The sequence below is a fragment of the Pogona vitticeps genome, chromosome 1 (assembly GCF_051106095.1).
Source record: "Pogona vitticeps strain Pit_001003342236 chromosome 1, PviZW2.1, whole genome shotgun sequence".
In the NCBI taxonomy this organism is placed as follows: Eukaryota; Metazoa; Chordata; class Lepidosauria; order Squamata; family Agamidae; genus Pogona; species Pogona vitticeps.
Genome location: NC_135783.1, coordinates 259,334,154 through 259,467,794, shown reverse-complemented (window position 1 = coordinate 259,467,794; position 133,641 = coordinate 259,334,154). Strand labels below are relative to the sequence as shown.

Genomic DNA, 133,641 nt, shown 5'->3' with positions numbered 1-133,641 from the left:
AGACACGACTGGACTAAATGTCAAGGGGAACCTTTGCCTTTACCTTTAACTGTCTGGGATTTAAGATGTATGCAAATATAGCAGAACACTGTGGTTGTGCAAGCTGAGATACAGCAAAATATATTAAATCCCATGCCCCAGAAGAAGGGAGTGGTAAACCACATCAAGAAAACTCTCACAAGGGTCACCTTAAGTCAGAACTGGATTGATGGCACACAGTTATGATTATGAAATCTTAATCTTTAAATGTAAAACATCACCCAAAGGAGAAATTGTGTTTTCATTCAGGAACTAACTAAATGTTAAATGAGGGACATCTGTGATGGGGTTTCCCCATATAATTTCCTTCTTCTAAAAGGTGAGAGGGAGATTTGACTAGAGCATTGGTCCAGCTAGTTCCTGGTCAGAGGAACAATCACACATTGCCTCTCTGTTTCCTAGATGCTTGTAGCTCTCCTAGAGTCAATAAGCAAGGGCTTGTATTGCGTTAACATAACTGGTAGTAGAGAGAAGAAGGCAAGGTGGTGAAAGGATTCAGATTTCCCACACAACAACTGTCATGCAAATCAAGAGAGAGACTGCTTTAAAAATGCAAAAAAGAAAAATTATAATGGAAGATTCAGTCATCCTTCCACGTAATTGTTCAAATCCTATTGGATATTTAAATGCGTACAAGAGGAATCATGGAAATGGCTGGGGCTAATTGTGGTTAACTGACAGTTGTTCTGGATGCATTTGGACAGAAGAATGGCATATAAAGGAAAACAACCAGTAATGATAGATGAAATAAATAAATAAATAAATAAATAAATAAATAAATAAATAAATAAATAAATAAATAAATAAATAAATAAATAAATAGCATTGATGCATAGTCAGTGAGTGGAATCCTGTCCATTAGTTATGGAAAAGGTGCAACTTTGGGAAGTGAATGGTCTCAAGAAATCTCTGCAAGCATTATCTCTTGCACAGAGTAGCAGTGCTTATTTGTGTTTATTTGTTGATTAATTTTTAAATAAAGGATTGCAGAATTCCTTCCTGGAGGAGATAACTCAGAAGATAGTGCTGGGAGGCTCCTGGTTGATAGCCTAGCCTCAGGGTTCTGTTTTGTCTCCTGTGTTATTTACCTGTAACATATACATGAAATCACAGGGAGAGGTTGTCTAGAGTTCTATGTTTTGGTGTCATCAGTATGTTGATTATACCCAACTCTTATCTCTCCTTACTGTCTGAATCTGAGGAAGCTGTTTTGGCTCTAGATCAGTGTCTGTTATCATTAATGGACTGGATGAGGGTGAACTAACTGAAACTTAATTGAGACAAGATTGACGTGTTCCTGGTCAGTTGAAAGGCAGATCCAGAAACAGGGATGCAGCCTGTGCTGAATGGGGGCTACACTCCCTCTAAAAACACAGGTGCACAGCTTGGGGGTGCTTCTGGACTTGTCTCTGAGCCTGGACACACAGGTTTCAGTGGTAGCCAGGAGTGCATTCACACAATTAAAACAAGTGTGCCAACTGCACTCATTCCTTGAAAGATCTGATCTAGCCATTGTAACAAACACCCTACTTACTTCCCGGCTGGATTACTGTAACACACTATGTGGGGCCGCCTCTGGAATGTGTTTGGAGTCCAAAATGTGGCAGTCAAATTGCTAGCTGGGTCTGGTCACAGGGATCACACAACCCCCCTGTTACAGTAGCTCTATTGGCTGCTAATCCATTTCCGAACACAATTCAAAGTGCTGGTTCTGACCTATAAAACCCCAAACAGCTTGGCCCAAAACATCTCAAGATAATCAGGAGAGGCCTTTCTTTTAGTCCCACCACCTTCACTGGAATGTTTGTTGGGGACATGGGAGAAGTATTTCTCTATTGCTGCCCCAGACTTTGGAACTCCCTCCCTCAGGAGGCCAGGCTGGCTCTGTCTTTACTATCCTTCTATAAGCAGGCAAATATCTTTTTCTTCAGGCAAGTTTTCCTTGAATGACTGGTTGCCTGAGTAAGGTTCCTAAATGGTTTCTTATGCCTAACTGTGTTTAATGTGTTTGGATGTTGTTTCTATTTATCATCTATTACTGTGATATTTGTTTTATCCTTTTTCAGGGTTTTGTTTTGTTTGTGGGGGTTTTTTTGCTTTAAATATTGATTTTGAATTACGTAAGCTACCTTCTGTCTTTCTTAAGGAGACAGGCAGGGGAGAAATGTATTAAATAGGATACTAGGGATATAGCAAGTGTAGGCAAAGGTGTGTTACCCAGACTGTTTTTATAGCCACTGGTCTCATCATTTTATGTCTCTACCAAAAATGGCGGGATATAAATTGAATGAATGAATGAATGAACAAACAAACAAACAAACAAACAAACAAACAAACAGGTTCAGGTATCCAGCTCAAGATTGACTCAGCCTTCCATTCTTCTGAGGTCAGTCAATGGAGTATCCAATTCGTTGTTGAGGGGGCAATGTGTGCCCTGCATAATTACATTCTAATCTCCTTCCCCCCAGAGTGCTTTAATCACTGTAGAGTGATATATAAGCAGCTAGCCAGCATACTTCAGTCTTGAGAGATTATGGTAATGTGCAATGAATAGAGGTCTTGGAACAGCATCTAATGTGGCTGAGAAGGCCAATTCGAGAGTGAGAATCCCTTCCACACTGAAGACAAATACAATCTGTTCCCTGTCCAGCTCCCTTTCGGGACTGCCTCTTTGCCTCAGCCTGCTGGACAAGTGGCTCTTCAAATTGGGAGAGGCCATGATGCACTGCCTGCCTCCAGGCTGAACGCTCAGATGCCAAGATTTCCCATCTGTTGAGGTCCCTTCCTAAAGCCTTCAGATCCTGCTGAAGCAGCACACCTTGCTTTTAACATCAAGAAATATCATCTTTTCCAAACCAGAAGTGTTCTTGCAGCCTTCTTGTGTTCACTGTTTGCTTTTCTTATTTTGGCTAGTCTTTGCAGCTCATTAAGTTCCCAGGAATGGAAAATTAGCCTATTCCTGAAATAGGGGCTTGGGCCTCATCACATCTGGCGTTTTAAAAAAACAGCCTAATACACTTTAACTCAGACACACATTTTTGTATTTCAGTAGTTTAGGCTTTGTTTCCCCCTACCTCTCTCTGTGTGTATTTTGGCTTTAATTGCATTTTCATATGTAGCAGTTTTATAAGCAACTTCCCAAGGCAGAGAACACCAAAAGGCATGCTAAATTTGATTAAATAACAACAACAACAACAACATGTTTTGCTTCTGAACATGCCCATATCATTTACCTGTTAAAACATTGCAATAAATTGGAGCTGAGAATAATTTTACAGGGAGGAGAAAGGGTAAATTAAATCACCTGAAGTACCGTACTAGGTCACTGAACAACTCAAATAGAAAAAGACAAACGGCAGCCAGTGACCTGTAGCTTGGCTTGAGAAAATCCATAAAGCATGAATAAATGAAATTATGATCAAGCTTGGGCTTTTGATTCACTGGATGCTTATTGCTGTCTACCCTATTGTTCTTTATTCTTCATAGCAGAGTCCATGGTCTTGTGTGTTTGAAGAGACTTTGAGAGGGAATTGTTAAAACGCATGGCCTGTTTTCACAATTGCACTGACGTCATGGAGAAATAAAACAAGAAATGTTTAAGGCAAATTAGCCATCCTCTCCCTTCCATGGGCAATGGGAACACAATTCTAATGTCAAGTAACATTTCTAGCTTTGTGCTGTTGACAAAAGGGATCATATGATGAAAGGCGGAAGGGTGTTTTTACAAGGGGAAATGCCCTAGTCTCTCATCTCGATTCCCTGTTTCATCACGACATAAACTGTTTGGGACCCTGTTACTGTCATTCTGTATTAAAACTGGCTATTTTATTGCTCTGTTTTAAAAAGCCCAAGAATGCTTATTGTGTCAGAATCAAGTTGGAGCAGTATACAAATGCATGGGTTATTTTTCTTTCTTTTAAAAGCATGGTCTGCCACTTTAATGGCTCTGCACAGACCCCAGGAGCACCAGAACCTTAGAGACTGAAACTGCTAATAAGATTTTTTAAATAAGCTTCTAAAGGAAAGGAAGGTAAATTAAGACTGTTTCAATCTCACAACCACAGCAACAAGAAGCCACACTGAAAATCCTTCCCATCACCCAAAATGTTCCTGCAATTCAGCGCTTTTGTGTCACTGCATTGCTTCAGTTAAGAGCCTAGGATTAGACAGGCTTGTTCTAAGAGCATAAAATGTCGTGCAAACATGGAGTGTTGTTTGATTTTCAGGCTTGTTGTTTTCCAATTTTGGTTTTTATGCAATTTGGAAGACAATCAGGAAGGCAACGGTTGTATATCTGCTATCTGTATACAATTTTTTCATCAAAGCCAACTTGTGACTGGATGGGTGACATGCTATCCCCTAAAAGTGTCGGGACAAGACCTGGTCCACAAGCCACTAATTTCATCATAAATACATAGCTGAAAGATTTGGAGAAAGAGCTTGTGTTTCTTTGTGTTTGGTACATTGTCCTGTACAGTGTTTCTTCTAAATACCCTTAATGCCATCTACTACATATTCCAGAAGAGCAATCCATGCTACTCTGTTGTGGCAAATCAACACAGCCTCATAATGCCTAAAAGACTAACAAATATGTCATGGAATTAGCTAATGTAGGCAAAACCTTACTTCATTAGATTCAGATCAAATCATTTGGTGAACAGGAGTCACAGAAAGATGTTTTAAAGTTTCAGAAGTGGAATTAGAGGAGGAATATACAGGGAGATACTATAGGAAACCAAAAAAATGTAGAATTTACATGGAGCATAAGATGGGAAGTGCATAAAATCTGTTTATCTGCCTTTTAGAGGTGTGTTCTAGTGCAAGCATCGCTTAAGCATTTTCTATATGTGATTATATTGGATCATATCAAATTAGATGACTGCACCCCTTCTTCCTTCATGTACCCTTTCAGATTTTAGCAGATGGTGCTGATGGGGTGCCATTTAAGTCCCTGTGTGTCCTTTTAGTAACAAGCTGATGCTGAGACACACTAATGCTGAAATAATAACTTGGAAAGCATGTGACAAAAAGTTGGAACAGACCTACAATAACACAAAGATTTATGGGTATATGCCATATTTTTCCATTTATAAGATGCCCCCGTTTATAAGGTGCCCCACCCTCACTTTTCTAACCCCAAAATTAAGAAAATGTAGCTTTGAATATTCAGCCTCTGGGCTCTGAACGCTCAGACATCAGGAGTCTCTGTTGAATCTGACCACTGCCTACAGGCTCCACCTCCAAGGAGGTGTGTTCCAATTGGTTTGTTCAGCATCAGCTGATGTCAGTTCCATAAGGCTTGTGATTGGAGGAAGCTAAGTCTCCTGACTGTAGGACGCTAAACCTCATGATTGAAGAAAGCCTGTTTACAGAGGCAAGGTACAAGCTGTTTTGTTCTCTCTTCAGCTTACTTCAGTGTATAAGACGCCCCTCAATTTTTAGTGTAATGATTTTAGGAAAAAGTAGCATCTTATACATGGAAAAATATGGTATTTAAATAGCGATCAGAATTTGCTTTTGTGTCTTGGGTGGTCCTGTTAAGAACTTCAGTAAGGGACTAAAGTTTTAAGTCCTTGCCTTCATACCATACACCTCCAAGAAAAATCCTAATATCTCAAGCTGTTTGTTCTTCTATAGAAGTTACCAATGTCATGTGGCTTCCTTTCCAGAGCTGATACATTGCACCTTTTTTGGCAATGCAGTTTCCAGAATCCCCTATCAATCCCCAGAAATCTCAGAATCCACTATTTTGATTTGTTGTTGTTTAGTCGTTTAGTCATGTCCAACTCTTCATGACCCCATGGACCAAAGCACGCCAGGCCCTCCTGTCTTCCACTGCCTCCCAGAGTTTGGTCAAATTCATGTTGGTCACTTCGATGATTTTGACTTAGATTCCTGTATTGAATGAGGGTTAGACTAGATGGCCTTGTGGGTCCCTTCCAATTCCTTTAGTCTAAGATTCAATTAATGTGACTGGGAGTTGCAAATCCACAAGATTCCTTTTCCAAAGGGCTGCTTGGAGCAAATGCCAGTTTGGACGAACCAGGATTGTAGTACCAAAGAAAGCCATTTTAAAGCCCTCTGTTCCCACCAGGGTCAGGATTTAGATTTGGCCTTTCCCATGTATTTCATTTAACAAAAAACTAAGATAGGAAAGAAAATAATCCCTTTCATAGAATTTTTTTGTCAGATGTTCTTCTTCTCTCCCCCCACATCCAACCCCACCTCAACCCCTGGCAACTGACGCCAGCTCCTTCATGTCATCCCTAACGGATGCTGTAGTACAAAGTGACGTTTCTTTTCTTGTGGCAACAAAACAGGGCTGTATATTTCTTTACAGCCACCAAAGTGGTGATTGTTGCCTTTCAGCAGCAGATTTGAGTAAAAATGTAAAAAACTCAAAAACCAGCAAGCAAATTGGGCAAGAGCAGCAGGTTCAAGTTCTCCAGGGCAAGAATCCTGATCCCAGCAAAAGAATAAGGACTAACCCAGCCCTTCCCACTTCCCCAAAGCAATCCACCTACATTTTCCTTAGACCTTGATTTAAAAAACTCTCTCTGGAATCAGCTCCTGTTGCCCTCAGAGTGACCAGAGTATATGCCAGACCTGGGCAAAATGTGGCCCTCCAGATGTTGCTGAACTGCATCTCCCAGCAATCCTAGCCCACACAGCCAATAGAGAGGAGTGTTGGGATTTGCGTTCAGCAACATCTGGAGGGCCACACTTTGCCCAGGTCTGGTATGCCTTAGTACAGTGGTTCTTAACCTTGGGTTACTCGGGTGTTTTTTAACTGCAACTCCCAGAAACCCCACCCAGCACAGCTGGTGGTGAAGGCTTCTGGGAGTTGCAGTCCAAAAACACCTGAGTAACCCAAGGTTAAGAACCACTGCCTTAGTAGATGTACAAAAATGTTTATTTGCAATGCCCTGAGGTACGTATGAGTGCCTGTGTATCCCTTGTCACTGTTAATACAGAAATCACCCTTAGGTAAACTTTGAAAAAAAGGATGTTTTAATTCTTTGGCTTCTCAATCAATTCTCATGTAAAGGAGCAACTTGTGGGATTTCCCCCTACAGCAGGACTTTCCACAATAGCGTGATGTTCGAAAGAGCAAAGAAAAAGAAGTATGCGTACGTCTGTGCGTGCGTGCATACATGGGAATGTGGGCTTATTTCAGAAAAGACATACACATGAGTAAACATGTAAATATTATAATAGTACAAAACTGCACATGCTTACAACATAATCTGACTGAACCCAGCTGAAACCACTTCCAAGTCACTTCTGCAACCAGAAACTGCTTAATGTGGATTGGACTGCAAACAGTGGCCAAGTTCCACTGATTCATTTCCATGTTCAGTGAGAGCAGAGTCAGAACGTTGATCACCTCCCATTGCATCTTTTCATTGTCATAAATATTTGTTCCAGGTGGTTCCCTAACCCTGTGGGGAAGGCTTTTATGGCACAGTGGGGGCTTCAGGAGGGAGGCAGGCCTGCTTATGATAGTGGAAACAGTAGGAACAGAAGAGGTATACCACTGAATCCTGGCTAATATATTTTGGTTTGTGACTTCTGTTCTGTTTCTGTTGTGTTTCTGTGTTATCAAGTCACTTCCAACTTATGGGAGCTCCAAGTTTTCTGGGTAGGTGAGATGTTCAAGGAGGCGTCTGTTTTTACTACCCATTGAGTTTTCAAGGCCAAGTGGGAATTTGAAGTCATATCTCCTGAGTCCTGGTCCGACACTCTATTCACGACACCTCACTGGCCCATCATGGACCTTCTACTTACCTGGTTGTTTGTTTGCTCTTTTAAAATAAGGGCAAATGCAGGCCTTTGGAGCAATGGGAATATCTTGACATTCTCCTGACACTGTAGTGAATATGCATTGCATTGCACCCTTTTGAAGGCATTGTTACTTCGGAAATTAATCCTCTTTTCACTGGAAGGTAAGATTAATTACTTGAAGGCTACAGTAAATAAAGGAGATAATCAAGCAGCTGTGAAATCTTTCAAAAATCTCTCATAGTTGTTTGTGATGAGTAAGCTTTTATTCTATTTTAATAAGAAAAAGTTTGAACATAGTGTATGGCATCATTGATCTTATTAGTTTAGTGGTTTATGTTTTTTGAACCTACTGTTATATGCACACCCATATAACCCTATGCACAAATAATTATGTCTTGGCTGCCACCTTTAAGTTTAGATTTTACTCTGAAAGAAAGACTACAGTTGGTTGTTGTAGATTTTTGGGCTGTTTGGCTATGTTCTGGAGGTTTCTCTTCCTAACATTTCGCCAGTCTCTGTGGCCAGCATGAACACAGACAGAGTTCTGACTCCTGTCCTCTGAAGATACTGGCCACAGAGTGGTGAAATATTAGGAAGAAAAACCTCCAGAACACGTCCAAACAGCCCAAAAAACCTACAACAACCATCGATTCCCAGCCGTGAGAGCCTTCGAGAATACAAGGTCTACAGAAATTTTAAATAAATAAATATGCAGTGACAAACCCTTTGTCCCCACAGTTCAGCACATGCCCATATTTACTGAGCTAGTGAAGTAGTGTGTGGGTAGCTAAGGACAGAAGGGGATGAAACAAAAGCATGAAATAACTAAATCCCCTTTTCAGGACAGGTTTAAGGAAACTTAATTCCTCTCTCTGCTTAGGTCCTGATTATCTTCTTCAAAATGTGGTGCTGCAGTTCTGAAGCATAATCTGTGCATTTCTACTAATTGGCTGGAAAATCTCAGAGAAGCATCCCCAGCAAAGGTACCAAGGCTGGCCCAAGATATTCTGCTAGTGAGGTGAAAGCATCAACAACCCCTCACCACAATGCCCTATATCCATCAAAGACCAGGTCTGTCATTTTAGGAAATTATTTTGGCGTGGCAGTAAAAATGAAGAACTAAACATCTCTTCCCCTTTCCTGACATTCAAATCAATCCTCATATTATTCTATTCTCCATGACTATATTACATGAGGGGGGGAATTGTGAAGTTCTTTGATAGCTCGCTGGTGGAACATGTAAAAGGCTGCTGAACCATTCTCCTGGGTACTGTACTTTATAAATAAGTACAGTTTCAAAGAAGGCTCTGCTGTATCCCCCTAAGCAGAGTTACACTAAGCACTCCAGTAATGGATACAGCTCTTTTGTGTGGATTTAAGATAATCAAATTCATAATCACAGTAAATAACCTAGTGCTGCTGAGGATTTTAGTCTAATAAACAAGTGGAATACACAAAAGCATGTTAAAATCAAGGGCAAGAGATTAAAGCTTTGCAAAATTGATGTATCCAGGCAGCTTGAAAGATATGAGTAAGCACAGCTCAAAAGACTATCCTGCAGGTGAGAGCTCTTCACCCAGTCCTAACAAAGCACAAGGGGCCTTTCTTGCCCTTTTCCCTTTCTGACATAATCTGCCCGTGATCATCCTCATTTCTATTCAGCCAGTTGCAACATGAGAGTTCGTTCCCTCCCCCAGCCCTCCTGAGTGCTTGCCCTTCTATGGGACTCAGTTTGCCTTGCAGAAGGAGAACGTGGCCACACCTCAGGCACAGTTACATGTAATAGTAGTTGATTGGTGGTGCCCATTTCATAGGTTCTGCAAATCCACTCTGCTCTTCAGTTTGCCGTTTACAAGTTATTGGAGGTGTGGCAAGCCATCTTCCTAAAATATGTTCAGCACCTTGGATACCTCCTGTAAAGAGGAGATTCAAATTTGGTGTTAATTCACAGATTTTCTGAAAATGGACTCCCACTGGTTTCTGCTCGTACATGGACTAAAAGGATCAGCTAAAATAATCTGGATCAAACTCCAGAAAATACTTCTTTTTCTGCATCATCTTGATCTTGAACATATAGATGAAACAACTCATGCAAAATTCAGTTTCTAGAATTCTGCTTTGGTTTGCCAAGTGGAGAGATTTTTGGAGTTTGGAGAGACTATGTTGGCTCAAAGTCCAATTCCAGATGCCAGGGCTTACCTTTTAATGCCTTGGGACTCAAACATCTGAAGGGCTGCCTCCTCCCTTTATCTATCTATCTATCTATCTATCTATCTATCTATCTATCTATCTATCTATCTATCTATCTATCTATCTATCTATCTATCTATCTATCTATCTATCTATCTATCTATCTATCTATCTATCTATCTATCTATCTATCTATCTATCTGTCTGTCTGTCTGTCTGTCTGTCTGTCTGTCTGTCTAGCTATCTATCTAAATAAACAAACATACTGTACATACATACATACATACATACATACATACATACATACATACATACATACATACATACATACATACATACATACATACATACACACACATATTTATTTATTTCAGGTATATTTTAAAAACTTTGACTTAAGCAAGTACACATCAGACCAAGAGCAGAAGCCTCTAAAACAGATATTGAGTTCACAACAAAGCCTACTAAATATTCAAGACTTGTAAATTCATAGATTCATGAGTATACAGTATATGGAAAGGAGGAGGAAATCTTTATTCACCAAAATAGCCACCACAAGGATAACTTTACTGGCAGCTGTGTTTTCAGTAATTAAAAACGTCCTCCCCCACTCTCGCACTCTGTGGCTCTATGGGTTTCCATTCCCAACACTGAAAGGGACCATATAAGAACCATGGGTGCCTTGAGAGAGAAGGAAATGTTTAATATGCAAAATATTGTTCCTTCTATGACATCATCAGGCTTGGGCAAAGCAATTTACACAAGCAGAATTTCCACCAATTTTTTAAAAAATAAATTAAAATAAATACCCATACTTTTTTCTGTGCATTGTAACAGCAATAAATTATTTATTGGCAATCAGAGAATTGACTTACAACACAAAATTAAGATGCAGCATTTATCGTAACATAATAATTTCCTACCCCCAAAAAAAGTAAGATTAATTCTTGTGTTCCATTGACAAAGGTCACAGTTTTATTACAATTTCATTAATTCTGTTCCATTCCTCTTAGTCTTCCTGGAACCAGATGTTAATTCTTCTTGTTCTATTTAACTTGTCATAAGAGCTAGATGAGCTTTGTAACAGGCCAAACAATTACTTGGCATCAAAGCAAAGCTTTCTCAAATGTGACACATAACATAGTACATGCAACTAATTAGAGGGATTCTGCTTTCCTTTCAGTGCAGGCAAAATGTGATGTCAAAATAATCCTGCCTGTTTTTTGGAAAGCAAACAACAGAGACAATCCTTGCCCTACAAAGCCTGTGAGGATAAAAGGCTGTGGGCCATAGCAAAGCCATTCATATGAAAAGGGTATATACTCCATGGGACTCAACAAGGAAGAGAGTATTCTGAGGCAGTGACAGGCTGCACTGTGCCTTCTAGAAGTGCCCTTGGCAATTCTGCAGCTTGGTCAGTCATGGGGAGTTACGGGAATGGCAGTCACGTACATTGGGTCCTCATGACAAGTGTGACCCCTTCTTATAGATCACCTCATGAGAGGAACAGAGACCAAGTTATTGGACGTGAGGAAAACCATCTCCCTAAAAATATGTTCAGCACCTTGGATAACTCCTGTAAAGAGGAGATTCGAATTTGAAGGATGAGTCTCGAGAGACTATGGTAACGTGCTCTGTATGGAGGACTTGGAACAGCGTCTAGCGTTTTGACGCTGTACGCGAAGCTGGAGAGTCCTCTCCAGGGAGAGGTGCCATGGGACTCCAGTTTCCCTCAGGCCTCGCTAGCACAGACATCAGTGAGGGATGCTGGGCGCTGGAGCACAGAAACAATCGGAGAGGCCACAGGTTTCCTGCCCCTGTCCTAGCACATGCATCCTTGTGTCACGTTGGAAGAACAAAATGTTATAGAGGCCAGTGTTGAGATAATCCCTTGTGGCGAAACACAGTTACTTAAAATGCTTTTTAAAAAAAAGCCTGGAGAGAAAAGGATCTCTCTTGATCATGTCAAGATATTTGCCAAAAGGCAATAACAGAGTTTTGCCATCAGGAATGCCTCTCATAATGTCTCTATATCTCTTTAACACAAGTGCCTCTACAACATAACTTGTTAGTTATCTGTTTTGACAGCTTCAGGTTTGATGAGTGTATGCCAAACAGTGCAATGTGTGAATTGATCTTGAGAATTACACAGAACAGAATAGGCTTCAGCTTCTTGTCACGCTACAGCCAGTTTTCCATCCTGCTTGTTCAAAGCAGCATGAAACTAACCAGTGGATTGGATTGAGCTTATATATATTCATAAAATGAATACCGTCATTCCGATCTTTCTATCCAGGTGTTATCATGAGACTGAATGTGTCTCGGTACCCCTTCTCCCCACCACCACCACAAAAATCCTTTGGGCAGGGTGCACCTGGACGTCCTGTTTCCTTCATTATTCTTGCCTGACAGGACAACAAAAAGCAGGTCTGCCGTTATTTATAGCTTCTTTGTCATCTCAGAGACACAGGAAAGGTTTGCAGGGACAGGAGGCTTTGTTTAATTTTAATTAACTCCACTTCTTTCAAATCTGAGTAAACCCCAGAGCCGCAGCAGCAGAGCTAATAATATTACAAAAGCTCTCTTTCCCCATATAAGGGAAATCACTGTTGGGCTACGGAGCAGCGGACACGTCACCATCCACATTTTGAGAGTGGTTTTGGGTAAGACCTTTATCACACCCTGATCCTGTCTGCCTTATTTTTTGAATTTTACAGGACCTTTCCATGACATCATTCTCTGGTCATAATCCTCCTTTGTTTTTCTATTCCATTTTTCCTCCCTTCCCACAGAAAATATTTTAGGGGAAAACCATGGAATAGCTGTGAAGAACTTTGATGGCATGAGGAGCCCTCTCTCTGGAAATACTTTGGGTCTAAGTAAATCTTTCCGTGTCAAAGGTGGGAATGAATGTGGCGGGGGGGGGTCTTCAAAGCAAATAGTGTCCTTGAATGAGGTTTCTCATTGTTCCCATGAAAAGAGTGCACTGAGTTTGACATGGTATCTCCTCTCTCAGCCACCGTCATGGGCTTTCTGTGGAAGCACAGAGACCCCTGGATCCAACAACATGCTCTTTTGACACTACAGAAGCAGCTCCTCAAGACACGTGCACAATGGCAGTACAGATTTATTCAGGCCAAGGCTGGGTCAATATGAAGGCTGGTGTTATGGGAGGGGAGCTTGAGTTCAATGGCACTTCTCTAGCAGTAATATTTTGCCACCTCATCAGATGCGGACATGGCTGCCGAGGCTCACCACAATCCAACAGAACAGTAATCATGTGCAAGCCCATTGAAAATAACTGGCACCAGCATACAAAACCCTCTGTCCTTTTCTATCCAGTGGGGGCAGTCTCTAAAAGTCTCCAGATATGTAGCAACAGACACCAGTTTGATTAGTCAAGGGAGGATAACAATTCATGTAGTGGAAGGCTACCAATAGCTTCTAGTAATGGGACTGGGAGAATGGTGTCCCATTTATGTCTTACTTACAGGCATTTACTTGGGTCCTCTTGAAGAGAAAGGTGGGATATGTACATATGTCTGTATCTGTATTAATCTGCTTGAGGATCCCAGTTCTGGGAGTAAAGCAGGACAGAAATCAAATGGACGACTTAATGAATGGTGCCAGCCCAAAGTAACAGCACACCTTCCATCAATCAACATACTTAAATTCTCTCTTAGAAATTGATAAATCTAAAACTCATTTCCTAGTGCCACCTTCCAGATCTGTGATTTCTCAGAAATCATCCATTCTTGCTGAAACATTCCATGGCGTTAAGTGAAATCCACTATGGAACGTTCCTAAAAATAAAATTAAAGAAGCTAAGGAGATGGCAACAATTTGACGTCACTGGCTATTGAAGATTTCATGCAAGGCTGCCCTTATGATGTAGAGCAGAATAGACTTCCTTGTACATTTCATTCCCATCCTATTGACAGTAGATAGGGAAACTGTGCAAGGACGGCAGAGCAGGAAATAGTTTTGTGAATTAATTAAAGTAATTGACAAAAACACTTCCTTTCTAAGGCAGGATAGCAGATGGCCCATTAAATGCTCTACTACAACCTCTACACGTGGTGTTAAAGATACCTTGCATGGCAACAAAAATAATATTGATACAAGCTTAGTACGCAGCTATAGTGCTGACTGTATCATCATGGCAGGTCTGCAACAACAGCAACAATAAGGCTATGGAAGAAAGCAGGGGAGACCCTATGAAAAAATAAGATGTTTCTGCTACCCTAACAAGGCTTACTTTCTTCACCTGTGGTGGAGATACACAGGGAGGGGAAGATCCACATTATCAACTGACCCTTCAACCATTCATTCCCTCTCAAGCTTACTTCTAGAAGCTGGATTGTTATGCATATTCCAAGCATTAACAATTGGATGGCTCAGTGGTTTAGATCTCTGCCTATGGAGCCAGAGGTTGGGAGTTCCATTCCCCACTGTGCCTCCTTGGCAGGAGCTGGATTCAATTATCTATAGTGGCCCTTTCCAACTCTGCAGTTCTAAGAGTACTATTTGACTGATAATTAATAACAATTCATCAAGCCAATTCTGACTGATGGTATTCCTCCCAGGGTTCTAAATTCTTAATAGCAGTTTATCAGTCCCTCTTTCTGGCTGTGCTCTGGGATCATGAGATTTGCTCAAGCTTACAGAGGTGGCAGGACATGTAACTGCATCAGTCACACATTCATGAGATGGTTCTGGTTGGCCCTTCTCCTGGGAGGCACAATAGGGATTGAAACTTTTGGCTTCTTCTCACTCACATACCATCTTTTTAGCCTTTTAGAGAATGTGTGATGTGCTGACTACCCAGGCTTGTTACCCATATGTTTAATGTGTATCCATGGCTGCTTACAGAACACCTTTTTAAAAATCCTGAGTATTTCAGAATCAGTTGTGAACACTTTAAAGTAATTCAAGCACATTGACAAATGTTGGAGAATGTATTTGTTTTACAATTATAACTCCATTTTCATTACATGTTATTTGAATTACCAGCTGTCATTTTTAAAGCAATAGACTTGAACATTTTAAAATTTGCTTTATGTTACACTATGAGTAATCTTCTTATGGCCATATTCAGAAAATGTTTAAACTGTTTATTAACTACTTGCCTCACAAGAATCATGCAAGGGAGATCCAAAATATTCCTATTACACAAACAGGCTATAAGATAGTGAAATGTCCCTGAGGCCATAATCATCATCATCATCTTAGAACTGCAGAGCTGGAAGGGACCCTGTGGATCATCAAGTCCAGCCCCTGTCAAGGAGGCACAGTGGGGAATCGAACTAACAATGTCTGACTCTGCAGCCAGATACCTAAACCACTGAGCTATCCTAATGTATTCCAGCCCAAAATGAGACTCTTCAGATAACTTCTTGAAAATCTGGCTTCACCCACCTACCTACTGGCGCATGTTAGATTCATGAGGATTTGTGATCTACAAATATAAACCTTTTCAATCACAATCAGAAATCGGTTTGGATGATTTTTATGCAGACAAATGGTACTGCCCTCATATGAGCAATAGGGCTCTGTTTCCCTAAGGGGCCTCCACTTCTCAAAAAACCAGCATCATCGGGGGAAAAAATTATACCATGTCAGATTTATTTAGTCCATACCATGTCAGCTCAGAACCAGTGAAAATTCTATCTGACATGACCATTATGCAGAGTTGTAATCCATGATCCAAAGGTTTTCTTTTTCTCCTAATCTTCTTGCAGTTTCTGTGGTACATCAGAGTTATATGAGAAACTGCACTATGTCATGAGGAAGTGATTCTGACCTCAGGTAATGAAAGCAACCTTTTCTCCTAATTTTCATGTAGTCTCATTGTTTTTATGTCACTACAGACTGAAAATGTAGCATGAAATCCTCAAGAGCATCTCTAAGGTAAACAAACAAAGACATAATATTCAACACATACAAAGAAATGTGGTGCATTAAATGTGGTCCATTTGTATTCCCTAGATTGCGCACTTTATAAGTTACAAGTTTGAAGCGATGATGTTCTCACTAAATGCTGCAAGTTCATTTTTTTCCCAGTCAACTGCAACAAGCTGAACATGGAGGTGCATCATTATTTCAGGCTGCAATTTCATGGTAAGTATTCAAGCACCAGCAACGTATTACAGAATCCCAGAACTGTAGAATTAGAAAGGACCTAAGGGTCATGAAGTCCAACCTCCTGAAGAAGCAGGAGGCTGGCTGGCTGGTCATCTATTTTCCAATGAAGAAGAGCTTCTGCCTCCTTCAGATCCATTCTATTGTCCAACAGCTTTCAGCATCAGTAAATACGTGTTCAGATGAAATCTCCTTTCTTGTCATTTGAATCCACTAATGTAAAGCAATATTGTCCATTTAAAGCAATGTAGGAGACAAACAGCATCTGTACATGGATGGTCAGTTTTAGCAGTACGTGATCACCAGTCACTTGACCCAGTGATTGGTGGACCACATGCATGGAACATTTGTCCTTAGAATGGAGTGCCTGGTTTGCCATGTTCTGTCAGCCTTCAGAATCTACATAGCAGGCAGAGAGCATCATACTGTTTGCTTTGGGAATGGACTAAAATATGTTCTCTTCCCTCTTCCACTCAGTATAAGATCAATGAAATAAGTTCATTTGCCCATATCATTACTACATATTCATGTCTGATTGGATGTATGATACCAAGCTATCTTCATGCGATCCACATTAATTGGGTTAGGTACATGGAGTCACCAGAAGCCAAAACATTGGTGGGTTTACTTTTAAAAAAATGCAAGCGCACATGTCAGAGAAGAGAGTATGCTGTGGTGGCGGTGCATCTTCAGGCACCTGGAAAGTCTTTTCCTGTAGCAAAAGCAGAGCAGCTCTATCAAATACTCCAGTACCCATTTGCACATCTTCAAGCTACTGTCACATATCTTGTAACTGATGAACAAGAGGCCATTCATTGTATAGACATACACTATAACACATGAGAGCACTATAATGAGTTTAATAAAAACTTTACTGAAAATATTTAGCTTCAATATATTTCTAAAATACATATAAAACCAGTGTTAGATATTAATACAAAAATACCCAAAACACAATGTTTCTACTCATGCTCAAGTGAGTGGCGAAAAGTCCATCTCACTGCTCACTCCTTTATTGTACATGCTACCTTCTAAAGGACCTGTACTCTTTGAAAGGAGTCAGAGGGAAGCAACAGGACGACTATAGCTGGCTTTTGGAGCACCTGCTTGTTTCTATCTGGATCCCAATCATAGTACTGTTCTTTGAGGCACATATAATGAACGTCTGTCCTGACTGAAATTCTACCACTGGTAAAAAGCACAAGCAGTGGTCATGCAACAAGCTACAAATCTACTCCTCCAAAAAAGTTGACATTGGGTTGCAGTTGTATGTAACGCCAAACATACATTTCAAATACATTATCTGAATGTTATACAGAGCACACAGAAAGTACCACAGTAACTTAACTGACTTTGAAAGATCTCAGTGTTCTGAAAAAGCTGGCATATTGACTGCAAACTAATTTGGTCCACTTTCTCCAGTGCCATTTTATACAGTCTGTACAAAGTGAACTGCATTTTATGTTACTTCTAATTTCTCAACCAGTAAAGTCAAGAAAACAGCACCACCTGATCAAGGTATCTTGGGCAAAAGCTGAACAGGAAGGGTAATACCCACTGTTTAATAATCACCTGTTGCTGTTATCCAGAAGTATTACTTAAAAGCCCATTTCTTTCCTAATGGCTGCTATGCAAGCAATTATTCAGCAACAGGAATATAAACTCAATTATTAGAGTATAATTGGGCTGCAGCATATGCATTCTAAACAATGTTCCAGCAGTCAACATGCCTTATTGTCATTTTTCAGGGTGACTTTTTAAAAGATACATTGCTTTAAAATATTCATGACATGGAATCTGAATATCTATAAATATTTCCTCTTGCTGTAGAAAAGGGGAGAAGTGTGTGAAAACCCAGTCACTCTTCTTTAAAGACCTTGTAACTATCATTATCAATAATACCCAACTTAACATACAAACTGTTCCAAAACAGATTGAGCTATTTTACTGTTTCATATGAGACTGAGACCTGTAACCTCAACAGCTACCAATATATAAAAATATGTTTCTGTTTCACTCTTCAGAAATGGAGCTGTAGATGAGTAACAGTTTGTTTTTCATACCATTCCCCATCACTGCCAACATCATTAACAGGCTCCTATGTCTGGACTTTCAAGCTTGGAAAGCGTCTCCTTAAGCTGTCAGCAAGGGCCTGATCAGCTTCACATAACACTTCAAAAAAATTCTGCACCTGGAAATAAAATATTAATGTCAGTGAACTGAATCAGGTAAGATACAGGATCAGACAATTTAGTCAAGCATCTGGAGAAAGTTAATAAGCAATCCACACTGATAAATGCTATAGCTTCCAAAATTTTAGCTGACTCTGCTCTAGTTAATGCTATTCACATTACAATTATTTTACTGCCTATTGCATTTTTATTGCCTATGAAGAATCTAATTATTTTCAAAATCCCCTATGCTTCCACCTTGCGCATTGAATGCAACTTCCCTGCATTGGCAATGAAAAAGAAATATGTGCTTTTTCAGAGATTCGCTGCTGCCTTGGAAATATAAATTGATGTTTAAAGTGTGAGATACGCATTGTAACAACATGAATAAATCCTGCCCTGGCTTACAAAATAAAAGATAAACAAAATTAGGTATTTTGTTTAAAGATAAGGACATTTTTGACAACATTAACTCAGGCTGCGGCTATTATGGTCAAATACTGCAAGATGTGCTGCAGGTATAAAATGGATAATTCACATTTTGTTTAGCTGATTACATGATGCAAAGGCCTACAGTATTTGAATCAGTTTGGCCTTTTGCTCCCAACACAGAGGGTTTGTTTGTTTTTCCTGCTGCTGGAGACTTCTATTTTTTTCAAGCCATAATGATTCGAATGATGTGTGATTAGTTGTTTTGTTCTCCAAAAGGAAGTCGGGGGGGGGGGGGGAACATGACTGAGTGGTATTCTGTTGACATACTAAGCCAGGCATGATGTTTTGGACAGTTTGAACCCATGATCTTTCTCCCTGGTTGCCCCAAAGTTTATTCTTTAAACAAACTACTGTGTTTGTTCATCTTATCATTACACAGATATCTTAGTTTAGCTCTAGATCACCTCTGGATGGAGAAACAAAAGATGTAAATTCATTCATTCATTCATTCATTCATTCATTCATTCATTCATTCTTTCATTCATTCTTTCTTTCTATCACAGTAATAGACAGTTTAAAAATAAAGATCTATGTGTAATAGTATCAATTCTGATGGGAAGGAGGAGCTTCGTCCTGGTGAAGCTAGCAGCTCTTGGGAATAGCTCCCGGAGAAACTAGAACTGCTTCAGTCTGGGGTCCCCCTAGGAATGGGGGGATTTAGGGAGAGTCAGAAGAGACCCTCCTGAAGCTGGTGTGAGCCGCAGAAGTTAGAAGATTGGGAAGCAAACCGATTTGTCTCTCTTCTGGAAATTCACAATAGCACAGACCGAAGACAGGCGCCATTTTTGGCAACTAGCCAGGACAGCTCCAGTGCCGAGAATAAGAGAACAGAAGCACGGCAAAAATATAAATAAAGTAAGTGGGAGCCCTTGTTCTATGAAAAACCCCATTAAAATGAAGAACAAGTGATTGTGTGAAAATTTATGACCGAAATGAGATAAGGGAGCGGCGTATTTAGCATGTCAGCTTGCAATTAAGCTGATCAAGGTCGTGTGGATTTTAAGAGAACAGCCAGGCAGAAATAGCTTGGGTCTTTATTAAGGGAAAAACTTCTGGGCACTGGACAGGCTGTGAGAGAATAAAATCTGCTGTAAGCTGTACACTTAGGACCTTTTCTCCTTTTGGAGACCCTGTTTGCCGTGGAAAACACATTTGCCGGGACTCTGATTGTTGGCTCTCCCTGTTTGGGGGAGGAGAAGGAAGCCTTGGGAAGTAAAAAAATAGACTGTGAGCTGCGTTAGAACTGAACTAATGATTTAAATGACACTCTGATAACATAGCTGGCTGGGTGAAGGTAAAAATAAATCTTGAGAGAAGAACATCTTCCGGTTTGGCGGCTGGCAACGAGTTGGACCCTCCCTCCTTTTGGATATACAATTCTTAGACTGTGTGGGACGCTGTTTGCTGTGGAAAACACATTTGCTGGGACTCTGATTGTTGGCCCGCCCTGTTTGGGGGAGGAGAAGGAAGCCTTTGGAAGAAAAAAAATAGACTGTGATCTGAGCTACGTGTGAACTGAACTAATGATTTAAATGGCTCTTTGATAACACAGCCTGGCTGGGTGAAGGTAAAAATAAATTTTGAGAAGAGAAAAGAACATCTTCCGGTTTGGCGGCTGGCAATAAGAAAAGGGATTGATCTATAAAAACACTTGAGAGACTTATGTTTTTAAATTCTACCTTTGTGTTTGAGTTTCCCTCCTACTTTATTGTTAACACTGCAATAGTTTTAATGTAAAATATTGGACTTGAGGGTGACTCATATAATATGTATATGTGGGCAAAGGGGAGAGGGAATTCTAAGTGAGGGATAAAAGAGTGGGAATCAAAGAGTAATTTATATAGAGAGAGAGGAGATATATTGGAAAAATGGAACCTCTCCCTGGGGAAAATAGAGATCAATGGTCAGATTGGAAAATCTCCTTTCAAAGGACAATGTTGGAACGATTTGCGCAGGTAATTTTTCGTCTTGATCAGATACAAGACCTTATTAAAGATCCTAAGGAAGAGAAAATAGCAGAGGTAAAATCATACCTAAGAGAAATGCCAGAGCCAGGTACATTGAAAACAATATCAGACAATACAAATGGGATGATGTGTTACCCACTGAGATATGTAGCCATAACAGCTCAGAAAATGGAGGTTGAAGAGGGAATTACTGCTTTAGGGGTTGCTCCCCCTTTCAAAACATGGAAGAAAACAGAGTCACAGAAAAAAAAGAAGCACATAGGGGAAAAGGGAGAAGTGAACAGAATATATACTATTTTAGACCTGTCGAGTGTACTTGCAAGACAAAAGGAGGCTGAAAGAGAGGATATATTTCACAATTGGCCTTGGTGTTCTGATGGTGTTGGAATAACCTAGACGTAAGCTGTGTTATAATTGTAAGTTGAAAGCTAAAGGGGTAAATACATAGACAAATAGCTAGAAGAAGAAGAAGAAGAAGAAGAAGAAGAAGAAAGATGAGCTTTTATTGGAATATGAATAGATTACATGATTATATATTTAATAAGAAAAGATTGAATGAGTATACATTTGATGTTCTCTTATACTCAAAACCCCTTCTTTCCACCCTTTCCATTGCCCTTTACCTTCTGTATCCCTTCCCCATTTCCTAATAGTTTTGAAATAAAAAATAAAATAAATAAAAAAAAAATCAATTCTGATAAAGCACAGCAAACTACTATATTTCCATGGTATGTGTGTATGTGTTCTTACATTATGGGGAAGTTTGGAAAACTGTCCCATTACCTAGCATTGTGCAACACTTTAAACAGCCTGCCAGCTTTACAGTGAATTGTAAAAGCAAAGCCAGGGATCAGCAGAGGGTGAGACACACGAGAGGAGGGCTGTGGTGCAGATCAAACCGCATCAAACTGAGAGGCCAGTATCAACACTGGCACCAAAACAATCTGCAGTCTCCAGGTGATCACCTGATCCAAACAGAAATATAAAACAGGCTGCAAATCAAATCACACAGTTTTGCTAGTGTAGTCATAGCCTCACCATGGTCACTGCAATTACAAGAAGAGATGGTGTGAAAAGGTTTTCCTCAGTGTGGAGACATCTGGGTAGCTGGCAAAAATTTGGCCAAAAATCTCAAAAAGTTATAGTATGCAACTTGACTGAGGAAGAGTGTGTTTCATATGCTGATGTCAGCCAACCAAAGCTTTGATAGCAGTATACTGTACATATACACTCTTCTCAACATATTATTATAATAACCAAGTCAAACAGGCTATTATTTGTTTTAGGAGTAATACATACCGAAGAGAAATACACAGGAAGGAGGTTTTGAACTGCACAGGAACATTTCTGTTCATTCAAATGACCTTGCTTGAGCCCCTCCAGTATGTTTTCCTGAAAACACCACCAAACCATTATTATACATTTCTGTAAATTGCTGTAAATTGCATATGTATATTGATATTTAACTGAACCAAGCAATATGCATAGGCATTACTATGTGTCATATGGCTAATAAAATACTAACAATTTCAAATGCTGCTGGACAAATGTAAATCCATATGTTCCAGTGATAAACTCCTTGAGACTCCAAAGAACATATGGTGGCCACATGATTATTTATTCATTCGTTTGTTTGTTTGTTTGTTTGTTTGTTTGTTTGTTTGTCAGATAGACAGACAGACAGACAGACGGAGAGAGAGAGAGAGAGAGAGAGAGAGAGAGAGAGAGACCACCCATCTGGCAACCTGAATCATTCTGGGCAGTTTACATGGCATAATAAAATAGACAATACAATAACAAGAAACAGTATAAATTAATCAACACAAAATTAAACAAATAAAAATAATATTAGTGAACATTAACATAAAAAAGGAAAAGGAAAAAGATGGTGGAGTTGAACAATATGTTGAATCAAGATAGAGGAGAGTCAGGGAAGGCCTGACTAAAAACAATGTTTTTAATAATTTCTTGAAAGTTCCCATTGAGTCCGTGAGGCAAATTTTGGATGGGAGAGCATTTCACAATTGCGGGGCTACCACTAAGAAGGCCCAGTTTCTAGTCACTGACTTCTGAGCCTCTCTTAGGGTCAGAACCCTCAACCACCCAGCCTGGGAAGATCTTACTAAAGGGGCCGATCTAGTCGGAATGAAGCATTCTGTCAGATAATGAGGTCCCAAACTGTTTAGGGCTTTGTATGTTAACACCATTATCTTGAAGCGGCATAGAAATGAACAGGTAGCCAGTGCAGGGCAGCCAAGGTGAGGAAAATATGCTGGTGTTTCCTCAACCCACTTAGCAATCTGGCAGCCGAGTTTTGGACCTGCTGGATTTTCTGTGATTGCACCAAGGGCAGCCCCATGTAGAAAGCATTGCAGTAGCCTAATCTTGAGTCTACCAGTGCATGGATCAGCATGGTGAGCGACCCTGTGTCAAGGTAGGGATGCAACTAAGCAATTCATCTTAGATGAAAATAGGCGGTGCGGACCACAGACATTATATGGGATTCCATTGATAATGCTGGATCCAAAAATATGCCCAAACTGCACACCTCATCCTTCATGGTAAGAGAGACCCCACCAAAGGAAAGGGAGTCTCCCAAACCATAGACATTAGGGGCCCCCACCCACAGGATTTCCGTCTTGTCCTGGTTCAGCCTCAGTCTATTATCCTTCATCCACCCCAGTACAGCATCCAGGCAGGACGGGACAGCATCCACTGCAGAAGGGTGGAAAGAGAGATAGAGCTGAGTGTCATCTGCATATTGATGACACAAAACTCCAAAACTCCTGATTACCTCCCCCAGCAGCCTCATATAGATATTAAATAGCATTGGGGAGATGATCGAACCCTGAGGGACTCTGCATTTGAGAGTCCACAGAGTGGACAACATCTCCCCAAGCTGCATTCTCTGGGGATGGTCCTCCAGGAAGGACTAAAGCCAGGCCAAGGCCTGACCTCTGATCCCTATCCTGGAGAGCCTCTCCAGGTGGCTACCATGGTCAACAGTATTAAAGGCTGCTGACAGATTGAGGAGGACCAGCAAGGACATTTTGCCCCTGTTGGTCAAAATGCTTTGCTACTATCAACAGCTATGCACATGGAGATCAATGCCCAGTGTGCAATCAAATGGAGGTGGGCCCACTGCTGCCCAAGCACCATGCATGCCTCAATGCCTGCATGCACATGCTAGAAACTTTAGACAAAATGCCCCAAGCAAGATGTCAAAGGCAAGAATTGATATATCAGCATTTAAATCACCAAGATGGATGTATATCCCTTCTGGTTCAATAAGAAATGAGGGGAAGCTGACTGATGCTCAAGTGCCACAGGACAAATGCAAATCAAGAGGTTACAATGAAAAGATGTCTGGGGCTCTAAGGCCTCATGAGAAGAACTCATTCTAGAACAGAATTAATCAGTGCAAGGTACACTGTGGCAGCGAATACACATGTACAGTTTACACAAAGGGGTATTCCACATACGTTTCCATTGTGTGAGTAGCTTAACAAGCTAGACTGCATGTTTCCATTATCAGTCACAGCAGTCATGGCACTAGTGAGAAAGCAATGGATGAAATAAAAACTGTTCTGTACTCAAGCAGCTTATGTAAGTCTAACCTTTGACAACTCCTGGATCATATTGGAGAGCAGCTCACATGAGATGTCCTTCAAGATTTTTAAATGGAAATCTTCCTCGGCTATTTCCAAATTCTCATTCTCTTCCGACTTGGATGTACTGGAGCTGTCTTCAGATCTCCTTGCACATTCATCCATGTTTTGTAAGACTCTAATCAAGCTATCAAGCAGAGGCATATCTGACATATAAAGCAAGTTAAAAAAATTTTTAAATTTTATTTTAATTTATATCCCGCCCATTTAGACTGAAGTCTACTCTGGGCGGCTAACAACAATACAAAAAAGTAACAGCAATTTAAAATAAAAACAACAATATTAATATAATTCAAGATGGCAAAGAATAGATTAGGTGATGACAGGAGGGAAGGCCTGCCTAAAAAGCCAAGTCTGAAGTTTGCTCTTAAAAACACCCAGCAAGGGAGCCAGGCAGATTTCTGCAGGTAAACTGTTCTAGAGTTGAGGGGCCGCTGCTGAGAAGGACCGGTTTCTTGTTCTTTCTCTCCGGGCCTCCCTCAGCGTTAGGCCCCTCAACCACCCATCCTGGCCAGAACGCGTGATTCAGGTAGATCTAGGTGGGAGGAGGCATTCCACTAGATATCGAGGTCCTAAACCATTTAGGACTTTATATGTCATCATTAACACCTTGAAATCAGTGCGGGAATGAATGGGCAGCCAATGCAAGGCAGCCAGAGTGGGGGAAATATGCTGATATTTTCTCAACCCAGTGAGAAGTCTGGCCGCCGCATTCTGTATCATTTCAAGCCATTTGAACAAAACATTATGGATGAACAGCAAAGTTAAATATTCTGAACTGTGAAAACTCTGATGGAAAATGTATCAACCAATCAAAAACTGTCAAAATCAAGCTGATAGAAAGTTAAATACCCCATAAGGGAATGTAACCCACAAAAAGAACAGAGGATCTATTCCACTATGGCAAGGTTATAAAGACAGGGGGTTACAGTAACTCAGTTATAGCCAGATAAGCATCACCTGCACATTTTTCTCATTCACTACTATCACCATTACTTGTAGCTTCAAAAGCCATTCGGATTTTTAAACCCCTTAGATTACATTCCCTCACCTTTCACCTCTAATAATATGTATTTCTTCACTTACTTTTTTCTGTCTTGACCAATTCCTGTTCTGTCTGTGAAGTAAAGATAGCTGATAGGACAGACAAAATAGAAGCCAAAACAGTCTTCTGTTCTTGAACAATAATTGGCGGATCATCTGGCTGGCAGAGTTCATTACAAAAGAGGTTATACAGCAGACTCCACGTTTCTTTCCCATTTTCAGGAGACCGCACTTGAAAATGACAAGAGCAACCACAAAAGGTGAGACAGCTGATATGTGAAAAATCCCTGGCCAAAATACTTTTTTAACAATTTAAGGCCAAGCCCTGTGTTGCCCTTGCACAGCATGAGAGTATTCTTCTCTTCTTCCCTATAGCTATCCCTGCTGCCTGAAAACCAGACTCAGAGAATTGTCCAACTCTCCAGAACTATGGTTTAGGGGATGCAAGAGGTTGCAGCAGGAGATGGAAGGTCCACCTGTAGAAGTCCACCTGCTAAGTCCTCTCCATCCCTTCACAATGAACTGTAATTCAAAAATCTTACCAATTGTTTGAATGCCTTCGTCCACAGTGGTGAGAAGCTGCAAGATATGCATGTAAACGTCAAGCCCTTCGGAACTGTTATCTGAACTGCAATGAAGAATGGCAAAATTATGTTCAGAAATATTGTGAGCTTACTGAAGATATACTTACTAAAATATTTTTACCTCACTGCTCAATGAATAACTCCCAAAGAGGCTGAACACAAAATAGGTAGCAGAACATCCATCTCTAGGAATATATAAATTGTAGAAATGATTTCTGCTTGGGTATGCTTGCTGGTTTTCTCCTTACGTGAATGCCTTCATCTGCCACACTGAACTTAAGTTTATGGACAGAAGCATATCCCTGATTTAAATACAAATATGCTACATGATATTCCTAGTGCAGGGATGGAGGAAGAGTATGGACTTTTACAAGGCAATAACATTTGGCCCATATTGTGCTGTATTTCTTTTAAAGAGTTTCAAGCAGCCCGTATCACTGGGTAGTGAAGCACTGAGGCCTATGGAGACCTACGGTGCTCTCTATACTTCTAAAGGCATCAGCAAAATTGCTACAAACCCAAAAAGCAAATAAACACACAAACACAGCATCAGTACACATTTATCTTCAAGTAGAAAGCTCAACTGAGATTGGTACTTGTGTTTGGCAGGCAGAAGAATAAAAAATAAGATAATAAAAGGTCACAACATGATGAGCTTCAATCTGTAACAACCGCCACTGTTCAGGCATTTTCAAAGACTGATTCTCCCATCAAAATACCCATAACATGTTAAAAGTATAATAAGAAAACCTTATATTAATAAAACATCTCCTTTATGCTTTAACTCCTCCCCCCCCCCTTTTCTGGACTGTAAGGAGAATCAGCCACTGAAAAATACCTACTAAAAATGCGAAATCCAACATGGCATGGGCAGTCAAAACCAGAATCAGGGAGTCACCTGTTCAAATACTGTGAAGCTCCTTTGCCAGCACTAAGTAAGCCACCTTAACACCCTCACAGATTTAATATCAAGATATAAAGGAAGGAGGGGGAATAATGTGTACTGATCTGAACTTCTTGGTTGGGATAACATGCAATAAATAAGTGGCACAAAACAAGGAAATCAACAGATATAGTTGATTCAGTTTTTTAAAATTCGGTTTTGTATCCATGTTTGAAACAACTGCAGTGCCAAGGCACTGTATCAAATGCACATATACACACCAGACTTGTTTTGCAGCTTCAAGAAGACAAGGTACAATCTTAAAATCGGGAAGATTATCTGGAGAATCATCGGAAGGCTGTGGCACTGACCACTGAGAACCCTTTTTCATCCATTTTAGCATTAATTCTTCATCCAGGTCAAACAACTTATCAACCACCTCGCCCACTTTCACCAGCAACTCCACTGAAACAAAGATTAAACCCCATTTAAATATCAATGAATTAATTTCACCCAAAACTAATTTCTGCTCCCTGCTTAGAAACCAAACTAGAGAGGCCATTTTCAATATTGATTTTTAAAATATTTGAGAAAGTTACTATTTTGGTTTAAATTGGATGGGTGCCCTTGAGGAATTTTTTAGTATGATGATGGAATAGAAAAGATTTTTAAAGAAAAAAATTCATTGCCTAGAATCCTACTGGACAGATCCACTACTATAAGTGAAATGGCATATATTGCCTCTAGTTAAAAAAAAAAAACAGAGGACTGTGTGGCTTCACAACTGACAAATCTTCAGGGGACTGTATGTCTGCAGAAGGGAGAGGAACTGCCAGTTGATACCCTTGTTACCTCTATCTCATATGGAATCTAAAATCCACATTGCCTTGCTGGCAATCTGGTTCCATGAATCAACGGTATCACATCTTGCCCAATTTTTGAACTATTTGCCTTTACCCTAAGTTTTAGGGTTAAACCGCAGAATCCTCTGTGCTACAGGGTCAGAAGACAAGCAGTCGTAAGATCGAATCCACCCAAAGGAGTGAGCTCCTGTCACTTGTCCCAGCTCTTGCCAACCTAGCAGTTCAAAAGCATGTGAGTAGATAAATAGTTACCACCACAGTGGGAAGGTAACAGCGTTCCGTGTCTAAGTCACACTGGCCATGTGACCACAGAAGATTGTCTTCGGACAAACGCTGGCTCTATGGCTTGGAAACGGGGATGAGCACCACCCCCTGGAGTTGAACACGACTGGACAAAAATTGTCAAGGGGAACCTTTACCTTTGCCTATGTTTTATACTATCATTGCCTGACTAAGAATACTGGAAAAGTCAAACTCTTATCTCATGTGTAATATTTTTAGTGATTCAGTACAAGTATTATGTAACTTTGGACTGTTACCAAAAATCATAGCAACTAGAGGATCACCATCACATTAATTTCCCACACAAGCAAAGTGATGCTTGAAGTTTCACAACAAAGACTTTTGCCATATATGGAACAAGGAATGTCAGATGTTCAAGCTGGATTTTGAAGAGGAAATGGTACTGAAGATAAGTGGAAACTCTAACAGAGGCCTGTCAATATCCCCACAATTAATGCACCAACAAGAGATACCATGTGGTACTGGGGAGGAAACAGAGCTGAACTGAAATTTAGCAAGGTCCCTCCCCAACTTCTATGCCTCTGTGGGGAAAGACTGTACATACAAAAATATGCTCTATTACAACCATAAGAAAAAGCACAAAAGATACAACGACAGTTGCGATAATTGATATTATTCCAATGTGTTACAAAGCACTTGATTAAACGTTATCATTGGAAACATTTTTAGTGATCTATAAAGACATTTTGGAACAAATTTTTATTAGAAAATATTTTTCCACATTTGTTGATAGAGTTTTTTGAACACATTGACTATCACAGAAAGTTATGTTTGAAAAAGGATTCTACCCTTCTTTTTACAAATGATGGTTGTGATGGCTGGTTATATTCAGATCTATTGTTTATATTGAGATGGTAAATGTATTCTCTGAAATTTTGTAAGTATGTGATGGGAGAGGGTGAGTGAGGAACATGGAACTCTGGTACGAATTATTTTGATTGGCTGGAAAAGAAACTAAAAAGCAGAGTTTTGGTTATATACTGCTCCATAGCACTTAAAGCACTCTCTGGGTGATTTACAATTTAATTAAATATATTGTGCTCCAAGAAAGCTGTGTACTCAATTTACTGACCTCAAACAGATGGACGGCTGAGTGAACCTCAAGTTGGCTACCTGAGCCCAGGATATAACTCAGGTCATGAGCAGAATCTTTACTGCAGTACTGCAGTTCAACCACTATACCATGAAATTAGATAAGGAAGGAAAGGGTGTGTGGGAGACAGAAGGGTCTGGAGAACTATCAGTCTTGGATATGTATTAGAGCAGTCTGAGAGAGCTCTGAGTTTGAGAAAATGAGAAGGAAAGAGAGAATGAAGAACTGTGCTGAATAAACTTAAAGCCTAGGAATAAACAACATTCTTTTAACACTGTTGTTTTAATAAAACCTAATTAGTTCTATTCAAGATGAGTGATGATTTGTTCAATATCTGGGTGCTGGCTTGGTGGAAGGCGTTATGGGGGTCCAAGTAAAGAAACAAGTACACATGCACAGGGGCAACTAAAGGCTGGTGGCAACAGACGAATAGAAGAAATAAGTGAAAAATATTAAAGAACACACATTTATTCCTGTGGTGATTTAAAGAGACTGTTACCTAAATAGGCAAATGACAAGGCAAAAGGAGAAATGATATGACAGTAGTTGAAGAGATCTGTATTCAATAACAGCCTACCATTGGTTGAACTAGACATGATAAAACAGATGCAGTCGTACACTGATGGACTTCCTCTGATTCTCTCCAACCAAATATTGGCCACTTCAGGTTGACAGAGACAAGTCAGCAACAACCTCGGGAGAAAAAGAAAGTTAGTAAGTATAGAATATGAACAAGAACAAAATTATGGAAAGGATACAAACAAAGAAGTATTGAAAGCAAATCCTACCAAGTTCAATGCTGTTTACATACAGACAAATCTGTACTGGAACCTTACTTTTGTTTTTTATGCTGGAAAACTGAATACACAGCAGTATTTTATGTTCAGATATTTTAGTTACTAATAAAACAGCTTACCTGCTTGTTTCAAGCAGTGTAGGGGAATCAGAATCACATAATCGTTGCAGCACCATCTGTCTGAAAAACAGCAATACCCTGTCAAGATCAGCTAAGCATATTATAAAAGAGAAGATATCAAGAATTAATGGCTTGTCATTTTTTCTGAACCTCTGACTAATTGTCATCTCCTAAGCATATTTCTGTAAAATTTTATAGCTAGAAGAAAAAGGAAAGGAAAAGAAAAGCTAAAAAGTAAAGAAAATCAGGTACAGTAGTGAGGATTATTATAACCTTAAAGCAAATCTGATTCATTATAAGGGAAACCAGCCTCCGGTTCCTGGATCTGGATCACTGGTTGTTATACAGTCTGTCAAGGGCATGTAGTATAGAATCCACAAGTCACATAGGATGAATTTGTATGTGAACAATTAAGCCTATGACTATTTAACAGTTCCAGAACTACCACCCACGTGCTACTTCTAGAAGAGCTGTAAACAATTTGCTGTCATAGGTTTAGCCACTGCAATGGACAGATAAGGAAACTGGGTGTCCCGGGGCATATGTCTATCTGCCAGATCCAAAGTCTCCTCATTCCCTTGACAGCGACCCCAAAGGTCCCCAAGCCTATGCCAATCTTGAACTGCTTATAGATATATGCTCTCTTATTTCCTCCAGTAAAAGAGACAATTTTTAAAAAGGAGAAATACTTGGAAACAAGGGCAACAAAAGAGAACCCGCACTTGTCATTTCCTGGCCTTTGTAAGCTCGTTGTTCTTTAGTCATTTAGTCGTGTCCGACTCTTCGTGACCCCATAGACCAGAGCACACCAGGCCTTCCTGTCTTCCACCGCCTCCCAGAGTTGGGTCAAATTCATGTTGGTTGCTTTGATGTCACTGTCCAACCATCTCATCCTCTGTCGTCCCCTTCTTCTCCTGCCTTCACACTTTCCTAACATCAGCGTCTTTTCCAAGGAGTCTTCTCTTCGCATGAGATGGCCAAAGTATTGGAGCCTCAGCTTCAGGATCTGTCCTTCCAGTGAGCACTCAGGCTTGATTTCCTTTAGAATTGATAGGTTTGTTCTCCTTACAGTCCAGGGAACTCTCAAGAGTTTCCTCCAGCACCACAATACAAAAGCATCAATTCTTCGGTGGTCAGCTTTCTTTATGGTCCAGCTCAGAGGGCTCTAACTGCCACTGTGACTCTGCAGTGGGTTTCCCCTTCTTCCCAAATACATAGAGCTGTAAAGTTTAGAGCCACAATATTACAGGTACCCACTCAAGTTGTAAAAGAGAGAATCAAGTTTAGCTGCAAAAGAACCCAGATAATTGTACAGAAGTACAGTATACATGGGGCCACGAAGAATCGGACATGACTTAATGACTAAACAACAACAATAGTATATTCCCAATGCTTTTTACAAATCCAGGTTTATTGAAAGAATGTTTATACACCTTAGGAAAAAGATATGGGGGGAAACAGATGACCTGTTATTGCTGGAGAGCAGAGCAATGACTATTAGCATACTTTGCTAACAGTTCTCAGAGCAGGGAATATGTTCATCAGCTGCAGAAGGAAGTTACAGCAAAGCTGGTTTGCCCCATCAAAGCAGCTGCTCCCATTAGAGCAGCCCCATCCAAGCAGCTGAAAGAACCTGGATTTGCCTCCAACAACCTAGTTTCTATTGTATGTCATTTTAATTACTCTTGTACATTTCATTCTGATTTGGACCTCCAAGGGAACAGTTCTTTCTATGGCTCTTCTCTCACCACAGCCCTCCTATGCCCACTTTCCTTGCTATTGAGCCTCTTGCCAAACTTTATAAATTCTGATGCCATGAATCTGCTTTCCTTTCATTCTGCACAGGCTCCATGTATATCTGCAGAACATCAGTGACAGTAAGGAGCTGAATGTGTCTAAAAAGTTGTGGACTGTTTTTATTATTTCATAAAAATTAATGAGCCCAGATCAAAACAAGCCACTTACCCAAGTCTCTCGTCTTTACTAATGTCCATGCATATGTCTTGGCAACATGCCATATTACCCAGAATTCCTACACAAATTTCCTGAAATACCAAATATAGTCATGTTAGACACATAAATCCAAGAATGGCAACCATCAACAAAATGATAATAGCTCAGAGAGTAAGATACAGCTACCCATTTCATTGCCTGCCTCTGGCCAGACAAACATGGACACACCTCAGCTGATTTTCAACAGTCATATGGTACAAAAATAAGTAAACTTTTAACTCTCTTTTCTTCTCTGATGATTAGTAGATCTAAACGCTTCAAGAACTTTTACTAGCATCTTTATTGATTAATATTTTGGACTGAAGTTTTTTACTGATATGTAGTCTAACTGAAGTGTCATACTATCAATCTATTCCTTTGAGACAGCATTCTCTATATCAGTGGTTACTAATCTTGGGTCCCCATATCTTCTTGGATGACAGCTCCCAGAAATCCTGGTTAGCACAGCTAATAGTGAAGGCTTCTGGGAGTTTAAGTCCAAGAACATCTGGAGACCCAAGGTTGGGAACCACTGCTCAATATCTTGCTGTACCAATTGTAAACATGGTGAGCTCCACATTTAACTATCTCACAGTTATAAAAAATAAGTCTACTGTTACCTTGCAGAGTTCATAAATGGGTTTGTGTTGTTGCTACATCCAAATTGATCAGTGCCTTTATTGACTTAAGGGGCCTAGAATTTTGTTCTTTAACAATAATCAAAGAGATAAAGTGGTTAATTCAGAGGAACTGAACCTAGGATGGTTGTAGAGCACCTAAATCAGTAAAAAGTGGCATGGCTCACTTTGAAGGGTTAGCAACTATTTCAGTGGCCTGTTCTGGCCTTACTCTCTATAGTGAGACTGCAGTCAAGAAATGCTAGAGATCCTGATTATTTACTATTGCTTTCTCATGGGAGAAGAACCAAGAAACAACATAAGCATCCTATCTTAGCCACTCTGCCCTTTCACTTCCACATATCTACACAAAACATTTAGGAAAGATAAAAGCATATATTTATTAATAAATAAACAGAACACAGAATTCATCACAGGACTTACAGTAAGTCGAGGACAATTAGACTTGGCAAATACACCCATAAATATACCCGGGGCATTGAATGCTTGTAGAAATAAAGCGATGTCCTAAAAACAATAAAGACTATGTGTTAACAGCATTTACATAAGAAACAGAAAATCAGTTTTGAAAACAGTCTGTCCCTGACTCAGAATCATCAACCACTATAAGAAGCTATTTTCTTTGCTCTTATTTAAGGAGTACAAGTGAAAACCTGTCATTTAGGATTTGACAGCAGGCAACAAATTTATCTCTCAAGTGTATAATTAGTGACGACTTAGCATACATCTCCAGGATACAAAACCATCTGATTCAATCTTCCAGTAAATTGTTGTGAGGTATTACAACCCTATGACCAGGAACCTACTGCTTAAAAGGAGAGCAAAATTGCTATCACACAAATGTCTTGCCCCACTCCCTACGCTAGGACAGCTAGTGAGCTTCTAACCATTTTTTTAAAAAAAACTTCACTTGTTAGGAACTGAGCGACTGTCCCAATGATTCATAGGCAATCTGTGACAGGTAACATGTGTTTTAGACATACACTCTCACAATATGCAGCATGCTACTTCTAAAGGATAACTGTTGTTGTTTCACTTTATATAGTGTTAAAGCACTCTCTGGGCAGTTTGCAACATATTTAAGCAAACAACTCTTTGCCCCTCTCCTCATGAGCTGGGTACTCATTTTACCAATCTCAGACGGACAGAAGGTGGTGTCAACCTTGAGCTGGCTACCTTAATCCACTAGGATCAAACTCAGGTCATGAGTAGAGGACTGACTGTGGAACTGCAGCTTAACCACTGTGCCAACAGGCTCATTCATGTGTTGACTCATTTCATATATTAAATTATTATATGTCCAAGTATATTTTAGAGGGTACCCAATTCTTCATTTAAAAAACCAGGGTAGCAATATTATACAAAAATAGTACTGTGTCCTATACCTTATTCATCGACATGTCCCACACTTTGCAAATGTCATTCTCCATATCTTCGTCTAACTCTAACTCTTCTTCCACGTTGTTCAATTCAGAATCATCTTTCTTTGGGCTAACAAGCTTCCAAAAAGAATAAACAGGACACTTTAATAAAGAACCAAAATAGTACAGTAAGTGTTTTGGAAAGGTGACATTAAGATTGCAGCCACAGTAGAAGTGTACTGGGATATAAGAATTATATCACTAGTACACTCAATGGCTAAAATCCTCTTTCGATAGAAAGCCAGGCAAGCATTCCTTCCCCAACCAGCAGCTTCTCCTTCACACAGACAGTTGTGTGTCAGTTGTGAAAAGAGCCATACAACCATTCACATACAGGACAGCCTATAAGAGAGGAAAAATCACTCTATGATGCTCTTGTGAACATGACTATAGAGTTGTCCAGTAAGGCTTACTATCAAGTTAATAATGTAGATAAGCTTACAATGTTTCACTTCTGAATGGTATTGATTACACCCAGGCATAATTTACATACAAGATTATGCTCCAGTAAATACTACACTCATTGTGTACCACTTTTCAGTGAGATTAACTTCCAAGTAAAATAACACAGGGCTGCAATCTCAGAAGATACATTTCACAGCTACAAGGTCACAGCAAGAAATCAAAGAGGTACAGGGTCACACCACATGTTTGAAAACTATGCCTTCAGTACCATAATACAGTAGTGCCTTGTATAACGGGCGCCCCGTTTAACGACGAATCAGCATAGCGACGATGTTTTTGCGATCGCTTTTGCGATCACATAAAGATGTTTTCTATGGGGGGAAATCGCTTTGCGATGATCAGTAAGCTGTTTCGCTTACCGATTATCGCATAACGATGTTTTTTCCCCAGCTGATTGGCGGTTCCAAAATGGCCGCTGGGTAAAACAGGGATGGATTCCTCGCTTACCGGGCACCCAAAATGGCTGCCGTATGGAGGATTTTCGCTGAAAAGGTAAGTTTTAAGCCCATAGGAATGCATTGAAGGGGTTTCAATGCATTCCTATGGGCTTTTAAAATCCACATAGCGACGAATCCGTATAGCAACGATTTTTGCTGCACGGATTATCGTCGTTATGTGGGGCACCACTGTAAAGTAGATACAACACGAGGAATATGTACAGGAAAATTATCTTTCTAGAGGCTATGAGGATTTCCACCTTTCTTTTTTAGTATATAAATTTTACACGTATAGACACAATTATTTTAAAAGTCCCTAAAACTGTCATCATGGGACAATGTCCAGCAATCTAAAAAATACATTGCTTTTCACCTTCATATCTACTTTGGCCCATTTTCATATCACACAATTCTAAAATACTGCAACGGAGACAAATCACTAGTGCCTATAACATACTTCAATTAGTTTTTTAAGGACATTGAATAGCCAAAGCTTGCTATACACTGTATTTCCAATAGAATCTCCAGCAGCCACTGCTTCCTCTTCCGAATCACTGGTAGGTGGTGATGGATTTCTATCCATATCTGAGTAAACCAATCCAGTTGCCAGACCATAGGATTCCTAAAAAGGAAAACAGCAAGAATTCAGAATACCAAACTCATTCTACCATTGCCTCCTCTCAAGGACAGCCCACAGATTTCAGATGACCTGCCAGCAGATGTGTGCGTTTGACTCCAAGATGTCAACTTCCTTCATCTGTACTTTAAAAGTTCTGAATGCACCAAGATGGGACACTTTAGTCCCCCAGAGTCATGTTTTGTAGCAGATGTAACTAGACTTGCAACACAGGCATTCCACAACATTGTAACCTTAAGATTTGAAAACCTGGAAACAATGTTGGCATATTTTGGCCACTTTCTATGTACTGTGTTTCCCTGAAAATAAGACAGGGCCTTATATTAATTTTTGCTCCAAAAAAAAGCAGTAGGGCTTATTTTCATGGGATGTTTTAATTTTTTCATGTACAACAATCTACATTTATTCAAATACAGTCATATCATCTTCTGGTTGCTGCACAATGGTGGAGGGCAGGGTTTCACTTAACTAGGGCTTTTGGGGGGGGGGTAAGGCTTTTATTATGAGCATCTTGAAAAATCATACTAGGGCTTATTTTCAGGTTAGGTCTTATTTTCGGGGAAACAGGGTAGCAGGTTTGTTGTCCGAGTAAAAAAATACAGCTAAGACAAAAACTGTCTCAACAAATATTTTGCCATTAGGGTACATATTTTGCCCTACCTATAGGGCTTTATATGTAATGACCAGCACTTTGAATTGGGCCTGGAAACAGAGTGGTAGCCAGTGCAGTTCTTGTAACAGGTGTGTTATATGCTCCTCATAGCTCAGGGGTGGGCAATTAATTTCAACGGGGGGGACATGAAATATCTGAACTGTGTTCAGGGGCCGAACCAACTTTGCTTAAAAATAAAATGAAACAGTGATGTTATTATTGTTTTTATTTTAAACTTGTTAATATTCACAAATATTAAAGAGGTTTTTGCGGTATGTTATAAAGATAAGTAACTGATCAACTTTAGACAAAAAGCTATAAATGGTTGTGATGTTCAAAACTGTCCACGGGCCGGACAGGAGCGGCTTGCAGGCCTTATGTGGCCCTCGGGCCACACTTTGCCCAGGTCTGCCGTAGCTGGCCCCAGTCAGTAGTCTGGCTGCAGAGTTTTGCACCAGCTGAAGTTTCCAAAAAGCCTTCAAAGGCAGCCCCACATAGAGCATGTACAGTAATCCAAAGGAGATGTAACTAAGGCATGTGTCACTGTAGCCAAATCCGACATCTGAAGAAACAGGTGCAGCTGGCACATCAGCTTTAGTTATGCAAATACTCTCCTGGCCAAGACCTGGGCATCCAGGCTTAGGGATGAATTGAGGAGGACACCCAAGCTGCAGACCTGAGTTTTCAGGGCTTCAGAAGATTGCATAGGCATTGCTATACATAAAACAAAAAATAACATGAAAACCAAACGAACAAGTGTACCTAAATATGTCCTGTTTAGCTAATTTCCTTTTTCCAGAATTTAAAGGGGACCTGGACTCAATTGTTCTACTGCAAGATCACAACAGTTAAGAGAGCAGCTTCTAGATTTGGTCAAGGAAGGCTTCAGAAATAATTACATCTTCAACATACTCCTAAACTCAAGAAATGGGAAGCACCACTAAGATCAGGGCAAAAAGGATTCTGCAAACGGGGGGGGGGGGCACCACAGCAAATGCCCTGCTCCAAACAACTCTGGATGTCCAACTACAGACAGCCATAAATGAAACAAGGGACACATAAAAAGGCTAATGAAGAGAGTCCTACAAATTAAAAGTAAGGGGGGGGCTCTTTAACCACAATCGTTGGCACAAATGCCGGACCTAGGGGTTCTCTCTAAAGGGAAGGGGGGAAAGGCCGTTTTAAACTGCTCCACGTCCTTCCCCGAGAGAGAGGGCACGGAGCGCCAGTGCTGATCACCTCCATCTCCAATTAAAGCCCCGGGACGGTTCCTTATAGTCTCCGCTACTCCATGGGCGGAGGCGGCGAGGGGGGTGTTGGTGGGAGTCCTTCCCTAGAAAAGCTGCTCCCGCAGGACCCCCCCCCCCGTGCCTTTTCCGCAGCAAGATCTCGCCACCCACCGGCTTCTTCCTCCTCCCTCCGCCCCACTTCTCCCTGAAACCCGCCTACGTCGCGGTTCTTCCGGCCCTTCCGAGTTCCAGACCCCGGAGGGCTTCGTCTTCGCTCCCCAGCAAGCCGAGGGCCCGGCCCTCCCCATCCGTTCCCCGGCCAAAGAGCGGCCTTGGCAGCAGCGCCAGAGGCGGGAGAAAACGGCGTGCGAAGGGACGACGGACCCACCTTCTCCATCACCCGCTGGTGCCGAAGGAGCCTCGACGTAGCCCGTGAGGCGCCTGCTTAGGCCCTTCCCCCCCCCTTCCCTTCCCTTCCCTCCTTTTCTCCGGCCCAGAAGGGCAGCACCTCCAGGGACGGCCCCGCAGAGACCGCTCGACCGACCACACAGGGAGCCCTCGCCCGCCCTCCAGCTCGGGTGGCGTTCACTTACGTATTTTGAGATCTTAGGAGCGGAGGGACGCTCTCTCTTTCTCTTTCTCTCTTCTTCTGGACTCCAACTCCCAGAATCCTGCGCGCAGCAGAGTCAAAAGGAAGGAAGGCGAAGATGGCGGAAGGAAGTAGGGGGTGGTTCGTCAATGTGAAATAAAAACGAAAGTGAAATGCTCGTTTGCTTAGGTGTCGTTTGTCTGTGTGTATACCAACTCGCGCACGGCTCGTGAGTCGACTAGGCTAGCGCGCAATGGCTTCTCAAGGGGCCTCTGCCTTGATCTTGCACTCCTGTGGCTGGCTGGCTGTGAAGGGGACCTTGGTCAGGATGGGAGGCCCCCCTGCCAACCCTGCTAGGTCAGCATGCCTTGCAGAACGATGTTATGCCCTCATCCAGAAAGCAGGTCCAGGACGAGCCAAGCTGGACGCATCAAGTTCTAATAGTTCTGCCGGGGTGCGTTTGTGTTGGGAGCATCAGATTCAAAGCCAAAACAGGCTGCATGAGGTGGTTGCCTAAGGCAGGTGGTTTTGGAAGTCTTTAAAGAGAAATTTAGTCAGTTATATTTTTATTATTCAGGGAAAGGGGTTTGTATATTTTTTTGGTATCATATGCCAAAGTAACTTGGCTTGTTTTCGTATTTATGTGATATAGTTAGTATTATATATGTGAGTGCAAGGGGACACTGTTGTCCCCGTCTTTATCCAGCTCTGTGGAGGAAGACTGGATCCCTTTCCATCTTCATGGCATCTGCAGTAGCCTTCCCCATTGGACCATATTCCCCACACACCCAGACTTAATGGGAGAAAGCACTTTTAGGATTTACTGTATGAGACTCAAAATGAGTCCAAGGATGAGCATCTGCTGAAAGCAGAGCTTTAAGTCACTGCAATGTTAACACCTGCTCACATGCACTACTGCCTTTAGTGGAGGTTCCCACATGAGTTGGGACCCTGCAAGAACTGGCATCCCGCCTCATGGGGAGAGCCTCCCTCCCAACAGTTCTCCCACTTCAGACTTACTTCTCTCCATGTGTAGGAAAACAATGAAACCAGAAATGGGGTGGGGGTGGGGGTGGTGAGCAGACAGAATTACAGCTTTCTCTACTCATGGTAAATACAAGATGCTGAGAATGACTATGCTATGCAAAATGATGTTTGGTGTTATAGGGGAGCAGAGGTAGTGTGTTGATTACTGTACATTTCTTCTGTCAATACATAGCTTCCATCAACCTAACTATTTTCTCTCTGCAAGTTCAGACACAGAAAGAGGCACTGTCACATATGTTTTCCTCCTCATGTAAAATGAACTGAAGAGAGGTCATCACTGAAGCTGACTCCTTGGGTTTTCAGGATTCATTTAGAACCCTCGGTTTTATTCAGTCACTTACCTCCATGAACTCGTGTTTAGCTGTGAAAAATTGTCCCGGGAGCTAACCTTTTAAAATATGCACACCTACTGTATCTCTTTGAGGGATGCAAGGAACAAAGGCTCTGAATTTTGATGTATACAAACATTTTCTATTGGGGTGGGGGAAGAATAAATGAACAAACTTTTTTTTAAAGTAGAAGGAATGACAGAATTCATATTATTTTAAGCAACCCTGGGATTTGTTCTCCAACCAAGCAAAGAAACTGGACTAAATTAAATTGTTAGTACTAACTAGAGTATGCCCACTAACTCAACAAGACTTAACACTGTGTGTTGTCCAAACAAGTGCAATTCATTCAACAGGTCTATTCTATTTGCAATTAATATCAGGCGTTAGCCCTATCATTTTTTCAAGCAATAGTGCAAACAATTGCATTGTTTGAAAAATGCCAGGCGTGTTTTTGCAGCAGGGCCTTCTGCAGTAAAAACAGAGCAATGTAACAGTAAACATCTTTCTTCTTTTAGGAGGATTATGGCCTTAAAAAACAGTGATTCTAATTTTAAAAATTTCAGTGTTTTCAAGGAAAACAGCATAGAGAAATCTTACTACTATACTTATCTGTTAGATATTAACAAGAATGAAATATATTTGAACATAGTATTCATGGAGATTATCTTTCAAATGGGTTTCCTTTGCTATAACCTTGTAAATGTAATATCTAATGGTCATTTTTTTTCTACTTTCAATACCATTAAGAAACACACAAGCAAATTACAAGTACAGTATATTCACTTTATTAAAATCCAGGTTAGGTAAAACCTGACCTGTTTGGTTATACTCATATACTTTTTTTTTAAACTTCAGTTAATACAAACATGTCTACAAAAGAATATTGTTTACCTAGAAATCAATGATTTACTCAAAAATACAAGCAAATGAGATGCAGCAAAGTACAAATCTTTTGATCAGATTATACTTGTTCTACATATTAGCTCACTCTGCATTTGCACCAACCTGCAAACTGAAACAATGGCTGAAATCCAATAGCAGAACTTACACCATGTAAGGCTGACAATGTCATCAGCTCTTTTTTTTGGGGGGGGGGGAAATCTCACCAAGGTCCTAAAGCTCCCTTTTGTCAAGGGGAAACCACCGGAGGCTGCAGGGACAGGAAGAGGGTTGATGTCTGAAAATTACCACTACCAGTAAAATCATCCCATTGGTGGTAATTTGTGGAAATCAAGCACTTTCCCGTATCTCTTGATCCCCAATAATGGCTCCCCATGATAAAAGGGAGCCTTGCAGCCCTCAAGTTCAGAAGAATTTTAATTTAGATAAAACTGCTGCAGCCAATGACATCAACCTTAAGTGACCTAAATTCCAGTATTAGATTCCAGCCAACTTTTCTCAGAACAAATGTGAGGTAGTAGACCTAGTTGTACAACCAAGCCTGGATTCAAAGAGCTGTATTGTAAGCTGTACATACAGCAAGATTTCTGAACTCTTCTCAGAAAAGGCTCCATAGTACCAGTGATGTCAGCCTCAAATCTCAAGGGAAACATTGAAGCGTAGAGAGCTACTGCCCAGAAAAGAGAGGACAGTGCTATTAAGCCCTGGCATATGACTAACACAACTCTTTGGACTGTTGCATGGAAAAAATAAGGCCGCCATAGAAGGTGTTTACCTAAATGCCTGATGTGCAAAAGGCTAGAGAGAAAGAATCCAAATGATTAAATATACGCTCTTAAAAATATGCGTAATAAACCTGAGGATGCAAGATAGTATAATTTGAAGAAAAAGATTCGGTTGGACAAAAGACTAATAATGTAACAGGATACAGTAAACTTATCTGGTCCCCAAATACTAGTAATATACAGAAACTGCATAACTGTAGATTATACATGGCACCTCTTTACCGAGTATCATTTACATTAACTAGGATCTATACGGAGTACTTAAGTGAAAATGTCTACTTATGATTGATAAGAAAGGACTACTGATTTTACCTCCAGCCACAGTTCTTTACATGTCTTGGAAAGACAATCTGAAAGGTCCAATCAGGCTTTTATTTAAGTGGCACTTTAAAATGAGTCATAGGAACCTAATGTCAGAGAAGAAAACAGAAAAGCCTATTTGCATGAAAATAAATAATCTTTAACTTTCTTGGTTCCCAGTTATAATTAAAATATAATGTCAGATATTAAATAGATACAAATAGAAAAACAAGTCAAAATTTGTTTTAAATCAAAGAGCCAGTTTTACCATTAGAAGAGTTATTAAAGTGGTCTCCAATAGGATTGTGACAAAACACAGATCTACAAATACCTTTATTAGGATCAAACATAATTAAACAAAATATGTAATCTTTTGAGTCCTTTAGAACTCTTTGCAGGCTGTATGACAAAACTGTAGAGGGGAAGTTAAAAGGCATGGAAGTCCAAATATTTGGCTAAATGTTTCTAATCTAGTACCAAATTGGAGAAAGGACATTTGTAATTGCTAAGAGAAACAATATAACCTAGAAAAAGAACTGTACATTAGTTGAAAAGGATGTTATTGTGGTTTGAGAAAACAGTTCTGTCCATACATCTGGGCATAATCCAAAACAATATGTAGATCTCATATATATAACGGGGTGAAGTTAGAATGATTTGCTTCAATATACAGGAATTAGTTTTGAAATGCTGAAATGTTTATTGTTTCTAATGTTAAGACACTGCCTGTATCTGTTTTTAGTTCTATTTAGCTACCGACATATCTTGATTACCACTTCGAATTCTGATTAAAACTAATGGAATTTCACAGTCCTGCAAGTTTGAATTCTGACTTTTTTGAAAGGAAGACTTGCACTTCTAGGAGGTGCAATTCTCTAATACATAGTGTCGCCCTCCCTCCACACACCTTGTTTCAGAAGGTAAGGGAGTAAAATTCAAACCAGATATGTATTGTCCCCCCCCCCTGCCCAAACTAGAAGTGACACAGTTTCACTTGAAGGAGCAAGTATGGCTCCCAGAGAGTCTGGGGAACAAAAATTGAGCTCTGACTTTATCTACCCAGAATTGTGCAAATATGCCTGTGTAACCACTTCTTGGGCATCTCACATATCTTTAAAACCCTCCTACAGTTGCCATAAGTTTGAATGGACTTGATGGCACATAATAACAAATGTGTATGATACATATTTAGAAGGTGAAATATTTCTTTGATTTAAGTGAGCAATCAATCAAACCAACAGCTATATTACAAATCTTCAATTTAATTCAAAAGATACACAGCCTCTTTTCAATTTCAAGTGTAAACTCTACGCTTTTACATAATTTTACATCCATTTATGTGCTCCATCCAAACCAACTCACAATTTGCTGGAAACTTAATAGAATCTGTTTGTGCTTTCAATAGTGTGAAAATTTAAAATTTACATTCTAAATATTAACAACCTCTATGTAAAAAAAAATCCATTTTCATGGAGGAACTTAACAGTGATCGTCTAAAGCTCTTGCTGTGTGCATCCTTGTTCAGTTAGCAACAATATTGTCCAACTTTTTTAATATACAAGAGATAATGATCAATATCCAATAGTGGTTTTCTGCAGGCCTCTTATGTTGCTTTATAAGACATCTACAGGACAGAGGTTGAGCACATAGAAGGACTAGAGGTAGAGGGGGAACTGCTTCAGGCAACTCCTTTCATCAGAAATAGAGGTAGGAGTTGAGCCCATAAATATTCAATAATGGAAGCCCAGCAGAAAAATGATGTTTCATTCATTCATTTTTAAAACAAAGCGACAAAACACATTTCTTACTCAAGAAGACTTTTCTAGAAATTGTACAGCATAGGAAGAATGTTTCTTATTGTCATTTTATTCCAGAGCTGTCTACTACGCTTGTTGTGACCATAAAAATCGGTCACATCTTTCCAGCATGGATTGAATCAGGGCTCTGCAACAAAAGCGAAGGAACAAGGTGAAGAGACGGACGGAATATTTTAAAGAATTCAAACATTAACAATTTATTTTACCAAGCCAACTGACCCATAAATGTGGCCCAATTGTCTACACTGCAGGCTATGTATATTAAAATACAATTGCAAATTAACTGCAAGCTTCCAGTCACAAGCATAGAGGAGTATGCAAGCCAGAGTCTTGTGTCCAATCATGACACACAAGCATAGGAGGTATGCAAATGAAACAGTCAATCAGTTGCTACAGAAAGCTTGTCAGCAAAACAAAAATTTAGCTGCACTGCGTCATCCATCGCGCACGTATCAGCAACTGGTATCTAGAAATATTCTGTCTACAATACAGTACTGGAAATGATATATAGCCTATCTGAGTAGTAATTAATGACCCCACACTCCAAATATTTTTGTAACCTTTCAAAGCCATCCAAATTGGCAGCCATTGTTATATCCTAAGGAAGATTTAATGTTACTTGTTCCTGTTGGCTTAGTGTTATCACACCAAGGAAAAGTCTTGGTGTGATAACACTAAGCCAACTTAGTGTTAAAGTTGACTTACCTTTGGTAACAAAGGTAACTCAGAAGACTTACCTTTGCCTTTTTTCAGCAACTCTTAGTATCTCACAGATTTTGGCAAATCTTTCAGATAATTCATCCATCAGGCCACATTCCTTCAGCAACTGCAAAGCACGATCTGGGCCAATTATTCTGGCTAATAGCAAAGCCATATTTTCAACAGTAATATGATTTGACCAATCTGGAGTACCATTACTAAAGGCACTGCCATTTTGCATAGCAAGATGAAGATCACTACTGTGGTGATTCTTCACAAGGCAAAGAAGGAACTTCCATTCTTCTATAGTCTCTGGAATTGCTCCTAAATGCCGCAATAAATATTGAAGAAACTGTTTACTTTTTTTTAAAAAAATGGATTATGCAATATTCATATGATTTGATGTTATGCATATTAGACCAACTTGTTCACCATATTTATAGGTTCTGTTATAATTTTTCATGAAAATATTCTAGCTAACATTTCTCAGGTTTTGATGTCCTTAGCAATTAAAGAGATTCCAAGAAGTCCTATTAATTTTCATAGAAGCTGTATGTTTTTAAGGCAAGCTTGCAAAACTCCATCCTAAATATAATGCAGCAACCAAATATGGGGACCATGTATTTATTTAAATCCTGTCTTTCACCCGGAACTGGAACTCAAGTGGCTTAAAACAAAATAGGCAGATGAAAGTAAGTACAGACAAAAGCTTACCCAGGGATACCATGGTTAAAACAGTAATGAATTAAAAACAACTCAAAGCATCTATTGAAAATTAAGAAATAAACAGCACATATCTTCACAACGGAAGATTTGGAATGTCTGACAGCTGAAAGCCTGTCAAAACTCACATACACGATGTGTCTTGATTTGCTGGCTACAAGGGATTATAAAACAGGGAACTGACCATGGATCACGATGTGCAAACCTGGATTGGGATGTCAGAATGCTAATGAAATTTTACACATGGCTTTGAGATTATGTAGATTTTTAGGTACAGTCACCCACTTGCAGACAATTAGGGTTTCCACTGTCAGTTCCCTATTCTGTCAGTACACTGTACTGGGTGATGTCCCTATGCTATTTGAGATACTGTACATTTCATAGTCCAGTAAGGCTGTCTACAACTCAAGGGCAATCCGACAATTAAGAATGTCATTTTACCTGAGTGAATGTCGCGCTGAACTCAATAGTGTTTACTTGTTTAATTGCAGTTCGTAATTAACAAAAATAATTAAGTACACACTACAGGAATTATCACATATAAGTGACCATCACCATTACCACAATAACTAACATACAAGAAATATTCACTGCATATATTCAAGACACTTGTATCTGTGCCAGTAGTGAGCCATTTTACCCTGTGTGTACTTGTTTTACTTCATATTGTGTTTGAGGAAGTGAAGTCTCAAAAATGAACATATATTATTCTAACAGGAGAGTGGGTGGAGAAAATCAGAGATGGGGAAAAATAAAACAAAACAAGCAGAAGTAGTATGAAAAGCAGAGACATATAGAAGGATGGAGAACAAAGCAGCAAAAATGGAGGAAAAGACAAGTATTTCCTTTGCCTATGAAGTGTCGGTTTCTCCAATGCCTCAAATTAGGGTTGTTGTGTTCTTATAATGAGCTAAAAAGCAGGAATATCATGTTTTCCAAATTCACAAATTACTTTCAGATGACAAAGCCCTAAGAGAAGTAAATTCTTCTGTGTGCAGTATTCATATTTTGTAGCACATTTAGATACTTAACATCTTATAAAAAGATGTTGAGTAAATAACATACTATGGTCAGAATCTTATAACAAAAACATGCACATGTTAAGCATGGTCATACAGTTTTCACATTTTGCCACCTTCTCTTTACATACCTGATCACTCAATCATGTCACAACAAAATGCATCATGGACAAACAACAGGGCACACTTCTTCCATAACTCCCTGCTTATGGTATGCAAAGGCAACAGGAATGTGTGTTTTTTTGTTTGTTTGTTTGTTTGTACTTTCTTTTTAAAAACTGCTAGAAATCCATGCTAGGCAACAACTTCTACAGTACAAAAAAAGTGCTCTCTGCCTTAGATTGGTCCTCTCTATAGTTTCTTTGTTATGTTGAACTGCTTTATGCAGGAATCCACAAACATTAAAAACAGTAGAGACAATACAACTCAAGAACCAGATTAAGTTATACTAACCATGTTCTCTATCCAACAAGTTCATATCATCCAAATAAATAATACTAGTAAATGTTTCAGCTCTTCTATTCAGTTCCAAACAGAGAGACAGATATCCAGGCCAGAAGCTACAAAAGTATTATAAAACAGTTCTGCCAATTAAAGTAAGCACTTTAACATATTATTAGTAAGTACCTGTATAATCTAAAACACATCCATTTTTATCACAAACTTCTGTGAGAAGAGAAAGAATTTTCTTTTGCCTTTCACATAGCTTTTTAATATGGGTCACAGAATGAGCCATAACATTTGTTACCAAATGTAGAAGACTAGCAGTACATTAAAGGTATAATTTTTTTAGTACCAAAACACCACACAGATGAACACTGAGGCATGTCAAGGATCACCATTCACTTTCCAATATTATGTTCTGGGCAAAAAAACTGAACTGGCAACTTCCCAACTCATAAACGTTAGAAGGCATAACAATAGATAATATCCCTCCTTTAAACCTGCATCATAATAATGTGAGATAATGAAATCCAATAAAGAGGTCTTCTCATCTCATTTTTGTTGCCTTGTTTGTGTGTTGTACACTTTCATAAGCACATTCATTTGCTCTGTCTAATAAAATATTTCTTTTAAATAAGCACAATTTTTGCTGTAAAATTATTCATTAGTGCTGTTCAGTGCTGTAACAGACAAGAGATGCAGAAAACCTAAAAGTTCAAAGGCAGCATAGATATGTACTCCAATGAGGAAATCACCAACTTTTGAAATGCAAAGGGGAAAACACCATGGTTTGGCATGTGCATAATAAATATCCTGAATATCAGAATCTGAACTGTGTGAGCAGATTAGTCTATTATAAAATGGAACAAAATGTAAAAACTCTTATTACCCATAGCTTTTGCATATGTCACACATCTTCACTTTTGTTACAGTGTCAGCAGGAAGTTTAAGCAACAGCAAAATCAGCTGGTTATATCCCCATGTAAATAAATGTGAACGTGGCCTGAAAATGTTAACATAAAAAAATTAAGACCACTGTAATCCAAATCAACAAAGACAGCATTAAGGGTATTCCACACAGCTAAAGTGTCATGAAGAAGACAGGAAGAACAAAAGCAATCTGCGAGCCAGGAGGTGAGGCTGAGGAGCCTGACGCCGAGAGAGGCCCGGAAGGAAAAGACCAGAAATCGGGCCTTCTCGGTGGTGGCTCCTCGCCTCTGGAACAACTTACCTCCTGAGATTCGTGCGGCTCCCTCGCTGGGCATTTTTAAGAAACAATTGAAAACACTGATGTATAGGCAGGCTTTCCCAACAGATAATCCCTGACGATTTTTCTTTTATATTCTTTGATTTCCATTTTTGTCTATTTGTAATGTTTTTAATAATTTTATTGTTGCTCTAATTGTAAGCCGCCTAGAGTGGTCTAGTATGACCAGATAGGCGGGATAGAAATAAAATAAATAAATAAATAAATAAATAAATAATAAATAAATAAATAAAAATCTACTTGAATGTTCAAAAAACAAAATCATTGAGAGTTTCATAAAAGAACAAACAAGAAATTACCTGTTCACCTGTCTACGCTTCACAGCAAAGCCATTTCAATCTGTCACATATCATGCCTTCTGGATCACTTCTACCATGGTTATATCCCAAAGCTGAACTATCTGAGGTCACCTCATAGCTGAATAGATACATTCAGAGAATAAGTCCATTTCACGTCATGAAAGCAAGAATGCTAGGAAGCTACAATTAGCCTTTGCTTCCTATTATGTCTAAACGTGTTGTAGAACTCTCTAGAACAGTGAGGATGGGTGGCACTAGGGCCTGCAGAGGGAGCAGTTCATTGGTGACAACACATACACCCTTTACACCCGAGGAAGAGTTTTGGAAAAAAAAACTTGGCTCCATGAATATCTTTTGTAGTAACAAGAAAGCATGATCTAGACCAAGGATTTCCATACAAGAGAGCCTTCACAAGCCAATTTTAAACTAGTTGTTAGCTACATGAGATCTATTAAATAACCTACTTTCTGATATGAGTCCCAATTGCCTTCAATGTTTGTTGAGGTGTTTACTGCAAATTTTACAGCACCTCAGACATCATCAAATTTTGCCCATTTTGTTGGCAGAATGGAACAAAAGTAGATTCCAAGTTATAAATATCTCAGAAGCAAAGGGATGACTGATGAGCATGGAAAGGAATCTATGACTGCATCAGGTTTAGAAATAAACATAATGGTCTTTCATGCCTTAGAGAAGCTCAGAAAAGCAGGAGTTATCAAGAATCAGACAAAAGCTTTTCTTGCTGTCCCAAAGAGGTCACTCTCAGCCCTCACCAAAATGAAGTCGTCCCAGCTGGTACAGATATTCTAGCCCAATGGTGCAACAAGCTTTTATCTGCCTACCAAAACTAGCATGAAAGCTCACAGATATGCTGGTTTCCCCCACACTGAATCACTGTCTAATTAAAGAGTCCTAGAATAATGCTCTTAAAAACAGGAATATTGTTAGGAACAAGGCTGCATAACTGCAACTCATACCGTGGGTTTCCTTGGGTATCCATTGTACTTGCTTTATGTGGGGCATCATGGGAAACTGCCAAACATAACCAATCTACTTGCATAGATTCTGGATGAAGAAGAGATCTAAGAAAAGACAACCTAAAAAGAGATTGGTTACTAACAAGTATTCTAGCCGTTATGTAAGTGAAATGTAAGTGTACTGGCAAAGAAGACAAATCTACTCCATTTGCTGGGATAAGTCTTAGTTTATATTTTAAAATAACATAACCAATCTAAACATAATTTTGGCATTGCTGCCTTTTAACATCAATGAAATCCAATAATTAATAGACAAATGAGTGAGCAAATGATTGATGCCTTTTTCTATACAAAATTCATTTTATTATGGTGTCAAAAAGCTAGGTCACAAGCCTGATGTATAAACTATTTCCCCTAAATATTACTATCCAATTCAAAGCTTCTTTTCTTTCATCTCCAGCAAGACAAATCTTATTAAGGCGGGGCGAATATTTTCATTACCTGTACTGTACCTCCCATTCTCCCCTTTTCTGCTGTAAGAACATACAAAACATACCGTTCATCTTCAGTCTTTGACTTGATTAGACTGTCTAAATAAGCCAGAAAGTGCTCAGGATTGTTTTTACAAATTTGCTTGACATCTGAAGGCAAAATAGAAGGGTAGAATTTGATCAAGGGCCTGAGAGAGGTTTCTCCAAACTTTTCATAAAGCCTGCATAGAACACAGGAAATGACATGGAAGACACATTTAAAACATAGTTCTTCTCAAACCATTTACTTGCTGGCATACTTTCCATTCAACCCCCCCCCCAAAAAATATACAGCTAATGCAAGATAATACAGTGGTGCCTCGCTTAATGGGCACCCCGTTTAACGACGAAATCGCATAGCAATTAACTTTTTGCGATCACTTTGCGATGTTCCCTATGGGGAAAAATCGCTTTGCGATGATCGGTACCCTGTTTCGCTTACTGATCATCGCAAAGTGATGATTTTTTAATAGCTGATCAGCGGCTCCAAAATGGCCGCCGGGTAAAAAAAATGGCCGCCCGCTGTTTTCTGGGACTGATTCCTCGCTTACCAGGCAGCGAAAATGGGTGCCGTATGGAGGATTTTCACTTAAAGGTGAGTCTGAAGCCCATAGGAACGCATTGAAGGGGTTTCAATGCATTCCTATGGGCTTTTTAATATCGCATAGCGACGAAATCGCTTTGCAGCGATTTTTGCTGCACCAATTATCGTCGCTATGCGAGGCATCACTGTATAACCAACCAGTTTCTCACAGCAATAGTGAAGTTTGTCTAAATCTATATCTAAAAACTAAAGAAGTTGTGGGAAACAGTCTGAACTCTACACAGAACAACGCATGTCACTGCCTCATATGATGCATACATTGTACAGGAAATACAACAGGGTCAGCTTGCACACAAAGCTATGCATGTGTAAGGTTATTACTGTGATAAACTCAACAGTCTAAAATTGAACTTGATGCATTTTACCTTTGAGCATGTGCTAGCAACATGGGAGCATCCCAAGGACCCAGATCAACCAGCAATTTCAGAGTTTTAAACATATCTCCATTTTCCAGTGCCATAGTAACTGGACTAGTCAAAGTCAGTTCTGAAATCAATAATTGCATGTTACAAACAACTGAATTTTAAAAAGCCTGCAATAATTTTCATAGCAACAAAAGTTAAAGTTCAAATACCCAAACTACATTAACTGAACAATAAATTCAGTATGGTTCAGTAATTTTCTTTTCTTTTCTTGTTCTTTTCTTTTTGTATGGTTTTTAGATCAATGCCTGTGAATCGCCAGATTGTTGAATGTATTATCATGTAGGGTTTTAAGTTTTAATTTATAAACTGCTCAGAGTAGTTCTTGAATGAAAGCGACAGTATATAAATAAAATAAACAAATCCCAGCATTAAATAAACAGCTGAAAGTTAGGTTGGCACATAAGTACCACCAATTCAGTACATCTGCTGTGATTAGGACTAGCAGCTAAATTTAGGTCTAAAATATAAACAGAATTAACTTTATTTTTCAATTTATTTTTATGAGAATTACATCAAGTATTTTATTAGCTGTACCAGTGTTACTATTAGGAATAGGAAGTTAGTTTCAAATCTATACAGGTTAAATATCAACAAATTTACTCCAAGCTGCTATTTCTAACTACTCAAATAGTCTTTTTTTTAATGTGGAACCAGAAAATTATTTAAGCATTATCTGTTCTTTGGAAAGTATATAAACATGTCCAGAAATGTAACCAGCATCTAAGTTTATAAATAATGAAAATATTAGAGTTCTAAATAAAGAGACACATATTGTACAAATGCTTTCCTCAATTCAATATAATCTATATCTTCACTCCTTCTTCCTTTAAATGTACGTCTTTGTTATTTTCACCTATCAATTATTCTGCTGCAATTGTGATGTAAATTTTATATTTCTGAAATATACAAGGGGCATTTCAAATCTTGTTACAAACCATTACATAATTAAACTGACTTTAAATAATGGTCCTGCTAGGTTATATCAGGAGGGCCTGGCGTGCTCTAGTCCACTGGTTCTTAACCTTGGGTTACTCAGGAGTTTTGGACTGCAACTCCCAGAAGCCTTCACCACCAAATGTGCTGGCTGGAGTTTCTGGGAGTTGCAGTTCAAAAACATCCGAGTAACAAAGGTTAAGAACCACTGCTCTAGTCCATGGGGTCACGAAGAGTCGGACACGACTTAACAACTAAACAACAATGTTATAGCAATCTTACAGTACTTGTGCACTTATAGCTTTCCCCTCCCCACCAAAAATCCTGAAGGTTATAGTTTAATTAGGGACTGTGAGCTCTCTATAAGAGATTGTTAGCAGAAGCCCCAATTGCCAGGATTCTCAGATGTTAAAAACAAGTTAAATATATGCAATATATTTGCAAATATATGCAATATATATGCAAATATATGCAATATATACAAGTTAGATATATGCAAGAATGTATGAATACCACAGGAAGTAAAGACCTGTTTGCACATTTATGTGTTCTTAATTTCTTTCTTAAAATGCCTCACATTTTAGGATGCTTAAGAGGAAATGCTCCCAAATGTTCTCAACAAACTCTTTTCTTGAGTAAACCCTTAACAGTTCACTACATTTATGAACACAGGAGCTACTGAATAACTTGCCTTTCAACCCTTCCATGTAGATTTCCCAAACTTCAGGATGACAGCTATGATAGTTTATAATATAGTTCTTCAGTCTTTCCAGATCCAGAAGAAAAAAATAGTCTTTTATGAATCTACAAGCCAAGACACAGGAAAACTGTGGCTTTTCATATTGCTCAACATTTATCTGTGACCACTCATATACATTTAATTCAAAACATAAAGTAGTAAGGTCTACCAGGTCCTTTTGAACACTTTGTGCAATGAAACATGGGGGATACATTTTAAAAGAATGGTTGAAAGCCATCGCTGATGTAGCAGCTTGTTTGCATGGCATTTTATCAACCTGACTGTTAGCAGCTGGCAAAGTATTTTCTCCACAAGTTTCCCCCTGTTGTTTAGTTACATCATCGCTTTCACATTTTGTGTCCAGTACTGTTCTCTGTTCCTTATCTACAGGTACACAACATTGATTTGATCCCATATTTTCTTTGAAAACTTGCTGTTCTTCAGGTTTCAAAGACATTTCTGTGCCCATCTCAGATGAGCTATCATCTAGAATAACAGCTGGCTTCGATCCAAATGCTTCTTCTAGAAATGGAATCCAGTCCAGCAAAATGCCCCTCAAGCACTGTGGTTGCAACAAAACTAATGGATCCTGGAGTCTGGTCCTGTTTTTTAAAAATGGAGAGAAAGACAGGGTTTCAAGCTCTACACTGACAAATATCAAAACTATTGGGTTAAGTGTAACATTGAACTAACCACAGTACTGCACAATGTAACTGAAGGCTTGTCTACACAGGCTCATTACAGCGGGCCGGATCAAGTTAAATAAGGGTCACTAGAGGTCAGGTATGCCATTGAGACAATCCTCACATCCAAACGCTATATACCCCTCAAACAACCCTATTTGGTATGGCTCCTTCCACTGCCAATTTCCCATATTGTGAAATGGTTTAAGTAGATGGGCACTTCAGAATATTGGCAAATGAAAGACTTTACTCTGCAGAAAGGCACAGGAAGGTGTGGGGGGGGGGGTTTAGATGGTGGACTTGGCTGCGAGCAGGTTCTTGACCTGACCTTTAAGATAAGTCATGAAAAGAAAAGAAATTCCACTTGTTGCCCCATTCTTTTTCTTCCCACTTCCAGGAAGATGTTTTCAATTTAAAAAAATTAAACATTATGCAGCGCATCTGCACTGTCCTAATACAGCCTAAAAAATTTTTAACTTCCTCTGTCCTTCCACAAAGCAGATCAATGTGGCAATATCCTAAATTGGCAGGAATGCTTTGGAGACAAGCAAAGCAAAAGTAAAGTGTGCTACTTATTTACCACCACCCCCAATAGCACTAGAAGCACTCTCTGGATGGTTTGCAAGTTAATTATGTAGGCTACACATTGCCCCCCCCCCAGTTGAGAACTTATGATACCAACCTTGGAAAAAGGCCGAGTCAACCTTGAGCCAGCTACCTGGGACTGAACCCTGGGTCATGAGCACAGTGTTGGCTGCAGTACAGCATTTTAACCACTGCGCCACCAGGACAAGCTGGTTTTCTGGAAAAAGAAGTCAACCAGTCTGTACCCTCAGTGACCCAAACAGCAGGTTAAATGCCCGTCTGATTGCACCCTGGCAGAGTTGCCGTTTAGGTTCACTACATTTTTCTTCTTCTGCATATTCTGGATATTCATGTAATTCCATGTAATTTAAAAAGCTAATATATTTATTCTTCTTACATATGGTTTTAGGATATCAGTCCATGGCTGCTGGTATCAATATTTGGAACATAACTTGATCTACTATTTGAACATGGAGGATTCCTGCAGACTTTGTATCTGCATGAAACCAAAATACTAATTTCTTATTATTCATGACCACAAATAATAGTTCGCAACTATGGCTTGTACTTACGATGTAAGTATAACCTCAGGATAAATTATCAATGAGAATGCTATTTCCTACAGTTACACTATGTGCATGCAGAAATATTTGTATAGCATTACCTAATACAAAAATGATAAACTGGACATTTTTCACCCATATTTGCTGGATTGCAGCCAAACACACCAAGAAAACTCATCATTTGACACTTTTGCTAGAGATAATAGAGACACTTTCCCCCCAGAGGCTTTATGTATTGGGGGGGAAAATCAGCTATTGAAAGACTGGGAATGTCTTTGGGATGGTGTGGGAGATTGCTCTTGTGGAAGTGACTCCAGAAACCTATCTGGGCATGCACACACATACACTCAAGCCTTCACTGGAGTAGAGTTGCTTAAGAGGGGGCCTATGGTTGTTGAAAAGTTATCTTTGTGCATATAATCTTGCCCTTCCTCAAAAGGAGTTCCTCAAAAGGAGCCATATAGTTTCCCCTTCCTTCACTCATTTTATCCCCAGAACATTCATAATTATGAAACAGTAGAGGTGGGATGGATCCCAAGAGTAATCGAATCCAAACTCCTGATGAGGCAGCTGTTTTACTTACATAGTCTCTGCAGTTGCTGCCTTGAGGTCTTTAAGGCTGTCCTCTTCTAGCACTTGACTCTGTGGTTCAACCCTTTAAAGATATGAATTTTAATACATCATACAGGTGGAATGAAAAAGAGGTACCCTCTATCTCACCCCCACCATTTCAGTAACTTTCTGTAACATCTAGAACCACCACAGCTAACAAAGGCTTTACTGTTTTCTTCACTTTGCTGGCTTCCCTTGCTAATTTTTCACTCACTGCAAATGTAGATTTTGTAGTCTTACTGAAAAAAGATTACAATATCCAGAAAAGAACTAATTGCACTGGATATGTGGCTTGGGAAAATCATGAATTTTCGTTGGTGAAAAAATGGGGTTCAACTCAGAAAAAAGATACCATGGACTATGAAACTGAAAGTTTCTGCCTCTATATGGTATGGCTGAGCACCATTTCCCCTTTTTGTAAGTAGAAATTAACTGCCTTTTTTCCTCGCAATACTGAGTATTTAGTATCCTGATTGTTGGAAGGACTAATAGCAGCTACATTTCCCAAAGCAAGTGATTTAATTGCCTTCCACAAGTGAGATCATTTTGAATAGTGTTTCAATGCTTGTGTAAGTATATATTGTTTTTATGATATTCAGCTTTGCAAAACTTTTTAAAAAGTTTCACATAGTTTTGAAATTTGCAATGTGTAGTGTAGCTCTCCACAGTTCATGGTTGTTAAAACAACTGCCATTGGTTTTTTTCTGAATTGTACATTTTGTTTGTTGTCCATTTTTTTCTAGATAATCTCTGAAAACAACAATCATTTTCCTACCTCATCACCCTAACAAAACAAAAAAAAGGGATTTTGCTCAGATTAAAAGGGGTTTTACTCACTCTTCCTCCTGAGGCTGTGCTACTACACTAGTCGTAGCGTCTGGTAGTTGTTTTTCTTCGTCTACATTATCCTGCTTGATTCTATCATGAAGTGTACCAATCTTCTCAATCTTCTCTGTGGTCTTGCGAACAAAACTAGAAACACTAGAAGTGAAATATAAAAATTGAATGATCACCAATGAGGACAGAATACATTATGGGAGATTGTAGGTTTTATATGGCACATCTAGAGTTTATTGTGATATGAGCTTCTACAAATCTTTTTGATTATAAAAGCTGAAGCATGCATTCAATTTTTATGCTTTGAATTTCTCTTTAACTCACTGCTAGGTTTAAACTATGTAGAAGAATCCTAGAGATCTGAATTAGAGAATTCAAATGCTAGTCTGGGTATGTAGCCATCCACTACTACACTTGCTGAAACAGAACTCCAGTCTTGAACATATTGCTTAAAAATATATCCCATTAATTCCAGTTTAGCGTCTTTCCCTGTCCAGGACCTCACATCTTTTCTAAACAAAGGGATATGGAATCAGGAAATCAGCAGTCTTCCAAGATTTTATGCACTGAAAGTTTACACTCTTTACACAATTTTTGTTAATTACCATGATGATGATTCTGTTAGGAGAAAAAAAATGCAATAGCTGGTAGAGAAACACCTTTATTAAGACCAGCTGAAATGTCACAGAATAGTTAGGAATTGCCCAGGTTCCCAGAAATCTTCCTCAGGTTCAGGGTTTAGAAACTAAAAGTGGGGGCGGGGGGGGAGGAGAGAATGAGAAGAAAGTCTGGACATAACGGAAATAGTCCCTAAAAACCTTTTTATGGTAACATGAACATTCAAAATAAGTTCAAAACATATTGCAGATTGCATCCAGAACAAACCAAAAAAGCAACACAAAGTTATCCCTTTTAAAACAGAGGTTATTCCTTTTAAAATAGATAGAAATTAAAATAGACCCAAGTGACTGCTGACTTTCTGTTTTCAGAGAAACATCAGCCGTTCTTTGTTTAATCCAGTTGCTCTTGTTGCTGCTTTTGAACAGGAACAGAAAAGGAATGAAAACAGTTATAGATATGTTACACTGATATACTTGACCACTACACTCATAAGAACATAAAAAACCAATAATTGCTATAAAGGAAAATACACAAATGCATACAACTGGAATTTATTCTCCAGACTATACAAAAGCCTTTCACAGAGAATTATAAACAACATGCATAAAACACAGTAAAAAAAAAAAGTGAATTCCACTGTGATTGTTCCCATTTGTCAAAATTACAAAATGCAGTAAAAGTGTACCTCGGTTTATGAAATTAATGCATCCTCCGGGACGTTACGTAATGCGGAAATTTCGTAAACCGATACACAGATTGAGCTAGGAATGGGGGCAGCACTAGATGCACCAGGCACAATGCATCCTGGGGAAACCCTTTCATATAGTGGGGGGGGGGGGGAGTAAACCAGGGCATTATTTTCTATGGATTTAAGTTCGTAAATCGAAAATTATGTAAACCAAGGCTTTCATAAAGCAAGGTACCGCTGTATCTCTATTTGTCCCATAAAGCAAATGTTTCCATACAAAATTTTACATTTTCTTTCTTCGTAAGGCCTATTTTCCCTAAAATTTGTGTTCATATTTTTTCACCTAATGAACTCAAAAGGCTGAAACAAAAGGTGGCCTGCATGACAGAGAAGACACTCCTGCTTACAGCCTTGAATGATTTTCTCATTCTGTTGTTTTCCCCACCCCTTCAGTCCTCCAGGTCTCTAGGACATCTGGACCAGGTTTTGGGGGAGCACAGAGGATGCTGTGAAAGAAGGGGAGAGGAAAGACTCAACTGTACAGGATGAGTTCCATCTGCTCTCGTCTAGCTCTATCCTGAAAGTTATGAAAATGACAGTATTATTTTATTTGGCAGGTCTATGGATAGTTTTCTTACAGATAATTTGGTACAGTCAGATACCACATGAAATTAAGTATTGTCTCTGACCTACATTGTCACACTTTCTCTATTTTGTGGCAAAAACTGTCACTGAAACAAATTTTTGCAGAGGTGACATAACTTGAGAAGGACCTCCAAATTCTCCCTTTTCAGAACTCTCACTGAAGCAACAATAGATACTGGTCACTGTCTGCAGTGGAGTCTTTCATCTTGCTTAGTTTAACATGGGGCAATCCTATTCCAATTATCTGTCCTGATCCTGAATCCATGATCCAGCAATGGCTTTTTTTGGTTAAATTTTATTTCTAAAGAAAGACAATCCATCATGTTACAAGTAATAAATACAAAGCTTCTCGGCCCTTTGGCTAAGATCATGCCCCAGCAATGGCTTGGTCATGTTTGCTGTTTGGTTTATATCATGAGAGGACATAACTGACTCTTGAACGAAACTTCGCATCCACTGGTTTTGCTTCGACTCACCTTCAGGAAACTTGTGTCAAGAAATTGTATTTATTTTGTACCATTTGTAAGCCACCTTTCTCCCAATGAAGTGGCTCAAGGGGTCTCACAATCTTAAAACAAGTAACAGATAGTTCCTTACACTCTCTTACCTTTGTTTATGCAATCACCCTTTCCAAATTAACAGCGTCTGGGATAATACAGTGTTATGCTGATAACATGTAGAGTTAGATATCTTTAAAAAGATTACACACATAAATTCCTCGCAAAGGTACTATCCACACTAAAATCAGTAGCAACTAGCTGAAGAGTCAAGACAAAAATTCATTCTGAAGAGGTTCACTTCTTCATCCACCATTGTCCTCTGTCCATCTCAAACTTGAAGGGAGGTTTTCAGCCCATTTCTAGCTAGTTTCAACCAATCAAGAGCTGTCTTGGAAAAACTAGGTATGGATTAACAAACTATGCATAAAGACTGGGGGGGGGGGGAAGGAGGGAGGATGTAATGGGTAATGAATTCACATATGATTTTACCTGTCCTTGACAGCTTGAAGAGAGACGAGAGGAGATGGGGAACGGAATGACAATGGAATACTGAATGGAAGAAAAGTCTCATTCCGATCAGGGTCGACCACCACAGAAGCATGAGATATACTGTCTAACAAACAAAATTAAAATTTTAAAAAGTCATAAAAGTCATGGAGCGATTGGACAACATGTGCTTGAAGGAATTAGATGCCCTGTCTTCTTCAGGCTGGTATCAGTGCCAAGGTCCACTCAGCGTAATTGCCCTCTTTTCCAAACAAGTAGCCATGTCTTTTCCACTGCCGCATATTAGGTGATAGAACCACTATCTGATATACTGTCAGATTATTTATGTTTAGCCTAGTTCCAAAGTCTGAAGCAAAATGTAACTTGCATAAGGATCCTAAAATACATATGCTCACATGCTGAATACCCACATGCTTTTGAGGTATGAATAGTAATTAAAATTTGCACAACCTGAGAGCTCTTCAAACATTTAAAAAAATCACTAGTTGCTGCAATTCCTAAATTACACAAAACTCAAAAATGAAATTTTGCCTTTAATTCTCTTGCATACCTATACATATGATGTAGCTTTGGATGAAAACTTCTCCCAAGTAATCACTCAGTATGCAACAAATAACTTATATGGTGACTTATGGCAATGTGCCTCCGAAAGTTACACCATTTGTGTTACACCAGCATAACTAGGCAAGAGGTTTGAGGTCTTTCACTGATGCTCCTAGTATCACTAGTATCATAGAGTGAGCAACATACTTTAATTGCAAATTAAATGAAAGGAAAAGATATAAGTGAAGACTACATAATAAAAACTTCCAAGGATATCAGTAACGTGGTGGCATGGCAACCACGGACAGAAACGTATGTGTACCTTGATACCACCGGTTCGTTGTTGCAAAATTATGACCTAAATCTATTCTTGGTCCTTGTTGTTGTTGTTACATGCTGTCAAGTCACTTCCTACTTATGGTCACACCCGCTTGGAATTTGGCTCCCTCCAAAGAGATTTAAGTCAAACTGCAGACTTCAAGGCCAAAGATTAGATTTTTAAAGAGAATATATTTTGTCATCGTGTAAATGCTAACAATTTAAAAATCTAAGCTATTCTACTATATTCTACTGAAAACAGAGAGGCTAATTCAAAGAAGGAAGTATTCATTACTAATGCTACCAGGAAACAGGAACAAAGTTAAGTCTTTCAAGGAAATATGCAACGCTTATACTTTTTAAAAGTCAGTTAAAAACTTGGCTATTCAAGCAGGCCTTCCCTCCAGTCAATTAAGTGATTTTCATCCTTATCTATTTTTTTCCCTTATGGTATGCCATCTTGGTAATGTCTTGGTTGTAATCAATTGCTATAATTGTAATTTTAATTGTAATTTTTAAGATGTTACATATGTTACATTGCTGTGTTTTATTTGTAAGGCGCCCCGAGTAGACACTGTCTAGAGGGGCAGGGTAAAAATCAAATAAGTAAGTAAGTAAGTAAGTAAGTAAGTAAGTAAGTAAGTAAGTAAGTAAGTAAGTAAGTAAATAAATAAATAAATAAATAAATAAATAAATAAATAAATAAATAAATAAATAAATAAATAAATAGTTTTAAATACCAGCCATTTAGTAACTCTGTGGAAAGAACACCAGCTATGTATGTTCTCAATTAAGTACATGCAGATTAAACTGCATGCAATATTTCATTAATAGGCATAATGAAAGTTGATAAATATTGACTTGTATTTTAATATCATCCATTATTTCTCAATAAACATTCAGGAAAAAAGCCCACTGCTTTTAGAAAAAACTCTTTGTTCTATTACTGTAGATCTGAGTGCTAGGTGCCCACTAATTTACTGAAATTATGCTACTAAAATAAAGAAACAGCATTAACCAGAAAGCTCCAGTCTGCCAAATGTTAATATCACATTGAGATTAAGAAGTCAAATGTTTGCAAATACCAGTAAAGGTTAGACCAAGGCACAGAGGTGGAAGGAGAAGGAGGAAGGAAGCAACTAGTAGCTTTTTGAAGCAATGAATTACCACATCCTGGTGGATAGGTATAAGAACAGCACAGCTGATTGACTACCCAGCCATTTTAATCAATCCCCAGTCACACATATTATAAACCGAACAGCAGCACATCAGCTGGACATACTCGTGTCCTCACTGGGTCCATTTTAAGAAGAAAGGGAAGATAGAAATATTTCAAATACATTAAATAATAAATGTTGGAAAATTCAGATAAAACTAGACTTGTGATATAAGGCATCCTGCAACAGTTATCACCTCAGCAGCTATAATTTACAAACATTTCAGTCATTTGAGATGGAGAGGATGCTGCTTTTCATTTTTTCCCCAACAAATCCATTGTGTTTTGCCACTGGCTTATGTTTTCCATGGAAAATGTAATTTATGTAGCAGGACCACCACCACCACCACCACAACAACAACAACAAACTATCCCACTTTTTATGAGCCATACTGCTGTGCAAAGCAGAAGCAGCATGTTCTGGTTATCAGGCAGTTGACTTTAGAGGACAGGAAAAGGAACTGGCCAGCCAATACTATAGGCAAAAACGTAATGTAAATAGAACTTGGACTCATATTATAGAATTCGAATACAGCCAAAATGGATTAGTCACATCATGCAAGCAAATTATCAAAAATGTTAGTTATTTACTAGACATATACAGAAGATATTTAAGAAACATTTATTTTACCAAGGTCCAGCTGTTCTTCTTCCTGGTGTGTATGGAATTCTTTCAATCTATCATCTTCTGATAAAGTTTGGCTATGTAATGAACAAGTGTCCTCATCAGACTGACTGCCTCTCCGACTAATAACACGATAAATTCCAGAATCTAATATGTTGAAACTTTCCTATTAAAAAGCCATAGAAACCTTCCTTTATAAAATAGCATTCAGAATATTATGGATGTGCTATGTAGCCAAATGAAAACTGTTTTAAGGTTAAATGATTTCAACAGCTCATTGTTTCAAGGGAATATCAAGGGCATAAATAAATGAAAACTTAGGAAAGGAACATATTCCTTTTAAACTTCTAGAGTCAAACACTATAATAATACGTGAATATAATATGTGATGTGTGTACAAATAAACATTGCAGTTTCGTAACATTTATGTGTTCAGCAGTATTTTTAAGAATGTAGAATCACTTTAGCAAAAAAAAAAAAAAAAAAACCTTTACCTTCCCCAACTATTTTTAATGTAGACAAAACATTTATTGTTCCATAACTTTCTCTATACCATATTAGGTAAAGGTAAAGGTTCCCCTTGACATTTAGTCCAGTCGTGTCCGACTCTAGGGTGCAGTGCTCATCCCCGTCTCCAAGCCATAGAGCCAGCGTTTGTCTGTAGACAGTTTCTGTGGTTACGTGGCCAGAGCGACTAGACACGGAATGCCGTTACTTTCCCACCAAGGTTGTACCTATTTATCTACTTGCATTTGCATGCTTTTGAACTGCTAGCTTGGCAGGAGCTGGGACAAGCGATGGGAGATCACTCCATCACGTGGATCCAATCTTATGACAGCTGGTCTTCTGACCTGCAGCACAGAGGCTTCTGCAGTTTAACCCGCAGCGCCACCACGTCCCTCCTATACCACATTATTCTGCATCAAATCTAGCATCATACCCAAAGCTTCTTCAGACAGACAATGAGCCAAGTTATAGTTCTCGTTGTTAACAAAAACATTTAGCAGCAGTTTAAAGAAATAATTTAATGATACATAAGTAACAGACTTTTTAAAGGACGCAAGTTTGATGAAAATCTGGCCAATTTACCACCTACTGTGTAAGGGTTTATATTTGAATATGCTTACATGTGAAGAAATGCTGCTCCGCCTGCTACTGCATGCCGAATCTAATGGCTCAAGTTTTGAGATCAGTTCTTCAAGCTGAGTAATGATGTCATTTTGTGTTGAAAGATCCAGCTGTGATTTCAAGTGTTCTAGTTTATCTACAGGAAGAATTTTTCTTGCCTAATAGTGTATAAAATGGAAGTTTGATTAAACAAGTGAAACATCACAAAGTACACTCTGCCATCATGGTAAAAGCAGTAAAAGAAAATCAAGTTGCATGAAAGCAGTTAGTAGGGATAACAGACATCATAATGCTAGGAACACGGACAAATCATGCTTGTTGTAGATTATTCAGGCTGTTTGATCATGCTCTGGAGGATTTTCTTCCTAACGTTTCACCATTCTCTGTGGCTAAAACACAGAGTTCTAGCTCCTGTCCTCTGAAGACGCCAGCCACAGTGACTGGCAAAATGTTAGGAAGAAAAACCTCCAGAACACAGCCGAACAGCCTGAAAAACCTACAACAACCATTGGATGCTACCCGTGAAAGCCTTCGAGAATACAAGGACAAATCAATTTAAAGGAAGTTTTTAATCCTTTCTTTCCTCCCACAGTTACCTGCAATCTTTAATAACTCTCTACAGAAGGCCAATCCCCACCAGAACAACGTGGAAAAGGAGACCTTCAAGCAAAGGAAGAATTGCACTATTTGGATAATTCTCTGCTCTTTCAATAGCCCCCTCCACCCCATCTTGTATTGCTCAGGGGGGCTCTCTGACCATCCAACCCCCAGGGGAGGAATGTGGTTGCTCACAGGAGGGAAATAGAAACTTTGTTTCTTTAGGCTTGTGTAACACAAGTCAAAATCCAAACCAATTCAACTGTAGATGATATTGACATTACATGATTCGTCCTCATGACTATTTAACAGTACACATATACTATATGAAATACCAGTTTTGCTTACCCGACACAAGATAACAGAATTCTGGAAAAGGCAGCAGACTTTGGCAGCAAGATTCCAGTAGTTTCTCCTAAGCAAACGTTCTATGCATCTTTCAACTGGCATAAGGAAAAGATGAGAGACTTTTCCACTTGTGTGTAAACAGAAGAGTTCATTTTTATATACCGCAATATCATGGATATCTAAAAAAAGAGAAGATTGGAAATATCAGTCTCTATACAGGTTACCAATGTTGCAGGGCATACTTATTATTTAGACAATGTACAAGGTCTTAAGATTTTTTGCTTATGAACACACAGAAGAGTATAAAGCTTTTAACTGATGCTAATTATATATTGAAATGCACAGTGTGGTGTGGTGCAGCGAACAGAGTGACAGACTAGGGTCCCTGCTCAGCCACAGAAACTCAATGGGAATGTGGAACTAGTGAAGCAAATTCTTAAATATTTCACTTATCTTGAAAGTCCTATAAGGGTCACTATAAGTTGGTTCCAGCTAGAGATGTAAAATTTCTGGAAATTTCCATATATTTTTTTGTGGGAAAAATTGGTGGGGGAGAGTTGTGTGTTTTCAGGAGGGGAAATGGACATTTTGGAAATTTTACATCTCTAGTTCTGGCACATAACAACAAATATAAATATGTACTCTCAAAGGCTTTCACGGCTGGGATCCGATGGTTGTTGAAGGTGTTTTGGGCTGTTTGGCCATGTTCTGGAGTTTTTTCTTCATAGTGATTCACCAGTCTCTGTGGTCGGCATCTTCAGAGGACAGGAGTTAGAACACAGAGTTCTAACTCCTGTCCTCTGAAGATGCCAGCCTCAGAGACTGGCGAAACATTAGGAAGAACAACCTCCAGAACACGTCCAAACAGCCTGAAAAACCTACAACAACCAAATATAAATATATTTAAACTTTTTCAGAGACAACCGATAGTGCACTGCTATGTGATGGAATATCCCAATCATGCAGCCATAAGTTTGGGTTCATCAAAAATGATATCCTCACCATCCTTCAGTTTTAACAGCATTCCATACTTTAAGCACATAGAAGACTGCTTCACATGGAAGATGGGATGCAAAGCACATATTCCATGACAAAAATCTATAGGTGTTGGCTTGCTTGCTTGATGCACATGCATGTAAAGGGTTGCACTTGTACATGTGGCAGAACAGACCTAACTCGCTTTCCTCCATGGTACTGCAGTATTCCACAAAGTAATGCCCTCCAGATTACTAGACTTCTATTCCCAAGACCCCTCACCATGTTTGCTCATGCTATCTAAAGCAAATACAAGCTGTAGTCTAAAACATCTGGAGATGAACAGTTTTGGGAAAGCTGCAACAGAGTAAACGCCAGATACTCATCTAAAGAAAATGTCAATTGTGAAGCAGCTCTGCGTTGCTTGAGTATTTATTGTAATACATTTCTGTGCACAGGGAGACAGGTTGAATGTTCTGTGTTTCCAGTAAATGTCAAAAACATCTCCCATGCAATTACATAAATCATCAGCCAATAAATTTGGCATTTTGTTTACAACTTTCACAGTGAGAGAAGATGGGAGAAGTTGGATAAGAAGTGTTAAAAAGGCCTAATTTTTATATAGGCCTATAAATCATCTTCAGAAGCACAAGATCTTCACAAATTTGTCTAAATACACACAGGACACAACCAAACTTGTTTTCATTTAAAATTCATCCTGAAGTTTTATTAATATTAAAAGCTTACAAAGTTGCAAGATTTCTAAAGCATACAGAGGACAACTTTTCAGAAATAAGAGCGCTGTACAACATACACTTTACCTTTCAATTCACTCCAGAGCAAAACTTGGACATTTTGAGGGATGAAAATATAAATGCCTTTTTCTGTCCATGTCATTACACAGTGTTCACTGTGAAGAAAAAAAATTGGGCCAAACAATGATAAAGGTATCCAGGACAATTCTGCCTTTGCTTTGCTATTGACAAATTTGTCCTGTGGTTCAAAATGCTCAAAACAAAACAGGAACATCTTCCATACAGGAGAAGCAGCTATGGCTTCCCTTCCAAATAATTAAGTGGAGGGAAGGATTCTATACAAGTAGAGTGAAGATACTTATATCACATATTAAGGTTGGAAAACATGTTGAAATCCCAAATAGATATCCTTTAGTGTAATTCAGGGATTATTCCAAGTGCCATTAACCAATGGAAAAAAATAAGGATTTTCATTCTATTTTAACTTGTTAACAATTGATGGGCCTCCTTCTATTACCCCAATTACAAACTTGCCAGTTTGAATGCTGGTCTAGAGGACAATAAATTGTTCATGTAATACTTAGTATGTTGCAATTTATGGTAAAGTTCCAGAGATGACTGACTTGCAAATTGACTCAATAAAATTTTAGCTGTATTTTATGCTGCTTCTAACAAGCATATGCTATAATCTTGCCTTTCATATATGGTTTGCTTCTGTCCCACTCAACAGCACATGAGGTAGCAGAATGTTAATTATTTGTGTAATAATCCTGAGGTGGAGAAGTCATTTATGCTTTGATTTTGTGATAACTAAGAGGAGAAACACTCAAACATTATGTACCAGAAGACTTAGAGAGATCAGGAAAACAAATGCCACAAACGGATTACTATATCAGTACCCATGGCTTCAGTTATATGCTGCCTGAAAATATTAAATAATAATAAATAGAAAAACCAGAAACACTTTTCCAAGGTGTATTAACAAAACTGGCCACTAGAGGGGACCAAAGACTATGCTGTATATAGGGTTTGCATATCACAGGTTTTCGGCATCTGTGGGTACAGACAGGGCTTGGAACCAATCCCCTGTCAATGCTGCAATCCTACTGTATATGATGTTGGCAGAAATTGGAGTAAAGGGGAAAAGAGATCCAAAAATAATCCAACCTGTACCAATAAAATGTACAGTGTCCTGCTGTGTGGCACAGACCGTACCAGATATCCAGCAAGTCCCAAATCAGACATATAACTTATGATTGCAGATTGGAACAAGGAGTTTAATTTACAAGTGGACATATTCTTATCCAAAATCACATCAAGAATATCATTGAAAAACACACACCACTATTATATACTCAAAGGCAATGGTATAAATCTTAATGAAATGTGTTGGGACAGTACAAGTTTCAGCCATATATTTACCATAGTTAAAATGCTAGATTAACACAGAGCAGGGAGACTTGAGTTTAAATTCCAATACAGCCATGAAAGTTTATTCGTGATTTTGGTACAGAACACTAACTCACAGGATAGTTAGGAAGGCAAAACAAAGCAGAAGAGAAACATGTATGTCATATTTGCAGTGTTTATTCAGTATGATGTAGTGATGGACTAGGACTCGGGAAACAAGGCATGAATCCTCGCCTGGCCACAGAAATTAACTGGGAGAGGTAGACTGATAAAGCCCCTTCTTTAAAAAGACATATTAGGATCAATATCAGCCAGTCCTGAGCTGACAGCACATAATATGCCATCCTAATAATGAGAGTGATAATGTGACAATTATATTTGGCTGCTGATATCTGTCAAGATTGCTGCAACTCTGCAACTAAAACATTCAATAGCTTGTTCCATATTTACCTTAGATACAGCAGTCTAGGAAATGCTAAAGATTGAGGAGAGCAGGCAGAACTGTTATACTCTGGATCCTCCCTTGAAAAGAAATATATATACATCTATGAAGCTGATTCATTCTATTCAATTGATCAACCACCAAGAAATTTACTATTATTGTATTACAGTAGGTATTGTTCTGTTGTGCTATTTTGAATGAATCGATAGAAAATTTAAAAAATTAAAAACCACTACTTCAATATATTTTTTACAATAATAATATTGTTGTGAACATTTGTTACTGCTGAAAGTTTTCATGCCTTTTTTTTAAAAAAAATCTATTTTATTAAGCCTTTTATATGGTTCATTCTAGAGCACAGGTAGAGAGCAAGTAACCTACCAGATGTTGATTTTTCATCAACACTTGCCAGCAAAGCAAATAAGAGAGATAACAGGAGTTGCAGACCCACATCTTTAAGGGCACATATTCCCTACTACAACTCTAGAAGGTACAGTATCCTTCCCAAACCAGCAGTAAAAAAAATATTTTCCAGTTAAACAGAACAAATGCAGGCTTGTATGCTACTGAGCTTTCACCAAGTGGGAAATCCCATGAGCAGAGTAACATGGGATCAGGTTGCCATTGCAAATGTTGCCACTGTAAAAGCAGAAGACAAACCTATCCCCTGTTGCACAACAGCAATGTGTGTGTAAGCAGCACAATTCTATGCTATTACGCTGGTGGGACCTCCCACTCAGTGGAACACAATACTTATTTAAACTGTGTAGAAATGGCAACTTTCCATGAAACCTCATGTAAAGGGATATTATGCATATATTAGAGAGGGTACCTATGAATACAAGTAGTTGTGTTAAGATCTGAAGAACTCAGTCTTAGAAACAGAAAGATGCAAAGCCTGCTTGATTGTCATCAGGCATGCAATTTATGCCTCTTCAGTCACTTGTGTAAAAGAATGCCTGCTTGATTAGGACTGGCCCAAAACATTCATTAAGGGTCCAGATGTACATGCTCAGTGAATGACACATTTGCTACTTGCAAAATATATGAATTGGGGTAAAATCATATGGAAAGATACAAGCTTCCATGTATATTCAGATTCTAGGATCTTCACAGGGAAAATCTAAATGAATATGAAAATTAACTTCTGGCAACCAAAGCAAATCCATTAACAATGACCACCAAAATGAACATTATCCAAAACCAATACCTTAGAGTAATAATAGGGAGAGGCGGTGATGACAGAAGCTGTTTGAACTGATGTGTACTTAGTACTTCTCCTTCAAAGTTCACTTCCCACATACGTGAACCAGGACGTGCACAGTATATTAGTGATGGCTGGTTTCCACAACTCTTTCCAACTGGGAAAAAACACGCTCCATATTCACCATCTCTTTCCTTATTGCCTATTTTCCAAAATTTTTCCCTATTTTCAGAAACATCCAACATTTAGGGAAAAACTGGTTAAGAGTTGAAGAGGCAATCAAAATCAACATTTCAAGAGGCCTTCAAGTCTGTGTCATCAAATATGGAGAGCACTGTGGCATAATTCTTGTTTATAAAATATTAGCAGAAGAGACAGGTGAGTAGAATTCTGCTGCTAGACAACAAGATTTACTTATTAAAAATATTTTCACCCTGCCTTTCTCCTTAAAAGGACCCAAGGCAGTTTTCATAACTAGAAATATAATATTTTAAAGATTAAAACAGTAAGTCTACTAATATTTAAAAAGAATTAAACAAGTATTATATTAAAAATGGAAAATAACATCAATACTAAAAACACATTAAAAAGCAGCAGAGCACTTTCCTGGTCCCCTCATTCCATACCCACATTAACTTCCTGTACCCCTCAAAAGTCACTCATGAAAGTTAAGCAACCCCCAGAGCATGCAATGGGGCACAGTGGGTTGCAGCAGAAGACAGAGGTCTGAAGACTCTGTGATGGCCACCCTGTACAAAGAGAAGTGCCTTTCTGCTCCCATTTGTTATCTATAAATCCAACTCTCAACATTTTCTGCACGACAATGCTTGGGCTTTATTTCATGCATTATAATTGGTCCCGTTTAACTCTCCTCACAATTACCATGAACTTATTTTTATGTTTAAATTAATGTTGGCAAGAAAATAATGCATGGTTGAAGTTGCAATAAATTCAACAACTTAACATCATCCTCTAAAGCATGGAGGGTAAAAGAAAAGAAAACCTATTGGGGACACATAGCTATTTTTGCAACAGCACTTTGGAATGAAGAGGGGAACACCACGGCTTTCCTTTATCTATTAAAAATAGATATAAGAAATTAAATCCAGTTTTGTGGAGTTTAATGAATTGGATACCAGTAGGGGAAAAAGCCGTAACACTCTTTATTTTAATATTTGTATTTTAAAATATTGTTCAAGACTAGTACTTAAGAATATCTACAAGAAATTGAACTTATTATAAACACTGACGCATCACATATTAATTACCTCTCGGTATCACATAAGTATGAGCGAGTAAGAGAAGAAATAAGCAACCTTCCATCCAAATAATCAAGCTGAACCACATGAGAGTCAACAGTAGTTATAATCTGAACTGGAAACATCACAAATGCAGTGGAGGCCTATAGGGGAAAAAAAACATATTATGCACTGGATAATTTCAGCAGTGGTAGAACTCCACTTAAGAAAGACACTGATTACTTAGAAAAATTGATTACTTAGAAATGAAAAAGAAAGCCCTATCAACTATAGAAAACACATCTTTTCAAAGCCTTAAAAAAGCAACTATGTACTCTCTGTACGTGTACTTGCCATCAGAATACAGTTATTATGATTAGTGAAAACACAAGTCTGAACAGGACGTGTGCTGAAGAAGCTGGGCAACCTCTATACTACCCTTATGTAAGATTTTCAATTTTTATCAAACTACAAATGGGATTCTCAAGACATTCAAGCAAATATATAGAAAGCAAGCAAATCTCAGTACTTACATATGACCCTAATGGTATTGTTTAAATATTCAAAATGCCTGGTTCTATAACTCTGGGCACAAAAGCCTAACAGGGATTCGCAAATGCCCTTACACCAGAGGAAGCATTCTGGAAAATGCATTAAGTCCTACAAATTAAAGCTGGGAACTAGGAAGATGCATCTCATAATTACATTGCACTTGAGATACATTGGCAGTGTTTCAGAAGTGCTACACCTACCAAGCTTTGGAGAAGGGCTAACGTTTACCCAGTGACCAAAAAGCCTGCCTATTAAAACTAGCCATTTGTGGGCCTCTGCTCCTACATTGAAAATCTGTCTCAAAACCACAAACCTTTCCTTGTTTGGATGTATTGATCTTGATAGCAGAAACTTTGCCCACATGATCACCAACAAAAATACGGAGTGCACTAGCATCCCAGCAAAGAGCTGTTACTTTTCTGCCTTTGTGCTCAGAAGAAACAAAAATTCTTTCTGGCTTCCCACGACGCTCCTGATTCAATTCCCAGACAACAACAAGGCCTTGACTATTTGAAAAAAAGTTTATGTAAGTATTTATTTGAAGCTCTGTATACCATACTTGATCCAATAAATATCACAATGATGAACATTAATTATGTAATAACACCATAGAATATCCAGTAAACCCATAGTGCTTATGATAAAAGAAGCAATTCCCAAGCTTTAAGTTTCAAAGGAGCAATGCATGCAATCTGAAACAAATATCAATAAGCCTAGATCTAGATTTGTCATAAGTAGTACTCTGCTTCTGGGATACATCTGCTGATAGAAATTAGAATAAGTCATAATCACTGATTCTTCATTTCCCAGCAAAGATTTTCAGGATTAGTGGAGAACCACCGAGGGAAATGAATCAGTGATTATGACTTATTCTAATTTCTACCAGCAGATATGTCTCAGAAACAGAGTACAGGATTGACAAGGAGATATCCAAAGATCATAAAAGCAGCAAGGGAGGGCCACACTTTGTCCATAATTCCATTACTAGTTTGCTGCAAACCACAGTTGTCATTGTATGGAAATGATGGCTTGTGGAAACCACATCTTGCAAACCAGAAGGGAAAATTTCTATTCTCTATCTCTTACATTAAAAATGGGGGAGGGTGAAGAAGAGAACACATGAATTTTAAAGTATGCCATAAATTGGAATGACCAGCAATTATTTATCTGGGCACATTTAAACAGAAGCCATTCTATTATATGAACTCCTTTGTTTGCACCTCTGACATGTTTGAATTTTTAAAAAAAGTGCTAGAGACCAAAACCAAAATGATTTTTAAAAGTTCTCACCTTGTAGCTACAGCAACATAATCCTCATCATGTAAACAAAATGCAACACGGGAAATGGCACCTTCCTACCATAAAATAAAGAGATTAAATTTGCCCTGTTAGCACTCACTGAGTCTGCAATCACTTTGTGGTTTTTTTGTGGGGTTTTTTGATATTGATTGTCTACTGCTATCCCTCTCCCTCCCCCCCCCCCTTGGATATATATCTTAATGTGGTCTGAGTTTGTCAGGGAAGCCAAGAGCAATGGCATTAGGAGACTAGACTCCATTATGAGTCTGGACACATAGCGGGGTCACCCAAAGCAGGGTGGGCAAAACTGAGATACCAAATTGAGAGGCACCCACCCTCTCCAGGATTAACAGTGACATCAGCAGAAGAGACGTCTAGGTTCAAGTTTTTCACATAAAAACATTTCCTGATCATTACTGGAATTTTTAACAACCCACTTCTGCAAGCCATATTATGTTGATCGCTTGAAGTTTCTCAACATTTCTCTTCTTACTTACCTTATGAGTGAGGAAAAGCCTCTGTTTCCAGCAGTCCTTCTGAATGAGGTTCAGGCCTCCACCTGAACTACCTAGTGCCAACCATCTTCGAGAAACTGCTATACACGTGCACTTAAAAACAGAGGAGATACCATCACAAGCCAGTTTACTGTTGCATGGAAATATTGATACAGTTGCCCATGATGTTATTTTCACTTTCAAGAGTGTGCATTTAAAATGCCTTGGAATGGGCTACTAAGTAGCAATAAAATGTTGTCTCACATAGTCAAAAGGAACAACCCACTTCACATTTAGTGCTAAATCATTATTTAATACTGGGAGAACAAAACTGTAGCCTTGGATTAGCAAGTTCTCTCAGCACAATCATGCCATCAGAAATGCATGGTTCCATTCTATGATTTACTAGTTTTAACTGGGAATAGTGATATTCAAAAGGATGAAGAAGTAACTTATCAGTCGAACGGCAAGTAAAGACTCCAGTGTTATTTTGAGTTAGGGGGATGATGTTCTGTTTCATGTCCGCCCCAAACTTCTCTGTAGTTTCTAATTTTGTCTTTTCTCTCCTCTTCTCATCATACTCAAATGTATATTTACAGACAAAAATACAGCAATCTGTAATTATACTAATGGGCAATCAAAAGCTTCTGAACACCATGGATATATAAAAGGAGGATCAGATTGCAAACTACTGTATGGGTTATATCATACATTTGAATCAGCTTACTAACATGCTCATGCTACTGTGTCTGTCACTTCAAATTTAACCCTGGTATCACTAAAAATTAAGGACTTTATTCCTGTCCTCAGAATAACAGCTGATGACAGACAGTGCTCCCAATAAAATTCTGAAACTACCAGTGCTAACTGCCACTTGGTGAAAGCATTTGTTAACCACAAGACACAGACAGTAGCATTTCTTCAAGAACAAGGAAGTTTGTCATGAAGATTCATCCCCACTTCCTCAATATCTAACTATATTAGTTTTAATATGCCAGTATAGTCTGTTTTTTTAAATATCATGATGATTTTATTGCAGGTTCTTCTTAATGTGGTTTGTTTCAATATTGTAAACTACTCTGGAATCCTCTTGTGAAGATAGGCAAGTACAAGTGATAAAAATGAATGAATGAAATAAATTATTCCTCATTACTGACACTGCTGGATATTGCTGACTGTAGGTGATGCAGTCCATCAGCTGGAGGGGGGGCATCAGTTGCCCATCTCTGCTTTATACCGATCAACTTATAACTGCAGAGTATACCCTGGAATATATTCAGTCACCAAACTCTTCTAGCAACATTATCCGTATTAATTGCAATAAAATTACACATAATTAAAATTTTCAAATCCTGCTGGAAAACAGCAACATCATACAGTATTAAAAATAATGAATCAACACACCTTCAAGCGACTAGAATCCAGCCTGAGAGCAGAGAGCAGTGGACCGAGGCATTCAAATTCTGCAAGCACATGGCTATAAGATTCAGGTATCATTTGCACAGACGTCATTGGCAAACAAGATCTAATGGTCTTCAAAACTGTGCTATTGTTTCATTTTCCAACTCTACCTATAAGAATGAAACGAGGAAAAAATTAACTGTTTAGCCGAAAGCTCCCTTGCACATTTATATCTCTGGGTATAACATTTCTAAATTATCCATGAAAAAGCAACTATACTCTCACCTATGTTCAGCTAAAGACAAAATATTTTATTTTGTTGTATTAGCTATCTGAGGGAAAAACAAATGAGAACAGGATTTGTCCTGTCCAAAGAACCTGAACACTGTTATCTGCAATACTCCCGCACCTAATGGCAAGGGGGGGGAACTTTGAGGGAGGAGGCGCTGTTCACAAGGTATCCAAAACCTTCCATTAAGAGAATTCCAATTTCATCACATAAGCCACTGAATTGTGCAAGAGTAAGAGCTGTTCTCTTTTCCCGGGCTGTACGTTCTCTCATCTCCTCCCAAATACAGGGGTATGATTGTTTGTATACCATGGAATTGCTCCTGACCTATGGTAACCTTATGAATTAATGACTTCCAGAAGGTCCTATCATTAGTAGCACTGCTGACATCTTGCAAATTAAAATCCATGGAATTCTTCATTGAGTGAACCCTCTCTTTTAGATCTTCCTCTTTTCCTGTTACCTTCTACTTCTCGACATTATTGCCTTTTCAGTGAATTTTATCAATATATATATATAAAAGGTACAACAGTCTTTTTCTAAGTCACTTTAGCTTCTACTATGAAGATCTACGTACTTGATTTGATCTACAACCCACTTGTTTTTGGCAGTTCATGGTACCTGTAGGGCTCTCCTCCAATACTTTTATTTATTTATTTATTTATTTATTTATTTATTTATTTATTTATTTATTTATTTATTTATTTATTTATTTATTTTATTTTATTTTATTTTATTTTATTTTATTTTATTTTATTTATTTATTTATTTATTTATTTATTTATTTATTTATTTTATTTATACCCCGCCTATCTAGTCTTTTCGACCACTCTAGGTGGCTTACAACATAAAGGATAACAAGTTCAAGAAAAATTTATAACAATTAATTAATTAAATGGTTCTGCAAGATGGGAAAAATACAAAATAAATCAAATAAAGAGAAAAAGAATAAAAAAGGAAAGAGGACAGGAATTAACTGGAAGGGAAGGCCTGCCTATACATCCACGTTTTTAGTTGGTTCTTAAAAGTACCCAGCGAGGGTGCAGCGCAAATCTCCGGAGGTAGGTTATTCCAGAGGCGAGGAGCCACCGCCGAGAAGGCCGGTTTCTACTTCTTTCCTTCCGGGCCTCCCTCTGCGTCAGACTCCTCAGCCTCACCTCCTGGCTCGCCCGGGTGACACGGGTAGAACTAGTTGGGAGTAAGCGTTCCGCCAAGTATCGAGGTCCTAAACCGTTTAGGGCTTTATATGTAAGCATCAACACTTTGAAGTCAATGCGGAAACGGATGGGCAGCCAGTGCAGCATGGCCAGAGTAGGAGAGATATGTTGGTATTTTCTCACTCCAGTAAGGAGTCTGGCTGCCGTATTCTGCACCACTTGAAGTTTCCGCATCAGCTTCAAAGGAAGCCCCACGTAGAGCGCGTTACAGTAGTCTAATCTAGAAATTATGAGCGCATGTACTAAGGTAGAGAGCGCCCCCATGTCTAGGTAAGGTCACAGCCGGGCAATCCGCCAAAGGTGGAAAAAGGTGGTGTGGACTACCGACGCCACCTGCGTTTTCATGGTGAGCGTCGGGTCCAGGTGTACCCCCAGGCTGCGGACCCCACTCTTTGCAGCTAGGGCCCACCCCCCCAAACATGAGGGAGTTCCCCAAGCCACCATCCACAGAGCCACCCACCCTCAGAACTTCCGTCTTGTCCGGGTTCAGCCTCAGCCCATTCTCCTGCATCCATTGCTGTATGGCCCCCAGGCAGCGTACAGCACATTTCAAATTTTTATACTTTCCTTCTAATACAGCAGAGGGGAGGGCCAAACACCTTGCCAGGGTAAAGGCTCTTCTAGTTCCTTTAATTTCCAGAGACAAGTATTTGGCCAGTTCCATCGTTTTTGATGTAACTCCCTACTGCCATGTTTTGAATGCTAGAGAGATCTGTTCGATATTCATTGTCCTCTATTCTTTGTTTGACTATTCATTTTGCCTGCTCTATTCCAGAAGATATATGTACCTGGGGTGAGAGGCCAATTTTCCCAAGTAACCCTGGACAGATTTGACCCAGTTGGATTGATAATTATTGTTAAATATCAAAGAAAATAGGCCTTTTGGGTTTAACTGTCCCTTTAGCCACATATATATATAGATTGGATCCTAATCCAGGCTTCTACTTTAAGGCATCCTGTTTCTAGCCTTATCCTTGCATTTGGCATGAATCTTGGGACCTGGACTATAGTTCTTAGAAATTTAGATTGAACTGTTTCTTGTGATACAAAGTGAGAGCTGGGTGGCCCCATGAATGAGCCGTACAACAGCCGAGCTAAACTCTTTGCTTTGTAGAGTTTGATGGCTTCTGGTATAAAGGACCCTCCTTGGGAGAGATGGAATTTTGCTATACTATTTACTGATCTTTCTCCCTGATCTTCCGCATATTTACTATGCTGAAGCCTAGATCCCGAGGCCTGTAGAACTACCCCCAGATATTTGAAGTTGTTTGCCTGCTCGATACTGTGTCCATTTATTTGCCATGACAGAATCTTGGGTCTACGTCCAAAGGCAACTATCTTGGTCTTCTGATAGTTAATAGTCAGGGATTTGTTTTCACGGTATGAGGTGAGCTTCTTAAGTGCCCTCCTCAACCCTTAAGGGGTTCTGTATAAAATTACTGTGTCATCAGCATAGAGTAGAACTGGCACTGTTCCATCTCCAAGTTTAGGGGAATGGAAATCAGTGGTGTTAAGCCAGCTTGATAGATCATTTATATAAAATATGAATAATGCTAGTGCCAGTAGGCAGCCTTGCCTAACACCTCTGTGTATCTGCACAGGTTCCATGAGGTGTCCTTTTTTTTGCTGCACCTGACTCTCAAGTATGTTTCTTCATGTAGGACCCTGATTAAATATAAAAGTCTTTTGTCTATAGAAGAATTTGTTAATTTGTCCCAGAGGTATATTCTAGATATAGAGTCGAATGCTGATATAAAATCCATAAAGGCAACATAGAGTGAAGTTACTCCTTTGGCTGAGTATTTCTCAATAAGATGTTGTATAATTAGGCACTGATCTATTGTGGATCTCCCTGGCCAAAAGCCTGCTTGTTATGCCCCAATGGTATTTTCTACTTTGAGCCAATTCAGGAGTTTATCTGGGAGGTGCCTTGTGTATAGTTTGATTATACTGTTCAACAAACTTATTAGCCTGTAGTTGGCTGGGTCTTCCCTTTTCCCCTTCTTGTAGAATGGCATCACTATGGCCGTTTTCCATGATATTGGGATATGGCCTGTGTCACTGATATGTGCAAAAAGAGGTGCTAGAAAAAAGCCCCACTATGTCTTATTTTCTTTTAGGAGTTCTGGTGGGATGCCATCAAGGCCCGGGGCTTTGCCATTTTTCAGCTGATCTATATGAGCTATAATTTCACCTGGGGTCACCGGGGGCCATTTGGAAATGCTTTCAAGCATTAGAGGAGAGGGAGGTACAATGCTATCCTAATACATACTTGTAAAGTGGTATACCCATATATCTCTTGGGATACAAGAGGATAATGGGGGTTTGGGCTCCGATAGTCTGCCTGAAATTAGTTTCCAAAAAAGGGATGGATTTTTGCCTTTTGCTGCTTCTATCACCTTCCTCCATAGTTCTCTAGTGCAGTGGTTCTTAACCTTTGTTACTCAGGTGTTTTTGAACTGCAACTCCCAGAAACCCCAGCCAGCAGAGCTGATGGTGAAGGCTTCTGGGAGTTGCAGTCCAAAAACACCTGAGTAACAAAGGTTAAGAACCAATGCTCTAGTGTGCTCTTTTTTACTGTGGTGTATCTGCTGTTTGTATTCTTTTTTTATGTATCAATAGTTTTAGGAGGGCATCTTTTTTGACATGGTCTTCTGCTCTTAGGTATTCCTGGTATATCTGGTTTACTAATTCTTTTGCTACCTTACAGCTTTGATTGAACAAAGGTTTGGATTGCTTATATGATTTCTGAAGGTTTCTACTATATGAATGGACAAGGTGTGGATTTAGCTGTTGTAGGAGAATTTCATATACATATCTATAGGATTCCGGTAGACTGGCTGGCTTCCTACTGGATTAAGGGCATCAATCAGATTTCTCAAGGTTAGAAGCTGTTTTAAATTTTGTGCCAGTTTAGGTGAACATCTTACTCGGTTGCCCACTCTTTCTAATGCTGTAATTTCTGTATGATATCTCGGTTCTGTGTTTAGGTTTCTAATCTTTAGGTGAAAACTTAGATGTAGGGGGAAGTGATCCCCTTCCATGTAAGGAAGTACTTGGAGAGTTTCAACTATGGAAGAGAGAGCCCTGCACACCAGGATGTAGTCAATTGTGCTAGCTTTGGATGCTGCCATAAATGTGCATTTTCCTGGGGTATCACCTGTGATTGTGCCATTTAAAACTGAGAGGCCTGGTCTGTAGGAAAATTGTACAGACACGCCCCAGAATAGTTTGCATGTTGATCTTTAGATGCCCTCTCCTGATTCAGGGTCCCCACACTATCATTTCTTATATTGGCTATCATCTTAAATTTTGTTCCCAGATAATTGCCATCTGGTCCCATACAGGCGTTTAGATCCCCATCAATCAGGAACAAAGCGTCCGGATGTTCCATGATAAGCTCTCATGTATAGTTTTCAAGATCTACCCAATTTCCTTCTGTTTCTGCTTTTCTAGATGTACGAGGTAAGTATATGTCAATGATCAGTAGGGTTTTCATACCCCCTATTAGTACTACTGCCGTGGCTAGCTGTCTCAAGAGGGATTTCATTGTAGATTCACTTTCAGAGCCGTTAATACCAGAATGCCCAACCCCCCTGTCCAGTTTCCCCGGTCCGTGCCTTGGGACTGCCCTTAACATGAAAGAGCTGAAACCATCTTGTACTACAGTAGTGCCTCGCTTAGCGAGTGCTCTGTTTAGCGACGAAATTGCTTTGTGACAAACTTTTTGCGATCGCAAAAGCGATCGCTTTGCGATGTTCCCTATGGGAGAATTTCGCTTTGCGATGATCGGTTCTCTGCTTCAGGAACCAATCATCGCAAAGCGACCATTTTCGCACAGCTGATCGGCGGTTTCAAAATGGCTGCCGGGTAAACAAAATGGCCGCCCGTTGTTTTCTGGGATGGATTCCGCGCTTAAAAGGCACCGAAAATGGCCGCGCTATGGAGGATCTTTGCTGAACGGCGAGTTTTAAGCCCCTAGGAATGCATTAATCAGGTTTTAATGCATTTCGAGGTAAAGGTAAAGGTTCCCCTTGACAATTTTTGTCCAGTCGTGTTCGACTTTAGGGGCGGTGCTCATCCCCGTTTCCAAGCCATAGAGCCAGCCTTTGTCCGAAGACTATCTTCCGTGGTCACATGGCAAGTGCGACTTAGACACGGAACGCTGTTACCTTCCCACTGAGGTGGTCCCTATTTATCTACTCGCATTTGCATGCTTTCGAACCGCTAGGTTGGCGGGAGCTGGGACAAGCGACGGGTGCTCACTCCGTCGCGTGGATTTGATCTTACGACTTCTTGGTCTTCTGACCCTGCAGCACAGGCTTCTGCGGTTTAGCCCGCAGCACCACCACGTCCCAGGTAATGCGTTTCTATGGGCTTTTTAATATCGCATGGCGACGTTTTCGTTCAACAGCAAATTAACGTTGCAATGCGAGGCACCGCTGTATATCTTTGTCAGACCAGGTTTCTTGAAGAAAAATGATGTCATATTTATGGCAGAAGAAAGGGGTATCAATGGTATGGGAGATACATCTGGTCCAGCCTGCCACATGCCGTGATAAAAGTTCAACTTGAGATGCAGATTTTTGATTGCTTTCTGGAGCACACCGACATGCTTAAATGCCTGGTGCCACATTTTGCTCCTAAACTTTCGGTTCGTCTACTTTTAGGGTCATTTCCCCTCTTGTGGCAGAGAGAATTTTAATGGGGTTCCCTTCCTTGTATATCCTTAGCTTCTCCAGAACAGGCTGAGCATGGTTCCAGAGCATGACTGACATCCTCTGTAGGTGAGGGGAGCAGCTGGTGTGGGTAAAGGATAGTCTTTACAGGCCCAGTCTTTATCGCTTTGGTTTCTTTGTGTCTCTCTACTAAAGGAAGATCTTTCAGCTCTACCTGGGTAGGTAATCGTTGTTACATTTGGGACTATGAGATCTTTGTGAAGCTGGACTTTTTGTTTGTTTTTTCCGCATGAAATATTCCAGGGCAAAGGCTTCCTCTTTTTTTTTTTGCCTGCCAATAGTCAGTTCTGGGAAAAAGCTACGAAAGGGGCATATCTATTGCCCATGAGCCACTCAGGGATGGAATCGGAGATAGTTCCAATTGTGCAGGCTGGAAGTATCTTCTCTTTGTGTGGATGGTGTATTCCATCATTTCTGGTGGGTATAATACCTTTTGAAAGAGGCCTTGGCCTTTGGAGCAGTTTCACCTGATTACTCTGGTTTTTTTTTACTTTGCTTGTAAAATCACAGGGCTTGTTAACTGGGATACTGTTTGGAAAGGTTGCAAAAGTACTGTGTAGTGTGTGCTTCCTTTCCTCTGCCGTCCAGTTTAGTTTTGGAAGGTGAACTGTTGTAAATGGTGGAAGCTTCAGCCCTGTATCTATACAGGCCATAGCTGGGATTTTCAGCTGTTGTCTTCCTTATGAAAGCGGCTGAGGGGCCATCTCTTTGTTCTGGAACCTGAATTTCTCTGATTTTATTTGTTAGTTTGTAGGTGTCCAATTTTGTGATCAGTTTGAGGTTGATATTGGAGTAGGTTGAATGTATTTCCCATTTGAGAGATGCTATTTTTTCAAACTTGTATAACAAGCTCTAAAATGATGTGCCTGTTTACTATTGGTGAAGCTCATGTGCACCCTTCCTCTTAATTGCCGGGCCTTACTGGGATATATATACAGTAGTAGCATTTTGTGTTCGTTTGAGCATCCCAATCCTTGCCCAGAATTTCTGTTATCATCTGCAATATTTCTGAGTTGTAGGCGCAGGTGTCATTTGATTTTCTTAGTGGCCCGTTGCAGATGGAGATCTGCTTCACAGACTTGGGTGTTGGGGTTTCAGCTGGGGTGGGCTTTTCACTATCTGAGGTTACTGTCCCTTGGGGGTTTTCTGTCTGTGTATTTTCCTTGCCTGTCCTAGTGAGTACAACTTGCGGGCTCTTTGAGCTGCTCGTCGCCAAGTACAACAGGCTGCCAGGAGATGTTCTAATGATTATCGGCTTCAGCTCTGCCTTCAGATACAGATAGCAGCTGACACAGGTAACATCAAGGGAATGTATGACGGTATCAAACAGGCTTTAGGTCTAATACAGAAGAAATCTGCTGCCTTGAAGTTTGCTACAGACATAATCATCCAGGACTGAGCACAGCAGAAAGACCACTGGGTGCAGCACTACTCTGAGCTATATTCCAGAGAGAATATAGTAACCAAAGAGGCATTAAATAACATTGAGTGCCTGCCTGTCTTAGAAGAGCTGGACAGTGAACCAACTTTATCAGAAATAAAAGCGGCCTTAGATTCCCTCACCTCTGGCAAGGCACCTGGGAAGGATAACATCTCTGCTGAAGTGCTGTAAAGCGATCATCACCACCGAACTGTATGAAGTTTTTCATCTTTGCTGGAGGGAAGGTGGGGTGCCACAGGACATGAAGGATGCAAACATTGGTTGTTGTGGGTTTTTCGGCCTTTTGGGGCATGTTCTGAAGGTTGTTCTTACTGACGTTTCGCCAGTCTCTGTGGCCGGCATCTTCAGAAGACTGAAGTAGGAACTCTGTCCATACTCTGTTGGTGTTTGTTGGATAGTATTTATAGCTGTGGGAACGGCTTTTGTCTTCCCTCCCCCCCAGGAGATAGGGTGATCAGCATGTTTTTGTTTTGATGAGGGAGGGGGGAGAGGGAAAGATTATCTGTCACTGTGATTGATGGATGTTGTTAGCTGGTCTTTTCTGTGCAATGATCTCTGGCCCTTGTGGCTGGGTAAGAGTTTGGTGACCTTTTGCAGGTTGTATTTTCCAGAATGGTGTGCCAGGCTGGGTTTAGTTTCAGGCCTTCTTTCCTGTTGAAGTTTTGTTTATGTTTATGGGTTTCAATGGAAGAACAATCAGAACATGGCCAAAAAGCCCACAACAACCATTAGATCCTGGCCGTGAAAGCCTTCATGAATACATTGATGCAAACATTGTCACATTGTATAAGAACAAAGGAGACAGGAGCGACTGCAATAACTACTGTGGCATCTCTCTTCTCAGCATTGTAGGGAAGCTACTTGCCCATGTTGTGCTGAAGAGACTCCAGGTGCTTGCAGATAGAGTTTATCCAGAATCACAGTGTGGATTTCGAGCTAATAGATCTACCACTGACATGGTATTTTCCCTCAGACAGTTGCAGGAGAAATACAGTATAAGGAACAACAGCCACTCGTTGTGGCCTTCATAGATCTCACAAAGGCCCTTGATTTGGTTAGCAGGGATGGCCTTTTAAAATCCTTCCCAAGATTGGATGTCCACCTCAACTCCTTAACATCATCAGGTCCTTCCATGAGGGAATGAAGGGCACTGTAGTTTTTGATGGTGCAACATCAGATCCCTTTGACATCCGAAGCGGAGTAAAACAAGGCTGTTTCCTCACACCAACCCTGTTTAGGATCTTTTTTGCTGTCATGCTGAAACATGCTTTTGGAACTGCAACAGAAGGTGTCTATCTCGGATTAGATCAGACAGAAAGCTCTTTAATCTCTCTAGATTGAGAGCAAAGACCAAAGTCCAACTGAAATGCATGTGGGACTTCCTCTTTGCTGATGATGCAGCTGTTGTTGCCCATTCTGCCGAAGACCTCCAACAACTCATGAATCGTTTTAGCAAGGCCTGCCAAGACTTTGGACTAACAATCAGCCTGAAGTAGACATGGTCTAAACGGGCGGAGTATAAATTTAATAAATAAATAAATAAATAAATAAATAAATAAATAAATAAATAAATAAATAAATAAATAAATAAATAAATAAATAAATAAATAAAATACAAGTCATGGGCCAGGGTGTGGACTCACTTCCCTCTATTACTATCTCCACTCAAGAATTGGAGGTTGTTCATGACTTTGTGTACAATCTCTGACACTCTCTACCTAGATGTTGAGCCTGATAAATGCACTGGCAGAGCAGCTACCATTTTCTCTAGACCAGTGGTCAGGAAACAGGGGTAAGTTACCCCAAATGGGATAAAAATGAAAATCTTGGGAATAATGAAGATGCAACCCTAATCCCCTTCCTGCCTCTTCCTCCTCCTCTGCCCGATCGCCCCCTTCCCCGACTTGGCTGCAACCAAGCCATGGCGGCTGGCAGCTGGTGACAGGCAGCCATGGTGGAAGGCGAAGCCAGGGGCGAGTGGCCAGAGCACCCCAGCCAGAAGGAGCCTCTCCTTCCAGTGCCTGGAGAGGTGGATTGCAGTGGAGGGGGGGAGGGCACAGCCATGACTGTAGCCCAGACCAAGCTCAGCCTCCCGGCACCGGGCCGCCACTGCCCCATGCCCCTTCCCCATTCCCAGAGAAGCCCATCGGGTGGCAGCGGCACTCGCCCGGCCGCACGGTTTCTTTCAGCAGGGCATCCACGCTGGCCGGCCAGGTCTGGTAGAGCCTCTTGCTCTCCGTGCGGCAGCTGTCAGGGGACTTCAACAGCGAGGCCTGCGGGAGCTCTGATGCCAAGGCCCGATGCGGCCGCCCCTGCGAGCAGCTACCGGAGCTGGTGCTGGAGCGGGAGGCAGTGTCGGGTGCCCCCAGCATGCGAGCCACCTGCTGCTCTTCAACGGCGGCCCAGGAGCCACCCGATGGCGGAGAAAGGGAGCTGCCCCCATGGGGCCAAGGACTGAGAGTGGCCCCGCAAGGTGGCAGTGGAGGAGGCGGAGGCAGCCCAGGTGCAGGTGGCAGCGCTCAACTGGCCATGTGTGACCGAGATCCTTCCTTTCAAATCAAGGGGGTAATGTCGGCATGTATACATTTTTTAGGGGGTAAAAGGTAAAAAAGTTCCCTGACCCCTGCTCTAGACTCACAAAGATAATATGGCTCAATAAAAGGCTGACGGCATACACCAAGATCCAGGTCATTAACTATTACTGCAGACTTATTCTCTAAATATGATTGGTCTATTATCCCCTAAATTTCTTTTCAAAACCCCAACCCTTTAGCAAAATCTTTAATGTTGGCCATTCCATGCAATCAAAAGCCTTGAATATATCTAATGATAAAATACTTGCCTTCAGTTTAGCTTTTTCTATACTGTATATAATATGCAACACCCTCCTAGTTAAGTTCTCCATTTGCCTACCCTTTAAAAAACCATTCTGATCCTCTTTAATATATTTTGCAATAAACTTATTAATTCTATTTGCAAGTATTGCAGTAAAAATATTTGCACCTTGATTTAATAGTGAAATAGGTCTATATGAACTTGGGTCTGTTAAATCTTTATTGGGCTTTGGGATAAGAGTTATTAATGAATGTTTCCAAGAATCTGGTATTCGCTCTCCTTCCAATATTTCATTATAGAGCACTTTTAGCTTAGGGATCAATATTGGTTTAAAAGTTTTATAGTATTCTAATCCTACTCCATCAAAACCTGGGGTTTTACCATTTTTAGCTTACTGATAACCTCTTCCTCTTTTATCTCTTTATCTAAATCTTTTTTTATCATTCTCTGATCATTTACTCTTAACATTTTCTTTGATATAAATTTCTGTATCTTTTGATACACTGTTACCCTTATATAATTTTGAGAGAATTCCTGTATTATCTTTAGTTTTTCTTTCATTAAACTACAATTTTCCCCGTTTTATCTTTAATCACTCCAATTATATTTTTTGCTCTTTTAGTTTGAACTGTTCTAGCTAAAAGTTTTGTTTTATTACTGTATTTAAAAAAAATTCCTCCTAGCATATATGAAGTCCCTCTGAAATGTTCTAGTACGCTGTAGGAGCCAACACATATTTGCCACACAATATAAAATGCCTCTTCTTTTCTGAATTCAACTTAACTTTAAGAAATAACTTTCTCTGGCTACAAGCCCATGGTCACACTGAGGGTAGACAGGACAGGGTTGCACTTGATCATTTGATCTTCTCAGGGTACAATTCTTTTTTAAAAGTCTATATAATTCAGGATACATTTTAAGAACAAAGAGCCTCTCTATTTCTCTAAAGGTAATTGATCCCACATGTCATTCAGCTGACATACTCCAAAGATGCTCATTATATGTTTACACTGAACACAGCAGTTACATTCTGTTTAAGTGCATTAGAAAACCAAATAACCAGTCATAGCTAGCAACACAGTTTTCTCCTTAGTTCTTCTCTAGCCCACTTTGTTCCACTATACGTACTCTATAAATTGTAGAATACATGCAGCTCTTAGAATGCCAGATTCTGAGCTTGGGAGATTAATTTTTAAGGTAGTTTGTGCCTATAACATATTACAATATTTAAAAATATCTCAGCGGTCAAGAACTGTGACTTTGCTCCACTGGCATGGCAAGAATGATGTCACCAATACCAGCAATTGACTGCTGCTTGTTCAAGACTTCCTGCTTTAATTACTTCCTAGTTGGGGGGGAAATCCTTAGCATTAATAATAATTTAAAACTTTAATAATTGTTTGCAAAACACTTTCAAAGTAACTTTGAAAAAGGAGTACTAGCAACAAGAAGTCCAAAATAACTGCAAAAGCAAACCTGTATCTTCCCTGTAATTCTTGTTTTTACTATACAAGGTTTATTTCTTTTGTTCTTCTTAGCCAACGTTAACACCTAGTAAGCGTAAAAGCAGGATAATATTTAAAGATTTCTCCCAAACCCCAAGCTCAGTTGGAAGGGGGCAGAGTCCGCTTGTCTTATTCTGGGCTTCAAAAACACATATCTTACTGCTTTTTGGTCAGTACAAGATGTACATCCTGGGAGCTTCCTCTCTCCTTCCTCATGTCAAAGAGGCCAAAGTGATCATATCACAATGGGGGGAAAAGGAAATAAAGTGTCCTGCTTATACACCACCCCACAGTCCTTAGAAATCTCTCTTTGGATGGTTTACAATTTTTTAATTATGCAAATTACAGATTGCCATCACCCCAGACAACTAGATACTCAATTTACTGACCCTTGGAAGGATGGGAACATGAGTCAACCTTGAGCTGGCTACCTAAGCTCACAACTAAACTCATGTTGTGAGCAAAGACTTCACTGCAGCACTGCAGTCTAACCACTGTGCCACCAGGCTCATGCTAAATGCTTGCACAAATAAATCTGCAAAACTTTTTACTGCATCTAAGAAACACCCCAGAAAGAGATGAGAGTGTGTGTTTCCCAGTTTCTTGCTGAGGATTAGTACTTCATGACACATCCCAAAAGCATAGCTACAGCTTGAATACACATGTTTTTAAGTCAGCTACCCAAGATCACATAACGAACCCACAAAAAGTTCTGGTTCTAAAAGACCTTCTGCTTGACATTTTGCCCAAAATGATTACCCTGGGAACACTACCGATCAGTCTTCTCTGAATAAGGAAGTGGACTCTGCCAAATGCTACTTTGGTCTAAGTTTAGGGCAGCTGTGCTGCTGAAAGTCCTAGTAAAGTTATCCACCAACGACACGGTTTAGGAACAAGTTTTAAAAAGCAGCTGAAAATCACAAAAACATGATTCGTTTGTATGTAGCCTTAAGAATTTCCATGAAGTGCCTATTCAATTCAAAGGAGGGTCAGTAAAAATAATATGCAAGACAGAGCTTCAGCGTGGTGCCCACCCAAGGCCCAGAAAGAGGCAATTCCTAACAAAAGACGCGCTACCCGCCTGGGAAGGAGCTGTCAAGCAACTGACAGCCAAAGCCAAGGGGGTCCCTCCTTCCGGCCACTGGCTGAGCTTCTCCCACCCTCCAAACCCACCAAAAAAGGAAGACAGGGCCCCTCCCTCCCTCCCTCCCTCCCTCCCTCCCTCCCTCTGACGGGGTGCGACACTCACGGGACCTCCCTTCAGCCGCCGGGCGCTCGCCCTTTCCCGTCCCCTTTCCCAGCGCAGACCCGCTCCTGTTCCAGGCCGGCCCCGCCCCTAAACAGAAACCCAGGCGCGTGACTTCCCCTCTCGCTTTCTGGGGCGCATCGGCGCAACCCGCGCGCCGGACTGACGTAGCGCAACGTCACCCGGCAGCCACCACCCCCTTCGCATCACGTGACGGCGCCTCGCTCCTTCCCTCCGCCCTCCCCTCATCCCCCCGCTTCGCGCCGTTGGGTGGAGACGAGATCCCCCTCCCCCCCTCCTCAAGTGCGGCGCCGGCAAGCCAAGAAGCCTAGCAGGATCTTTCCAGCGAACCGAAAGAAGAACGGAAAAGGGAAAAGAAACGGATCCAACAGCTCTACACAGGTCCGGATGGCAGACTTGTACGGAACGAGGCGAGAATAACAGCGTTTATTATTGTTTCGTCACCCTCCCTCCCTTTTTTTTTTCCTCTCAGGACACTGTCATGGCGGCGGCGATGCGGACGGGCCTTCACGTGACCAGGAAAGTGCTCTGGCGACTGACAGGTTTCATCACGTGAGCGGGCAAGTATCATGGCGGCGGCAGTCTTCTATTCCCCTCCTCTCACGTGACCAGGTTTTCCCCTTCCGAGGGCGAGAATCCTGTTTCCGGTCACGTGGTCCTCCCGACGAGCTCCCTGGCTTCCCCATGGCCCAGGAGGTAGCGGCGCTGGCGGCGGCCGGAGGTTCTCCGAGCCGGCAGTGAGGCGGTTAGTACAGCCCTGCTTTTGAAGTTCAGAGCTGCTTGATTTGCCCGCAGGGCAGGAAGAGCGGCGGGCGATAGCCCACCCACCCCCCTCGGTAGCTTTTCGCACAGTAGGGAGCGCGACTGGGTTCGACGGTGCCGGGGGGTCGGCGGCCTGGCGCGCCTTGGCTTCTGTGTGGCGGGTGGCGGGGATCGAAGGAGCTCGAAATGCCACATTTTGTGCGCCGGCGTCTTTTTCTCTGGTTGACGGGTGCTTCTGATTTCGGTCCTGTATGAGGTCGGGTAGTGGTTATGGGCGTTTCGGAGAGGAGAACTGGGAGCGGCGGAATGAATCTACAGTATATCGTGGCGAGCTGGAGGGAGCGTGCCCGTTGTCCCTGTCATGTTTGCGTTCGTATTCGCTTTTTGTGCCGGTCTTCGGTTTCTCTCTCCCTCTGGTTTTCTTTTTCTTCTTTCATTTTATAGGAATACCACGATAGAGCTTCACAGGAAAGTAAGGTTTTGTCTATTCTATTTAGGTTTGCCCCCCCCCCCCCGTTCCCTTTTTCTCGCCCTTTTCAGAGAGTGTTGTAACACGCTGCAATCTAAAATTGTAACGTGAGTTACAAGGAAGGGATCATGGTTTGATGGTCTGGTATGAGGAATACTAGTGAGGTTTTTGAATGCCTACTGACTGAATTACTAGCTTTTTTTGGTGTATAGCAACTGATAGTGTATTTACCCTCATAAGCATGTGAAGAGTTCATGCTTTTCTTTACTAATATTTATTAAAGATGCAATGTACTGTATTGCCTGACAGGAGGGAGTGACATTTTTGTTTGGATTCACATAATTTATGTGAGGAAAAATTTATTGCATAGGAAATAATTTATATATTTCAGTCCAGAAGTGGAAGATACCTCATTGTTTTGATACTCTTAGAATCCCTGGATTTCCCCCTTTTATGTTTTTTCCTATTTTAAGGAACATGGAAACTATAGCATAACGGAAATAGTGGAATTTTAAATACCTGTCAGAAGGATAACTTTTTTCATCCTTGGAAACTACAGCATTAATTTATCTTGGTGTTCATGTTGAATATGGGAGTATTTATAACACTATTTTAATACTTATAATTTGAACATATATTATTCTTGGGTTAATACAGTGATCTCTGGATTTGTAGAGTAATTCTAGAAGATAAAGTAGTAATGATTAAAGTTTACTTTACAGGGCAGTAAAAAGCATGATAATCTTAAAAATCCTATCTAGCCTGTTCAGTTTGGGTGGAACACACAGGAGAAACCTTTTGAGAGCTGCTTTAAGAAAGCTTAAAGATGCTATTTGAAGTAATCTTTTATTCTGTAATGTCAGTTTTTCTCTTCCCTTCTTAGATACTGTGCTCATCAGTAGATGGTCAGAAAAATGTTTGGTTTAAGACTACAGTATTAATATCTGCAATACTCTGTGCCTGAAGCTTTCTTTTTTAAAGAGCAAAAGCCAGGTAGCTTGCCCAGCTCAGAGGAGTCTTCTGGGGACTGAATGTCAGCAAGAGCTCAAAGTGGGTGTGGTGGGCCCATAACAAAGTCCTGTGACCACTGCTTCATTCCCTTCCTCTCTCACTTACACACCTTTAGGAATTTCATCATCCTCTCCACTGTTCAGTATTGAGAAGGAAAGATTTTTCTTCTTGTTAAGCAGAGAAAAACTTTAATTTCTGATCAGCAGTCCTTTGAAAAAAGATTTTTCCCCTGCTTCACTAAAGGGGTTGGGACCTGAGAAAGAAGGGTAGAAATGTCTAAATGTGGTAGACATATTGTTGTTTGGGGCCAAAGATTGGTGCATATGATTCTAACAGTACATCATATACATTGGCTGTCTTTTTGTTTCCATGTCTAATGTGAAGTAGTAGTAGCAATCTTGAAATCCTTAAACGGTCTGGGCCTTAATCGTTTTGGGATCCATTCACACCCACAAGAGCCTCCATATGAGATTTTAGAGAGCACCTCTAATAGTTTACAAGAGCAGATTTTAATCACCAGTTAATTAGTCAATCAGACAACAATTGAAGTTGCTGTTCAAAGAGGAAAGTTACTTGTCCATTTTGTTTTAAAAGGTTACCATCTTAGGTCAGTAAGAGTGAACTTTGTCTAGAGGGGTGGGGTAGAAGTCCAAATAAAGTAAAAGTAAAGTGGTAAATAGTTTTCTGGTCTCTGTTTCAAATTTCCTCTTATCCCTAGACAGTTAACATCAGAATGGGTTAGTGTTCTTTAGTAATGTCATTGGTTCTGCTTTATCTCGTATTTTTACTGTTTCTGTTTCAGAAGAGAAAATTTCTTCTCACAGCCCTTGCTGTTGCACTGGACAGTTGGATATATAAAAAGGGAACACTTATATTATTTCTAATAATGGGAGGGAGAATCCCAAATTCAGTTCATAAAGTAGGCAGTGTGGAAGAGTCTCTTCTTCTCTGATCTGTCATTGTAGATGACAAGGAATTCCTCTTTCCTTGTTCATGTTTGCAGTGAGATGAACAAGGTGATGGGGCTTTGGATAATGGATGGAGTTTGGGGAGCAGAACAAACACCAGAGGACTGGAACTGCACAGGGACTGGAGTTTACATTTCCCTTATATAGCCTATGCTGTTCACAAATTGTTGAATGATGCTTTCCCACTATATGATAACTTGCCCATATTTTCCTTTATTAGATTTGGCAAATTTGGCTAGTCTATTTAATTGTCTTGAAAACAAATTAGACATGTCTGTTGCAGAGTATAATAACATAACATTTCCAGACATGTTTATATTACATTGGCTAGTTTTTAGTTGAAAATAACATAATATAATTTTATTTCAACTGTTAATTACCACAAATTAAGGAGTCAGCATAGACAATTGCTATTGCATAGTCTCATGACTCCATCACACAACAGCAAATGCCTAAGCTTTTTAAGTTGTGGCAACTTACACATGAGATTTGCACCCCTTTACTAATAGGATTTCTTATCATTACCTCTTGTGTCCCATCTTTTTAAATATTAGCACAGCTGTTTAAATGACTTGATAATATGACAAAATAAAATATATCAAGTAGGAAATCATGAAGTGGAAGACAAGCAACATAACACAAAAGGTGGATAAAATGATTATTTTTATGAGTTTATTTTACATGTCTTTTAAATTCTCGCTTTGGTAATGTGGCCATAAATGGAAACTTGTTTTGATCACTCTTCCCTTCTGTAAAGTTGACCAGAATTCTTTATATTATAATCACTGCAATAAGGAAGAGTTTCATAATCCCATCACAACAGATGCAGTGTCATATGTCATTAAAATGATTCCAAAAGAGCTGTTCAAACTCACAGTAGGCCTTTCCAAAAACTACACAAGACAACAGTTCTTGTAAACGAATGTTTTGTTCTTGTTGTTTAGTCGTGTCTGACTCTTCGTGACCCCATGGACCTGAGCACGCCAGGCCCTCCTGTCATTCATGCAAATGAATGTTGCATAGTCCAAAATATAATCTCAAATTCACACGAAAAATGTAAAGCATTTAAGATTATAAAGCAATATTATGAATGCACATGTCAGATTAAACAAAAGTATTTTCAAGTATTTTTAAAACTATCTTGATTGCTGAGACACAAGTATTTGAAGAAAACGCTTTAAAATACCAGTGATGATAATAGCGCTACATGATAACCTTAAACTAATGAATAATTTACAGCTCTATTAAAGCAATGAGAGAAGTTTGAAACAAATGTGTCTTTAGAGCCACATAAAATATCTGAATGGGTGGGGTGACAATTCTCTAAATAAGGATAGGATTCAATTTAAAGTATTATTTTTCTTTGAGATAATGGCTGGCTTCACTCCATGATATGGCTTGAAAAAAACAAGGGCAAAAGGTTCTTGGCTGACATCAGAAGTAATCCAGTGGTGCTTCTGGACTTGAAGGGTCAACTGACGGTGCTCTCATTGTCCAGGGATCAGCCAAATGTGTTCACAGTGCTCACATTCTTTAGCAGAGGTCGTCAACCACCACCACCCAGTCTGTGGCCTGAGCACGGCCTGGCTGCAAAAACAGACCTCATGCCCCCCATATGCACTCCCCTCCCCCACAGCTGCTTTGCGCACGTGCACGTGTGCCAGTGCCGGCGTAAGCACTCCGCCACCACTTCGCGCATGCACCCGAGTGCCTGCACAAAGGGGTGGGTGCGCGGGTGGGCAGTAAAATCCATCTTCCTGTACAATACATTCTATTTATAGACTGAACAGATTTGGTTGGAAATATTCCTTTTTTTCTGAAGCATTCTCTTTTTTTATTAACATTTTATTAATCTTTCAGTATATCTACATTCAGTTCGTACTTGTTAAACATCGTGTTACACGAGTTGCTTATAATTATTTGTTTTTGCATCTTGGTGTCTTCTTAGTTGTCCCTTCAAAATCTAGACATTTTAAAAATATTTTAACCAATCTTATGTGTATTTTAGTGTACAATATTGGCTACTATCATAATATTGTTCTCCTACCCTGTTTCCTCGAAAATAAGACAGGGTCTTATATTAATTTTTGCTCCAAAAAACACATTAGGGCTTATTTTCAGAGGATGTCTTATTTTTTCATGTACATTTATCTACATTTAACTACATTTTTATGTACATTTATCTACAATAATCTACATTTATTCAATTGCAGTCATGTCATCTTTTGGTTGCTGCACAATAGTGGAGGGCGGAGTTTCACTTAACTGGGGCTTATTTTTGGGGTGGGGTTTATATTGCGAGCATCCTGAAAAAGCATACTAGGACTTATTATCAAGTTAGGTCTTATTTTCAGGGAAACAGGGTAGTATACAATAGTCTCAAAATTCTCTAGTAAAATACCTAATAAAAGCAATTCTAGTTTCAAATCTATATAATTTTGAGGCAATTTAACCATCTGACTTTGTATTTTATATCAGTAATAACTAAATAGATTCCTAACACATAGTAAATGTTATCCAAAGCATTTTATATAGATTTTCTTTATATCATTGTTTAGCCATTCTATCTCCACATTTTCTGTCATGTCTATATCAATATCGTATCTAATATATGTTAATTAAGTACTATTTGTTTTACCTCACCTGAAGAACCAACATGTTATGCCTTTACCCTGATTAACGATCCCTTATTTCAGTTTAATTTCCTTTTCTAATATATAGGATATGTCTCCGTAGAATTCTAGAAGTTAGGTGTATATATGCTTTCAACAGTGAGGGCCACCTTAATATTTTTTTCCTTTACATCTTCCTAAGTAACTCCTCTTGTTTGTCTTTTCCCAATTCTTATCTCTCTAAAAATTCTGCCATCCCTTGTATCATCTGAGATCATTCTATGCACTTGATCTATCTCCAATAGATTTTCCAGGCTATTTTAAATTAAATCTGCTGTTTCTCTCCCCCCCCCTTAGCACATGTAAGATTCTCCTTGTTTTCAGGGTTAGAATTAAATCTCCTAAATTTTCTTTTCTGATTTCCTCCAGCCCATCCTTTGGTTGGCATACATCATCCATCACCCTCATATTTCCTTGTTCATTGTTCCCTGTCTCCTGTTGAATATAGTCCTTCCTTAACTGCTCATTGAATAATTTCGCCTCTTCGTTGTGGGATCTCACTAATTCTTAAATAGTTTGAAGGGCAGATTTTGTTTCTTCCCAGATGTCAAATAATTGTATTCCAAATGAAAGATGTCCAGTTTTTTAAAGTAATCAGCCCAGTTCATCAATAATTGCTTCAATAAGTCTACTTTAATAGATTGATCATCTTTAGGGTTAAATTCGAATCCAGTCTTGGACATAAGGTGACAGTCCCTGTTTCCCCAAAAATGTGATGTTTGCCCCTCGTGGCCCCTGTTTCTCTTCCAAACACAGAGCACATGAAGGCAAACCAACACCATTTCACATGCTGCCATCAGTTGATCACTAAATCAACGTACTTTACTTAGGAAAGATGAAGGTCCATTTAGTTTTCACTTTGTCTTAAAACAGGTTTATTAATTACAAATGTTTCTTTGATAATTCATAAGTATTTACTTCAAGTTCATCAAGCGTCAATCTTCTATTTAAATCTCACAGGTTACTATTCACTACTCAGATTAATCACACCTCAGATCCCTCAACTATCTCTCTCTCTCCTCCTCCTCCCCCCCCCCATGCATTGTTGGAGCAAAAATTAATATAAGATCCTGTCATATTTTGGGGGAAACATGGTACCTCTTCACGGTGGTTTTACCCCCCTGGGGAGTTGCAAACAGGTCAAAATTCAGCCCAGGAGATGGAGCTGTGTCCTCCTGCTGCTGTCCCATCACAGCGTCAAGCCAGAAGTGCCGGAAATATTCCTTTGTGTGCTGCCTTTGCCAGCTGAAGACTGTGTGCACAGTCATAGGCTTTACTGTAAGCTATGAAGCATAAATTGATTTTTCACTACAGTTATTTGATACACTTCAGTACCCAGTGTATAATTGCAATATGATCTCTTAATACTTCTTCCCTTTCTGAATCTAATTGCAGATTCTGCCATTTCTTACTCAAAGTATAGTAAAAATTTTCATTGTGAAATGTTGAGCATTATTTTGTTGTATAAAAAAACCTAATGCACTAGTCCTATAGTTACAAGCCGTGGCATCCTCTTTCTTTGCAATCACAATCTTTATTGAGTGTTTCTAATCTGAGATAGTTTTGTTGGCATTTTGTTAGGATTGTGACTGAATCTGTCTCTGCAGTCTCTGTAACTGGAAAGATTTTTATTTGGTATTCCATCTATAGCTGGCAATTTATTTTTCCAGTTGTGTTGAGAACAGCTTTCACTTCATTAAAAATTCTTTATCAAGAAGAATAATTTAAGAAATCTGCCGTCTTTGCTCTTCTGTATAGTTCTTCAGCATATGTATTGCTTCTTTGCTCTTTAATTAGTATTTTTAGGTAATAGTTCATTCATTATAATTGAACTGTTTAGAAAGTCACTGCTAACGGCAGTTATCTAGGCAGGGGTTCTTCAAAACTATATTTTAGCTACATTGTTGGAAATGAGTTAAAACATAAATCACAAAATGCTATTTCAACATTTTAAGCTTTTGAAATAAGTCTAAATGCTCTCTTAAGAAAAACAAATTATATGAAATATGATTTGGATATTTGTTTTTTAGTGTACATTTGTAGCCATTATGGCAACATCATCTGAAGAAGTATTGCTAATAGTGAAGAAGGTGCGTCAGAAGAAACAAGATGGGGCTCTTTACCTAATGACTGAGAGAATAGCTTGGGCACCTGAAGGCAAAGACCGATTCACAATCAGCCATATGTATGCAGATATAAAATGTAAGTCATAGCTCTATCTGTTGAATGACTAACACTTATCTCAGATTGCAACTCTCCTTTAGTATTGAAACAGACTCTGTTAAAAACTAAAATACTTTAACCAATAGTTTGTGATTTTTAGCTTCTCTTTGTTCAGTGGTGTTTCTGTTCCCTAAAGAACCAAGGGGAAGGGAGAAAGTCAGAACAAAGTATTGCATGATATCATTCAATTCTAATTCTGTGATGAAAGTGGTGGAGGTGGAATTAACTCCCTAGTATTAAGGAAGAAGCTTTAAAGAGGAGCAAACATAAAGAAGTTACCACTGAAAGATCTGCACATTGCAGAGGACAAAAATGGGTGAAATTATCATTTGAAGGGGCAGGAAAAAATTAAAAATGCTTTACATTAAATAAATAGTGAGAAGGCAGTAAGCCCAATTAAACATGGCACAGCATGAGAACTGTTTGTGCCCTCTCTGCATTGAGTAGACCATTGAGTGCTAATTTTCTGCCCTTGTACCTCTTTGGAATCACATAGATTGCAAGAAATAGCAAAATTGGCCAGGGTTTCATTTTGTCTGTTCTTGCTCTATATGTTGAAAAACTCTATTTATTTATTTATTTATTTTACAGTATTTTATTTTATTTGTACCCTGCCTGTCTGGACTACCAGACCACTCTAGGCGGTTTCCAATACAAAATAAAGCAATAAAATACAATAAAAATACAAAAATGTGCATAATCATCGAATAACAATCACATCGAATAAAAATATCAGGAAAGCAAGAAAGGCAGACACATTTTTGCCTAATTCACACTCCAGAAAATAATGACAGGAAGACTCTTATAAAATATGCCCTATGATTAGAAAGTGGAAATATCACTCACTCAAGCCCATATCCTCTCTCTTTCCCATCTGCAATGTTTTTAAGGGAAACACCTAAGAAATTATGTCTTTACAGGCAGACTCAGCTTTTGTGAACCTCTTACAAACATTACATGGGGTTTACGTTCAGTTTTAAGTTCTCCTTAGGAAGAGCAGAACTGGCCTGAAACCAGCTGAGCTCCTAATTGAGACAAATCCGTTGCACATCTCTGGTTATAAGACAGTAACTTTATTGTTACAAATACACTCTTTTGGGGAGGGACATGTAAATGATATATATGTTTTTAACTGTAGGTCAGAAAATAAGTCCTGAAGGAAAAGCTAAGATTCAACTTCAGTTGGTACTGCACGCAGGAGACACAACCAATTTCCATTTTTCTAATGAAAGTACAGCAGTTAAAGAGCGAGATGCTGTTAAAGATCTTCTTCAGCAGCTGTTACCCAAGTTCAAAAGGAAAGCAAATAAAGAACTTGAGGAGAAAAACAGGTAAGGATGATATTTTAAAGGAGGGTCAACAGTGCTGTCAATTGTAGCACAAGCCATTCCTGTTAATTTGTTAGAGCTCCAGTGTAATGCTGCCAGAGTTTTCATGGCTAAGGCCTTGGGAGCTCCTGTGCCTACCAGTAATTGTAACAGTTACCGGGCTTGATTTTTATACAGGAATAAACAGTGCATTCTGACAACATACATTGAATCTTTGTTGTGCTTTTTTATTTCTTCATTTAATGGTTAATAAATGACTTTCTGTTTTAATCAAGCCAGTTTCCTTGGGAGAAGAGCGTACACAGATGAATTGCTTAGATCTGTGATGCAATGAGAGCAACCTTCTTGAATTGATTCATAATGATTTCTGAGCAAATGTGCTTAGGACTTAGTTGCAAATTCAGAATTCCCAGGTGATATATATATTAAAAAACCCAATAGTCAAAATCTTGTTGTGGATTTATGTCAGCATAAGTTTGAGTGTATAAATCATGACAGCAAATTGGTGTTAGTTAACAGGTTGCCATTCAGATTCTAAATTGCACACCAAATCATGTGACCGGAATGTCACATTTTGACTCTCAAGGTAGTGTGGGTGTCAACTCCTTGTAACTTGTTCAGAATTCCTAGTTTCTAGAATCCAGCAAACTTAAAAGTATTAAAACATTTAAAATTTTCTCTTACTAGAATGCTGCAAGAAGATCCTGTTTTGTTTCAGCTTTACAAAGATCTTGTTGTGAGTCAGGTGATCACTGCAGAGGAGTTCTGGGCCAACCGTTTAAGCATGAATACCATGGATAATTCTTCAGCACCAAATAAGCAGGATGTTGGCATTTCTGCTGCTTTTCTGGTATGGTCATCAAGTCATATGTATGGTTTTTGATAGCAAAAAAATATTTTTCATCTTAGATTTTACTGTAGCCTGAATTTAAGACAAAATCTAAATCACAGTTGTTAATGTTCTGAAAACCGTTTAGGTGGTGGAATAAATTTTTTACTTCAAAATTGAATTTAAAAAGTATTTTATGTCTAATGGTGTGTGCTTGAACAATGCATATGTTTTTGAGCTGTAAGTCCAACAAAATTTCAAAAAATTGTCACAGAGTTTGAAGAGCTCTGCTTTCTCTGGTATTTGTTATTATAGAGAGGGTCTTTTGCCCAGGATCCAATATCTTCAGAAGTCTGGAAAATGTTACAGAATAGGCTTTTGGTACCACAAAAAACTGCAACAGTAGGGAGATGGGAAGAGAACCCCAATTCCACTGGCACAGCATACCTAGAGTGGTCGAAATGACTAGATAGGTGGGGTATAAATACAATAAATAAGAATAAGAATAAGAAGTTTCTGTGGGACACTGATCTGTGTTTTCACATGTAGTTCTCATACAGCACTGTACTGTACTCCAGAACGTTCCTATATTTCTGGAGTTAGTACTATGGTGGGAAAAGCCCAGGAATGTGCACAATATTTTCTTGGCACATGCAGAAACATGACTCATAATCTTGTAATCTTGTTTCCTCAAATGTTGATCTCTAAAGGTCCCTAACTCTTTAAATTGTACTTCCCATTGTTTTGTCTGAGACCTTTCGTAGTAGAACTGATAGTGAGTAGAAGGCTTTGTCGTACTAGGTGCCACACCAATATGAAGTGACCTGCCCTGTTTCAAAAAAGCCATCCAGTAAAAAAAAAGATAATCCAGCTGTTAAAATGTTGTAGATATAATCTTTTGTAAATTTCCTTGCTAATATGTATAATGTGCTTACTCTTTGATTATGAATTTCTTGATGCATTTTGTATTATATATACTGAAGTGGCATGCAGTGTCTAGCAATATCTATGGTTAGTGTAGTATTTCCACCCTGTGGAAGAAGTATTTGGTCACAGTACTCTGTGCCTTGGTAGTATTCTAGTTAGATTACAGAATGTGTTATGGATATGGATTGTTTATGAAAAGCATATAGAAAAATAAGATCTAGAATGTGGTAGCCAGGTGATTGACTGTGCCTGGTCACTGTGAAAACATGATGCATTCTTCCCTGTCTCCTTTTCCCCCCCAAGTTCAAGGTATTTATTTCTCAACATGTTAAACAGTCTGAAACCAGGATATGTGAATGTTTTTCTGTTGCTTGTATTGCATCATTTATAATAGTATTATGATGCAGTGCATGATTAGATAAAGAAAGGGGCCACGATTAGGCAGCTCATACCTTTCACATAGATGTGCAGCCATGGGATAGCGTTTTAATGTCACACAAAAAACTAACCCTTCAAAAAAAAAACACTCTGGCTTAGAAGCAGTTCTATAGAACTTTCTGCACATATGCAGAACTCTCCTTACCATGAGAAAAATGAGCACAAGAGTCATTCATCTCTGTTTGATTCCAGAAAAGTTTTATCTGCTGTCACATACAGAATGCATAAATAAGCAAATAGAAAAACAGTTTAAATATGTTGTATCATGTTGAACATCCATTCTATCTTCAGTCCTTCTTTTCCATTTCTATGTAAGTATTAAATGCCATCATCTTGTCTAAATGTGTTATTGACATATAAGAATAAGGAAATAAGCCTTGGATTTCAACATCCTTCCCCAATGTTTACAATATGTAATGAAGAAGAGGGTTCATGTGTGCAGTCTCTAACATGTATAAGCTCCATTTTTCAATAAGTATATGATGAAGGATAAGGAGCCACATTTACACATATTGGCATTGGTTGTTTGACTTTTGTAATAATACCAGACAACCTTTTTAAACATTCCTATCTTATTCTTGTAGGCTGATGTTCGACCTCAAACAGATGGATGCAATGGCCTCCGATATAATTTGACTTCAGATATTATTGAATCTATATTTAGGACTTATCCTGCAGGTACGTAGTCTCTTTAATACTTTTGTATCACAGTTGTAGTATCTGAATTCTAAATTTTCTGCATTTCAGTTGCTCACTTGAAGATATTATTCCCATTTAGTTTTAAAAGCAACTCATGTCAGGTGGGTTTTTTCTAATCATGCGTCTTCTGCTGTGGCTGCTAACTCACAGTTGGTTAGAGCCAGGCTTTGTTTTCTGCACACAGAAGAGCTTCCATCCACAGAAGGCATTTGATCATGCAGAAGGGTCCTGTTTGCCAATTCCCTCCTGCTCCTGCAGCTGCTTGTGCCCTCCAGAAGCCTGTCCTGAGGGAGATTGGGGGACTCTCCAAAGAAGATTAAAAGGGAGCAAGTAGGTTCAGGAGGAAGAGGAACTGGTAAAAATCTCACAAGCCCCATTCTGATAGCAGGAGCACCTTCTGGCGTAATCAAAGTTTAAATCCAGTCCATTGATCAGTGTACCTTACAGTGAATGTCCTTCATGGAATCTCTTCTTGGTTGATGTCATTATTTCAGAATTACAAAGTATGATGGCTGAGTGTGCCTAAATTGCTTTACAAGTGAAATTCATAATCTTAAAATGAGGGTTGCCACTATCTTTGATCATGATTTGTACAGTTTGTCTCTCTAGATTGTCTCCCACTTTTCATTTCTAAACATGCAGGGAGATAGGTTAAGCACAAAATAAATACAGTTGAGTGGTTCTCAAGGGATCTGTCAGTTCTATCAGATAGTCTGTATCCAGGCAAACTGTGTACTTCCCATGTGTGTATATTGTTGCACTGATGTGATACATTCCAAAAACACCCATGTTGCCATTTGAGAATGTAACTGGCAGGTGCAAGGAAAAGCAGTGATCAACATATAGATATTGGAGGATAGAACTGGGTCTTTTATGGATCCTGCTGTATCCCGTAAGCTACCTTGCTGCCATTGATTGTGATGAAAGATTCTGTCCAATACTGATTGAGCTGCTTGACTTTATAGTTTCTGTTCTAGATTTCTGTTCTGTACTATATTATGTATCTCTCAAGGATCAAAATGTCTAGTGCCACCCTTGTTTTATATCTGTCCAGTACTGCTTTTGAACTGCAGTGTTGTGTTTCTTTTATGCTGTACACCATCCTGAAATCTCTTGCAATGAAGAACAGAGAAAAAAGTGGTTGATAAATGTAGGATAAGGAATTTGGAATTATTGTACAGCTTTCAAGTATTAATATTCCTTTTTATTATACTTACAGTAAAACTGAAGTATGCAGAAAATGTTCCTCACACTATGACAGAGAAAGAATTCTGGACAAGATTCTTCCAATCTCACTATTTTCATAGGGATCGATTGAATGCAGGATCAAAAGACCTTTTCGCAGAATGTGCCAAGATGGATGAAAAGGGTATGTTTATTTCTGGGCAGCAACACTTAGTGGTTTCTAAGCAAATTTCTGTTATTTTGAATCAAAATAGAATGTAGAGTCACATTACTTAGATACTGTACTCAAAATGAACTGTTGCTGAAATTACTAAAATATTTATTGGGGGAAGGTATGCAACTCTTTTTCTCTTTCCTTTTAAGAATCCAAAACTGCTATCTAACTTCCATTAGGACCCATCTACATCCAGAGTAGATGGAACTGCTTCCATCAGCACATTTGAAGAGGGCCGTTGCTACTACTCTCCTCCTCAATACAGCCCCCTGTGTTCCCAAAAAACCTCTTCTGGGGGTCTGGGAAATTATTTAGCACAGATTTTTAGACAGCACCAAGGGCTATGGGAGGCAGGCAAGGTAAGCTAAGCTCCATCTTTCTGGTGCTATAGTACCACTGTAACATCGGCTTCTGAACTCTGAGTTTAGGGTACAGAATCTCTAATCCACTTCCAAAGATACAGCTCTGCTAGTCTTTCACCATGTTGATAAACAGAAAGGTGGAAATTAGGGGAATGTGAAATATTGTAGCACTTTTAGAGATAATTTTATTTCAGTGTGAGCTTTCATGGATGAAAATCCATGTCTGGACTTTGTGTTCACTTGTGTTCTGTTGACTTCCATGGTACTTGTTTCCTGAGAAGGATTTTCAAGAGTGCCATATATAACTCTAAAAGGTAGAAAGTTTCATCTTCTATTTTTCTGATTATAATTGCTGTTTCTGTATCACAGAAAGGATGAGAGTGAAAGAGTGTCCCACAGTAGTTGTGAAGCTACCTGTGAAGTTGTTCAAGAAATGTTTCAGTCATAAGTTGTACTTCATTCTGGTAGAAAGGACCAGCATAAATGAAGGAAAAATGAGTGCATGTTAAAAAATTTAGTGGGCACATATCCCTTGAACTCACCATGGGTAAACACAGTAGGTTGCAATCAGTATAGTTCTGTCATTCCCTCTTTTTGTCTGTCTGTTAACAGCCTGTTCCTGGGTACCTCTTCTGCCCCGTTAAGTTGTTCTTTCACCTCGCTGAATATTGTTGCTTGTAAATTCATGAGTTTTTAGTCTTAGTCTTGCAGACTGGAGCAGATGTAGTTTTATTTCTGACCTCTGATATATACAGTAGATGATGTGGCCTCGTGGCGCAGTGGTTAAAACACTGTACTGCAGCTAAAACTGTGCTCACGACCTGGGGTTCAAATCCCAGGTAGCCGGCTCAAGGTTGACTCAGCCTTCCATCCTTCCGAGGTCGGTAAAATGAGTACCCAGCTTGCTGGAGGGGCAATGTGTAGCCTGTATAATTAAAAATTGTAAACCGCCCGGAGAGTGCTTGTAGCGCTATGGGGCGGTATATAAGTCCAATAAATAAATAAATAAATAAATAAAATGTGATATGTTCTGAGTAGGAAATGGAGGAAGGTTAGCTGCAAGACTTCCAGCTTCTAATTTGTAGATGAAGTTTCTAGTTTGTTCTTTCTGACGGTCTTGGAGAGAAGGAAGGGCCCATGCAAGAATAGCCTCATGGATAAACATGTTCATGTCTGAGGGGATTTCTGTAAGACATGAAATGTTGAGGAGTTTTGAAAATACCCCGTGTTCTCACACCAATTTGTTTTATAACACTACAATCTAGTGTTTGTTTTATTACACTACAATCTTTGTAAAGTGTGGCTAGAATGCAGCAGGGACATCTGCTGTCTCACCATTATTAGCTGAATTATGAGAAGGCCAATCTCCACAAACGTGTTGTAGTGGTTGGGAAGCCTCCAGAGTCAATTTCAAGGTGGCAGTGGTCAAGGGATAACCACCTGGCAGATACCCTTTTATTTGTATTCTTGCATTGAGCAGGGGGTTGGACTTGATGGCCTTATAGGCCCCTTCCAACTTCATTAATCTGTGATTCTATGAGAAGAAGGTTCCGTTGTTCTGTTGCTGCAGCCTCTGGTGCATTGTAGAATTTAGAACTCCATTTTGAGCTGATAGTGCTGTTAAAAAGCATATTGTAATAAAGATAGGAATGTGTTTCATGTTGTAAATAACTTTAATGTGTTTGATAGGCATTTCAGGTGTTGCCAGTCAATTTTTTTTTTGAAGGAATGAATAGCAAGGACGTGAGAAAGCTGAAGATAGCTTAGATGCATTCAAGTCATTAATGAATCATTTCTAAAGTCACAGATCATGCAGTCCTATAGTTGAAAGAAAGAATATTTTCTTAAAATCTGAATTTGTCAGTTTGTTTTTTAGCTTGAAGTATTGCAGTCACTTCCATCATCATCTTAACATGAAATAAACCTGTAGATTTTCTAAATCGAATTAGAAATGTATTTGGATGTCACATTGCTTTTTTACAGGGTTGCCACTTTCTGGAAAGTCAGGAAAATGGACATTGGTCAGGGAAAGTCAGGGATTTTGTGATCAAAATATATTCAAGCAGTGGATTTTTGACCTGCTGCTGCAAGAGCATGATCTGTTCTTATGGCAACTGGAATAGCGAAGTAGCAGAATACAAGTAAAACTTAATGATGCCATTTCCCAGCTCCACCCCCAGCAACCAGCCTAATGTGTTCGTTGAGCTGTGGCCCTGCATTATTTTCAAGGTCTGCCTGTAGCATTTGCAAAGGAAGGCTAGTTTAAAGGTTTAGCAAGATTCAAACTTTAAATATCTGTTTTCAGCCCTACCTGTTAGTACTGTGTTTAACTTACATATAAAGATAAGCATGTTTTGGAGGCATGCTTGTGTATGGAATGGACGTTTTGTCTCCTGCTAAACCCAGCAGGGAGTTGCAAATGAGTTTTGCTGCTATTGGATTTCACAGTTGATTAGCACTTTCTACTCTGCACCATGCAAAGTAAATTTTTCAAATGTGATTGCTTGTTCCTGCTGGAGTTTATAGAGTACCAGCGCTCTCACCCTCTTCCCTGACTTCTCCCATCCATAAAGGTTGCAAATGAGGGTTTGTCTGCTTCTCTAGATTGCAGAAATTATCTGCAAGCATTTAAATTCCACCTTCTTTCTTGCTGCTACTGTAATTTGCTCCCTATACTTTCTGGAATCAGAAAGCGAAACTTTCACAGCTTGGAAAGTTGCTACTTGCCCAAAAGCAAATCTGCTAACATCTTTGTGTCAGGCAGGTGGTTCTGTGAATGGCTGTATCTGAATCCAAATTTTGAAGATGGCTTCCAAGAGGACAATTTTTAATACGCAGTGGCAGGATTTCAGACTTCATCCTGACTTCGTTCCAGGGCTATCACCAGTTGCTGGAGAGAAATGCAAAGGTTATTGTAAAGTGTGCTACAAAAACTTTGAATTAAGTAATATGGGAATTAGCTGTGGAGTCTCATGCACAAGGACCATTACATCAGAAGAACCTGAAAATTAAATCAAGTCAGCAGTCCATCGCAGTATGTTTAGGTTCAAAGCCAAGTACAAGTTCAGACAGTAAAACCAGAGAGGGTGAAGAGATAGCCTCTGCAAAAACTGGAAAACATGATCAGAGTGATGAAGATGGCAACAAATTACCCACCACATAAACTAGTATTGGCTGCCTATGTAATCAGGAACTGTGTTAGGATAGTAGAGTGCCTGTGGGCTTGGCAACAGGTGATGAAGAAAGATGTCATTTAACTCTTGTAACAATATCGATGAGTTATTCAGGCGAAAGTTCTCAGATAGCCAGATAGCGCAGCAGTTTAATCTTGGAAAAATAAATGCAGTGTATGTGTTGCTTTTGGGTTAGCACCATATTTCTCAGATCTTACTGAAACAATGCCAGATATTTGTTATCTGTTTTGATGAAGCTTTGAATAAGATGGTTCAAAGGGAACAGGTAGATTTAGTGTTTTGCTGCAAAACAAAGTGATGAAGTGATACGTTTTACAGTGGTATTTTGATGTCCAACAAAGGTTTCTCAGACCTGTGGACTTATTGTCAAAATGTGCCTTATCCTGTCTCATGGTAAAATGTTTCTGTTGAAAGTGGATTTTTAGTTAATAAGTCAGTGTTAATTGAGAACTCGCATGAAGAAAATGTTGTCTGTCAGCATCACATTTATGATGCTCTCTTGAGCTGTGGAGGGCTTGCATCTGTTGTAATTAATATGAATTTGTTGCCATTAGTCAGGCATGCTCATGAATGCTACACACTTGGAGACTTAACACCATACGCCAGTGGTCCCCAACCTTTTTGTTGGGGATGTGTTCCAGGGGGCAGGGCAAACCCGCACTCACGGGTGAGCAGGGTGGGTGAGCAGGGCTCATACATGCGTGGGTGGGCAGGGGCGCTCATGCGCAGGTAAGTGGGGCATGCTCACAGGGGGCGGGGCATGCTTATGCGGATGGCAGGGGCACTCGTGTGCATGCACAGATGGGTGGGGCCCCCCCGCGCACATGCATGCGGGCGGGAGATCTGTCTCTGGCCCGGTCCTGCCAAGGCCACAGCCCAGTACCGGGCAGCAGACAGGGGGTTGGGGACCCCTGCCATAAGCAACAAGAAATTCAGAAGAAAGAAGAAACTTGAGGGACAAATTAAACATCTTGAAAAAGCTAAAAAGAAAAAAAACAACCTGAGAGAAGAAGCGAAAATGGGAGAGGAAACAATTGATGAGAAACTGAGTTACAAAATAAAAAGGGAAAATTGTAGAAGTGATAGTTTTATATGTTAAATCTTTATTCTTTAAAAACAGAGTACTTGTATTCTTATTTCTAACTTAATTTTTACTTCAATTTCAAAACTATAGGTTTCGTAATGCAGTTTCAGAGAAACCATTTTAGATAGAATGTTTATACAATTTTTTGCGTACCTTTAAAACAGTAACAAAATGTTATGTCATTTGTTAGCATTCAGAGTTTACTTGAATTGAAGTTTGTACCTTGGTGTAATTTTTGGTGCAATTGCAAAATAGAAGTTGCTGCAGTTAATGTTGAAAGAAATGGATATTTGATCTCTTTGACAAATATTTTTACAGTTGAGACTTGTGTAGTCGTAGAGTAGAACATTTCTTGGGTTAATGCAACATGACCTATTCATCTTTTAACTTGTGGTTATATTTGAATGGTGGTTAGGGAAATTGATAAATGTTGGTCAGGGTAAGTCAGGAAAATGAAAAATAAAATTTCATGGCAACCTGTTTTAAAAATTATATTGTCATTTCTGATTTTCTTTCTGAAATTTCAGATTTTGTTTTTAAGCATATGTTACTGCCATAAGCCGTGAAACAAGTAGCATTTCAGTTTTATTTGAGATATTTTTTCCTGATGAAGTTGGAGAAGGAGTTGGTTTAATGGGCTGATCTGATGAGTATGTTGATGGACAGGTCAGAGGTCAAGATATGTGCCCATTGAACAAAACTCTACTATGCCCAGTCCCAGCGTTCAGGACAGCAGATTTACAAGGCCCTGGGCAACATGCCCTGTGTTACCTCCACTCAAACCTTGGTGCAATTGCCTTAATCTATACTTAATGGTGGGCACAGCAAATAACAGAGACAGGTAGTGGTGATTGAGAAGAGAAGCATTGGGCAAAGTAGATGCAATGGCTCCCGTCATCTTCATTTCCCTGGTGTATCCTTCACCCTGACATACTGCACATTCTAGCAGGGCCAGGTGCATTTTATTTGATATGAAGAGCAGCAGTGAAGTCATCTAAGATGTTTTTAACATCTGCTACATTAAGTCTTCTAGCATATGTGGGGTGAAGCATATGTCTTATTATTTCAGATGGACATGCTTTTTGCTATAGTAAAGGCATTTGCATGGTGCTAGTTGGGAAATAACAAAGCCTACCGCAGGCTGAGTACTGACTGAGCATTTTAATTGATTCTTCAAACTGTTGTCATTCATCAATTGAATTTTGTTTGATATTAGGAAAATTTATGATTGTTTTACCAAGCCCAGGATTTCTCAGCAGGATTTATCTCGGTGTGGCATACCATTTTATCCAATTTTTTTTAAAAAATTTCTTCTAGGATTAAAAACCATGGTGTCTCAAGGGGTGAAAAATCCTTTATTAGATTTAACTTCTTTAGAAGATAAATCATTGGATGAGGTAAGTACAGATGACTTGTAACTGCTAAAAGTATTAAGAATAAGCAGAGAACATCTTGCTGGAGTTCCATAATTCAGTTTGACATGTTACTTATTTTGCCAAACATGAGGAATATAAGAAACTTCATTCTTCAGCTTTTGTGCAACAGAGGTGTGTTGCAGCCATCCCTGAAACTGTGTAATGATTCTTATCCCTTCTCCAGCTCTAAGGTTGTACAGACTCTTACCTTGCCAAAGTGCCTGAAGTACCACACTACACACAGTGAAACGGGTTCGTCCTGGCCACTTTTTGAGAGTGGATAAGGGGAACACCATTGTCCATCTGATGGTAGTTCTTGGTTCTGTTGTCAGCATCTCTGTAGATTGTAGTCTACAGGGACTGGATCAAATCTTGAGGGCTGTTTTTTTACCCTAGAAAATACTAGAATAAATGGGCTTTGGTCCAATCCTACAACACAGATGTTCTTAAGGAATAATGCATATTTGATTTGCTTAACAGACAATTAAGAGATGTTAAAGGTACTATTACTTTGTAAGTTTAGAACATCATGATCAAAGGAAAATACAATGTATGTATGTATTAGAAGGGAGAGAATATGGTGCTTGTGTCCTTGTAGTTTTCAAGATAAGCAGATTCACTTGCTTTAATGAATATTGGGAACAGATTTCCTGAAAACCATTTTGCTAGTTCAAAAGCAGTATTGGGCACTGGACAATTTGGTTTCCAGCACCAGTAGTATGATACTTTTCTTGGAAAATAGGGGCCAAATGTGCATATGCAGAGGAGAGAACTGAAATATCTGCTTAATGGCTTCACCTGATTAATCATACGTACAGGAATGAATCCTTGTAAGGTCCAAGCTATCTAAAAGACTACATCTCCCTCTATGAGCCTGTCTGGGCATTAAGATGATCAGGGGAGGCCTTTCAGTCTCACCACCCTCACAGGTACACTTGGTGGAGACATGGGAGAGGGCCTTCTCCGTTGCTGCCTCCAGACACTGAAACTCCCTCCCATGGGAGGCCAGACTGGCCCCATCTTTGTTGTCATTCCACAAGCAAGCAAAGACCTTTCTCTTCAGGCAGGCTTTTCCTTGGTGACTGGTGGTCTGAGAGGGATTTTTAAATGGATTGTTGTGCTCTGTTGTTTCAAATGTGTTTTAGTGTTGATTTTATGTACCATTTTTAATATAATACTTGTATAATTCTTTTTAAATATTTGTATGCTTATCGTTTTTAGCTTTTAAACACTGTCTTTTTAAAGATGTAAGCCGCCTTGGGTCCTTTTAAGGAGAAGGTTAGGATGAAAATATTTTAAATAAATTGATAAGGTAAACATGCTGTTGTTACAGCTGATGCTGTAGACCGTGTGTAATAATTCACAATTTTCTTCCATTTCCTATGGTACAGAATGTCTTCAAACATTTTATAATTGCAGGGTTATGGTGTTTCTCTGGCACCTTCCACGTCAAACTCTACAAAATCAATAAAGGAGAATAGCAATGCTGCCATTATAAAACGCTTCAACCATCACAGTGCCATGGTCCTTGCAGCTGGACTCAGAAAACAGTAAGTTTTATCCTAGAACAATCACACAAGAATTGTAGTGCTGAAAGCAACCTACCCGGCACTTACTGCCCAAAATGTTTTCAGATAAAACAAGCAGGACCCATAGTCTCTGATCACTTTTGCTCACTAACGATTTGCCCATGTTTATGGTCCACTATAATCAAAGTGTTAAAGACATGAAGTCCTTTAATGGAAGAAAAAGATTTCCTTGATAAATCAAGATTTCTAAAATTTGAAATGAATCCATGTGGTGCCCTGTTGGGAAAGGATATGCTAGCCATTGAAAACTAGAGAAAAATTACAAGCCTTAATGGTTATTTTATTTTATTTTTGTTGCATTTTTTACACTGTCCATATGGCCAAAGGCTGCTCTGGGTGGTTTACAGTAAAAACACTCAGTAACAAGATTAAAATACAAAATGAAGCTGAGCTGAAAAGAAAAATGAAAAATGAAAATAAACAATTATTAAAATACATTAAAATAAACATTAGAATGTTGCCGTTGAATGTCTGAAACAGTGATTTTGCAGAGGTTATTTTAATGTATTAATAAATTAATAAGGTAAACGTGCTATTGTTACAGCTCATGCTGTAGACTGTGTGTAAAACTAGTAATTCACAGATTCTGGTTTCAAATTTTCTTCCATTTCCTATGGTGCAGAATGTCTTCAAACATTTTATAATTGCTTTCTTTGCAGGGTTATAGTGTTTCTCTGGCACCTTCCATGTCAAACTCTACAAAATCCATAATAGGAGTCTGAATTACCTTCTTTCTGTTTTTTGTTTTGTTTTATTTTGCATCCTGATTGACAAACAGTGGTTAGTGCTTTCTGTCTAAATCATGGTTTTCCCATTTGTTGCAGTTCCATATGTTTTGCTTATAAGACATTATTGTTTGCTGGGCTGGGCAAACTACAGCTAGCAAAACCCAAGCAGGGAGTGAGAGTATCCATCTGCTGCATGTTGGATTATATATCTTTACTAGAAATATTGACCTAGCTTAGAAAGTCTTGTCACAAAAAAAAAGACTGACAGATGTAGGATTGAACATTTATTTATCAAAATAAAATTTTCGGAGAGCCTGTTACACTTTTTTTTAATGATCTGTTTCTCCCCACAAGTCTTAAGGAATAACTTGGCAACAGAGCTATTTGCACAGGGCTAAATAGTATTAGTGTTATATCACTGTAGGCTTGTCTGATTCATGTGGCAGCCTGTGAATCCAGTGCTGCCCTAAGCAGTGCAGTAACAGTTTTTGTGTTTAAAAATAGAGGAATAACCATTTTGCCACTTTGTAAAAATGGTAAGGCTTATAAGGTGGCAAAAGGGTTGTTCCTCTACAATCGGGGAGGGGGCATTATGCCTCCGAAGGGTCCTGGAAAGCACTCTCGGACCCGTTGGAGTCTCCCCCACGAGGCCGCTGGGCCCTGGGGAGGGCTGTTTTACAATATTCGCTCCATAAGACGCACACACTTCCCCCCCCCGCACATTTTGGGGGGGGGAGTGCATCTTATAGAGCGAAAAATACAGTACATACCTCCAGTTAGAAATAATGAAGTCCAGGAACAATATTGTCACAATAGAACATGTCTTAGTACATTTATCTCTCTTATCATCCCATTCAAGACAAATATATAAACTCCTGGATATAAAACTTTCATGTGCAGTTGAATGTTGGCCTTGACCTGAGAGGGGCCCTAAAGAGAAAATATAGATCAGTTTACTTTTCTTGCAACCAGAGGCATCTTTTGATTTTATTCTCCCTACCTCGCCCTAGAAATCCAAGGGATAAAGGGAGAAGAATATCTCAATATGAAGTACTGTATGTATGGCTTGAACTGCACATGGAGCTCCCTACAGGAAATACAGATTTGTGGGTGAGAGTAGCTGTGTAGGTGGCTGTTGTACTTGGAGATAACTCATAGTCTCTGTCCTTGCCAGATCTAACTATCATGTTCTGCCCTGGGAGCTACAGATACAGGATGAGTCAGAAATAATTACATCTTTTTGTCTGGCAAAAAGTTCAAGACTTATGGGAAGCCATTCTGGTAGATCCAGTGATCTTTGGGAAAGCTTTTGAAATCGGGGTTGGTCTGAAAGGCTCTGCTCCACATGCTGAATATTATGTGCAGCACTTTCAATCGCAGACTTTGGAATACAGATGTAAAGACAAGAAGAAAGAGATTGAATAAAATAATGTAATAGTGAAGCATGTTAAGAGGGCACATTCAATTGCACAGGAAAGTTTTGCATACTCTTCTTTGTACTCCTAGTAATGCAGTAGTTCCCAGCTTTGGTTAGCCCAGGTGTTCTTGGACTGCAGTTCCCAGAAACCCGGTCCAGTGCAGCTGGTTGTGAAGGCTTCTGGGAATTGCTGTCTAAGAACACCTGGGTTACCCAAGGTTGGAAACTCCTGTAGTAATATATAAATGAAAATTTGAAATGAAACCAGAAAATGAATAATATATGAAAAACTGCTATAAAGTAAAGCTAGTGTAAAATATAACCTGGCCCAGCACACAAGCAAACGTGTTCATGCAGTGTGCAGATGTATCTAAATTATCGTTGAATGATTTCATAGCTACTAATGCAATGCTTAATTCATGGTTTTCAGAGAAGCACAAAATGATCACTGCAATGAGACCAGCAGTATGGATGGAAACTCCAGGGATTCAGATTTCTTTCAGCCACCCTTAAAAAAGGTAAAGCCGCCTGCCCATGTAATCCCTAAAGGAACATAAAAGCGTGGAAATCCTGCTTCTAGTGTTGAATTTCTCAATCCCTTGACCATATCTTGTCATTCAGGTAAAGCTGCAAGAATCTATTGAATATGAAGATCTAGAGAACAACAACAGCATGAAGACTATTGCACTAAACCTAAAGAAATCAGATAGGTATGTTTTGTAGTCAGAATTCCATGTTTGGATTATTTTCTCACAGCAGTACCAACATATTAAACTTACCAAACCATTAGTCCTTCTGGCTGCTTCTGTTTTTCTCAGAAAAAGACATTTCAGTAATAAGGAAATGTGTTTATATAGACTGTTTTTATTTTTGTACTGTTTTTCATCATTATTTTACTTTTTTTTAAATTTCCTGAAAAGAACTGGTATGACACAACTCAAACTCTGGTTCCTCAAAATCTTCTACAAACAGCTGTTCCTTTTTCCCCTTAGCAGTCCAGATGGAATTCCTCCCATTTCTTATACTGTACATGTTAGCTGTTTTGGCCAGAATTCAGTCAGCCATGTAACATCCCATATATCTAAGCATCTCTATAACTCTATCTGTATAGATACCTCTTTGATAGTTGAAGGAGCAATAGATACCTGTTTCTACAGTATGACTATTTATTCACTTGTTTATTCAAAGTATGTTAACCTACTTTTCAGCTGAAAAGGTTTCCAGAGCAGCTTACAAAGCAGATCAAGCTTACAATCAAAAAGGCTTGACACAAAATGACAAAGAGATAACACAGAAGGAAAAAGCACAGCTGAGTTCGTAAAGTTCCAGTTCTTACTACATCCAACTAGGATGGAAAGTTCAGAAAGCCTAGGGATAGCCAACTTCTTGGGCCCATTAGCACATTTGGTTTTTTTAAAAGTGCTATAAATATAACAACAGAATAGTGGCATGGGAAATCATGAAGCATGGGACGTGCATAGTTTTTCACTCTCACTCTCTCTCACACACACACATATTTGAGTAGAGTAAGAACAGTTAGTTGGCAGCTACAGTACTAACCATTATGCCATATAGAAAATTCCGGAAGTAATTTGATGAAATAGTTGCAATTGGGTGATAGTTGAGGGAGCAACAAGGTAAACTAGTCTCCCAGCAGAACAGCTAGAGTAGTCCTACTTCTCTCTGTTTTCTGACTGGATGTAATAGCACACTTTGTGACAAATTCTGTGCACCAGCTTTCTTTTGCATGTCCTTCTGGCTGGTGCATCAGAGTTGTGGGCCTTCAAGACAGCTTTCAGTAGACACTCATCTATTGGAATTGTAAATCTAAGTTCTGGCTATATATCTTTGAGTCTGAATCTCTGTGTGTGTCAAATAGGGTCAAAGCATTCCAAGCTGAAATGGGACACTAGCATATTTGGCCCTATAGTGAAGTTTAAGTAGGAAGAGAAACACAAATCAGCTCATTGTTTTTTAACTTTCACTGTAGCTTTGAAATAATTTGTCTGGTTCCTCAAAATCCATAAAGTATTGGTTTTACCAAAAACAAAACAGTATTTAGAGAGTGCTAACATGAGGTTCTAGAGCCTGAAAAGTAGTCTTTAAACACAGAAATCTGCCTTCCTATTCCCACAGTTTTAACTATAAATTCTTTTCTGAACAACAGGTATTATCATGGTCCAACACCAATTCAATCACAGCAATATGCAACTAGCCAAGATATTATTAATTCGTTGTATAGTATTAGGGAAGAGATGGAAGTCTATGTACCCAAATTAACTCAGGTAGGATAAATATGATTGTTTAATTTAAAAGTAAAGAAATAACTGGAAACATGAATGTCCATATAGTTTGAGGATGGAAAATGCTACTGATGTTTGACTGCATATTTGTGGAAGGAGTTCTGTATTCCTTTGCATTAGTTATTGATACATTGCTCCAGAATATTTTATTCATTTTATTTTATTTTAAACATTTTAACCTTCCTTTTTTCTAAAAAGGACCCAAGGCAGAATTGGCAGACCCAATTCTGTTAATTTTTAAAAGTTAAAAGCAATTACGTTACTAAAAAAATTAAACAAATACATTAAAAGCTCATAGATAAAAGCAGTATTAATAACACATTAAAAACATAGGAAACTGGAAGAAGCAGAAAATAACTTGGATGTGAACTTTAAAAATCAACCACTAGTTTTCAGAGTTTTTCATAATTAGGACAGCTATTTTGAGGCTGCATCAATTTGAGGCAGCAGCATGTAATCTGCCATTATATTAATTTACTCATGCACCATTGTTGTGCATGGTACTTTGAGAGGACAGTTGGACAGGCCTCTGCCGTGAGGAAACTATAGTCTAAAATTATGCTTGCTTCTGGTTTGTTTCTGCATATTCTTATGTTGTGTTTCATTGTTTATTTCTATTTAGATGGGTTTCTGACATAGCTTTTGTTTTTCCATTAAAGATTTGAATTACTTTAGGTATATTGCAGTTTAAATTAAATTTTAATGGCTAAAATCCTGTTGCTTAGTATAGTAGGTTGCAGTTAGAGTAGGCCCATTAAGTCAAGGGGCATTTGGTGAGTCAGGTGTTCTGTAAGTTCCACTGATTCAGTAGGCCAACTCTAGCGCGCTAAGCAAAGGATTTCAGCCATTGTATAACATATTAGCTACCCAGAGTAGTAGCCTAGCCTAGTTGGCAGGATAGAAATGTAAATAAATAAAATAAAATCTTGGAAATAGCTGTTCTTGAAGAGGATCTGTTAATATCAACAACATCCACTTGGTTATAAAGTTCTCACTTTTATACACCAAGAGAATATTTTGTGCTAAGTAGTAAAATAATCTACTATTGTACATATTCATTTAAGTCCTTAAAATCATCTTCAGGATTAGTTTTATTTGTTTTTGTTGTGTTTTGTTTTGTTTTGCTGTTAAAGATTCTTTTTTAAAATGTCATCTGTTTTTCAAGGTTCTCTCTAGTGGTGCTGCAAGTAGTACGATCACAGCCCTTTCCCCTGGAGGAAAACTAATGCAGGGTGGAACACAGCAAGCCATAAATCGTACGTACTCGTGCCTTATTTGGTGAGCTAGTGCTTTTCAAAAATAATGGCTAAAGTTTTGTTGAGCTTTTATACTGGTGTAATGTTATTGGCACAAATCTCATTGATGATTTGCTGCAGGTTAAGAATTAGCATAGACAAAATCAAACGCCTGTGATAACTTCTCAGCTTGAGGCAGTTTGCCAACAAGATTTACACCAATTGCATTATGTCAGTGGATGTAACAGATAGGGTTTGGGCCACTATTACCCATTACAAAAGAAAGGCAGGATAACAAGGTTTTTTAAGATGCTCCAGTAATCGTATTTGCATAATATTTATAAAATTTGTAACCATTTATATTTGAAAGTATGTATGATAATGTTATTAAAAAGTGCAAAGCATTTTAAAAGCAATATAACTATAAAAGGTTTTTTTTAAAAAATGTGAACACATAAACGGAAATATACAGGTGGAACAAAGAAATGATAAATGATTGTTACCAGCCATGAAACAGCCACATATTTCTAGGAGTACTTTGTACTGATGTGCGGAAACTATGTATGTATGCATGCATGCATGCATGTATGCATGTATGTATGTATGTATGTATGTATGTATGTATGTATGTATGTATGTATGTATGTTTGGTATTGACATACCACTTGGCTTGCAAACGACCCTCCTATGTTGTAGCCATCAGACCTGGCACTTAAATGTTTTTCCCCCCAACTACAGAAATGGTGCCAAATGATATTCAGTCTGAATTGAAGCACTTGTATGTGGCAGTGGGAGAGCTGCTACGACACTTTTGGTCTTGCTTTCCTGTAAATACACCATTCCTCGAGGAGAAGGTAGGCAAGATTTGCAGGCAATGTATTTCTCACGGTCATAATTGACATTGCAGCCCCTGTTCTATATTGCAACATGCTTCTACATTATGTGTTAGGAACTGTAATATAAAAAAACGTTCTTTTAATTAATGTTACATCACCTTCAAAAATTGTGTTCTGAACAGAAGGAAAGCATGGCTATACATGGTTGTTTGTAAACAACAGACAGTAGGAATTTGTTTGAATAACTTTGGTAACTAGCTGACCTTGGTTTGCTGGCCTAGACTTCTAATCTGATTTTTTTCATATACTTTCAAGAGGTAGTATTGCCTATTAGTTTTAAAAGGGGCTAAAAGTTAACAGATACAGGTAATTATATAATGTGCAACATACATTGTATATTAATCAGGTTACAGCTTATATTTTATAAGCAAGTTTAAATAGTAGCAAGCTTGCTGGATAGCTAGGTGTCATACTGGAGCCAGAGATTGGGAATTCAGAAGAGCCAGACTGTATGGCCTTGGGCAAGCTGTACAGTCCCAGAGTTCCCCCAGAAGAAGCAAATGGTCAACCACTTCTGAGTACTCTCTACCTAAAAAACATTGGAAAGGACCACCATAAGTCAGAATTGACTTGATGGCTCACAATTATTATTATTAAAGAGTTACAACTTCTTAACATGCTGAAATTAGAGAATAGCAGACAATTTGTATGGTTATGGAACCAGCAAACTCAGTTTTATTACTACCTTGAAGGAATGGTGCACTTAAGGTAAGAGGTTTTCATTTAATTGCTTGATCTTGTGTATTCTATTTCTCCTTCTTTAGGTTGTGAAAATGAGGAGCAATCTGGAAAGATTTCAAGTTACGAAACTCTGCCCATTCCAGGACAAAATTCGAAGACAGTATTTAAGCACAAATGTAAGTGGAAGAATGCAACTTTATTCACTTACATATAGCTTAGCAAATTGTATTAATATAATTCAAAATCTTGCTGAATGTTAGAACAGCGGCCAAATAAATGGGCTTCTTGGCTATATATAACGGGTCAAGTCAACATCAGGGTGACACAGAAATGCCAAGAAACACCAGTGACTTAAACCATAAAAATCCTGTTTATTTTTATGCAAGACCAACATTTTAGAGACTCCTTTCACTAATACAGTGGTGCCCCACATAGCGACGTTAATCCGTTCCAGATTAATCGTTGCTATCCAGAATCATCACTAAACGGAACTAAAAACCCCATAGGAACGCATTAAACTTTGTTTAATGCGTTCCTATGGGGCCCATACTCGCCGTTCAGCGAAGATCCTCCATAGCGCCGCCATTTTCGCCGCCTCGGTAAGCGAGGGCAGCGTGTGAAAATGCTTCCGGCGGCCATTTTGGGCACCCAGAGGCCATTTTGGAACCGCCAATCAGTTGTTCTAAAAACATCACAATGCGAAGATCGGTAAGCGAAATGTTTACCGATCATCGCAATGCGATGTTTGCCCATTCACAACATCGCAATGCGATCGCATTAGCGATCCCAAAAAATAGATCGCTATGCGGATTCGTCGTTAAACGGAGCGCTCGTTATGCGAGGCACCACTGTATATATAGCTCCTTATCTTGGTACACAGAAGTTTCATGTTGCCTATCTTCCTCTATAAAAGAGGTGCCAGTAGCTCTGCAGCTTTGGAAGCTTGGTCACCTGTAATAGTCAGATGTTTGTTTTCTATGATCAGCTTCTCCTTTAAATGAATTGTTGACACTAAATTGATGGGATTGTATCTTTATTGGACCACTTAGTCCTCAGAACTCTTCATCAAGCTGTGCATTGTAGAGTCTGAGATGGTGATTAAACCAAGCCAAAAATCACACCAGCTTATTGTTTGAAGCCACAATATCTCAAGTTAACTAGAATGCCAAAATAGAAACTAGAGACCTGAAGAATTAACTTGTGAGATGTAGTGATACCAAAATCAGTAGTCATTTGTACAAACAGAAGGACTGCTGTCTGTCTATTGATAAAGTTTATGGTTCCTGTGCTGCTGATACCTGAAGAGCACTATCCATGTCTTTCCCCACATTTTAGCAACCCACCTCCTATTCAGAGTTAGAATATTTGTCTTAAATATCCATCAACATACTTAAATTCCTGATAATCATGAGTTCTTCAACGTGGTTCTCCATGAATCCACACTAGTGGGTTTAGACAGCGCCTGCGCTGGCCTCTCGGAATTTTCTAGAGCTGTAAGAGAAAAGTAACAATGTTTGAGGCTACCCTTTACCGCGCATGACCAGCCCGCCAACGGCTCAGTTCCATTTTTCCGCCAGAGAAGTTGGGACCTCTCGTTAGAGCTTCGTCTTCTTAGTTCGCTTTTCTAGCGAACTGTTTTTCTACTTCTATTTACTTGGCTACCCTGACCTACGGAACGCTTTTGACAGACTCTTTTGCCTCTGGTGATTTTTCGGTGAACTCTGACTGTCTCCGGCCCTGATTGATTCAGGCGGCCTCCCGCTGGGGCCTAATAGGCCTTAACGGGCCTCCCGCTGAGGCGCCACGCGCCTTCAGGATTTCTTCAATTATCGCTGATTGGACTTTCTCCCTCGTTCCTTTCGACGCGGTTCTCCTCTCAGTCGATCGGATCCTATATTACGGTCGGTTATTCCTCGTTCCTCTTAGTCTATGCCTCCTAAAGAAAAGCCATCTCCCAGGAGAGGACCTTTTCGCCTCTGCACCGCGTGTTCTAGGAAACTTCCCTTCCAGGACGGACATTCCCTCTGTTTGTACTGCCTGGGGGAATCGCACGCGGTGTCTCACTGCAGGCATTGCAAACAATTTACAAAGGTCACTCTCAAGGCGCGCCAGCAACGCCTGAAGTATTTTTTGTGGAAGCAGACCCTGTCCGCTTCCCAACCTTCTCAAATGGAGGCTGTACCCTCTACCTCCTCCGTGCGCTCCGAAGTCAAAGTCGTCTCGGCGCCGGAGTCATCTAAGGGAAAGGGGCCTAAGCAATCTTCTAAGGACAAGTCCAAAAAGAGGAAGACCCCATCTACTCTTACCTCCGCATCGGTCTCCCTGTTTACATCGGCCGAGTCCTCGGTTCCACCGGTGTCGGAGCACCTGAAAAAGAAAAAGGCATCGACAAAATCAACATCGAGAGCTAGAGAGCTTACCCTCGTCGTCCCATCCTGCTCGACGTCATTGCCTTCTCCTTTACTGGAGGATTCCTCTCGAGACCGAGAGTCGGCTTCGGACTTAGCTCCCTCATTGCCTCCTCATCAGGAGCCACCGTCCGTGGTCGAGAAGTCACCGACAACGAGCCACTTGGAGAAGATAGTGGCTGATTTGCCGGGCGTCCCTCGCAGCCCCATTCTAACCGGGCTTGGGACGGGATCCCGATCCTCCACGCCGGGATCCCCAGGCTCCAAGTCTCCATCCACACCAGTGAGACCTGCTAAGCCTGTTGAGGCCCCCTCTCCTCGGCTTCCAGCATCCGAGTTAGAGGAGGAGCCAGCGCCTAAGAAGCCCCGGCGCCACCGCAAACGTAAACGCGGTTCTGGTGCCGATAGGCATAAGAAGCACCGACATCGGGACTACTCTTCCTCTGACTCCGATGATAGCAAGGATAGGAAAAGGTCCCGTCGTCGGCGTCGTAGACGAGACTATTCCACTGAGTCCTCGTCCTCGACTTCACGTGATCGGCGTCGACGTCGGAAGAGGTCTCGATATACTTCTTCTTCCTCGTCTTCTACATCGCCGCCCAGGAAAGGTCGACACGGCAAGCGTCCGGTCGTGGACAAACCTGTCCCCTCGGCACCGGTTAAGCCGACCGACCCTCCAGGTCGACCGACACCATCTTCTCCTCCGGTGCGCCCGGTGCCTGAACCTGTACCTCAGGCACCTCGACCTCGTAAAACTTCCAAGACCAAGGACACTGACTCTCGTCCTAGCATCCTCCAATCTTCCGATGAGGATAGCCAAGACCCTCATACCTCTTCTGAGCAAGAGGATGGCAACACTTCTGAGGCTTCTCTGGACTTACCACCTCCAGGAGAACCCCTAGGTTCAGACGCAGCGGATATCCATCCCTCCTCCCCGTCTGAGGACTTCTCCTCTTACCCTCAGATGGTTTCAAGGATGGCTGCAGCACTTAAGTTGGAGATAGAGAAATCTCCTTCGCGTGCGGACGACCTGATTTTTGGAGACATCCATCTAGCCAGGTCTCGCCCCGTCAGTCTCTCCTATGTGCCTGAGCTTATGGACCTTGTCAAGGAATACTGGGAACATCCTGCTGATCCTCCTAATATGTCCAGGCGTACTGAGAACATGTACCGGGTGCACGGGGATAACACTTCGTTCCTGTTGAAGTATCCAGCTCCCAATTCCTTGGTGGTAGAGTCTAGTGTTTCCAGGCTGCCAGCTAAAGGTCATCCAACTCCAACCACTAAAGAAGGCAAAGACTTGGAGGTCTTGGGTAGGCGCCTCTATTCCATGACTACCTTTGCACTCAGAGCTCTCAATTACTTAGTAGCTATGGGTGCATACCAGAAACAACTCTGGGAGAGAGTCTTGCCAGCTCTACAAGTAGCTCCAGAAGACATCAGGCAGACTTGTCTCAACGCCCATGCGGAGGCTTTGACAGTTTCCAAACACCAACACTTAGCCTCTCGACACGTAGCTGATGCCAATGCGAGGAACTTGGCATCCATCGTTACTTTGAGGAGACATGCCTGGCTATGCTCCGCTAACATTGTGGAGGACATCAAAGCTAGGATCAAGAATCTGCCCTTTGATGCGACAGGGTTATTCAATGGCTCCACTGATGAGAACCTTGAAAGCTTACATAAGAGCAAAAAGACAGCAAAATCCTATGCAGTGCAGCAGCAATCTAAGACCTCCAAATTTCAGTGGAGGCCTAGATCCCAGCAACAACCCTACCAACAACAGACCTACCAACAACCTGGTCCTTCAACTTACCGCTCGTTCCGCTCTCAAGCAGCTCCACGTTCTTCTCAGGCTTCTTCGTCGGCTTCCAGCTTCAAGCCTCAGGCCCACAAACGGCACTCCTTCAAACCTGGGGGGAAAGGGTCGAAACAATATCTTTGACTCTCGTCATTCCATCCGGTCCATCAGGTCACGCACAAGACTTTCTCCTTACCTTCTGAACTGGAACATGATTACCCAGGACACCTGGGTCTTGAACATTATAAGCTCCGGCTACCGCCTGGAGTTTATAGAGTTACCTCCTCTAGGCTGGATCAAGCCTACCTCGTTCGATCCCATCCTAGAGGACGAGATTCTCACCCTTCTAGAGAAGCAGGCCATCCAGGTAGTCCCTCAACGCGACATCCTGAACGGGTTTTACTCCCGGTATTTCACTGTTCCGAAGAAGGACGGCGGTCTGCGTCCCATATTAGATCTGAGGGACCTCAATTCTTACCTCAGGCCTCGTCGCTTCAGGATGGTCACTTTAGAAGGGATCCTTCACCTGTTGAAGAAAGGAGACTGGTTTGTGGTGGTGGACCTCAAGGATGCCTACTTTCACGTGACGATACACTGGAAATTCAGAAAGTATCTCCGTCTCATGTTCAAGGACACGGTATACCAGTTCGTGGCTCTTCCTTTCGGTCTAGCCTCGGCACCGAGGACCTTTACCAAATGTATGGCCCCGGTGGCGGCTTACCTGAGATTGCAGGGCATCCAAATTTACCCGTACATCGACGATTGGCTCATCGTCTCCAGATCCAAAGCAAGGGCATATCGGGACACTCACTATGTCCTCAACACTCTTCAAGCCCTGGGACTATCCATCAATTACGAGAAGTCGCATCTAGAGCCCTCCCAAACGATGGACTACATAGGAGCACATCTCGATGCAGTGCAAGCCCGCATGTTTTTTCCTCTAGAACGCGTCCACAAAATCAGAAAAGCGGTTCACAAGTTCAAACCGCGACGCACAGTGTCGGCCAGGCTAGCTCAACATCTGCTTGGCCTCATGGCATCGACAACGGCCACCTTGTCTCATGCACGGTTGAAGATGCGCTCCCTGCAAATTTGGCTCCTCACCCTGTTCGATCCAGAGACAGACAGCCAAAGAAAGCGTCTCAGGGTCACACCAGAACTGGCAAGTCAACTACAGTGGTGGACATTCCTCCCCCATCTCTTGGTCGGCAGACCTTTCAGACCCATTTTACTTACCAGGCAGGTCACCACAGATGCGAGCCCGACGGGTTGGGGGGCACACTGCGAGGGTCATCAGATCAATGCCCTCTGGACCCCAGAAGAATCGACGCTACACATCAACCATTTGGAGATGTTGGCGGTCATAAAAGCCCTCAGGGCCTTTCTTCCCCTGGTGAGAGGCAGGGCCATACAACTAGTCACGGACAACACCACCACGATGTTCTACGTGAAAAAGCAGGGAGGCACAAGATCAAAGTCTCTTCTGTTCCTCACTATTCAGCTGTGGGAGTGGTGCTACCAGCAACACATCTTTCCGGTAGCCATCCACATTGCTACAACGGACAATCAGCTGGCGGACGACTTGAGTCGCCGCTCTGCTCAGACCCACGAGTGGGAATTAAATCAGCAGATGTTCCTCAAACTTTGTCGGATGTGGGGTCAACCGCGAGTAGACGTGTTTGCGACCCTCAGCAACAAGAAGTGTCTGCATTACGCTTCCCGGGCCGGGAGAGGAAAGGACTCCCTCGGGGATGCTTTTATGATCCCTTGGGACGTGGGACTAGTCTACCTGTTCCCTCCGCTACCTCTTCTGCAGAGAACTATCATCAGAGCCTTGCGGATGAAAGCAGAGGCGATCCTAATCGCCCCTTGGTGGCCACGTTGACCGTGGTTCTCCACACTATTTCAGAGTGCAGTGGACTACATGACATTACCATTGCATCCACATCTTCTCACTCTGGACGACGGGAAGATTCTGCATCCCGACCTGGAAACCCTCCATTTGACAGCGTGGAGGATTTCCCATCACTAGTTGAGGTCATTGATAAAGCTCGTAAACCAGCAACAAAGTTGCTTTATCAATATAAATGGAGAAATTTCCTGAAGTTTGCTAAGGAACGCAACTTACAGTCGTCCCCAGTGTCCTTGTCTACTCTCCTGCTCTACCTCAGACATCTTTTTGATTTTGGACTGTCCAAATCTACCCTAAAGGTTTACACAGCGGCTATTGTGGCTTTTCAACCTCAGGGTTCTGAGTCATCTCGCTGGTTCTCGCACCCAACACTTAAAGCCTTCCTCAAAGGTTTAAGCAATATGAGACCACCATTGAAGAAGCCAGTGCCACAATGGTCTTTACAGACTGTCTTACACAGCCTCACCAGGCCTCCCTTTGAGCCTATGACCTCTTGTGACCTTAAGTTCCTGTCATTCAAAACATTGTTCCTGGTAGCCATCACTTCGGCTAGGAGGGCGAGTGAACTCGCAGCTTTGCGTGCGGATTCCCCTTATCTGCAGTTTTACAAGGATAAAGTTGTTTTGCATCCTGATGTTTCCTTTCTCCCTAAGGTGGTTTCTGAGTTCCACGTTAACCAGCCTTTGGTTTTACCAACGTTGTTTCCTGAAGCAGTGACAGATGTTGAGCGCATGCTTCATTCTTTGGACGTTAGAAGGGCACTTGCCTATTATGTTTCAAGGACTAAAGATTATAGGGAGTCTCCTAGGCTGTTTCTTTGCTTCTATGGTCGGCAAAAGGGTTCAGCTGCTTCGTCGTCCTCTCTTTCTAGATGGTTGGTCTCCACTATTTCTTTGGCCTATGAACTACAACACAGACCTATTCCTGAGGGCCTTAAAGCCCATTCAACTAGGGCTGTGGCCACGTCTACAGCTTTGCTGCGAGGAGTCGATATTCAAGAGATTTGCAGATCGGCTACCTGGTCTAATGTGTCCACGTTTGTCACCCATTATAAGTTGGACCTTCGGGCCAAGAATGAGACCAAGTTTGGAAGGGCTGTCCTTACGTCATTGCTACAATGACGGCCCACCATCCAGTAAGTTTGCTTGCTAGTCACCCACTAGTGTGGATTCATGGAGAACCACGTTGAAGAAGGACAGGTTACTTACCTGTAAACATGGTTCTTCAAGTGGATTCTCCATGAATACACACGTCCCGCCCGGCCTCCCCACATGTCCGTCATTGGAATCGAGTCCCAACTCTTCTTTGTGGCGGGCATATGGAACTGAGCCATTGGCGGGCTGGTCATGCGCGGTAAAGGGTAGCCTCAAACATTGTTACTTTTCTCTTACAGCTCTAGAAAATTCCGAGAGGCCAGCGCAGGCGCTGTCTAAACCCACTAGTGTGTATTCATGGAGAATCCACTTGAAGAAACATGTTTACAGGTAAGTAACCTGTCCTTTTTTCTTTCTTTCAGCTGATAAGTCACATAGAAGAAATGCTGCAGGCGGCCTACAATAAATTCCATATGTGGCAGTCCCGACGTATGCTGAAGAAAACGTGAAAATCCAAGGATGACTATTTTCTGAGCAAGAAGAAATTGCAATACCTGTAGGAACACAGCTCCCCAATGTGCAGATCTTACAGACATTGCAGAGAAAATAAGCATCATGTGGACTCTTGAAAATGATGCTAAGTGGACTTGCACACTTTTTGGAGAAGTCAAACTTGAAAACTAGGGAATTAAAAGGAACCAAACCAGAAGAGTTGAGTGGCAAATATATATATATATAAAGACACTGTTTACTGCAGTTACTCAGGAACTGCTTTTGATTTTCATAAAGAGCTGCTTTCAGAAATAAAAACTTTAAATGGATGTATTAATAAAATCCAAGATTTGTTTGTCTAGTTTTTTAAAGTGTATGGCACAGGGTAGAGCATTTCTTTCTTCACTGTATCCTGGCATTTTATTGAATTCTGTTTGTACTTCTAGAAACAAGTTTAAGACTTCAACTGTAACTAAGACTTTTGCCTCAGATCCTAACAAATATAGATTCTAGAGGACATGTTTTTCTCAAGTCAACAACCAATGCACTGAGAAACCTACGGTGTTCAAAGCAGGCACACTTGGCAAAAAGAGTGCAGGATTTTATGCAGGATTTTTACTAGCCATTCTTTGCATGTGTTCTTTTGAATGTGAGTGTGTGCAACTTGGTTTTTTTAAAATATGACATTTGTTTGGGTATGCGAAGTTCATTTTGAAGTAAGTTTAAGAAACTTAGAGAAACAATAACTTTTTATACCTTTATGAAAGAAAAAATCATAAATGAGCTTCTCTCATTTCTCTCTTGATGACTGTTAGCGCTATATTTGGCGATCAGATAATCATTGAAGAGTGAATTAAAAGGTATACTTTAGATATACCTGAGGTGTGTACCGCATCTGGTCCAAATGGGCTAATTCACTCTTGCCTAAGATGCACCTGCCATGTATTAAATACTTATTAAAACAAAGAAAACTTGTTTTGTACAGTCATGGAGTTGGGCTCCTTATATTTCATTGTCTTAATGTCTTCCTCATTAACAGTCTGTCCTAGGACCAAACAAATGGTTTCACTTAGGTGGGATGAGACATACTGTGATAATTCATAAACTGGTAGTTTATGACTGAACTGCTGGAATTCATTGGAAAGGAACAAACTTGATTCTATATATTATGCTCTTAACAATTCATGTCCAGGAAGGAGAACTGGATTTGTATTCCTGCTACACATTGACACAAGGGATTATTATTCATTTTGAGTGAGCTATATTCTAGCTGTGGGAGCTACGAAAATTCCCCATTATGTGTGTGCTCATGTACATGCTTGCATGATGTGTTTGTGATCTGCTTTCATGCAACCACCAGAATTTTAAACAGGATTACTGGACTTTTACTGAAATCCTACAAACTAAGTTTAAGATACTGTTTTAAAACTTGCTGCTGCTTGCCTTCTTAGAAGGGGCTGCATGTTATGTGCTACAAAATGGTTCTACTAAAAAAACCTGAAAAAAGTATTCTACTGTGCACAGCAGATTAAAGCAAATGGTGAAAAGCTGGAATTAATAATAAAAATTCATGCTGGTGTTGGAATGTCGTCTTGCAGAAATATAGCTCTGATGATATGTGACTACTTGTATGTTTTGGTAATTCCTCAAGTAAATCTAATTAATTCTGATAGACTTGTTGGCATTATACCAATTATAGGTTTGACCCATAGCTAACTTTGAGAATCATCCCTGCAACAAAGATGACAAACTTCAACATCTTGTCAGATTGAGAAATATTTTAGTAGTCTATAGAGGGATGGGTTAACACACACAGTAGATGATTTTACAGCTGCGAAGGCATAATAAAGTAGACATTTGCACTGACATTTCTTTAAGCAATAATTAGCTTATCTAACCTTTTGATGGTGGGTTTAATAAGAACTATTGTTCAGGCAGATAACAACATTAAAGATCATTTGGAAAAACATTTTTAGTTTCCTTCCAGGTATTTTATCTCTGCAGGCAGTATCAGGCTTTGAAGGAAAACTTAATTGCATGAATTTCCCCAAATAAAGCTTAAGCACTTTGGGTATTATTTTTTCATGATTCAATATAAATTAAACAAAAGTATGTTGTACCAGAAGATGGCAACAACAAATATTGTCCATACTTAGTTTTTTCTGCCATATGACCACCAGTGATTCCAGGTCTAAAACATGTGGTCCAAAACTGCTGAGTGACTTAACTGTTAACTGCATTGCCTTTCATTAACCATACAGTCATTGGAATCTGAAAATCAACCTGTATCTAATGAAAACTTGTATCATTGGCATTGATCAAAACCTGTAGAATAAAACTGAATTCCATAGTTCTGTCTTTTCTGATGATTTAGGGTGTCTGTTTTGTGAATTGTCTCCATCCAAGAGCAAACACAGTGTTGAACAACTAGATAATTGGTTGCATTCAGCTGTTTTAGACACTGATCCATAACTGATATCCATTTTTAATTAGGAAATATAATCCTCTGTTGCTGCCTGGTACTATACTGTACTTGTTTTTAATTTTCTATTTCTTTCAGCTGAAAAGATGGCTATAGTATTTGTAAGTCATAGGATCTTAATGAATGTTTCTGGCAGGGAGGAATCTTTATAACGGTATTTGAGATGTTAAAATAACACTTGAGGGAGAATTGCACTATTTGTATAGCCACCTTGCTGAACTGCACCAATAGCCCTCTGTGTTCCACCATTGCTCAGCAACATGCACTGTTGTTTACCACAAGCTGGAGCCAGTCCTGTTTCATTGCACCATTTGACACTTAGTGGTACATCAGTGTGGACATGAAGGTTATCTTTAGCTGCATAGCTGTTGGGAGTGACTGAGGGAAGTCAATGTATATTGAAAAAGATGCCTGTGTTTGCATGGTGAGGAATAGATACAGAAGGACCTTCTCAGGTTTTTTGACTGTTTAGCTGCTGTGACTTCTGCAGACCTTACTTCAGCCTAGACAGATAATCTGCTGATGTAATTTCCTATCTTCACATTTCTTTCTTTACCTTTCTAAAGTTGAACAGATGATAACATCTTGACTTTGTTCTCAAAAGGTTAGAGAGCAGTCATAGCTCCCTGCATCTCCCCCTTAGATAACATGAACTAGGATTCCTATTATTTTTCTTATTGCAATATATTTCTCTAACAAATACTGCCTTTAGTATTTCCAGTAGAAGAAGAAGTCTGGTTGTCCTTTCTTTGCAAAGAGGAAGTGCTCTCTGCTAACTGTTCTAAGTGGGATCTAAATATTCAGGGGCTGAATCCACAAATTAACTTAGATGGCAATAGTTAACAGCCGTTAGCCTGTCCTCCTTAAATAGGACTACTTGTAAGTATCTATGGGGACAATTCAGCCAGATGTTTTGATTTTGACATTAAAGCACTATCTTGATGGTGCCACATTTGGAGGATGCACTAGCTGGTTGGCAACTCTGTATCTACAGACATGAGGCTGTTCATTCCACATTGTCTGAGGTGAAACCTAATACCTCGTGTTGATGTAGACAGCTTGGTATCTCCATCTTTAAACATTACTTGAATAATGAGCCTGACATTGCAACACTTGGTCATTTGAACCATGCTGGTTTTTTACATAAGTGTTCTTTACATAAGTGTTTACCTCAAAGTGTTGGTTTTGAGCCCCATAAAAGGCTTGGTTGCAGGCTGTAGGAAGGACCATACCATGTATGAGCCTTCCTGAGTTTTAGACATTTGGGGGAAGCTTTTCTTTCAATCCTGCCACTCGCACAGGTACAGTTGGTGAGAACAAGAGAGAGTGCCTTCTCAGTAGGAGATCCTGGGCTGTGGAACTTCTAGGGGAGGCCCAATTGGCCCCCTCAGTAATGTCCTTCTGGAAGGGCGGAGCGACGAGCAGTGAGAACGGGAAATTCCAGGGCTCTGGATTCCCCTGGGTTTACTCCGAGTCAGGGTTACTCCCCCAGGAGAAGGGGGGGCAAGTTCCACATGAGAGTGGGACTTGTTGCAGGTGGGGGCTTTGGAACCACCGAATTTCAGATGGCAGTCTGTGTTTTGGAAGAGTTTCCCTTCCCACACGCAACTGTCTCGTGAAGTTGCCATGATGGTGATTAGCTGAGAGGGGAGGTATAAGATTTATTATCTGACTGCAGAACAGAGATTAACGATCTGCTGCTAAACTACAGCAAGTAAATGATCAAATCTGCTCTTTGAAAGCTGATGAGAAGGAAGATCTCAAACGGCATAACTTTCTTAATGCCTGTAACATTGGAGTTTTCTTACTACGTCACAGCTCGGAAAACGAAACCAACTTTGTTCTTTTTCTCTCTTAACCCTTTCTCCCAGAGAAACTGGCTTTTCATAAATCTATAAAGTCAGGACTTAAGAACTCTAAATAACTCTGCATAATTTAACCTACGTGACTCTGCATCTAGTGACAAGGTGGATTATGAATCAAATAATAACTTTGGGGTCCCCTCTCGTAAGACTTTAAGTGCGGACTAGCTAATAAATCATGAGGGAAATCTGAGTAATTAACCTGCTGACTGCTACAGCCATGGATGGAGGGGGAGACTCATTATTGCAACACACAATGGATTATTTTAAAGGTCTTCTTCAAGAATGTCAATTCAATATAATCAATCATTTCGAGGCTCAGCTTGCTGAGATCAGAACAGACTTGAAGATGACTTTTTCTGCTCTGCATGAAAAGATAAGAGAGTAAGGACAAACAACTCAACCAAATCTTTAATGAACAGCCATTATCGTCAGAGAGAAACATTGCCTCAAAGTAGTACAGACAAACCATGGAACTTATTCAACAACCCCCGGCGTCAGAGAGAGAGAAGAAGACTTCTTTTCTCCAAAAGTTGCCTAAAAGAGATGAGGGGGGGGGGGCTGGGAAGGGAGAAAGTTTCTCAAGACTGTTCCGGAAAGAAAAAATGTAAAGGGGGAGAAATGGGCAAATTTGAGGACAGAAATTTACAATCAGAGATCACACATTACAGTATGTTGCTCCAAAACCAAACCACTGACTATATGGGAATGAATTTAGTCAACCACATAGAAAATGTCTTAAAGAAATATTATAGATGGCATTTCAAAACTGGGAAAAGAAAAAAAATGAAAAAAGGAGGCAAGAGGCTAATTCTGGTTTGATATCCATGAATTTTAGAAATGATGATGAATAATATTAGTGGATGTTTTGTGCGTGAGGCACCCATATTGAGACATTAAATATGTGTGATTATAATAGTGACAATGTTGACAAGATTAGAGAGGCCAATCCTGGTTTGATAACACTGGAGTTGATAAATAAAAATGAAAAAGGAGGAAGTTACTTGCTGAACAAACAATAGAAATCAATTGGTTTAAGATATATATAATTAACATATAAAGCAACATAACTAATATAATATAAGCAAATCTGGCCAGATATGAAATTTAATGCTAGACAATTCATGAACTTTAGAAATGATGATGAATAATAATATTGGATGTTTTGTTTTTGAGGTATGTATATTGAAATACCAAATATGTGTGAATTATAAGAGTGATTATGTTGACCAGATTAGACATATCTTTCTGTTTATAAGAATGGAGATCTTTGAGGAATGAACAGGCCTGTTCGGATATTATGGGTGGATAAGTAATCTTAAAGAGGAAATGAGGAATGTTTATGATGAGATTTAGATGGATGGAAATGCAGATAAGAGAATTTATACTTTTTAAAACATTTTATTATTTTTTAAAATATACATACCTACAAGACAAACAAAAACCTACAAAACAATAACACATAAGACCAACAAAACATACAAGACTAACAAAACATACAAGCGGGGAGGTATTTCCCATACCAGATTATCTATTATATAATTTCTGACTACAGGAATAATATATCCGTGTGCATCTACACATGTTACATTTCACATCCCTGTTTTGTATATCTAATTAAGTATCTAGCATCCTAAGTTTAGAATAAATTTTATAAATTCTCTTATCTGCATTTCCATCCATCTGTCAATGTATTGTTGTTGTTTAGTCATTAAGTCATGTCTGACTCTTTGTGACCCCATGGACCAGAGCATGCCAGGCCCTCCTGTCTTCCACTGCCTCCCAGAGTTGGGTCAAATTCACATTGGTAGCTTCAATGACACTTGTCCAACCATCTGTTGCCCCCTTCTCCTCTTGCCTTCACACTTTCCCAACATCAGGGTCTTTTCCAGGGAGTCTTCTCTTCTCATGAGATGGCCAAAGTATTGGCGCCTAGCTTCAGGATCTCACCTTCCAGTGAGCACTCAGGGTTGATTTCCTTCAAAATGGATAGGTTTGATCTCCTTGCAGTCCAGGGGACTCTCAAGAGCCTCCTCCAGCACCACAATTCAAAAGCATCAATTCTTCAGTGGTCAGCCTTCTTTATAGCCCAGCTCTCGCTTCCATACATCACTACAGGAAAAACCATAGCTTTGACCATGCTGACCTTTGACAGCAAGGTGATGTCTCTGCTTTTTAAGATGCTGTCTAGGTTTGTCATTGCTTTCCTTCCAAGAAGCAGGCGTCTTTTCATTTTGTGGCTGCTGTCACTATCTGCAGTGATCATGGAGCCCAAGAAAGCAAAATCTGTCACTGCCTCCATATCTTCTGCTTTGATTTGCCAGGGGGTGATGGGACCAGTGGCCATGATCTTCATTTTTTTTATGTTGAGCTTCAGACCATTTTTGCACTCTCCTCTTTCACCCTCATTAAGAGGTTCTTTAATATCTCCTGACTTTCTGCCATCAGAGTGGTATCATCTGCTTAATAAGTCTAATGGCTTTTACTATAATGTACTGTGTTCTTAGTTGCCCTAAGTGTCTTTTGACTATTGGAGAAAAGTGGGATCTAAATAAAACAAATTGATAGATGGTCAGGATAGTTTTTTTAATATTCCTTTTTCTCTTCCCACCCTTGTAAGATGTGTGCAGTGCTACACCTGAAGAAGGATTGTAGACCCAAAAGTTTATCTTTTGATCTATTTTTAATATTTTAGTGGCCCAGTAAAGGTACTGATGCCTGGGTGTGCTTTTACTGCTGTTGAAATACAGTATCAGTTGGTGTGCCACTGGGGAGTAATGCCAATCTCATCAGATCCATTAAGAATTACACTTTCTGGATTACTGTTATTCATGCCATTATAGCCTATGCAGTGGACTGTTGCAGTGGATTCTATTTAGACATTCCCTGAATAGTGTTCAGAAGCTTCAGTTCATCAAGAAAGCTGCTGCTTGCCAGCTGGTTAGACAGGGAGCTATGGAATCAAATAGTGTTGTTGCAGTTAACTAGCTCCAAAGCTCAATTCAAGGTGATTTTGACTTAAACTGTTAAGTAACAGCACCTGTCTTTTGCAGGTAGTGTCATTATCTAGGAATCCACCCCTTTAAAGATCAGGAGGAGATGCAATATTTTTGCCTGAATAGCCACAACATTCTACAGACATAAAGATAATTCAGTGCTTTGTTATGAGGTCTGCGGGTGTTTTTTTTAAAAGTGATCTAAAGTTTACAGTGGCTATTTAATATCTTTGTGTTTAATAAGTATGGGCATATTTCAAAACATTGACAGATCTTCGGCACAGTACTGCTTTCAGTACTAACTTAGGTGTCCTGCTCCTCCCTTGTGCTCTAAAAGTACTGTAACAATATAATTTTGTACCTTTCCATCGGAGCAGCAAGGAGAACCATCTTCTGTGGCACAGACACAACTCTGGGAAAGAAGAATTGTCTCCTATCTTGGAAAGCAATTCATTGGCTGTAAGGAAGTTATGCTTTTTGAAATTCCTCTTGTTATATAAATAAAACTATACACAAACAGGAGAACATTTTGTGAACTTGAACTGATGAACAAGAAGTTGTGTCACCATGATGGGGGAAGATAATGATACTGTATTTTAGCAGTGTTATTACTATCAACTGTATCAATAAACTTGAGAATCTCTCATGTACTATAACATCTTGTTCACAATGTAGCTGTAACAATATTGTATCTATGCTCTGTATCTATACCACAACAACTGTATCTTATCCCAAATGTACTTTATATTTGTACTCCTGGTATATTTTGTATTTCTGCAATGCCTAGAATGTATGCCCTCCCAAATGGCCACATTTGTTTTACAAACTCCATTCTGTTTTAACTCTGCCTCAACCCAGAGCTGGGAACAACAAAGACCATTCACACTTAGCTGATAGCACTGATGATAAGCATTTATGGCCCATCCAAATAAACAAAGAAAACCCCATCCTACACCAGGAACTGACATTGTGGTAAAGTATGGCCAGATGGCTACACTTAGAATAACAAAAGGGCTTTCTATATCCTGCCCAAAGTGGCATTGGAATGTCAGGGGAGAAAGGCAGTGATGATGGATACTCCTGTTCCCAGAGACTTTCAGGCAGCATCTTGGGCACAGGTCAAAGAAACATCAGGGCATAAAATTGATATTTTCTTCTAACTTCTGATTGGCTAAGTTAGCATCTCAAATCCAATGAGGAGCAGGATCCAAGGTTGGGGTACAGATGACCAATAGGTCAACTGCAGAAACACCTGAAGTCCAATCACAGCCGAGATCCAAAAGTTGGGCTACAGACGACCAAGAGCAATGTAGTTCTTTTATGGTCCTTTGTCTGTAACTATTATAAAACCTAGGCTCACTCTTTATTCTGGGTCTCCCTCTGCTTTTAAGATGGGGGGCCCAGCTGAACTTTTGTACTTTAATAAAATTGGCTTGTTCAGCTGTCTTGTGCCTTAGCCTGTGATCCTTGCCGGAGAACTCGAACCCAGTACTGGTCTAATCTCAATTCAGATTTGGATGGTAACAGCCATTTTCTAAATTTGAACTGCTGCCATTCAACAACATCACCAAGAAATAAATCTGCTGAGGTAGAGAAAGGCTCAAAAACGTATGTCATAAAAACGTGTTTGTCTTTAAAGTGTCAGAGATTTATTTTTCTTACTGCAGCAGAACAAAGAGATCTAAACCTCTGGATAGCCCTACAGGGTAGCAGAATGTCCCACTTGCCATCAGATTGCCAAAGGATTGTGCAGATTTGCACCCCAACGTGTTTCACTTTGAGAAGGCTCTACAACACTTTGGCTTATTTACAGGCAAAGTTTTATGCTGCCCTCCACCTATTCAAGTTGCAGAAACACCGGTTTGCATAATCTGCCCAGTGATTGTTCTTAGAAGTCATCCTTGAAGGTGAATTGCCCATTAGACAATTTAGAGCCATTAAGAAATATTTGTGACAATTTAGAGCCATTAAGAAGACAGGAGGGCCTGGCGTGCTCTGGTCCATGGGGTCACAAAGAGTCGGACACGACTAAACGACCAAACACACACACACACAAGAAATATTAGCATAATTTGGTCAAATCCCTGCTTTATATTTAAAGACCAAACAATCCATGATAGACCCATTCACAGTGCTCAGGGACCAATTTCATAATGGTACTAAGCATTTGTTAATGCTTTCCTCATTCTGGTGCCTTCTTTCACCTTTAACAATACACACACACACACACACACACACACACACACACACACACACACACACACACACACACACACACACACACACACACACACACACACACACACTCTCTCTCTCTCTCTCTCTCTCTCTCTCTCTCTCTCTCTCTCTCTCTCTCTCTCTCTCTCTCTCTCTCTCTCTCTCTTCAACCCATTTCTGGGTTTCCAGGATGCCATTTGGCCCAAGTCAGGATTCAGAAATATGAGTTTTTAAACAACATATCTTTTCACTCTTACTGTATATGCTAAAGAGGGGATAGTCTGAAGCTGCAGAACAGTAGTCCAGCAGACAAAATCTGTGCACACCTTTCCTTACCTTATATAATTGTTTTCTCTACATTTTCCTTTCTGAAACTCATTATCATCTTAGAACTGCAGAGCTGGAAGGGACCGTATAGATAATCAGGTCCAGCCCCTGCCAAGGAGGCCCAGTAGGGAATTGAACTCCCAACGTCTGGCTCCGCAGCCAGAACTGCTGCCATTATTTTTTGTTAGAACTTGAAAATAATTGCACATTTCAACGTAGAACAAACTGTTAACCCCTACATAAAAGACTTCACCAAAGAGATGTGCTTCAAAGAGTAAAGCATAGAAGCAGAGCTGCTAGTGCAAGGGGGCCTCCCACCTGAAATGGGAGGTCACTGGCTGCCACAGGGGCTTCCTCGCTGCTGAAGTTCAGGTGTTAGGTGGTGACCTACAGAGAGCCGGGCCTGCCAGGCCACCTCATCACTCCCTACCTCTGACATTTTCCAGGTCAACAAAGTCACTCTGAGCAACAGCAGGTCCTACCAGCCCATGTTTTATGTAAGCTAAGGACAATCCATTAAATTGCACTCTGGTTTATGGAAGAAAGAAAACACAAGGATGGACAAAATCTCAAAGGGAGATTAGCGGGGGGGTTTTGTTTGTTTTTTGAGATGACTGTGAATACAATGAGTGCACCTCTTCTTGCTTTAAAACTATAACCTGAATGTTGGACTTCCCAAGGAATAGATGAGTTAGTTTCAACAGAAACCATGAAAAGTCTGGTGGTACATTAAAAGACTAACAAGCTTGATTCAGCAGAAGCTTTTGCGTATTATTGCCCACTTCTTTAGGTGGAAGGATTTAGTGTTGTTCAGAGGAAAAAGGAATCCACAATAATTTACAGTTACATAGGCTTTGTTAAACATTAGGTTACAGCACAGCAAGATAAAAATGCAATAAATTAATAATATATCCTTGTCTCTCCCCCCTCCTCCACGGGCTCTGAATCAAGTCCCTCTTGTAGTCTGACAAAGCTCAATAAAAGGAATAAAACAAGAGAGAAGAAAAATGCTACATACTTGGATTTATACACCTGACATCTCATTTTCAGGTAAATCTATTCAGATTTTATTAATTTGGTCCTCTTTCTCTCATGGCTGATAACCATTGATATTCCAGGTGGCTGAGTCTCCTGTAGCTCCAGATGGTCAATAAAGACTAATCAATGGATAACTCATTCAGAACAGTCTGGGTAACCATTTAACACAATTAGCTTTGCTGATGTTTTCCTACCTGTTAAAATCATGATCGGTCTCTTGTTCTAGTGGAGGCCACTTCATCATAAGCAAACACTGTTAATAAGC

The 133,641-nt window shown here is 39.8% G+C and overlaps 3 protein-coding genes across 10 annotated transcripts; 1 reads left to right on the top strand and 2 right to left on the bottom strand.

Annotated features, from left to right (window-relative positions):
* Positions 1-14,953: 14,953 nt before the first annotated feature.
* On the bottom strand, positions 14,954-38,554 carry SAAL1 (serum amyloid A like 1). Of its 4 annotated transcripts, none has more exons than XM_078383867.1 (14): positions 38,204-38,554; positions 35,550-35,714; positions 34,155-34,268; positions 33,193-33,276; positions 32,105-32,184; positions 30,140-30,199; positions 29,801-29,916; positions 27,246-27,429; positions 26,040-26,125; positions 25,540-25,728; positions 24,403-24,599; positions 22,085-22,177; positions 18,219-18,346; positions 14,954-16,948 (listed from the first exon to the last, which is right to left on the bottom strand). In XM_078383867.1, exons 2-13 carry the CDS (start codon positions 35,673-35,675, stop codon positions 18,254-18,256), a joined length of 1,422 nt encoding a protein of 473 aa, XP_078239993.1. In that variant the 5' UTR covers positions 35,676-35,714; positions 38,204-38,554; the 3' UTR covers positions 14,954-16,948; positions 18,219-18,253. The 4 variants fall into 4 exon arrangements, with proteins under 4 accessions (XP_078239993.1, XP_078239991.1, XP_078239992.1 ...); XM_078383865.1 differs by lacking the exon at positions 38,204-38,554 and adding an exon at positions 37,999-38,159; XM_078383866.1 differs by lacking the exon at positions 14,954-16,948 and having other exon boundaries at positions 17,000-18,346.
* A 1,793-nt stretch (positions 38,555-40,347) lies between these two features.
* On the bottom strand, positions 40,348-86,234 carry HPS5 (HPS5 biogenesis of lysosomal organelles complex 2 subunit 2). 3 transcript variants are annotated; one of them, XM_020810901.3, is made up of 23 exons: positions 86,101-86,234; positions 72,829-72,995; positions 71,428-71,538; positions 70,922-70,986; positions 69,945-70,137; positions 69,110-69,243; positions 67,848-68,063; positions 66,646-66,717; positions 64,852-64,940; positions 63,056-63,234; positions 62,110-62,268; positions 60,989-61,148; positions 58,263-58,386; positions 55,320-55,463; positions 54,454-54,525; positions 51,992-52,641; positions 50,308-50,428; positions 49,365-49,520; positions 48,809-48,928; positions 47,155-47,268; positions 46,275-46,381; positions 44,118-44,403; positions 40,348-43,507 (listed from the first exon to the last, which is right to left on the bottom strand). In XM_020810901.3, the coding sequence occupies exons 2-23, from the start codon at positions 72,934-72,936 to the stop codon at positions 43,447-43,449; spliced, it is 3,441 nt and encodes a 1,146-aa protein (XP_020666560.3). In that variant the 5' UTR covers positions 72,937-72,995; positions 86,101-86,234; the 3' UTR covers positions 40,348-43,446. The 3 variants fall into 3 exon arrangements, with proteins under 3 accessions (XP_020666560.3, XP_078239985.1, XP_078239986.1); XM_078383859.1 differs by having other exon boundaries at positions 72,829-72,991; positions 86,106-86,227; XM_078383860.1 differs by lacking the exons at positions 40,348-43,507; positions 44,118-44,403; positions 46,275-46,381 and adding an exon at positions 47,832-47,949.
* A 105-nt stretch (positions 86,235-86,339) lies between these two features.
* Positions 86,340-124,804, top strand: GTF2H1 (general transcription factor IIH subunit 1). Of its 3 annotated transcripts, XM_078383862.1 has the most exons (16): positions 86,340-86,499; positions 86,591-86,678; positions 94,031-94,202; positions 95,362-95,554; positions 96,239-96,401; positions 98,330-98,423; positions 99,664-99,813; positions 105,801-105,880; positions 107,318-107,448; positions 110,063-110,150; positions 110,254-110,342; positions 111,800-111,917; positions 113,101-113,191; positions 113,909-114,024; positions 114,831-114,923; positions 122,385-124,804. In XM_078383862.1, exons 3-16 carry the CDS (start codon positions 94,049-94,051, stop codon positions 122,469-122,471), a joined length of 1,647 nt encoding a protein of 548 aa, XP_078239988.1. In that variant the 5' UTR covers positions 86,340-86,499; positions 86,591-86,678; positions 94,031-94,048; the 3' UTR covers positions 122,472-124,804. The 3 variants fall into 3 exon arrangements, with proteins under 3 accessions (XP_078239988.1, XP_078239987.1, XP_078239989.1); XM_078383861.1 differs by lacking the exons at positions 86,340-86,499; positions 86,591-86,678 and adding an exon at positions 86,736-86,863; XM_078383863.1 differs by lacking the exons at positions 86,340-86,499; positions 86,591-86,678 and adding an exon at positions 86,952-86,969.
* Positions 124,805-133,641: the final 8,837 nt, after the last annotated feature.

Bases quoted from the DNA above. Each gene is read 5' to 3' on its own strand.
- SAAL1 (XM_078383865.1), bottom strand. The intron at 25,729-26,039 runs GTAAGATTTTTG...GTCATTTTCAAG, and splicing joins CGAAGGCATTCAAACAATTG to TGCGGTCTCCTGAAAATGGG. The intron at 24,600-25,539 runs GTAAGTGAAGAA...TTTATATGTCAG, and splicing joins ATTGGTCAAGACAGAAAAAA to ATATGCCTCTGCTTGATAGC.
- HPS5 (XM_020810901.3), bottom strand. From the start codon at position 72,936: ATGACGTCTGTGCAAATGATACCTGAATCTTATAGCCATGTGCTTGCA. The intron at 54,526-55,319 runs GTGAGTAAAACC...ATATCTTTAAAG, and splicing joins GCACAGCCTCAGGAGGAAGA to GGTTGAACCACAGAGTCAAG. The intron at 50,429-51,991 runs GCAAGTTATTCA...TATTGATTTCAG, and splicing joins CTACATGGAAGGGTTGAAAG to AACTGACTTTGACTAGTCCA.
- GTF2H1 (XM_078383862.1), top strand. From the start codon at position 94,049: ATGGCAACATCATCTGAAGAAGTATTGCTAATAGTGAAGAAGGTGCGT. The intron at 99,814-105,800 runs GTATGTTTATTT...AATTTCTTCTAG, and splicing joins TGCCAAGATGGATGAAAAGG to GATTAAAAACCATGGTGTCT. The intron at 114,924-122,384 runs GTAAGTGGAAGA...TCTTTCTTTCAG, and splicing joins GACAGTATTTAAGCACAAAT to CTGATAAGTCACATAGAAGA.